Source organism: Canis lupus, chromosome 3 (genome assembly GCF_048164855.1).
Source record: "Canis lupus baileyi chromosome 3, mCanLup2.hap1, whole genome shotgun sequence".
NCBI classification, from domain to species: Eukaryota; Metazoa; Chordata; class Mammalia; order Carnivora; family Canidae; genus Canis; species Canis lupus.
In genome coordinates, this window is record NC_132840.1 from 30,708,146 (window position 1) to 30,846,005 (window position 137,860).

The 137,860-nt window shown below is 59.7% G+C and overlaps 3 protein-coding genes across 13 annotated transcripts; 1 reads left to right on the top strand and 2 right to left on the bottom strand.

Moving 5' to 3' along the window:
* Window positions 1-10,445: 10,445 nt before the first annotated feature.
* Window positions 10,446-73,649, bottom strand: TP73 (tumor protein p73). 7 transcript variants are annotated; one of them, XM_072819957.1, is made up of 15 exons: window positions 73,513-73,649; window positions 53,193-53,284; window positions 52,771-52,891; window positions 31,117-31,359; window positions 20,053-20,205; window positions 17,605-17,791; window positions 17,114-17,229; window positions 15,484-15,593; window positions 15,028-15,170; window positions 14,747-14,835; window positions 13,997-14,124; window positions 13,383-13,579; window positions 12,978-13,116; window positions 12,664-12,757; window positions 10,446-11,506 (listed from the first exon to the last, which is right to left on the bottom strand). In XM_072819957.1, exons 2-15 carry the CDS (start codon window positions 53,249-53,251, stop codon window positions 11,168-11,170), a joined length of 2,118 nt encoding a protein of 705 aa, XP_072676058.1. In that variant the 5' UTR covers window positions 53,252-53,284; window positions 73,513-73,649; the 3' UTR covers window positions 10,446-11,167. The 7 variants fall into 7 exon arrangements, with proteins under 7 accessions (XP_072676058.1, XP_072676054.1, XP_072676053.1 ...); XM_072819953.1 differs by lacking the exon at window positions 73,513-73,649 and adding an exon at window positions 63,568-63,590 and having other exon boundaries at window positions 13,383-13,552; XM_072819952.1 differs by lacking the exon at window positions 73,513-73,649 and adding an exon at window positions 63,568-63,590.
* Window positions 73,650-74,297: 648 nt separating this feature from the next.
* WRAP73 (WD repeat containing, antisense to TP73) lies at window positions 74,298-91,361 on the top strand. 4 transcript variants are annotated; one of them, XM_072819963.1, is made up of 12 exons: window positions 74,298-74,420; window positions 79,413-79,565; window positions 80,087-80,203; window positions 84,876-84,948; window positions 86,087-86,208; window positions 86,923-87,009; window positions 87,315-87,449; window positions 87,528-87,605; window positions 88,598-88,703; window positions 89,895-90,020; window positions 90,519-90,710; window positions 91,008-91,361. In XM_072819963.1, the coding sequence occupies exons 2-12, from the start codon at window positions 79,542-79,544 to the stop codon at window positions 91,148-91,150; spliced, it is 1,203 nt and encodes a 400-aa protein (XP_072676064.1). In that variant the 5' UTR covers window positions 74,298-74,420; window positions 79,413-79,541; the 3' UTR covers window positions 91,151-91,361. The 4 variants fall into 4 exon arrangements, with proteins under 4 accessions (XP_072676064.1, XP_072676060.1, XP_072676062.1 ...); XM_072819959.1 differs by lacking the exon at window positions 74,298-74,420 and adding an exon at window positions 75,777-75,934; XM_072819961.1 differs by lacking the exon at window positions 74,298-74,420 and adding an exon at window positions 75,777-75,934 and having other exon boundaries at window positions 86,090-86,208.
* Window positions 91,362-91,912: 551 nt separating this feature from the next.
* On the bottom strand, window positions 91,913-95,451 carry TPRG1L (tumor protein p63 regulated 1 like). 2 transcript variants are annotated; one of them, XM_072819965.1, is made up of 5 exons: window positions 95,287-95,451; window positions 94,939-95,030; window positions 94,676-94,852; window positions 93,822-93,975; window positions 91,913-93,245 (listed from the first exon to the last, which is right to left on the bottom strand). In XM_072819965.1, exons 1-5 carry the CDS (start codon window positions 95,356-95,358, stop codon window positions 93,051-93,053), a joined length of 690 nt encoding a protein of 229 aa, XP_072676066.1. In that variant the 5' UTR covers window positions 95,359-95,451; the 3' UTR covers window positions 91,913-93,050. The 2 variants fall into 2 exon arrangements, with proteins under 2 accessions (XP_072676066.1, XP_072676065.1); XM_072819964.1 differs by having other exon boundaries at window positions 95,125-95,423.
* Between the last annotated feature and the right edge of the window lie 42,409 nt (window positions 95,452-137,860).

Consider the following 137,860-nt stretch of genomic DNA (forward strand, 5'->3'; position numbering starts at 1 on the left):
GAATTTACATGCTTCGGGAGGGTGAGGAGGGATGTGGTCCCCAAGAGACTCTGGTGTGGAATTTGGCGCCAGGGCTCAACTGACCAGATGTGCTTCTCGGGTGCAGGGGGTGGGGGCAGGACATCCCCAGTGTCGTTTCCCTCCCAGGCGCTTGGAGCCCACCCTCCGCTTCTCCTGGAGCAGCCTGCAAGGGCATACCCCCAGAAGGTCCATTGGGTCTGCCGTCAGCAGTCTGTACCTGACAGCTTCCCGGGGTCTGCTGAGGAAGTCAGGTGAGGACCCCCATCATGGACATGTACTTCGCTTCCCTTCTGACCAGGGGACCCTGCCATGATGCTCCAGTAACAGCCCTCCAGGCTGGCTGCCCGCATTGGCTCACCAGGGGGGATTTTGTCTTACTCGGCTATGCATGACGTGGATGTCATCAACTCGTTGCTGGGAGACCACATCCAGACACAGCGTGTGCCCTGGAGAGTGCCCTCTCCCAGGTATGACCATGGTGACCATTTCAGGGCTTTCCTACCACCATCCAGGCCAAAACATAGGATGGGCTGGAATCCTGTTCAGGATTCTCCTCCCACCCCAGTTTGAGGAGCAAGTAAGTAACATGAGACATTTATCAAAAGTGTGTGAACAACAACAACAACAAAAAGTATGTAAACATTTATGTTCAAGACAAATATTGTTACTGAATCTCTCAGCTGAGACGGGGGGTAAGAGGCATCATACAGGAAGCCGTCCAAGTTTAGGGGACTTTGAGATTCATTATTCAGTACAGATACTCAAATACCTACTTGGTGACAGGCCCTTTTGCATTCTCTGAGTTACAGTGAATGTCCAGGAGGGAATCCCAGCCAGGCTGGGCACCAGAGCAGCAGGTCATCTGTCAGCAGCCCGGGAAGCGGAGGACAGGGGTGCGCTCCGGCCCAACAGAAGGGGCTCGGTGAGTCTGAGAGCCAAAGAAACGGATGGGTTATCTGTTGCTGACGATACACCGCTGGACAGTAGCCACCTGGGATCTTCCGCTCCCCAGGCTGGGCTGCACAGGGTCCTGCTGGTCTTGCCGTGGTCATTCAAGTGACTGTAGTCAGAGGACTGGTGGCCAGCCTGGAATGGCTCAGCTAGGGTCACTGGGCTGGGTCTGCCATCACCTGGGTCCTCTTCTCCATGGTCTCAGGGCCCGCCCCTGCCACACGGCCTCTCCTTGCATCTCCTCAGCAGTGCGGCCACACTTCTGGTGCCCTGTCCACGTGCTCAGAAATGGAAACAGCTGAGTCTCTCCTGTCTCGGGCCCTGACCTGGCACAGTGTTCCCACCGCATTCTTTGGGTGGGGGCAGGTCCCAGGCCCGCCCTGGGTTCAATGTGGACACTGCACAAAGGTGTGAGTACCAGGAGGCAGGGGCCATTGGGGCCACCAGGGCAACTGCTGACAGCTGGTATGACCTCAGGGAGAAGGCAGGGCAGGAAGGGGCAGGCAGACAGAAGGTAGCGGATGGCAAGGTGTCGGGGTGTGGGGAGGCCTGGACAGGTATGTCACCCCGTGCCGTGGGATGGGGCACCACAGGATGATGCCCGAGTGGGAGTGCTGAGGGCTTGTCTCTCAAGCCCTCTGTGGAAGTACCTGGCAGCTGACACTCACCGACGTTGGGTGGTGGGTGGGTGTTTGGGACGAGGAGTGAGAGGCCAGGCCAGGGGTGGGAAGACTGTCTTGTGGGGTCTGCTGGTCTCCACATCAGGCAGTCCATCTCTTGTCTGGGCTCGCGTCCCCTTGCGCTTTGACTGCCTGTTTCTTGTCCTCTGGGGGCAGGACCTCCAGAACCCTCTTTTCTTATCATCCCCATCCCTCCTTCCATTCAATCTGGGATCTCTTCTGCCTGCACCTCCTCAACTCCCCACTGACCCCGAGTGGCCAAATCCAGGCCTGGCTTCTCTCTGGCCCTTTGCTCTTCCCTGAAAGAACCTGTAAGAGCTACTCCATCTCCTATCCTGGTGCTCTGATCTCCGCGGTAGGTGGATTAGCCGGGCCGAGTCCTGCATGACCCCCCAGAGCAGCCTTTCCCTGCCACCGGCACTGCTGACTACCCGTTTCCACGTCCTGCCCCAAGTCCTGGGGGCACGTCCCCACTACTTGTCCGCACACTCACAAACACATGCAGGCACGCACACACGCATGTACACACACATACATGGCTAAAACGGAAGGTGCCCAGAGCTGGCACCTGCCCCTGCAGGCCACACTCTCCCTCCTGTGCCCATCCTCACCTTTGGCTCCTCTGTGTCACCACTTCTTATCCTCTCTGTCGGCAGCTTCCACCTGGGGTTCATCCCAGGGCAACCCCTCTAAGATGAAAGTCGATGAGGCTCCCCCCACTCTGGGTAGATGCCACCTTTCCAACTGCAGCCCTTCTCACTGGTCCCCGGGGCTTTACACTTGCCCCCTCCTTTACCTGGACACTTCTGTTCAAGGCTCCACTGTCGTTGGGGTTTTCCTCAGATGTCACCTTGCAGGACTCTTGCCGACCCCAGGTTAGCCATCTGCTCCACCTGTCCCCTCCCTGCATGCTTAGCACCTGACCCTGCCTGGGTCTTCCTCACGGCGCTCTCCAGTGTCACCTGTCTCCTCTGTCATTGTCCTCACTATGGCTAGTACCTGCAGGCCAGCAGATGGGGAGGGACTCATTTGTTCTGCTCATGCTCTCCCTCCAGTGTCCAGAGAGGTACTGGAGTGTCTCACTAAATGCTCAGTGACTCTGCTGGTTGATTGACCATGCCCATTGCCAACTGTTTGAATGATTTGGGATCGATTTTTCTATATTAATGACTTGGCTGTGCCCTGTGTTGACTGTTTCAGTTAAGACTGAGTTCATGGGGCATCTGGGTGGCTCAGTAAGTTAAGTGTCTGATTCTGGATCTTAGCTCAGGTCTTGATTTCAGGGTCGTGAGTTCAAGACCTGTGTTGGGCTCCATGCTGCGTGTGGAGGCTACTTAAAAAAAAAAAAAAAAAGATCTGAATTCACTTTTCAGGTCTGCTTGGAAGGACTAATATGGAACTATTGGTGAGGGTGCAGCGGGAGGAGCCCCTGCACTAGTGGGGGGAGGCGGGGGGGCAGTCTGGCTCCACTGTCCCAGAAAGCATGTGACAATTGACATCAAGAGCCTAAAGCGGTCCATGCATTCTGACGCAGACAGTTCCAGCTCTAGGCACCCATATTGGGAAGATCATCAGAGGTGGAGACGGGCACATCCGCCAGAGTGTTCCTCTTGACACCAGCCTAGGGAGCAGGCTAGGCTGGAGGCCGGCCCCAGCATTGACGTGGGGTGAGTCCCCGCAGGGGACTATAGGGTCATTACTTAGGGAGGATTTCTGAGGACACAGTGAAGTGCTTAGAGGGCAGCATCAAGCTGGGGGAAAGTAGAGAACAAAACTGAATGCATACTCCAGGCCCCGCAGAGCAGAACATACATCGTGTGTGTGTACGTGTGTGTGTGCACCCATGGGAGAAGAGGCTAAAAATGCACATTCCAAAGGATCAGCTGTGGTTTTTCCTGCCCTAGTGAGATTACAAACGATACTTAGTTTCTCCTTTATGCCTGTCTACATATTCTCAGTGGTTCCCACCACAGAAAGCCCCTGTGCTTTATTTATATACGGAACCCAAGTAATGTGAACCCACTGTGTCTGCAGGAAAGAGGGTTTAGGTTCCATTGGAAAACATTTTAGCAAACTCAAGGACTCGTTTTTCCTTCTAAAGGGTACTATCTGCCGGGTGGTGCTGGCTGCTCCGCACTGCTATCAGGCCTCACCTGGTGGGAGCAGTTTGGAGTCTCCAGGGGGCTCTGGTCCTGCTCCCTGCAGCCAGAGTAGTGGCACTTCTGTCCGTTTCTCTTAACTGGCCTTCTGCATCTGCTGCTTTAGCAGACTTAGGAATCCCTTATGTAAAGAAGACACTTAATCCAGGTGGCAGTTTATCACAAGGAGGGTGGTGAGGCCCGAATTTGACCCACGACTGCCTCGGTGGCCCTGTCATGTTGCAGATGTGTCTATCTGACAGTCCATATTTATTGATCATCAGGCAATTTTTTTAAAGATTTTATTTATTTGTTCATGAGACACACAGAGAGAGAGAGAGGCAGAGACACAGGCAGAGGGAGAAGCAGGCTCCATGCAGGGAGCCCGACGCGGGACTCGATCCCGGGTCTCCAGGATCAGGCCCTGGGCCAAAGGCAGCACTAAACCGCTGAGCCACCCAGGCTGCCCCTCAACAGGCAATTTTTAAATTGCTTCTGCAATCTGGTTGCAGAAAGCATTTATTTGCACGTTTATTGGAGGTTTGTGCCAGGTGGCGGGAGAGTTTTGTGAGGGCTGTCCTCGTAGCTCCTGCTGGTCAAGCGCCTCCCCGTGGTGGGTGCCGCTCCAAGGGTGCTGAGCCCAGGGGGCCACTCCACTCTGTGCTCCTTTTCTGGTCGCCAGCTTCACTAGCCAATAGCTCCTATCTTCTTTCACTTTTCTGTTTGCTATAAAGTTGGGGCCACATTTTTAAAGAAAATTTCCTTGCCTTTCTGAGTATCAGAAGTTTTGCAATTTGCCACAATTAACTTCTGTAGCATCTGAACCATCCTTTCACCCACATATGGCGTCCTTAGAAGATGCAGGTACTGCTGTGATCAGCATGAAGTTTCCTCATGGGGTGATGGTCAGCTGGGATGCCTGCCAGTGCTGCACAGCCAGAGGCTGTGGGTCACCCACCAGGGACAAGTGGGAAAAACCAGAATTTCATTCTGATGGGCTAGAGAGACACTCTCACATGGTCTGGCTTCACGTTTGTCAGTGTGCACACGAAGGAACAGCCACAAAGGAACAGCACCAGGATGGCACTTCCTTTTCCTTTTTTTTTTTTTTTTTTAAGATTTTATTTATTCATGAGAGACACAGAGAGAGAGGCTGAGACAGGCAGAGGAAGAAGCAGGCTCCATGCAGGGAGCCCGACGTGGGACTCGATCCCTGGTCTCCAGGATCACGCCCTGGGCTGAAGGTGGCGCTAAACCGCTGAGCCACCCAGGGATCCCCTAGGATGGCATTTCCTGTGCAGTGAGAGCTCAAGACATATTCATCTTCATTCTCTTAAGCTTTGTGGCCAGGAGCCAGGTGTTCCAAACTTTGATGACTAGGGTCCATTCCTTGGTTCTAATACTGCTCTAAGGAACTGTCATTCTTGAGGGTGATCTTCCTGTACATTGGTTATTATTTCAGAGACACCCGTGGTCCTTTGCTGGTTGCCAACAAAACCGGCATCCCGGCACAGGGTGCCAGAGTTCGGGCAGAAGCGTCCTAGTAGGTAGGGTGTCCCAGGTCCTGCTCTGGGTACAGATCACTGAGTTCCAGTCTGGCCTGACCATGCTGCCCTCAGGTGTGCGTTCTCTGGGTGGCAAACAGTGTCTCTGCAGACACCATCTGAGAACCGTTCAAGGTCGGGGAAGTTCACAGGAAGAACTTGGATTTGCTGACTTTCTACAAGATTTCCTTCCAAGTTCTAGTCAGTGCAGTAGATCTGCCATTTGTAATGTGAAAGTGCAATCCGGGTGTGGGCCTCAGCCTCGGCACCATCTCAGCGATCGTCCACCTTGTACATGTTTCAGACGCCATCCAGTAGGCGCCCCGTCAGGGTTACGTGACTATGCCCTGGTGCCTGTAATGTCTTAGTTCCAAAGCGTGTAAAATGACAGTGACTTCCCCATTCCAGGGATCCGGTGAAGTCACATGTCCCTGCACAAAGTGGACAGGGGCAGTAATGCTGGCCCAGGGCTGGGGGTGTCGAGTAGAGGCCCCCTCGGTACCTGCCCTGGAGGTCTGTGGCCTCCACACCCCTAACCAGGAGAAGATTATCAAGCTCCATTTGGGGTCTTAGTCTTTGCCCAGAATCTGTGCACACACACTGTATCCAGGGAATCTCTTCCAATCCCCACAGAGCAGCTGTTAGGGCCCTTTGGGTGGGCTGGCCCATCGGCTGTGGACCTGTTACACAGAATAGTTGAGGCCTCTGTGGTCCAGACGGAAGCGCCACGAATCACACCAAAACTCAAAGCTGGGACCCAGCTAGGGATCTGATAGCCTCACCACAGGGGCTGTTACCAAGAGGCGCGTCCACGGTGACACGCTCCCCCTTCCCTGGACACTGGGGAGGGGAAGCTTTCGGCAGCCGAGGGGTTTTCCTTCCTGGTGTAACAGCTCCTTAAGGGTGTGGGAGCAGAGCCAGGAGACGGAGGTTGGGGCCGGGACCTGGTGCACAGAGAGGCGCTGCTGGCACGAGCCCCCTTGGCATGGGGCCCTGGAGGTCATGGCCGTGTAGGGTCACCTGGGTGCACCCTGCAAGCTGTCTCAGGAGAAGCAGCACTGAGGGTCTGGAGCATATTCAAAACTCAGTGTCAGGTGCAGGAGGCAGGCGCAGGGTTCCCTGGGCCTCTGGGGGGCAGCTGCAGCGTAGTTAGAAACCAAGTGGCTGTCTGAGAGAGCCAGGGCAGGAGCGGCTCAGTCAGGCACAGCACCTCCTACGTGGTACGATGACCTATCCTGACGTGCAGGTAGGCCCATCTGTTATCTGTGCCAGCATATAGGCTATCTTCGGAGGTCAGCGGGCAGAGGAGTGGGCGCCCTTCTCCTGGGTGGCCAGGAATGTGCAGCCAGGCCTCCCCGTTTCCTTCTAGAAGCTGTGCGGTGGTCATGGGGATGCTCCCAGGACAAGAGTGCCTTGCAAAGTGGCAGGTCTGCTTTAAACCCAAATTATCTATTTGTGTTACACAGCAGACATGTTGGAGATATTTTTATATATTTGAAAGTAATTGTTGTTGTTCAGACCCTTCTTTAAAAAAGATGTTTCTGAAGGAAGATAGGAAAAGTGCCCTTGTGCTGAGAAGCATTACTGTGGTCATTCCTCAGAGGCTGCTGTTATTTACGACCCGAGTCCTGGTTTCCCATCCAGTCCAGAGGTGTCAGTGTGCTTGGATTGAGGCAGGCCTCAGTGATGGGGTGAGGGCACGTCTGCTCAGCCCTCCACAGTGGGGCCTGCAACACAAGATGACTCTAGGGGAAGGGCTGAGCAGGTTTTGCTCGGAAGAGTGTGTGAATGGGGCCAACCAGAAAAGTGTGGCTGGGGCTCCGGCTGGTACACCTGGCCCCACCTGACCTCGTCTGACTTCTGGCTCTACCTAGTCCCTCTTGGCCCCACCTGGCCTCACTTGGCCTCTCCTGGCCCCATCTGTCCTCACCTGACCCCACCTGGCCTCTCTTGGCCCCACTTGGCCCCACCTGGCCTCACTTGGCCCAACCTGGCCCCTCCTGGCCCCACTTGGCCCCACCTGGACTCTCCTGGCCCCACCCTGGTCTCTCTCGGCCTCTCCTGGTGCCTCCTGGTCCCTCTTGGCCCCTCCTTGCCTCTCCCAGCCCCTCTTGGCCTTTCCCGGCCCCTCTTGGCCCCACCTGGCCTCACTTGGCCCTACCTGGTCCCTCCTGGCCCCACCTGGCCTCATCTGGCCCCATCTGGCTCCTCCTGGCCTCTCCTGGTCCCTCCCGGTCCCCCCTGGCCTCTCCTGGCCTGCCTGCATGTGGTGTCCCTATGGAGCTACCCCAGCGTCCGTGAAAGCCTCCAGAAGGCCAAGAACTGGAAGAACAGAAGTGAAGCCCACATGGCCTCAGGCCTGAGTTGAGACGTGAGCTCTCTGCTGTGTCTTTTGTGTTCTAAGTTTTGCAGAGAAACGTGAACGAGCTTGACTCCAGGCAGCTGGGAGGGTGTTCATGGTCTCCCCGGGCCCCGTGTGACCTTTCTGAAGTTGAGGTCACTGGTCCCCACAGGGCTTGGATGAGGGGTCATGGGCCTGCACTTGGGGGGTGAGGCCGAGATCAGGCCTGTGAGGGTACCCGGCTTTGTGCGGACAGCCGTGCCCGTGCCCCCGTGCTGCAGTGACTCAGGCAGCGCTGAGCTCCGGGGCGCTGCGGTGTGAGGACATGGGTGCCCGCAGCCTCAGCCCAGGGAACACCAGGGAGCCGCCCGCGCGTGCTGTCGCCTTCCTCATCGGAGTTACTCGGAGACAGCCTTCAGAACGTGCGCTTTATTATGTTACAAAAACAAAATTTCCCACCAAAACACAGCTAAAAAAATAACACATTTTCCCAAGATTACATTACTAAAAAAAGTTCATATCATTGGAATAGATCCATTAATACTGCTTGAAGAAGCATCAGTTACATTAAAAACACGGGTGGTGCTTGGTTTTCACCTTAGAGCGTTAAAGTGCATTAGGCTACGGACGCCGACGCGGCTGCCTGCATCTGCAACGCTGCCCGGTCCGGCCCCAGCAGCCCAGCCCTGGCCTCGGCCCGCGCACAGCCACGGTGGTGGGCATCTCGGGCCGGCCGGGCAGAGGCTGGCAGCAGCGTCGGGGCGGACACGCGGGACCTCGCCTTCCAGGCTGCTCCCGCTTCCTCACGGCTGCCGAACCCCCACCCCCAGAGGTTTCTGTGCTCCTGACCTTTGAGTTCTGCAGAACCGGAGTTCCGAACCTACGGTTGCTGCTCCTGTCAATGTGCACGTTCCCCTAAGCAGGGCACTTTATTCCCATGGCTTGCGCTCTCCGGAGCCGCCTGTCCTCCAGCACCGTGGGGGAAAGGTTCCACAATGGCATGTGCCACCTGGGGTCCCCACGGGAGGATGACCTCCTCCCGTCGCCCTCCATGTCTGGGGGCTCCTCCTGCCCCACACCAACCCTGTCCGGGGCACATGGTGGGGCCCCGTGGCATTCCCTGCTGGATTCGGACCCACGGGAGCACACCTCGGGGACGAAGCCACGGAGACCTGGGCCTGGGCCAGCCACATCAGCAGGGTTCATGGACCCCAGGGAGTTGGGGGATGGGGCCCCAGCACCCGGGGTGGAACAGGGGGCACCACCGGGGGAGCCCCAGCGTGTGGCCACTGGACCGAGTGCCAGACTCTAGCCCAGCATTGATGCCTGAGCCCCGGGACGTGGCCTGTTTGCTCCTCTGTGGAATGGCACAAGCGGTGTACCTTCCCCGGCCTCGGTGTGGGGTGACCTGAGAGAATGGGGGCGTGGGCAGTCGCACACAGCCGGCAGTAGCTGTGGGTCCACGGGCCCTGTGACGGCAGCCTTCTAGCGCGGTGGGTACCCTGCGGAGACCAGCCCCCCGTGTGCGCGGGCAGCTCTGGGCTAGTGAGCAAGGTAACCCGGTTAGCCCTGGCTGCGGGGCGGGGGCAGGCGGTCCCCAGGGAGGGCACTGGTGGGGGGGGGGGTGCGTTATCCCAGACACAGCCATTCACGTCAGCACCAACTGCTCTCATGGAAGCGTAGCCTGGTGACTTGTCCGGGCACGACTTTCCGAGGTGCACTCTGGTCTGGAGACGCCCCGAGAGCCAGCTTGGGGTAGCGCTGGCTGTGGCTTCGTTCATTGAGTCGGGACGGGCGCAGAGCCTGGGGGGCTCCCGTGCCCCGCAGGCCAGGCTCTGAACGCTGTGAAACAAGAAACACCGTAGGGAAGGAGCTGGTGTTGTACCACCCACTCCGTCCAGCGTGGAGAGGGCCGGAGCTGGAGTCCAGAATGGGCACCTCCGAACGTGCGGCCTGGAGTCCCTCCCGCCTCCCGCGGAGGAAGGCATGTTCTGGGGGGCTCACAGCAGCAAGAACAAACCCGGAGGGTGACGGGGGCCGTGTCTACACCTTCCCCTGGCCTGGAGGCTTACCTGCTTCTTTGGGGACATCAGGACGTCCCTCAGGACAGCCCGGGAGCTGGCTGGGCTCGGGAAGCGCCGTGCGGCCCGCACCCAAGGCGTATGTCTGTACCCTGCCTGCCTGGAGCAACGGGGTTTGCCTCACTGCCCATCGCCCACAGTTCTCTGTGGCCTGTGTCCTGCCCTGGACAGCAGGTCTGTGGCCACAGTGTCTGGCCACAAAGGCTCATGAGTTTCCTTGCAAATGAAAACAGCCCCATGCCTGCCCCCAGCACGCTGACTCCTTGGGGTGCCTCGTGATGGTGCATCCTTCCCCCTGCCCAGGTGCCATCCTTGGGAGGATGGAAAGACAGGAGCCCTCCCAGCACGAGGCCTTCCTCCGAGCCCCCGGCGGGTGCACTTTGCTGCCAACAGCCCCCTCCGCCTGGGAGGGACTCTCCCTGGGGCCCGAGAAAGGCCACCCTCCGCCTTATGCTCAACTTGCCGATGTGGCCAAGAGAATGGAGCCGTCCACTTGGGACGGCGGACAGAGTGTTCCCCTCTATGGCCCCACACAGCATCTGGGGGGCAAGCAGTGACCCCTACCTGGCTTGCCCTCTGCTTTCCCAGTCCAGCTTGTTTATACAGACCTGAGAAGCCAGGAATGCCAGCAGGTTGGACCCTGAAGGGAATGTTATGAATGAAAGCAAAATAAAAGTTGACCCATCAAGTACAAAGGGTATCATTTTTATCAAATAGACAATTTCCAGTAATCTAAGGAGCATGCTGTCCATGCCTGTGCTGAGAAGGTCACCGAAGAGAGGTGGCTGTGGCCAGTGGTGTTGGCCTGAGTGTTGGCTGGTGGCAACTGACCAGAAGTTTCCTTGCCTCCGGGGAGGGACCGTGCACGCGGCATCCACATTCCCCCCTAGTCCCTGATTACAGGGAAGTTCTGGGTTTCCTTTCGGGGCAGGAAGTGGAAGGTAGCTGCAGTGTTTTGAAGTGTGAGAGACAGACGGACCCTCAAGTCCAGCAGAGGGACCCACCTCGGGCAGAGACAGGGTCTGGAGCATTGACCCAAAAATAAACGTGTTTTAGATACAATCACGAGCTGCTCATTGCCAGGAACCAGAAGCCATCAAAAAATACTTTTTGGCAGTCCATCAGCAGAGGCCGTCCTTGTATCTCGAAGGACCTCGCTTGAGAGCAGCAGAGCCCTAAGGAGGCTGAGGCCCGTGGTGGATGGCACACCCAGGCACGGCTCCGGTCCCCGGCACGCCAGTCCCACCGTCCAGGGGCCGGCAGGGTGGACCTGGCCTCTTCCCCGGACACAGCCTGCGGCCTGCCTCCCGAGGCAGTCTCCGACAAACAGGAAGAGGAGACACAACAAGGCTTCTCGGGGTCGATACCACACCACGGTCCCGTGAACCCCGGGCTGTGCCCTCCCGGCCCCTCAGTTAATCTCGCTCTCCGTGAACTCCTCTTTGATGGACTGTTTTCGGGACTTGCAGTCCGGGAGGTCAAAGCCAAAGTCGGCCCACTCATCAGGTCCCGAGCCCCCGCCTGGGCCCCCGCGGTTGGGGATGGTGATGGTGTGGCGCACGCGGAAGTGCACAGCCTCCATGACCCGCTGCCGCTGGAGCTCCCCGGAGCTGCCGATGGAGATGGTGGAGGCGTTGCTGCTGGAGCGGATCAGCTGCTGGGCGCCGTAGTCGTGGCTCTGCTTCAGGTCCTGCAGGCCCCTCCAGATGGTCATCCGGTACTGGTCCGGGATCTTCAGGGCTCCGAGGTCCTGCAAGAGCCACGGGCGGGCCACCATTGAAGGCCCTGCCCAGGGGTCCCCGTTCGCCCCCCAGCTGTGACCTGGCAGTGAAGCCAGCAGCCAAGGCTGCACTCCTGGGCACTGGGGAGCTAAGAAGGGGCATGTGTGTGTAGGGGTGAAGTCATTCCTGGGCTCTGTGTCCTGCTACCCTGACCACGCTCAGAGTGACCAACGGAGGCCCTCTCTGGCATGGCCCGTGGGGCCCAGAGCAGATCATTGAGCCCCTGCAGCCCTCCCCCACCATGCTGGGCACAGGGGTGACACTGGTGAGGGGCGGTTAATATGCACCGGACCAGCCCAGCAGGGGCCAGTGAGGAACGGGGTCGGGGAGGGCATTAGTGGATACGTGGCACGGCTGCCGTCCAAGCGACTGGCCCCAGTGCCTCCGACGAGCCCTCACCTCTGGCCTGTGGGCCTGGGCAGGGGCCGAGCAACAGGCTGGGGAGCAGGGGCTGAGGAGGCTCTGGCTACTGAGCTGGGACGCCTGTGACGTCTCTTGGGCTCTCCCCTGTGACGTCTCTTGGGCTCTCCAGGCTTGCGCTTCCCTTGGCTGACAGTGGTACAGCTCAGGGGCCCCAGGCTACGAGCAAGTGAGGTCTCTCACACTTTAGGAGGGACTCAGTGCTGGCATTGTTGTCTGGCCAGAGACTAGCCTTGCTGTTTGGTTGTGGTGCCCAGGCTGCTTTCCTGGCACCATCTGAACCCAGGACACATAGGGGGTGGACACATAAGGGGTGTGGGCATACGGCAAGGAAGTGCCTTGGCTTCTGTGGGCCTCAGTTTCTCCCCGTCTAAGTGACCCTGAGCTGCACCAGCTCCAAGGCCCTTCCAGCCTTGGCAATTCTCCGGGCTTTGGGAATAGCCAGGCTGCTGGGTCTGTGAGTGGTCTAGCTGCTGGGGCCCCGGGCGGGATCACGTCCAGCCACAGCCGGCCTCGCAGCTGACTCCGTGAGAAGCCAGACGTGAGGGACTAGGTCGGGCTTGGTCTCAGGAAGCAGGGTTTTCCCAGATTGCCCCACCTTCCCTCCCTCCGTGAGAACCGGAAACAGAGTGACGGGCCCAGAAAGTGGAGGCCGGCTTTGCCCTGGGACCGGGCGCTGGGCTCTGGTCTGTGAGCGGGGTCCTACCTCTATGGTCAGGTTCTGCAGGTGGTAAATGTTCTGCAGGCCCTGGGAGGTGAAGTACTCGATGCAGTTTGGACATCCCAGTCCGGTCAGGAAACTGTGGAGAGAGTGCGGGGTGGAGTGGCGCTCTGCTGCCGGCCCGGCACCCCTGCCCGCCCAAGGTCCCTCCGGGAACCCCTGTGTGCTGTGCTTTCTCCTGAGTACCTGTTGCATGCTCACACCTGACCTCTCCTCTACCTCTGTGCATTCTCAAGGTGGTACAGTGGACGGGCGTGAGGACAGGCAGACAGCTGCACGCTGCCCAGCAGCCCACATACCTGACCAGGCTGGGGTCGGCGTGGTAGGGGGGTGGTGGGGTGCAGTGGGACCCCGAGACCATGGACTGGGCGCTGTGGCTGCCATTCATCTCGCTGCTGGCTGGAAGGGCGTGGCCGTGGTTGTTGAGAATTCCGGGGCCTAGCAGGTGGCAAGCCGGACTGTCAGAGCCAGCCGGGTCAGGCGTCTCCCGCCCCACACAACTGGGAAGCTAGCACGGTGCTGACCTCCCCACGATAGGGAATGGACAGGGGGACTGTCTGTGGCTGTGCCACCCATCCGTGGACAGCAGCTGCTGGTGGGAGGAAGCCGTCGGGAGCCCTGAGCTGGGCAATTGGGTCTGGAGCCGGACCTACCCTCAGGGCCTCCCCTACCCACTTTATGCCCCCACTGCCCGAGCCACTCACCCATGGACCCCAGGTTGGGCCCGGCTGCTGAGCCGTGTGGGGGGGGCTGGCCCACCAGCTGGTTGACAGAGGGCAGCTTGTTGACGCCCCCGTGCGCTTTGTTCATGGGCGAGAGGACGGGCCCATAGGAAGCGGGCTGCAGGTGGCTCCTGCTCAGACAGCAACAGCTCCTGGTCATTTCCACATGATGCCCCGTGCTGTGGGGGGGGCCTCCCTCACCCAGCGGTCCCACCCAGACCTGGGCCCGACAGCCCCTGGTCTGCCCTCCAGCAGGACCCGGCCACGGGCGGGAGGGAGGTTAGAGCCGGTTCTGCCACTGCAATCAGCCCGCAGTCAGCCCATGGGTGGCCAAGCTCTGACCTCCACCCCTCCCCTTCCGGTCAGCAGACACTTAGGAGGAGGCCCCCCACCTTGGGAGCGGTGAGGGGTGGCCCACACGGCCATGGTACACGGAAGGCTCCCAGGGGGAGGGGGATGCCAAGTGGGGGCCCTGGGTGCCTGTCCTGGGGGCGCCCACGTCCTTGGGGAAGGGACTTGTGGTGCTGCTGTGGACGTGTTCGCCCTTCCCACCAGGTGTCAGCAGGGGGGGGCCGGGGCTGGAGGGCTGCACTCACGGCCTCTGCAGGAGCTGCTGCTGCTGCTGCTGCCGGTACGTGTCCACCAGCTGCTGTGGCACCAGCTCCATCAGCTCCAGGCTCTCTTTGACCTTCATCAGGACCTCAAAGTTCTCTCGGCCCCGCACCTGAGCACAGACAGGAGGACCCTCTGCACAGGGCCCTGGGGGGCCTCGGGGGAACCCCAGGTTGCAGCGAAGCATCTCTCCTTTCACGGAGCTCCCTAGTATCCTCTTCCCCAGGGGCAGGTCTGGGGCCCAGTGAGCACCCCCACTCCCCTATCCCTGGGGCTCTACACACTCCGGGTGCTGGGGTGGGGGCACCCAACACATACAGGGGTTGGAGAATCAGGGACTCATTCTTGAGAGAGTGAAAAAACAAGTTCACATGATAGAAGACCCGTCCTGGCAAAGCTTGTGGGTAGTTTGACCCACGTGACAGCTGTATAAACTGGGGTCGCAGTGCTGTGCCTGCCAGACTTCAGGATTCTGTGACCCCTAACGCACTGTCCCCCTGGAGGGGTCTGCATCCTCCCTGTTTCAGAGACACTTCTTGCATTTGGGGGAGCAGCAGCACACACAGTCGCTGACTGGGTGGACCCCCATTCCCTGCAGTCTGGCTCTCCGGGAGCTAGTTCTCCCAGGGCCACCCGGCCTGCTGCCTGCAGAGCCCAGGGTCTCAGCTCTCAGAGTTAGGCCAGGGCCCCTCCCCACTGCCCCAGCGTGTGCTCTGCAGACAGAGGACACTCACGTGCATGTAGTACACGTCCTCGTCCCCGTGCCTTCTTTTCTTCACGTTGGCACCCAGGGCAGGGACGGCAGGGGGGCTCTGTTTGAAGGCTGCAGGGGGACGCAGGGAGAGGCTTCAGGGGTGGGCAGGTCAAGCCATAGGGATACCTGCCCCCGGGGTGGGACCATGCTGGGTGGAGCTGGAGCCAGGGCGGCCACATGGCTTGCAGGCTCGCACCCGGAGGGAGGTCCAGCTCCATCTGACACCCTGGGCGGCCCCATGCCCCAGCCCAGCCCACTCACCGCGCTTGCTGGCGGCCCCGTTCTTGGCTGCGCTCTCGCTCAGGGCCTGCTGCTCACGGTAGTGGTCTTCGTCGGCTTTGCGGTCTCGGCCAGGACAGGCACAGATGCGGCCCTCAAAGGACCGGCGGCCCAGCACCTGTCCGCTGGCGGGTTTGGAGGGGCACAGCCAGAACCATGAGCTTCGGGGGCCTGTCCTCAGCCCTGCCAGCCCTGCTCACCCTCCCCACCCACCTCGCACAGGGGGGTCTTGATGAGTTGAGGGTGAAGGCTGAGCACCCAGCCACCCTGGGACACCAGATCCCCCTCAAGTCTCCTTTGCAGCCAGGGAGGGCGTCCATCCCTCCTTAAACTCCCCTTCCCAGAGCTTGTACCATCCCTTACCGTGTCCAGACCCCGGGAGCACTGCCTCAAGCCCCCAGCCAGCCCTACCCCACCCCACATTCCCAGCAGACTCACTCCCGGGTCTCCAGTGTGATGATGATGAGGATGGGCCGCCGGTTCATGCCCCCCACACAACTGCTGTTGCACATGAAGTTGTACAGGATGGTGGTGAATTCTGTCCCCACCTACACACAGGAGAAGTGGGGGGACGGCTGTGTTGTCAGCACACAGGCCCCAAACCACTGAGGTGGGAGATCCTGACTCTGGGTAGGCATGGGGTGGAGGCAGCCCTTGCATTGTGGTCCTCTGCCAGCCAGCCAGCCAGCCAGCCAGCCATTTGCATGCACTCATCCACCTCCATGCAAATTATCCACCTCCATTCATCCATCCACCTCTATCCATCTTCACCCACACACACACCTACTCATCCATCCATCCAAACCATCCACCCATCCGCCTACTTGTCCATCTATCTATCCACTTTCTGTCCACTCATCCATCTATCCATCCATCAAAATTATCCACCTCCATCCACCTACTCATCTATTCATCCAACCATCCAAACCATCCACCCATCGACCTGCCCAGCCGGCCATCCATCCATCCATCCATCCATCCATCCATCCATCCATCCATCCATCCACTGACTGCCATGTACTGTGTTGGCTCTTGGAGGCAGAGTCCTGTGGTCTGCTTGCTCCAGCCATCACCCCTAACACAGATTAGAAGTCAAGCCTTGGAGGCTGGGTATGGGCGAGCAGGTGCACAGGGTTCTGCTTGCTGTGGGCTCTCCTGGGCAGAAGGGTGCATGGCACTGTTCTGGCAGAGGGACGGACCAGAGCCATCGGAGTGGACCTACATCTTCAGCACATTTGCCCATTTCCCAGGGAGTCCGTGGACAGCTGAGGCATGAACCCAGGACTACGGACTGGGTTCTTCTATATTCCAGGACTACAAAATGGGCAGTTGTCATGATTTCCCTGGGTCAGGAGATCAAACTCAAGTCTCTGGCTTAGGCAAACCTGGCCTTTCACAGAACTGTTGGCACATGGCAGCCACCAGGGGGCAGGAGAGTCCTGCTTGCCTGGCCAGCTCTGGTAGGTGAGTAGGGCTGGGGAAGGAGGGCAGGCAGGGTGGTCACACCCCTTCCTGGGGGTCTGGGAGGTGGGGAGGGGCAGGTAGAGGTTGGGGTCCCGGGGTCTGACTGCAGTCTAGGGGCCAGAGCCAGGTAAAGGAAAGATGGGGGCTCACTGTGCCCACTCCACTGGGGAAGCATGGCCCACAGGATGCACAGCTGGGGCCCACCTCTCTCCCCCATCCCACCGCCCACCCACCATCACCCCCCACCCCACTTGGTTCCACCTCCAGCTCTACACTACAACTGGGCCCTCTCAGGAGACCTAGAACCTTCTGCTGCCTTCAGGTCATAGCAGAGCCTGGATGGGGGCTCTCCACCCCACTCACCTCCCACCAGCCTCATCTCTCACCTCCAGGCCCTGCCTGTGGCCCGCCTACCTCTCTCCTCCAGAGGCCATAAATGAATGCAGGGAGCACAGGGCACGGGGGTGAGGGCAAGGGCCTTGCTCCATGGGAGAATTTAACTCCGAGACGCTGGGGACAGGTGGGTTGGCTGACTGAGGTGACATGAGTGCTTTTGGACAGGCCGCTCCCCACCCTGTGGCTACCTGCAGGGCCCCAGGCCTACCTGCGGAGGTTCGTAGGGAACCATGACACTCTGCCTGCCCGTGACAGGGTCGTCCACATACTGCGAGAGATTGTTGCCCTCCACCCGGATGAGGTGGCTGGCCGGAGCAGACTGTCCTGCCGGGAGGGGACGCCGCTTCAGAGGGGTGCCCAGCTGGGGTCCAGCCACCCTGTGGCAGGCACATCGCAGCAGACTGGGGACCACAGGGCTGGTCCCAATGGCCTCCTGGGGAGGGGGGTCTGAGGCCGACTGGCCACCCTGGTGCCCTCAGGGTGCCTGGCCCGGCAGCCCTGCTGCCTGCCGTCCTGTGGGAGCCTGCACCCGTGCCCTGGGCCCCCAGGTACACCTGGGAGGAGACGGGGCTGGGCAGGGAAACACTGAGCCCATCCTGCCAGCATTGCTGTCTCCCAGCCAGGAGGTCCGAGGCCAGCTCTCCCCTCCGCAGGCTGCCCGGCACCCCGGCCGCTGGGCACAAGGGCTGGAGGTCTCACCTTCGTTGAAGTCCCGCCCAAGCTCATGGTTGGGGCAGCGCTTCACAACCTCAGTCACGTGCTCCGCCTTCTTGTAGACGGGCATGGCCCGGATGACGGTGCCCGGGGGCGGCGGGGTGGACACCTTGATCTGGATGGGGCATGTCTTGGCGATTTGGCAGTAGAGCTTCTTCAACAGTGGGGAGTACTGGTGGGGGCAGAGGGGGCAGGGTTGCAGTCCAGCCCCAAGGCAGCACCCTCGGGCGCCGCGCCCCCACCCGGGTCAGGAGTCCCGCCCCCAGCTCGCCCATGACCTGCTCGCCCTCTACTGTCCTTCAAAGTGCCTCCTCCGGGCACCCCTCACCTGCTCGCAGCACCTGGCCAGTTTGGGCACAGGGAGAGCAGCTGGACTTTCTGTCTGGACTCGGCGGCTGCAGAGGTTAGCACCGTCATGTCCATCTTACAGGTGAGAACAGTAAAGTCCAGGAAGCGAGGAGCTGCTGAGAGTGGGGACTGGCACCAGGTCTGCCCTGCTGAGCCTGGCTTTCCCCACTCTGGACCTTAACCCCCCAGTCTGCATAGGGATCTGCCGCAGTAGGGGATTTGCAGCATCAAAGTTCTTAAAAGCCCAAAGTTAGGCTTTTTGGACATTTTGGTGAGAAACATGTAATTTTGAGACAGGCTGGGTGCCCGTATGCACTCAAGTTTTACGAAGGAACTCCCTAGGGGTTCAGCAAGTCTGAGGGGTTGAGCTCTGCAGCCGGACATGGCCACTGCGCTGGAGGGCCCTCTGACCTCAGAGCTCCAGTCCCTGTAGCCTGGCACCCTGTCCCAGGGAGGATCACATGACGCCCTTCCTCTGGGACTAGCGCCCAGCAGACCATGTCACCCACCTAAGGGCCCTGGCCAGCTCTGATTTCAAAGCTGTTGGCCACAGGGGTGCCCACTGGTTTCCAAGCTGACCGGCTTCTGGGGACCTATCCAAGGCTCCTTATGCTTCCTTCCCCCAGGCACAATGGAGAATGTTCCGGTTCTCAGATTCACAGGACACTTCCTGTCCTCACCCCATAACCCCTATGCCCCCCCACAAAGCCCCAATGACCTGGAGTTACCCCAGTCACAAAGGCCAGAAGGGTGCCCCATCTTCCCCCCACACCACCATGGTTCAGCCAGGGAAACTACTGTGCTGGGAGACACTGCTTCTGAGAGGTGGCCTGCTGGGGTCTGGCCACCACCGTGTGGTGCATCAAAGCAGACTGGGCCACAGACTGGGGAGGAAGGTTCACAGCAGGAACTGTACCCACCGTGGTACAGTCAGGGCAACTGAGGCTGGATGCATGGAGCTGCTGGCAGAGCCAGAGAAGGAGTAGGTCTCAACCCCCATTTGCCAAGGAAGCTGGGGGGCCCTACCACCCTCATCTGCAAAGGTAAGGCCCCCACTGGCCACCAGAGCCCCCTCTCTGGCCATCAAGGGACACGGTAGGCGCTCAGGGACTGACATCCTCAGCAACTCCAAGTATGCAAAAGCAAGGGTAGGGCTGCCCTAGGCCCTCGAACCCCTTAGCCCCTCGGTGTGAGCCACCCCTCTGCTGATGAGCTGCCCAGGGCTTCCTCCTGGAAACACCCCCAGAGTGGAGTCCAAGGGGGTCAGGAGGACAAGTGGGCTGGGGTATCCCTGGTGGCAACCTCGGGTGCTGGACCCTGTTCAACTTTCCCTCACGCCCCCATCACGGATGGGAGCTGGATGCCCAGTGGGCTCACCCCCTCACAAGTACCCCATGCACCGGGGTCCCCAGAGCCCAGTGCAGCTCACCACCCCGTACCTGGGACCCCCACCTCTGGGGAGGAGAGAATGATCCCGCACAACCCTGGGGGTAGGGGTGAAGCACTGCCGGGGAAAAGCAGAAACCAGGGCTGCTGAAAGGTGGGCTCGGGAGTCCCATGGAGAGTGGGGGGCAGCCTCTTCCCAGGGGTGACCGCTGAGCTCCAGTGTCCCCATCAGTACAAATGCTTCCCCTTCACTCCCCAAAGCACCAGTTTGGGGGATAGGCTGAGCACCCCCCCCCAAGGACTGTGCCCAGAGCAGCAGCAGCCCAGCCCAAAGCAAGCATTCGGTGTGAGTTGAGCACCCAGCTCCCTTGTCCACCCACAAGTGAGGCTTCAGGACTGGTCTCTGACTCTCAGACAAGGTGCAGGTAGTTTCAGGCAGGGAACTGTCTGGCAAGCATCCTGGAGGCACTTGAGCGACTCCGCATGAGAGCAGTCACCCAGGGGGTGTCCCTGGTGGAGGAGGGCCCCACAGGGAACCATGAGTCCTCACTGGACTGCAGGGACCTGAACACAACTAATGAGAGGGTGAAGCCGGGATCCAGACAGCCATGCACTCAGCAAGCATTTGTTGAGTGCCTATTGTTTGCCAGGCCCTAGACTCACTAAGCCCCTTCAAGCCCCAGAAGAATCTAGACTTACTGGAGCCTTGCATGTGAAAGCACACAGCTCTGGTGCTGGCTCCTGCTGGCCGGCCTCAGCGGGTGAGCAGTGGGACCGGCCCTCCTGCATCAGCTGCTGGATTCTAGAGGGCATCCTCGCCCCCTGCAGGGTCAGCCGGGACCCCAGGAGGGCCTACAAGAGGTGTCCAGTGAGTGAGGTGCCCTGGGGTGAGAGGGTACATGCAGAGGACGCTCAGAGAGGGGCCTGTCTCGTCCCTGGGTGGGTGCAGACATGCTGAGAAACAGGCCTGGCCTGGGAGGGGCAGGTCATGGTCACGGGCCTTTGAAGTCTGGCCGGGGTCCCGGGTCTGGCTCTGATGCTTGGCTGCTGGGATGCTGTAAACCACTGGACAAGCCTCTCCCAGGCCTGAAGGAGGAGGGCCCGGTGACTTACTACAACTGCCACCCTTAGACCCTGTTGTTAGTGCGCCGTGGTCATTCCTGGGTGGGACAGTTCCTTGTCCCTCTGTGAGCAGGACTGAGAGTGTCCCCAGGGGCGGGCAGGCCCTGCAGTCCCCTCCCCGGAGCGACCAGCCAGTGGTCTCCCATCACTCAGTCCCCCGACCTGGTGCTCCCTCCACAGCCTGTGGCTCAGCACCAGCCGGGATGGAGCAGGGCTAGGGGCACAGCCCAGACTGCGGGGACAGCTTGGCCGGGTCCCAACAGCGGGGTTGGGGCTCCGAGTGCGGGCGGAGACGGTGCGCCAGCCCCTCTCGAGGTCCTGCAGCCCAGCGGGTGGGGGCGCCCACGGGTGCTCCTCAGGTCAGGACTCGCCCACCCGAGGCCCCAGGAGAGCGCCGGGGACGCCCCGCCTCGGGGAGGAGCCGCCGGGAGCTGTCCGCGGTACCGGAGCCGGAGCCGCCTGCACCGCGAGTGCGGCCGCCTGGACACACGAGGAGGGTGCTCGCCGCTTCCTCCCTCCGGGTCCCTCTCAAGGCCACCTCCAGCCTTGGGCCTGGCCCCAACCCAGTGCCACCCGCAGCTGGCTGCTAATGTGGCCTTGGGCATGAACACCCGCCAGTCCCACCCCTGCAGGGGTTGAACCCACAGATGCCAGGCCAGGTTGGGGTTGAGCCGCGTTGGAGGGATGCCTGAGGTTTCCCTCCACCTGGAAGCATCTGGCTGGGCTACAGGGGCAGGAGGGGCGCTTGGGAGGGGGGCCTGGGATGGTCAGACTTGGGGTGGGGTCAGGGTGGGGGCCTGTAGGAGGTGACAGACTTGGACACTGAAGGGCCTGTGTCTCAGAGGGTGTGAGCCCCCACCCTTCAGCTAGCTCCTTTCCCCCCTCCCCGTAGCTCCTGGAGGAAGACTCCCGGGTCCTGTCTACTCTATAGAAAAGGTCACGTGAAGACACTTCCTCTCTCTCCCTCCCTCTCACCTCTCCTTCCCTAGAACCGCTAGATGGATGTGTTTCAACAGATTCTGAGCTGATAAAATCTTATTTATCTTCGGCTGTTGACACAGAGCCGCCTGGACTTGTCTGCTCTGGGATGCGTGTATTCCTCCGAGCTTGCAGGAAACGGTTTGCCCAAATGCTGGTGTGTGCCCATCCCTGCCCTCCCCCACCCAGACCCTCCCCCTCTCCTGCCCTCCTCCCACCACAGTCCAGGATGGGCCCCGTCTGGCTGGGAGCCCAGGGCCTGGCAGGGCTGGCGCGGGGGTGGCGGGTGGCAGGCGCGGCGGCTCTGTGGCTGTTAATTTCCTCGCACCCACTCCCCAGCAGCTGGGTGCCCGGCACGGGCAGGTTTGGACAGGACAGTGGAGAGGTGATAATAAGTTGTCTGTCATTTTCCAGGGACGTGTAGCATCTTGCAAACCGCAAATACCGTTAACCAGCTTGGGCGAATCTGTTACAACAGATTCTGGAAGACGGGGCCTGCAAGGGGGGGGCTTTTATTTTTTAAATGATTTTTTTTATAGCCCACTTTTATCTGCTTCCCGTGCTTGCATGCGTGCGTGCAGAGCCACATTTCTGTCCTCTCTGGTTATGGACCCCTGAGGACTTACCCAAGGCCACAGACCCATCTCTCCTAGAGAACCTCTGTGGGTTCATACAGCAATCCTCCAGCCCAGGCCAACAGCCCCACCCCCACCCCGACAGTCCTCCTGGGTCCCTTTCTACTTCCAGGTAATGAGGGGCCTCCCAGGTGACATAAGCCACACTGCTTCACCCCTTCTTGCTGGCCTCTCCCACTCCTGGAGAGCTGTTGGGAGCATGGGGTGGGCTCTGACACATGTCAGGGAGGCCTGGATGGGACAGCAGGGACGAGGCCAACCTGAAACAATCACCCCAGCCCACTTCAGAGTACCCGGGGTCCATGCACAAGGAAACCCACAGCCAACACCCCATTGTGGCCACAGGACTGATGGTTGGTGGCTCCGGGGAGCTCCAGGACACCTGTAGGGCAGCAGCCAGTGCCGGCTCTGCAGATGTGCCCGAGGAAGAAGGCTGTTCTGATCCCACAAGAGCTCCTGGCTGGGGGAGGACACGGATACATCTGCCCACAGACTGAACAGCGGGGGATCCCCTCACTGGAGCCCAGAGATGGAGGCAAAAACAGGCTTTGCAGGTGCAGAGTGACTCTGACCGCTGTCCAGGAGCGTCCCCAGAAGCTGTGGACCAGAAGCTGCCTACCTGGAGAGGCTGGCCTGAGCAGCCTGCCTGGGCACATCCTAGAGCCCGGTCCCCAACAAGAGATCAGGAGCCCTGGACTCTGTGCCCTGGGAGATGGAGAGCACCCACTTCTTGGCTTCGCCTCCAGGCCACAGGGCCTTGGGCCTACTCAGTCCCTTGCCCACACATGGCTGGAGGCTGGCAGGGACACCTTCCAGTGGCTTCCATCCCATGCTAAGTGGGTGACCCTACTGACCCAGGAGAGAGGCAGGTGGATACCAGGCACCGGGTGAGGTGGGGAGGGAGCCCCACAGCAGCAACCCAGGCAGGAGAGACACAGTGGTGCCCAGAGGGGACGGAGGGCCCCGGTGGGTCTGGGGATGCTTCCTGGGCTGCAGTAATGACGTGGAGACAGTGAGCCCCGTGACAGGGTATAGTTACCCCGCCTTCTCTCCAGGGCTCCCGGGGCCACCCTGGACGCCACCACTTACACTCACTCCTCCTTCATGCCAGGTCCATGCACACCTGGTCTCCACCCTCAAGGTCATGCACTGTCACCAGAGCCTTGCTTCCAAAAGCTGCGAGCTAAGTAGGGGCAGAGCAGCACTGACACCCCTAAGCTCCCTTTGTCACTACTAGGCTTGACCTGGGTCCATGAAGACACTAAGAGGCATGTGACGGGACAAAGCAAGGGCAGGGGTGCCAGATGCGATGTGCTTCTTCCTCTGGGGTCAGGGGCAAGGGGACCAGTGGCAAGGACCTGTCCTTGGCCTCGGTGACCGGGGCACTGGGTCCCAGATGTGGCTCAGGAGCAGTGTGTGAAACTCTGGCCCTCCCTCCATTCTTCCTTTGTAACCAAGACATCCAGCCTCAAACCCTATTTACTTAGCAATATTAATTTCTCACTAACTGATTTTTTTTTCTAGAATACTAAGAACTTCCCCAGAACCTGACAAAATTATATACAGCATCTGTTTCATTGGTGCTTATACAATTTCTCCATCTATAAAATAGGAATAATGGCAAACTCAAAGGATTGTTGTGGATTAAGCAAATTAATGTGTAAAGAAGTGCGAAATGTTAACATTACCATGGGTATGTGGATACTGATAATCATCCACTTTAGAAAATAAAGTCTTGATACTGTCTTGAAGGTATAGCCATACTACAATGTATTTGAACCCTATCAATTTGTAGCTATCTAGTTAGATTAGGAAAATTAGTAAGTAGATGCCTTTGTTTAGTGAAGTCTAAATTGAATTGTAAAATTATATTCTAAAATGAAGCCAACTCCTGATGAACCGTATGTGAATTATCTAATTGTAGATTATGGGCCAGCATTTGCTTTTTACATAAATTGAAAAATTTATGGGGATGGAGTGGGTAAGCAGGACATGGGGACACAGCTGCGCTTTGGGGACACAGCTGTGTCTTTGGGGACACAGCTGCGCTTGCGGAGAGCCCTAGCACTCCCACCAGGAGCCACCCTCCTGCTCCAAGGGCACAAATGGTGGCTGCATCTGAAGCACCAAGATCTGCCTCGGCCGGGTCCAAACACCGGTTCCTCTGCCTATGAACTTGGTTTCTAACTTTGGCAGCTGGAGAGCCCGTGCCTGTCTGTCCTGGTCTCCTGGAGAAGGCAGACACTCCGCTGGCTGGCCCCGTAGGGAAAACGCTCTGGCAAGGAACCAGCAAGCAGGGCTGTGAGCCAGGCCACAGAGCTACACGGCATGGGGACGGAGGGGGGCGGCTGGCCACTAGCCCGGCTCTGCTCACCACAGAGGGTCCTCTCAATTGCCAGGGGAAAGAGCTCCCTATAACTCTCACCTCCACCTGACTTGTGGCCTTTTGAGCTGGCTTGGCCTTGTCCATGTGGTGATCCTCGGGGTCAGTCCTCCTGGGCAGGGTGCTAGGGCCAACTTCTTGGTGCTAGGCATCTTCTACTGCAATGCTAGCCCTGGGATCCTCCAACTGTAGGCACACTGTTCTGGACACTGCTACTGGTCTGCTGAGTGCAGGCACGGAGGGGCCAGCTCCTTCCCCCAGTGCCCTGAAGCTTCCAAATGGCCTTGGGCTGGAGTTGGCCTAGCTGCCAGTAGCTCTAGCTCGGGGAGTGTGTGTGTGTGTGTGTGTGTGTGTGTGTGTGTGGCGGGGGTTTAGCCAGGCTGGGGCCACAGTAGGGGGTGGGGGGTGGGCAGGTGCTCAGGATGGGCTTGAGAGCCAGGTGTCAGCTCCTGCACACAGGCTGTCCTGCCTCTGGCCTTCCTGCCACAGAAGCTCCAGGGAAGTCTCCCGTTCAGCACCACAGTTACGGATATGCCCTCTGGCCAGGGAGTGGTGAGTGTTATTTCTTCACTCTAAATAAACTCCACTGGGAGCCAGCAGGAGAAGAGCCCACTGCTTCTCTAGAGAGCTCTGGGGCGCCCTGGACATGGTTGGGAAGGGGGTGGTCATTTTCCAGCTTTTAAGGCAATGGTTGGCTGGAATCGAAATTTTCATTGAAACTTGAAATGCCCAGCAAGGCACGAGGGTAAAACACACGATCCCCCTGCAGAGGGCAGTGGCTCCTGGTACTAGGTGGTGATGGGCCGAGGGGACCTCCCTTCATCCTCCCCACAGCCCCTCACAGAGGAGTACTAGAGGAGGGGAGAGGGTTCCGCGCCCCATGGTACATGGCCACGGTGGAGGACACAGGTCTGCAATCCCAGGGGGACCTTGGGCTTAGGCCACTGCGGGTCCCCTGACAACCGCTGAACTTCCAGTTCACTAAAGCCAGGAGTGCTGGTCACTTTTTCCAGGGGGCTTTCCTGCCCTCATAGGAGCCTATGGCCCATCCAGAATCCCAGATGAGCCCAGGGGCTTCCCCATCTGGAGATGATGAAGCCCTGGCTGGGGGAAGAAGTCTGGGGCCTCAGATCCAGGAACTTGAGCTCGGCTTCCTAGTTTGGGATCTAAGGAAATCCAACCCAGATTTCCCCCACAACTGACCACAGAAAGGCTCCACGGGCTGCTCAGCCGAGCCCCTCACTCAGAGTCCCACAGGCTGAAGCTGCAGGACACCTGGGATGCAGCCTCCAACCGGTTCCAGGACAGGCTTCCCCCTATAATGGGGTCCAGACACAGGTGTGGAGCCGGGCCTGGGAGATGTGCAGGGAGGGGAGGGGAGGGTCGAGTCCCAGGTCTGGCTCCCCAGCTCCCGGGCCCCACAGCCCTTCCTGGTCAGCCTGGAGTGTTCGAATCATAAAGTGCTCTCAAAGGATTGTCATTTGTCAATAAATAACAGGCAGTGAAGGCGGGCGGGTCTACTCTCTCAGGTGTAGTGGCAGATGTCAGTCACTCACCACCTGCAAACAGGCACCTCCCACTCTGGGCCCCAGGTGCCCTGGTCCTCTGAGGGTCAGCCTCTCCTGCCAGTGGCTCACGGGGGTCCTGGGGCATCCCTGGAGCTGGGAGAAGGCTGTCTACTCTCCCGGGGCCCCACTAGCTGCCTGACAAAAGCCTGGGGTCAGGCCCCTGATCCCCACTGCTCCAGCCTTTCCTGAGCCCTGGGGTCCTCACCAGGGCTGCTGCATGGCTTCTGGGAGGTGCGGGGAGGGTACTGGCTACAGTCAGGACTGCTAGGAAGACAATCTAGAATCTATGGAGCTATACCCATTTTCGGGACGTCTCAGAAAACAAATGATTCTTCATAAAGCAGTGATTATATCGTGCCCGACCCATAGCTCCAAGCCTGTGGACGGGTCTCGTACCCCCCAGGGGCTCTCCCTTGCATCCCCCATAAGAGCCCAGGTGGGGCGAGGTGGAGGCCGCCTCTGGTGCACCCCTCGGCCCCCAGGACTCAGGGCTGGCGCCCTTCCCAGCCCCACTGGGGTTTCCAAGGCCAAGTTCCATGACCAGCAGGCCCAGGGGCTCCACCTGCAGAGGACGGAGAGAGACGAGGCCGTGCACGGCGCAGGCTAGGAGCAGGGCCAGCCTGCAGGAGCGAGTCTGCCCCTGGAGCTCCCCATCACGCAAGCAATCCCTGCAATCTCCCCTGCTTGCTCCTCATCCTGTCTCCACAACAGACACTGTGAGAGCTCTTCCCTGGCCCTTAAATACACGTAATTGCTTCTGGTGCCAGTAAAAGGTATTAATTCCACTTATGCATTCCATAAACTTTTAGGATAACACAATTGATACCGTGATCATGTTGGGACACCTCCACTATTATTTTCCTGCTTGCAAACCTCCAAGGCGCTGGAAAGTTTTCTCCCAAATCCATTAGTGTTGACTCAGCCACATTCTACCAGGAACTCTGTGCAGAGCCTCTGTGCGTCCCCACCTGCCTCCCACAGGACCCTCCCCAGCCAGGAGGGTTGCGCTCGCCCTGTGTGCCTGGCTCAGCCCCAGGACGGACGGACGGACTGGCACTCGTACATTCACGGAGCTGTGTCCAGGCTGGCAGGCTGCATGGAGGCCGCCCAGGGACTCGCTGAGCCATCATGCCTGTGTGCACCCCACCTGCATGCCTCACACTGCCTGGCTGGGCCAGGTCTCCAGCCATGGCTAGCTGACCTCGGAGCCCCCTCCCAAACCTACCAGTCCCCAAGGATAGTCCCCTTCCCTGGCAAGGCTCAGCCTAGGAGCAGGGGATGGAGCAGGGCTGGATAGCATCCAGATGCCCTTCTCACGGGCAGCTTCTTGGGACTCCTGGGACCAGCTGTCCGTGTCATTGCCAATCCCTGGGGGGCCCAGGAAGGGAGTGGCCGTCAGGGCCCAGAAGCCAGGCCCCAGTGTGCCAGGGAGGGCTTGGCACTGGGACAAGGGTGCAAACACCAATCCCTGGCCGGGTTCCACCACCTACCAGTCCAAAGAGCATCAGTGCCCATGGATGCCAGCCCCCACGCACAGCCCTGACCACTCGGTGTCTGTCCCTCCCCGAAGCCCCCAGAGCCCTGGAGAGCCCGACACAGGACAACCCCGACACAGGACATGCCCTGGCTAGGATGGCTCAGGAGCAGCAATTTGCGAAGGGGGGGGGGTGTCCCCAGGCTCCAGGTGCTGTTCTAAGTGGTCCCAGGAGCCAGCTCGTTTGTCCCACAGTGACCCATCAGGCTACCTCCCACTTTTGGACCCAGGCCCACGGCTCCACAGCAGGTCTGGGACCTGGGCGCTGCCAGTCAAACTGCCACCACGTCCTGCCCCTGGTCCCCGGGTTATGATCTTGGAGGCTGAACACACATTCCTCCTCCAGCTGCTCAGTTACACATAATGCATCCCTCCTGGATTCCACGGGAAGGAGTTTTCCAGCCCTGGGTAGCGGCCAGAAGAGGTGAGCACGCATGTTTGTGTGCACGTGTGCATGTATGGAGTCGTGTGTATGTATGTAGCATGTGCACGTCTTTGCATGTGTGTGAGGTGTTTCGTGCCTGTGCATTTGCACACACACCTTCCCTCTGTCAGCGCCCTAGGAGCACGGAGGTGAAACCTTGGGACACTTGTGGGGGGCCTCAGCCAGGCAGAAGCCAAAGACCCTATTAACAGCTGTGATCCCTTGGGGCCTGTCGAGGGTGTTTTTCCCAAGCAAGGGCAGGACCAAAGGCAACAGTCAATTTGGAATCATACTTGAGAAAAATATGAATTATCTATCAGTTACCAGCCGGCTGGCATGGCGGGGGCCACGCATGGCGCCTTGCGGAGCCCAGACAGCACGCCCGGGAAGCAAGTCTGGGCAGCAGCCGCGCAGCCAGACCCCCAGAGCTGTGAGCAGGCGGGCTGCCCGGCAGTCCCCATCCTGCATGGTGAGCCTGCCCGCCCCCTCCCCGGGCAGGGAAAGGAGCTCGCGGGCGGTCTCTCCCAGAGACCCAAGGTGCCAAAAATCTCATTATCAATGTGTGTCCCCACCTCCACCCCTGTACTGATGGGGGCTGGGGAGGGAGAGCTCTGTGTGCCAGCCGAGGGCCCGGGCAGGGGGGGCGGGTATCAGGGCGAGGGGTGGTTAGAACTTGGGCACAGGTAAGCCACCTCTGCCCCCAGTATGGCTGGCCAGGGCAGACCACTCTAGAAACCGTGACCACGCCAGGGGTCCTCCAGACCTGACACCACATCTCTGGCAGGGGAGGTGGAAGCAACTGAGGGGGCCTGACAGAGGCCCCAGGTGGGGGCAGGGGGATAGCCAGCAGAGGGGCAGCTTCTATCCCTCCCTGAGGACCAGCTCAGACCATCCAAGGCACTCCAAGTCCCCGAGACGCTGCAAAGACCCCACCAGCATCCCTAAATAGCAGAGATGGAGAGAGAGAGCGCGAGAGCGAGCCAGGACCCCCCTCCAGGGCTTGCCTAGATTCCCAGGGGTCCAGCAGCTCAGGCCTTGGTGACAGTATTGATGCAGGAGGGGCTGGGACCCTTCCCTGAGAGGTAAGAGAAAGGGCTTAGGGAACAGTATGAACATCAAAGAGGAGAGGGAGTGAGCCTCCTGTCACCAGAGGTGTGCAATGTGGGGATGCCTTGGGTGCCTCCTGACCTGGCTTACAGCCACATAGCCAAACTTCCAATCTAGGGACTGGGGACCAGGACCCTATAGCAGTAAGAGAAGCCTCCAGCAGGTGCACCTGCAGCCGAACAACCATACCCAGGAGGACCAGCTCTATGGTACCCCACTCCCAGCCCTGCTGCTAAGGAAATAATAACGTGACACACAGCTCCTACTGTGCTCACCTGTGCTGTACAGACAGCATCCCCTCTAAGGAGCAACAAGGGGCATTACTGGAAAAATTCACAAATGAGGATGACAGGGTGGGGGCCCTGGACCAGGTGCCTACTCCGCCACTGGAAGCCCTGAGGTGGAGCTAAGCCTCACCTCAGCGATGGGTGAGGGTCTGGGGGCCCATGGCCACGGCCAGAACCAGAGACAGCGGCCCGTAGGGCGAGGTGGGGGGAGGGCTTGGATCCCAGACCCAGACTGGCCCCTGCGGAGCCTCACTGGGTCTCCTGCTGGTTCCACCCCCTCTCCAGCCTCCCAGGAGCGTGGGAAAACCACAACCTGGCCAGCGGGGCAGCAGGATCCCGGAGGGGATGGGGATCAGGAGACCCAGTTCTTAAAGCGGGAGAGCTGGTGCTCGGCCCCCTGCATGGACATATGTCTGTTCCAGGGTCCCATTTCCAGGGGCTGGGGGAGACTATGGAGCTGCTGGTCCTTGGAGGTGACGCTGCCCACAGCCAGGGCCTGCTAGGGTCCACGGGGCAGGTGCCAGGCAAGACTCTGTCCTCTTCAGGTGTGGGGGCAGGACACCGGGACCGTCCTTGGGGCTGCCTTTCCTGCCAGTGCCCTGTGAGCCCCACCCTCAGAGGAGCCTATGGTCTGTCCTGGGGGGTCTCAGCATCCCTGCTGCGCCCGGGCCGCCTTGGGCATGTCTGGCAGCCTCTTCCTCTCCCAGCTGTAGTGGGGACAGTGGGGGGAAGCGGTTAGGAACCTGGAGCCCCTTGGGACACCTGGGTGGCTCAGTGGTTGAGCGCTGCCTTTGGCTCAGGGTGTGATCCCAGGACTCCAGGATCAAGTCCCACATCAGGCTCCCTGCATGGAGCCTGCTTCTCCCTCTGCCTGTGTCTCTGCCTCTCTCTCTGTGTCTCTCATGAATAAATAAATAAAATCTTTAAAAAAAAAAAAAAAGGAACCTCAAGTCCCCAAACCAGGAAGCTTAGCCACCGGGTCCTGGCGGAGGGGGGCACTAACCACCTGCTTCTCTCGAGCCAGTGACTACCCCCGCCCCTTGCCTGTTTCCACAGCTGTAAAATGGGACAATAACAGGTTCCACCTGGTGGGTTGCTGGGCGGTTTCAAGAGTCAACGTAAACTCAGAGCACCCCAAGGGAGGCCACAGGGGTGCGGGCCACCATCCAAGCTGGGAAAATCCCCACCAGGGGCCAGAATCCTCCAGAGCGCAGGCGGCAAGACCTGAAGACTTGAGTCCCAGGTGCCGGGGATCCACCCCCAACTCCCAGTCTCATCCCCTGCTCGGAGGTGACAACCCAGAGGCTGCCAGCCAGCAGACATCAGACCTCCCTGCCCATGCACTCTACCTGGAGGAGGCAGCCTCTGTGGACCTCATGCTCACCCAAGACGGGATTCAAGCCCCACCTCGACACCCGAGGGTCTTGGTGATGATGGTCGGACTCTGCCCCATGGACCTCACCCAGGAGCCACGTCTGCCCCTCTGGGGCTCTGCGGAGGCTGGCCGCTGGGGCCACACGTCCGAGAGGTGGGCACGCCCAGACTGCCCGGCCCCAGACCCGCCTCCTGCCCTATGCTCCTCCCGGCTCACTGCTTACTGCGGGGGGCCAGGCAGGAACCCGTGTGGACACCTGGCCGGCCCTCCCTCGCTGCCCAGAGCGGGACGATCACCCCTCCCACCCTCACAGCCCACAGATGCCCCTCGGGAGCAGGGGTGCGACTCACCGTCCAGGTGGCTGACTTGGCCGTGCTGGACTGCTGGAAGGTGACGTCGAAGTGGTGGGGACCAGGGTAGTCGGTGTTGGAGGGGATGGCCGGCGCAGGCGACATGGTGTCAAAGGTGGAGCTGGGCTGCGCGTAGGGTGAGTGGGTGGGCACGCTGGCGGCGTGCTCCGGGGTGTAGGGGCTGGCCGAGGCCGCGCGGCTGCTCATCTGGTCCATGGTGCTGCTCAGCAGATTGAACTGGGACTAGCGTGGGAAGGGGGAGGGAGGGGGACACACAGTCAGGCTGGAGCGTGGAGCGTGGAAGCGCGCGCCGGCCAGAGGTGTCCTGTTACAGGAGCCTTAAAGGGCCAGCAGCTCAGTCATCCCAAATATTTCCCGTCCCACCCCCCCAACTCCCGACAGGTCACTGCTTGTGTTGGGATAAACTGACATATTCACCTCGCCCTCCCCTCTCCATCAGCCTCCTTCTGTGCCAGGGTTTCCGTGGAGCACACCTGGAGGGGAGCTGCTGGCAGGGGAGGCTCCTGCCCCTGGACCTCCTGGCAGTCTGGGGGGAGGCACTCTCCAGGGGCAGCGTCCCCATCCCCCTAAGACAGCCCCAAGGAGGGAGACCCCAGGCACAGGGAGCCAGACAGAGGGAGGGATGGGCCAGGGCAGGGGGTGGGTCCCACAGGCCCCTCCTTCCCCCCCAGGGGCCCATGTCCCATCAACCTCCTGGGGTCCTGGGACCTTGTGATGGGTCAGCCCCTCCCTGGAGCTTCAGGAGGCCTGAGCAAAGGAGGGAGGGGACAGCCCAATCCACCACAGATCAGGTCCCCTCTGGAGGGCAGGCAGGGAAGACCCCTTTCCCTGTCTGGAGGCTTCAAGCAGGGGGTGGGCTGGATGGGTAAAGAGCAGCTGATCTCCAAACACGGAAGCATCTCTTGCTTTGTGGCCAGAGGGTGATGAGGTTTGCTTTAATCCTCATGTGGGCCTCAGGTGGATGTGGCTATTATCCCATTTTACAGATGAGGACACTGAGGCACACAGGGGGTGATTGCGTGGGGTGAGGCACCAGCCACCCTCAAGGCAGTTACCCTGAGAGCCCTGGGGCCCGGGGTGCCCATGGGGGGCAGAGGCTGATGGGTACCAAGAGCGATGGGGGCTTACCCTGCAGCCTCCCTTCACCAGTCTGCCTCCTTTAGATCTCAAAGCACAGGAGTGTATCCCTGGGGGCGCAGGGGGCGGGGACCAGCTGCTGGGCCCCTTTCTGCCCTGGGTGTTTTTCTCAAACAGGAGGGCGGTGCTCATTACCCAGAGGCCCCTCCAGCTTAGCATCCCCTTGGAAGGCACATGTTCTTTCCCTTCCACTCTGCTGGTGACAAGGGTCCTGGAGTCCACACTGGAGGCTGTCCAGCCTGAAGGAAGCTTAGCACAAGTGATGACCCAGGAGGAGTGAGGTGACAGGTGACAGATTGTCACTAAAGCTGTGGCTCCGTGCCTTCTGGAGCTCCAGCTGCAGCTGCCATCGGACCTCCAGAGCTGGGGTCCCACCAGCCACAAGACAGGAGCCCCCTGCAGGCCCCGGCTGAAGCCTCCTTCCCCATCCGGCTCCCACTGCCTCCAGACTAGCCCTGCCTTCGCTTGTGCACGGTGGGGGACGTGGCGGGGGGGCGGGGGGGGGGAACCAGCACCCACCATCATGAGGGGTAAGCGGATAAACAAACTGTGCTGTTGTAGACTGCAGCCACAGGGCAGAGCCGTGGCCCAGGGGCTGGGTGGGGCTGGGGGCCACCGCTTGGGGGGTGCTGTTTTCCTCTGGACGTGATGCGGGTGCCCTAGAATCCATGGTGCACAGCAGTGGTGAGCTGCACATCACAGACACTGTGCTCCATAAAGTTCTTCAGAACAAAACGACAGAGAGGAAGGAGGAAGAAGCCTCCTCCCCAGGAGTGTGAGGGCCAGGCTGGGGAACCCCCCCACCGCATTCTCATCCCGAGGGGCATCACTCCTGCATCCCTCCTGCCTCTGGCCTCTGTCTCCCCATCCTGACTGTGAGGGGGCCCCACAAGAGGGCTAACATGTGTCGGGACCATTGGCCACAGCAAGCTAAGCAGTGCTGGGGGTGCCCAGCACCCCGACTCCATACACGGTGCCACAAGAAAAATACAGAAATGAAGGATCTCACTCTCAGGTTCATGCTGAGCATGTGACACACTGTGCATCATTCCTGGTGAATTAACTATTAAATTACTGCCATGGGTTTCTTTTTACATTTCTTCTGTGTGGCTCCTGGAAAATGCAAAATCATATGTGTGGCCCACATGGCATTTCTACTGGATGGTGCTGGACCCGAGTGTCCGGCTCCCACTCCCATCATCAGCTCTGCTATGGAGCTGCCCCTGTGGGCGCATTCCCCAGGGGCTGCTGAGTGAGTGGCCCAGCGACAAAAGGAAAGAAGGAAGGGAGGGAGGGAGGGAGGGAAGGAGAGAAGAAGAGGGGAAGGGAGGGAGGGAGGGAGGAAGGTGGGTGTGCAAGGCAGCAGGATGGACTCCCCTACACAGATGCCCAGGAACCTGGATGGACTGGGTATGAACCCAGCCTTCCCACTAAACCAGGCTGAGAGCCCCATGGGTCCTGGAGGGGGCAGGGTTCCCAGCCTGCCCCCAGCCCAGAGTCCCCATGGCCTCTCTCCTCCAGGTGACAAGCCATGGCCCCGTGGAGCATCTTCCCTGTGATCATAGGGGCCCCCTCCCCAGGCCCCCAAGGGCTACAGGAGCCTTTCCACCTCCCGGGCCTCAGTGAGGACAGCAGACCAACCAATGGGGGCTCAGGTCTGTCCTCCCCACTACAACCCCACAGCAGCACAGCTTGGGTCTGTCCTCCCTACTCTGTCCCCACAGCAGGACAGCTTGGGTCTGTCCTCCCCACTCCGACCCCACAGCAGGACAGCTCGGGTCTGTCCTCCCCACTCCGACTCCACAGGAGCACAGCCTGGGTCTGTCCTCCCCACTCCGACCCCACAGCAGGACAGCTCGGGTCTGTCCTCCCCACTCCGACTCCACAGGAGCACAGCCTGGGTCTGTCCTCCCCACTCCGACCCCACAGCAGGACAGCTCGGGTCTGTCCTCCCCACTCCGACTCCACAGGAGCACAGCCTGGGTCTGTCCTCCCCACTCCGACCCCACAGCAGGACAGCTCGGGTCTGTCCTCCCCACTCCGACTCCACAGGAGCACAGCCTGGGTCTGTCCTCCCCACTCCGACCCCACAGCAGGACAGCTCGGGTCTGTCCTCCCCACTCCGACTCCACAGGAGCACAGCTCAGGTCTGTCCTCCCCACTCCGACCCCACAGCAGCACAGCCTGGGTCTGTCCTCCCCACTGCGACCCCACAGCAGCACAGCCCGGGCCAGCAGGGCAAAGGGCCCCTGCCCCCCTGATCAGCAGAAACGAGAGGCAGCCCCACGACAACAACGTTGTTCAGATTTTAACTTGTCCACATTCTTTACTGATCTGAGGCGGGTGCCAGGGAATTAGTCACTGAACCAAAAGAGCAGAGGTGATAGCATCTGTGGGCCCAGGAGCCGAGCAGGAGGGAGCGGGAGGCTTCCAGTGGGCAGGGGCAGGCCGGGAGCCCTTTGAGAAGTGCAGGGAGGAAGCACTCTGCGTGCAAACACTGCTCCGGCAGCCAGGGCGCCCTCCTTTGGCCCCTGGCATTTTGTGGTCTGGGCGCCCCGAGAGTTACCCCTCCCCACGGGAGCGGAGGCCACTGTGCAGCATGTGTTGGGCCACTGTGCGGTGGCCGTGTGGGGCTCCCTCTTGGGGTTCTGCTGCCCCAGGGGCACACCTCTGCCTGCACCCCCAGGAACTGGCAGGGTTTGTGTCCAAGAGTGGCAGGGAAACCCGCTGGTCAGGAAGTGCTCCGGTGGCTCCCAAAGGCCCTTCCTTCCCTCCCTTTGCATTCCTCCCAAGTGGGGAGCGGAGAGCCCCCAGCCCGACCTTGCTGCCCAGATGCGGCCCAGCACAGCCACACGGAAGCCTGGGGGTCTCAGGAAGCTGGGGGGAGGCCCACTTGGCAGCAGGAAGAACCTGGGCAAAACCAGGACTTTTTTGGTTTGTTTTGCTTTCAATCAGAACTCCCAAGAGAGTGGGCTAATTAGGACATGCCCAGCCCCAGGCGGCCCACATGTGCCTACATGTGCACACAGGGCTCCTGGGCCCGACCCAAGGAGGGCTGCAGGGCGGGAGTGAAGCAGCCAGCGGGTGGCCTCCCCTCTGGGTCTGAGGCCCTGCCTGGAGGGCGGGGGGCTGGGCTCTGGGAGGGGCTGGGGCAAGAGAGGGTCTCTCCTCCCAGATCCCCATGTGCCTTGCTGGATGGTGGCTGGTGGCCTGGGAGCTCTTTCCACCAACACTGGACAGGCTCCTCAAGACACACTGTGCATTTGCTGCACACACGTGTTCTGGTGCTCTGTGTACTGGGTCAGGGCTGAGAGGGTCCTGGGGCATAGGCAGCTCTGGCCGTGCACTGGGGTGTCCATCCCAGCCTTTGCGGGGAGCCAGGCTCGCTTCCTGGTCAAGCCCCTCTTGGGCCAGGATCCCAGGTGGCCCATTCCTGCTCAGAGGAGGGCACCCATAGGTCTGGGGGCCGCATGCACATGTGTGCTCACACACCTGCAGGGATGGGGCTGCTGCAGAGGGAGGAGGGGTAGGGTGAGCCCTGGGTGGACTGTGTCCCAGCACCTGCCCTCTTCTGGGAAAGGAGCTGGACTCTGGGGGCACAGGGAAGGAGGGTACTGCCTGAGGACCAGCAGGGAGAGGATGAAGGGAACCACATGGGGTGGAAAGGTCCCAGCTTCCAGCCCACCCCACCCTGTCATTGCATCACCAGCCAAGGGTCCTCCCCTCCTCTGCATATCCGCAGGGGGCCTGTGTGCTGGGAGAGCTGTGGCTCATTCACTCACTTTGGCCAGAGTCTCTAGTTTCCATCCCCTCCCCAGACCTCACTGCTTTGATCCATACCACCCAAGGGGTGGCAAGCAATAGGGGCTCTGTGGGGGTTCAGAGGCATCAGCTCCCCAGCCACCTGGCACCCCGACCCCCACAGGTGCAGAGGGCCCAGCCTGCCCACTGGTCCTCCCGCCCAGGAGCCTGAGCTCAGTGCAGCCCTGCGGTCCCTGCCCCACAGGCCAGACATCCCAGCCCAAGCTCCCAGTGCCCTTTGCTGGCCAAGCCAGCATTGGCGGTCCCCACAGGAGACAGGTGACTCTCCCAGCCACCCCACTGCCCACCTACAGGCCTCTCTGTGTGTCCAGGTCCAGAGTGACTGCCACCCTCAAGGATCATGTCCTGGAGTGAAAGGAGGGGGACAGAAGAGACCTTCCAGGTCTGGCAGGGCAGAGCAGGGCTCTGAGGTCAGGAGGCCCAGGGGCTGAGGTCCCAGCCTCACCTGTGTGACCCAGCCCAGCACTCTACCACCCTCGGCCTCAGTTTCCCCATCTACAAAGCAGGGATGAAGCCACAGGGCAGCTGTGCAGATCAGGAGGGTCCAGGGAGGCTGTAGTGCATGACACACTGATCCCCCCTTCTCCACACAGAAGTCCAACAAAGGGCTGCAGACGGGGACCCAGGCCCGGCCAGCCCTGGACCCTCACCCACTCACTCAGAGGATGGGGCTGAGCCCCAGGCACAGAGATGGGGCAAGCGGAGCCCCCCGTGCCCGGAGAGGCCACATCTAGCCATGCTGTCACGCTCAGCCCCAGACTGGGCGCTGGGAACCTCTGGGCCGAACGACGCAGACCTCCAAGCACTCGTGAGCCCCTGGCACCGGCTCTTGCCTTGGGTGCTCTCTGGGGTTGAAAGCAGGTCCTGTACCCCCTGCCAGGAGCACCTGGTGGGAGCGGCCACGGTGCGTGGTGGGGACGGCCAGCCCTGCCCAGGGGCCAGGCCACCTCTCTGCACCTACGCCCTCTTCTACTCTGTCGCCCGTCCCAACCAGCCCGAGTTCTCCAGAAATGGGGCTTATCCGGCTTCACTGGGTCCATCCTTTGATTGGGAGCTGGGTTTTGCAGTTTTGTAAGATTCCTATTGTACGTGTTTATTTAATGCCAATGAACCATCTCAAATGAGTTTTGGGGATGTAGATGGAAAACAAATTGTAGAAGTTTGTGCTCCACTCGCTCCCCGCATCCGTGGGCACCTCTAGTGGATTCCAGGCTATTAAGGCAGGAAGAGCAAGAGCACAGGTGGGCTGGGACCGTGCGGCATAACGACGTGCAGGTGCATATGCAGGTGCCACCCACGCTCTCCCCAGAGGGAACAGAAATACTTGTCACTAGAATTTAAAACGACTCGTGTGAGTGGTCAGAGGCTCTGTTCCAGACTGACTCACCTAGTGGAGGGGACTGGAGGGACAGAGAGGATGTTTCCAGCCCCGTCCCTGCACGGGGCCAAGCAGGGGCAGCTGCGGACACTGGGCTCCAGCACTGGTTTAGGAAGACCTGTTTGTCCGTGCCACAAGGACACCGATTCCAAAGACAGAGCTCCTGCCCCTTTGGGCGGGGTGATATGGGGTCCCCCGGGGGCCCTGCTCCCAGCCTCCTTTGTACACTGCCGGTCCGAACCACAGGGCTTTTGCTCCTGCTATTCCCCACCTGGAACACTGTCTCCTCGCCACTGAGAGAGCCTTTCAAGACTCACTTCCTCCTAGAAATTGCAAGGCTCTCCACCTGCCGGTGTCCTGGGGCCGAGTTCTCTCCCACTTTTCTGGGCAGGGTAACAGACATCATGATACACACCCTTGTGGGTTTGTATCCCATGGGCTGTCAATTTTCCTCTGGCTATAAGCCTCTAAAATACAGGTGAAGCTTGACCAACACCAGGTTAGACACCCCATGCAGCCCAAAATCCAAGGATGACTTATGACTCCCCCAAAGCTTAACCACTGATAACCTATCATTGACCAGAAGCCCTATCGATAACATCAAGCCAATTGACACAGATGCTGCCTGCTATGTGTGTCATGTACTACAATCTCACGAGGAAGCAAGCCACAGAAAAGAAGATCTCGCTAAGAAAATCATCAGGGGACGCCTGGGTGGCTCCGTCAGTGAAGGGTCTACCTTTGGCTCAGGTGGTGATGTCAGGGTCCTGGGATCAAGTCCCACATCGGGCTCCCTGCTCAGCAGAGAGTCTGCTTTGCCCCCTCCCTCTGCTGCTCCCCACCACTCATTTTCTCTTTCTCTCTCTCTGTCTCAAATAAATCAATGAAATCTTTTTTATAAAAGAAAAAGATTGGGATCCCTGGGTGGCTCAGCGGTTTAGCGCCTGCCTTTGGCCCAGGGCGCGATCCTGGAGTCCTGGTATCGAGTCCCACGTCGGGCTCTCGGCATGGAGCCTGCTTCTCCCTCCTCCTGTGTCTCTGCCTCTCTCTCTCTCTCTCTCTCTCTATCATAAATAAATAAATAAATCTTAAAAAAAAAAAAAAGAAAAAGATCATAAGAAGGGGAAACCTATTTCACTACTGTATTTACAAGAAAAAATCTGCATACAAGTGGACTCAAGCCGCTCAACCCCAGGGTCCGCTGTGATGGTTCTTGCGGCAAAGGGTGCTGCTCCCCAGCCGTTCCAGCACCATACACCCTGGGTCCTCAGGAGATTCTTCCTGGACTAAAGCCCATCCTCTCCTCTGTGCAGAAAGCACGCAGGGGTCAGCGGGCCTGCAGGCCTGCCTGGACTCCTCTGCTTTGTGACCTTGGCCGGGCTCACGCGGATAGTACAGGGGTGCCCAGGCATGGCTGTTGTGTTGGTACCATCAGGGTCCTCCATCCATTCCCTTAGGCTCAGGACGGTGCGGAGTGAGGACACTTCCAAAGTGCTTCCAAAGAAAGCCGAGAGGCCCAAATGCAATGCCAAGCACAGCCCAACCAGGACCTTCCCAGAGGTGGATGGTGGTGACACACCCAGCTTGAGGCATCACAGTTCCTCCCCCCTTGCCCTCCTGCCCTCCTGTCCTCCCCACCAGGCCCCAGGTGGCTCCACCTGCTGCATCCACTGCTCCCCAAGCCTGCAGCACCACAGGCATCCTGTGCAGCCCTAGGGCCTTGCAAACACGTTTCCCTTCCAGCCCCAAGTGGAGGAATGGTCTGGAGGGACAATCTTCATGGCTCCCCCCACGGTCAGCCCTGGTGCACCCCATGTTCCAGCCGCCTGGTGAGGTGGTGAGGGCCCCACTCAAGGCCACACCCTGCACCTCTGGCAGATAGCCGCCCTGGCTTCAGCCTGCGGTAGGGCTGCCTGGCCTCCCTGGCCCTCCCTCGGCTTCCAGCCCCTGCACAGAGCCCACCTCCCCAGGAAGCATCCTGGCCCTGCTGCCCCCTCCTGGCTGGGCACTGGGGCTGGAGCTGAGCCCAATGGGCAAGGCACACAGATCCATCCTTTCCTGGGTCCGGGCGCTCCAGAGGTGGGAACTACATCATAGGGCCTTGGGCTTGGCCAGGGAATCGGGAGACTGGGGCCCTGACTTCACCAAAGCCCGGCCATGTGGTCCTCAACTTTGTGGAAAATAGGTGAACAGTGTGGCCGTGCTTCTTCCTCGGGACCAGTGTGCATCTGACTGGAAGAGTGTGTGACGGGCTCAGGGAGGGGCGGCCGGAGCCTCTGACACTGCTGAGCCTTCTGTCCAGATGCTCCTCCCCAGACCTCCACTGTGGGCGGGGGGGGGGGGGGGGTCCCCTGTTCCCCATGCAGATGCCACCTCCTGCGGGGAGTGCTCCCCACTCCTGGACACAGCCCTGCCTGACTGGGGAGTGCACACCCTCTCCCTGGGGGCCCGGGGGTGCAGGCGGGAGCCCCCCTCATCTTGGAGGGCTCTCTCCCACCCCGAGTGGGTGTCTGCTCTGACCCCAGCAACCCCCAGCTCCCCAGAGAACACTACCACCAGATTTCTTTTTTTAATCGAATATGAACTCCAAACCCCCTGATCTTCTCTGGCAGGCATGTCTGGGCTTGGGTACAACCTCGCCCAGAGGTGAGTGCCTGGCAAGCCGTCTGGGCTTCAGGGGGAGATAACCCATCCCGCTCGGAGCAAGACCTCCATCCTGCGGTGTTTCCCACAGCATCTCCCGGAGTCTGTGATTAAACGGGTGGAAATGCCAACAAGACCGGACTCGTGCGGGGGGAGGCACCCTCTCCTCCTGAAAATATGCGCTTACACTCTCTCCTCACCCGGGGCTGAGGCAAGGCTCTGCCCAATCTGCGCCAGGACCAGGTGGAAGTTTCCACACCTCGCGCTGGAGAAACGCGCCCCCAGAAGCCCGCTGCTGCAGCTGCCGAGGCGTGTGTCTGCAGGACGCCCCTGCCCGCCGCCGCCTGCACACTGCACTACGCACACCCGGGGGGCAGCCTGGGGCCAGGCTGGGTCCCCGTGCGTCCCTGGGCTGCGCCCTGCCAGCCTCAGCGGGGCTGCCCGTGACCTGGACAGGGGGACCACGGATGCACAGACTATTTCAATCCCCAGGACAGAGCCCCATCCAGACCCCAGCTCCCGGAGCGCCCGGGACCTGGAGCAAAGTGGGGTGCAGCTCACAGAGTACCCCTCGGCCCTGGGCATCACTGGGGACAGGCGGCCTTCCCGTCCCCCTGCCTGCTGCCCCAGAGCCTGACCCTGACCCAGGCATCTGCCCTGACACCCCTCACCCACGTCTCCTTGTCTGTCCATTCTGCAGGGGCTGATCAGGCCCTGCCCACACCAGACCCCTCTGAGGAGCCGCTGCTGTCCTTGGTGGCATGTGCAATAAAGGTGCCAGGGAAGGTGAGGGAGAGTGAAGAGGGTGCCAGCTCAGATGACCAGGACCCAGAGTTGGAGGAGCAGCCATGCACTCCTCAGTGAGCAGGTTTGCTCCCTCCCTCCCCAGTTCAAGGCTCTGGGGTAGATAGACAGGCCAGCCCACTGCCCCTGCCCGCTCTGCTGCCTGACAGCCCCCAGGCTGGGCTCCCCTCCCCATACACCCAGGAGGTGCCGGGGGACAGCGGCACCACGCAGACATGGCCACAGCCTCCAGAGCCGTGCTCCTCCAAGGCCACAGCAGCAGGCAGACCAGTCTGTGAGGCTGTAGGGGCTCAGGCTTCAGGACAGGCTGGACACAAACACCACCCGGCATGGGCAGGGGTGGGGGGGAGGCGTGGGAAGGCATGGGAATCTGCAGACTGGGTGCCAGCAAGCAGAGGAAGGGCTGAGGGGGACGGTTCAGCCAGGGGACCTGCTGGCTCCGAGTCAGAGGCAGTGAGGTGGCCATGGCATGGTGCTGGGGCCTGGCACCCCCAGAGGACACACTAGCACACTAGTGGGCTCCTAGGGCAGGGGATGCCAGGTGTGGCAGTAGGCAGGTCAAGAAGAGCTCCCAGGTTTCGGCCACACAAAGGAAGAGTGGATGTTCCCCTTGCTGAGACTGTGGGGGAGGTGGGGCTGCAGAGAGGTGGGGATGGGCCCCGCAGAGATGGGCCCAGAGCCTGGCCAAGGGGGTAGGGGAGTGTCAGAGTGTCAGCTCCGTGAACAGGATGGTGGTGATACCTCCATCCCCCAACCCCCCCAACCCCCTGCCCCTGGGCAGGCTCTGGGATTCCCCTTCTGGAACAGTCTATTCCTTCCCAGGCCCCAGAGCCTCGTGCTCCTGCTGCCCCAGGTCAGGGAGAAGACACTGGTGGCCGAGGCCCATGCTGCTGCACAGACCCCTGGCCGCTCCAGCTCTGCTCCATCTAGTCACTTGAACACCTCCTGTCTGGTCCCTGGAGGCCCTGTTCCTTTTCTGTCCTCACTGCCCGCCCCCCCACATCACTGGCTCCTGGCTCAGGCGGCCCCTCTTGTGTCCTGGGAGGTGTCTGTCTGTGATCTGGTTACTCTCCCTCCGTGCAGCGCACGCCTGTGCTGGGACGCCCCCCTCCCCTAGTCATCTCCACCTGCCACCTGCCCCCCCTCCCTTGCTCCCTGTCCAAGCGGCCACTCTGCTAGTGTGGCTCAGACTCCCCCTCCTCCCCCGCGGCCCCTTCTCGGCCCAGGGGCCACAGCTGATGAGCAGCTCACGTGGATGGAACTGGAGGGTATTATGCTGAGTGAAGTAAGTCAATCAGAGAAGGATAAACATTATATGGTTTCACTCATACGGGGAATATAAAAAATAGCGAAAGGGATTATAGGGGAAAGGAGAGAAAATGAGTGGGAAAAATTAGAGAGGGTGACAAAACATGAGAGACTCCTAACTCTGGGAAACGAACAAAGGGTAGTGGAAGGGGAGGTGGGAGGTAGGACGGGGTGACGGGCAAGGAGCAGGGCACTGGACGGGATGAGCACTGGGTGTTATATGTTAGGCAAATTGAACTCCAATAAAACATATACAGAAAAATCCAAATGTGAGGCTAAAATTTATAAAACTTTAAAATATATTATGTCTCATCATTTCCTTTGTTTTGCTTAGCAATAAAAATATTAATATATGAAAAAAAAGAAAGCAGAGCTCACTCTTCACCCCACATTCTCCTCCTGCAGGTTCCCATCTGAATAAACAGGTGGCGACCCCCTTCACCCAGCCTCCTGGGTCCACCCTGGGTCACCTCTGCCCTCACCCCCAGCCCCCCAGCAAATCCTATTGGGAATCCAGGGGTGCGGGCTGCCTCCCCTGCGCCCACCTGGCCGGAGGAGATGAGGAGGCGTTGTCCCTCTGCGGGTGTATCCAGCGGCCTCGGGCTTCCAGCCTCGGCCCTGCCCTCCTGTGGTCCGCTCCTAGCACTGCAGCAGGGGCTCCTTCCAGAACCCCGGCAGGATCTCGTCGTCCTTCCTCCCCCCATGGGCCTCGGGTACAGGAGGTGCTTGCTTAGAACAAATTTCTTGCTGCACTGATTGGCTTTTCCCAGCAGGGCCCTTTCTACCCAGAGGCTGCAGTGTCTGCAAAGAGAGAGCGACCAGACCCACGCCGCACAGGGGATGCAAAGCGCTGTGCCCTCTGGAGCTGCTCCAGGACAGTGGACACTGGTGTTCACGCAGCACCCCTTCCAGCACCCAGCATGGACTGGCAGACAGTGGGAAGAGGCCAGGCCCACATGCCCATGACCCAGCTCGAAGACCCTGCAGCCCAGACAGCCCTGGGCCCTTGACACACAGGCACGGAAAGAGCCAGGGGAGCCTAATCTAATACCTTGCTGACCTCTTGAGACTTTAAAGCTTTGCTGACCAGTGAAACAGCCCCAAAGACTAGTGAATATGGCAAATCACAATATTTCCAACCGGGAAAAGCCAGCCCGGGGTGCCTGCTATGGGTTGTGGGCAGCGTGGTCTCAGGTGAGAGGGGCCCTGCGTGGGGGCAGCTGGTCAAACACAGGTGGGAGAAGCTGCCGCAGACAGAGGCCCCAGCCCTCTCAGTGCCAGCCCCATGCCCCCAGTAAGTGCCAGCCGCCACCAAAGGCAAGAGTCGTTCAGCCCTCGACGGAGAAGCAAACCTTGAGTACAGCTAAACCTGCAGGGAGAGGGGGTACCCTGGCGCCCGGAGCAAACCCGGTGGGCAGCATGGTGCTCAGACAAGGGACCGGGTCACACAAGAAACCTGGCTGCGTGCTCCTTCCCTGCGGCTGGGCTGGGCTGCTGAGCACATGAGCTCCTCCTGTACAACCCTACTTGTTCGTTTTGGGGTTTCAGGTGGTTTGGGCCAAACCTGCTTCCTCTTTCGTGATGCTGCACACAGCGGGAAGTGTCTGTCCCTGAAGGAGGAAACGGATGCTTTTATAAATCAGTACAACCCGGCTGCCCCACTTCCCCTGGGGGCAGAGGTTCTGGCACCTTCTACCTGTCCTGGTCACACATACACACCAGAGCTGCTTGCTGGGTACTTGCCGACAGAGATGTCCTCGGTAATACAGAACCAAGTGATGACGTGCCTGACCCTGTGGGTCCGTGGACGCCAGTGGCCCCTGCTGCCCACCACTCACATGGGGGAGGCAATGCTCCCTCCATGGTCCCAAGGCGGGCCCAGTACCCCTGGTCCCCACACCCGGGAAAAGAGGCCACGTGGCAGGCGTGCTCAGCACCACCTGGCATCTATACTGCGAAGCCACTTCACTAGAGAGAGAAGGTTATACCAGAGGGCCGGGCACCCAGGCTTCTTGGCTGGCCATGCAGGCACTGGCCTCCAGGGCCTGGGACCTTCTGCTCTGGCTTGGGTTGCATGTGTGACAACCAGATGCCCCAGTGGCAGGTGGACAGCCCCTCCTGGCTCACCAATGACGTGGGTCATGGGTAAGTGAGCCAGTGACAGAGTGAGTGATGGGGAGAGGACGGGGAAGAAGGATGTGCCCTCCCTGCCCAGCACTTGCACACACTGAATTTCAGACAGAAGGCTCGTGTTCAGGGTACGGAGAGGCCATGGAGCCTCCAAAGGTGAGTGTTCGGAGCCAGGACCAGAGTCAGGCCGTATAGACGGGTCACCTACACCCGCATCCCTCCCGGGCCACACACACACTGTCACTCTTCCCATGGCCTTGCTGGGGACACAGGCGCCTATTCCAACCTGTGAGGCACACAACACGCACGCGCATACACACATGTTCTCACCCAAGTGCACACTCACACACGGACATCTGTGCACTTGCACACGCAGCCTGAACACAGTTCTCCAGAGGCTGGTGTGCCCCCAGATCTTTGTGGCTCAGACTCCCTGTCTTCTGCCTGTGGAGCCTAGGATGGCTGCACTCTGCCCAGCTGTCCGTCCTGTCCCTCAGCCCATGCTGGGTCCCCACAGGGCACCAGCTACCCGCAGCCCCCACTCCACCTGCCTCTACCCTCCACCCGCTCAATTAGCAGCCTGGTGTCTGCCTGGCCCTAGGGACCTGGCAAGTCTGGAAATGAGCCCAGATCCCCAGGGTCCAGGCTGCAGAGGCCAAGCAAAAGCTACAGGCCCTTTCTTCCCCCTGCCAGGCTGCTGCTCCTCTGTGACACAGAGACAGGGCGCTTGAAGGCCAGCCTGCTGCAAGTCCTTGACCTTGAGCCCAGACCACACCAAGCCAGCCTAATGAGCAGATGCCCAGAAGAGGATGCTCTCGACCTGGGACCTCAGAGCCCGAGCCCTGGGAGAAGGACGACCTCCAGGGTAGGCTGAGCTCCCGGTAGCTGGGGACAGGGTAGGGTAGTTTGTGGCCCCTGGGTCTGGGACAAAGCCTCCAGCCCACAGCAGGGGAGCCTCAGCAACCTCCACATCTCAGAGTGGCCACCCAGCCCTGACTGGGTAACCACCCACCCTCCTCTCCATGCCTGCTGGTTCTTCCCAGCCAGTGAGCACCGGTTCCCAAGCTCCTCCAGGATGTGCTGGCACCTGTCTCTGTGCCCAGGACCTGCCCCAAACCCTCAGCGCATCCTGCCTGCCTCGGCGTACCCTGGGCTGTGGCACCCCAGCCAGCAGCAAGTGCTTGCTCCGGAGACAGACGAGAGAATGCCCCTCCTAACCCTCCATGGCAGCGAGGGCCCCACCAAGGCGGATGGAGATGGGGTCCCGACCCACGCGGCACACCTACCGTGGCAAAGTGCTGCATGGGGTCACCGACGTAGAGCATGGTGGGCGCGCGGGAGCCCGCACACGCCGGGAAGCTGGCGTGCGGCGGGTCGAGGCATGGGTCTGGGTGGCCAGGGGGTGAGGGGCGGAGTGGTAGCCGCTCGGCAGGGTGCACCCAGGCGCAGAGGCTCCGCGGCTAGGGGGGCGGGAGCCGAGGATGCTCCGGGACATGTGGGCGATTCGCTGGCATCTCCTTCTGCCTCAGTTCTGTCAACCAGCTGCATCTAACAACAAAACCAGCGGCCCACCCCTTTATCCCTCATGCCTATTCATCACAGTCCAGGCAGGCCCCGGCTTGCCCACTGATGTGTCGGACCGCACCACGGAGGCACACGGGGAGGGGCGGCATGCGGGGCCGGCGCCCACTCCGCACTTAGGCCACACCTGGCTCCCCCAGGGATGCCCCCCACAGGAGGCTCAGGGGGCCACAGGCTCCCACTCCTGAGCCCCAGGGGGTCAGCCCGGGCGCCCTTGAGACCTCTGTGGGTGAGAATGGGCCACCCCAAAGGGAAGAGATGGTGCTGCGGCCCTGGCGCCCTGGGCGGAGCAAATCTCCCTCCCGCAGGGAGCACGGTGGTCCACCGGGGTGCGCCGGGGAAAGCTGACGGAGAGAAGCACCTGGGAGACTGCTCCCCCAGCCACCCCCAGGGACCCCTGCTGCTGAAACGAGCAGCCAAGGCGTGGCCTACGGCAGTGGATTGAGCCGGGGGACCTGGAGCTTGTGTCGTGCTCCAGTCCAACTGGGCGGCCACTGGCCTTGTCCCCACTGGTCCTGAGCCCCTGGCAACAGGGATGTGGCCCAGAAGGGGGGCTGCTGCCCCACCTGGCAGGGGCTCGCGGTGGCCACGGCTACTCCCTTTCTGGAGTCTGCCCGTCCGCTTTAGCGTAACCACCTTTGGCACAGGGTTGCTTTGGGGTCGAAGCGGGAATCCCCCCTGGAAGCAGGCAGGGCCTCGGTCCTGGGCCTACACAGATAAACCACATGAAGCTGGACGTGCCCCCTTCGAGTTCCAAGCACCACCCCCAACAAGAGCTCAGAGGCCTAGGAGGTGCTGCGGAGACAGCTACTGTTCTCCACGCAACCTGAGACAATGGAGGGAGACAGAGGCAGGGAATGGGTTCTGCAGAGCCGCCCAGGTTGGAAGTCCTGGCTGGGGGCAGCAGCTGACAGCCTTCTTGGCCAGGAATGCTTGAAGACGGGAAGGCTGGGGCTGGGGGCCCCGCTGCCGCCTCCCCCCTGGCCTGGGGTCCCATCCTTCAGTGAGTCTTTTAGAGGACGCTGGAAGGAGAGGCACCTTGTGGACCAGGCAGGTGGGCTGGCGGACCGCAGGACCCAGAGCCAGGTGAGACAGGAGGAGGGGGGTTCAGACCCCAGCCCCCACTCCCCAACCTCTCAGGGTGGGGGTCCCCTCCTGGCAGGGGAGCATCCCCAGCTGGGGCTCCAAGCACAGCAGCTGGGGAAGTCAGCTGTCCTCCTCATCCTGCTGGATTTGTAGAAGCCAAGAGGGGAGAGCAGAGGAAAGAAGACTCTGAGGTCAGAGACCCCAAGAACGGGCATAGGCTGGCACCCGGGGGATCCGGCGTGGGGACTGAATCCCCAGGTGGCCCACGCCCTGCCTCCCCCTCTCCTTGGAAGGCACTGTAAATGCAATGACAGCCCCTGTGATCAACCAGTCAACTCTGAGTTGATCAGAAAGGAGGCTACACAGGTGGGCCAGGCCTCATCAGATAAGCCCTCCCAAGAGGTCAGGGACACATCGTCTGCTGGCCTCAAGGAGCAATCTGCCAGGATGTGCCACCACTGTAGGGCAGCGGATCGCAAGCAGCCTCCAGGGGCTTAGAACAGCCGCCCTCGAGGAAGCTGTGACCTCGGCTTCACAGCTGCGAGGAACTGAATTTTGCCAACAAGCAGAGTCTGGGAGGGGCCCCGGGCCAGATGAGGCTGCGGTCCTGGCTGACACTCCACAGCCTGGGAGACCTGGGGCAGGGGACCAAGGGGAGACACACAGGACTCCTGGGCCACAGAGACTCTGAGGCAATGAGGGCTGTTTTAAGCCACCAAGTGTGTGGTGGACCTTGGGCAGAGGAAGGTCCACACTCTGGGGGAGCTCAGGCCACAGGGAGGCCGGGAGACACAGGCCAGGCCAAGGGGAAGCTGGCTGCCCGGAGAGGGGGTGTCAGGTGGGAGAGGCATCCCCCAGGGACACCCCCCACAGGAGGCTTAGGGGGCCACAGGCTCCCACTCTTGAGCCCCAGGGGGTCAGCCCGGGCACCCTTGAGCCCTGGCAGGCGCACCAAAAGCAAAAAGACCAGGACCTGGGGGCCCTGCCCACCCATGCTGCAGGGTCCCCACAGAGGCTCCTCCCTCCCTGTCCTGACCACATGCAGGCAGGTGGCTGTGCTCACCCACGAAGTGTGTCACAGAGCGGGCTCCATGACTTGGTGGCAGACTGGGGCGCAGCTCTGTGCACCCCGGAGGAACTCCCACCCCTGCCCAAAGAAGGAAGTTGCTGCTTGGGGGGCTCACCGTGGACGGCAGGCAAGCTGGGGTCCTGGAGATGCCGGGGGCAAACTGAACCTGCTCCCTGACCTTGGGCTCCACCCCCACATCTTCTCTGAGGAGGGGGCATCCCTTCCTTCCCCCTGCACGCCTACGCCCAGGGGTCCAAACTGGGCAGAAGGGACCCCTCCCTGGGCCAGGAAGGTCTGCCCTGGGTGATGGTGGGGTCTTGGGTCTGGGAGGGGCTGCAGGTTCTAACCTGGCTAAGCAGCTCTCCACGGGCACCAGAGCAGGTGGCAGTGGGGCCCCAGCGCAGATCAGCTGTGCCTGCTGCCCCTGCCGGCCTCAGTCCTACCCCGTGGCCCACCTGCCCATGACAGCTGTCACCACAGAAAGGCGCCAGGAGAGGCGGGAAGGGACTCGGGGAGGGAGGGCCTGGAGCTCCACACACTGCAGGGGAAGCTGGGAGGAGCCAGTGGAGGGAGGCAAGCCAGCCAGCCTCGCTGGGCACCTGCCCCCTCTCCTTCTTGTGCGTGCATCATCAGAGCTGGGAGGGGGCCCCCCTGGGAGCCCAACCCCTGGTTTGTCCTCAGGGGACGCTGAGACTCGGAGGGGACACGCAGACTCTTAGCTCAGGCCCAGCGCCTGCAGAGTCCAGGGGGAATTGGGACTCCAGCTGCCTGCTCAGGATGCCCAGGGCACTCACGACGAAGAATTTCATCCCGTCTGTGCCCACCCCCCAGGTAGCGGGGGGCCTCAAGGCCCATGCAGACCCCACAAGACTGGCCTCTCACGGCATCAGCCAACCCTCCCCCTGAGCCTCTGGGGACACCAGGGACCTGGCTTTTATGCACCCTCCCCTGGTGGGAGATGGGAGGCCTGTTTGAGGGCTTGTGCTGGGGAGTGAGCCACGTGGGGTAGGCTGACACGGGGGCTCTTCCTGCAGGAACCCCAAGGAGGGCAAGTGGCGACAGAGGCCCCAGGGCATCCCTGGCACAGCTGCTCCCAGGCCCTCTGTCCTCGGGGACACAGTGCTCTTAAACACGGAGCCTGGTCCCTCCTCCCCTGCACAGCGTTGCTTTGTCACGCACTCCCCATGGCCAGGTACCACCCTCGTCCTTGCAGTCCTGCTGAGGCTGACCAGGTAGCCACATGCATCACCTGGCAAACAAGGGGTAGTGACGGGACGGGTCTGGGGGCTCCCCACACCCACAGGGGCCTCCCAGCAGGAAGCCCGCTCTGGGCCCTCTCAGCCCTATGGACCCTGGCAGTGGCAGCAGTGACCTCCGGGAGCTCACTGTCCCCCCAAGAATCTCTGCTCTGGGACTCCTCCAAGGTCTGCCAAGGGGCCTGCTGGCCTACTGGGGCCTGTCCTCTCCATTGCCTGCCTCAGCTGCCTCGGCTGGCCCCATGTGGCAGGAGGGTGTCCGAGGACGATGACTGACCCTTCCTGCAGAGCTGGGCAGGGCCTGTGCTCCGGCCCACACGCTCCATCACCTCCGCTTCATAAGCAAGGACACCGAGGCTCAAGGTGGAGGGGGATGCATTCCGGGACAGCCTGGCTCCTCAGGTGGGCCATTACCCGTCCTACTTGTCCCCACTGGCCACTCAGGCAGTGATTCAGGGCCTCCTGTGGGCCTGCCGCGGCCTCTCTTCCAACTGTGGTCTGACTGTGGCAGGGGCAGTGCTCAGGAACCTGCACAACCTGTGGGACGGGATCTGCCCCACAACCAGCAGGGCCCCAAGGCTCCAGACGGTGGGAAGTGCCACCCCAGAGGACCAATGTCCCCTCACTCAAGGACGGTCCCCATCAGCCCAGTGGACAGCAGGCCTTTCCACCCAGCCGAGTCACAGCCTCAGGGTTGGCAGAAAATGAAGGACTCAGCTGCTTCCTTGCCCCAAGGCCTGGCCTGGGCAGCCTCTTGTCCAAGGTCACCTGCCTGGAGCCCGTGGGTGGAGAGAGTTCCCAGGCTGGGCTGGACAGCACCACGGGGTAGCAAGCTCCAGGGGTTCCCACCTGCACTGGCCCGGGCCCCTGGGCACACTGGGCAGGGGCCCCTGGGTGGGACAGAGGGACGGCGGGGCACCTGGCTCTGACCCAGCTGCTGAGCTGCCTCCATCTCTGCATCTGGGCCGCCTCGGGCCACGCGAGGGTGAAGAGTGGCTCAGGCAGGCTCTCGGCATGGTGCTGCCACAGACCAGTGTCTGAGCTGCGACGGGACCAGGCGGGGCAGGACGAGGCTGACCCGGTGGCCCCGGGGAACCCCCACCTTTGCAAGTGGAGCTTTGCATGCAGGTGGCTCGAGCGTGACTTCTAGAAGGTGGGTCCCCACCTGAGGGGGGGAGGCCACGTCCTCACTACCTGACGCCTGCTGAGAGACATGCCCCTCCCTGCCAGTACAGACGTGCTCAGCACCCAGCATCCTCCGGGTGGACATGGAGGGCACCCACCCTGTGGGAGATTAGAGCCCCTCCTGCCTATTGCAGCACAGAATCCCCTCCCTACGCTGGGGTAGTGGAGTGAGCTGGGCTGGGGGGGTGGGGGGCTCCCAGACTCAGGACACAGACCTCTCAGGAGACTGTACTCAGGGTCTCCCCTCCCTGGACCTCCTGCGCCTCCACAGGGTCGATGGCATGAGTGCCTGGCAGCCAGCTTTTCTACTGTGACCGAAGTGCCTGATGTTTGATCCCGAGGCAGTTACATACCAGACCCCCATCCAGAATAAACGTATGGCCTGCTGCCCAGCTAGAGAAAGAGCCAGCACCTCCCCTGCCCCCACCGTGTGGTTCCACTTGGACAAAGCCCTGAATGACCTGGAAAGCTGACCACTTGAGTGACCCTGCTTTCCTGCCCGGGCTTTGATATCTGATATCTACCAATAAAGAGTGAGCCCCCAAGACCCCAGGTCCTCCCCCTGCCCCCCCAGTAAAAGCAGCCACTCCACCCCATCTGTGTGCTCTCTTCCCCCCCAACCCACACCTGGTTGTGTGGCCCCTGGCCTGCCCTGTGCCCTCCAGCCCTGTCAGCAAGACCCTTGTTCAAAGTCGCTGATATGTGTCTTGCCATCATGCGAAGAGCAAGGCTGGTCCACCCACAACCCTGGATCCATCGGGAGCTGTCTGCGGGGCTCGCTGTGGAGGACACTGTGGTCCAGGAGGGGGACCCGGGAGGGGAGAGGCCAGGACCGTGGCCCCCACAGGTAGAACAGGAAGTGTTCTGAAGGGGCAGGACACAGCTCTACCTCTGCACCCTAGCCTTTGAGGCCGACGCTTCCCCACGTCTGCCTCAGCTTCCCCAGCCATAAAGTGGGAATAAACAGGCGCTGAATGTGGCGAGCTGCTCTCACCCCAATGGTCTCCTGAGTGGGGCAGGACGCCGGGGCCAGGCAGGCAGATTCCTCAGACCCAGTGGGAAAGTTTCCAAGAAATGGCCATCACGGGGCTCCCTGCCCACCACATGCCAGCCCTGGGCTGCAACTGCCCAAGTCCCATTGGGCTAGCCTAGTGTCTTCAATAGACACCATGGAGAACACAGAGGATGCCCCCGCCTCCTGGCTTCACTCTGCTCATTCACTCGACTGGAGCCCACACGGCCCTTGCCGGCTGCCAAATGCTCAGGGTTCCTCAGACGCAGGGAGGGGGCCAGGCTCTCCTGGCCTCCAGAGTTCTCAGCTCAGCCTCCTTCCTGTGCCCTGGCTCTTGGCCTGGGGCTGATGCCCTGAGACAGACGTGCTGGGCCTCGGGGAGGCCAGTGGCCAGCACAGCTCCCATCTGGGGATATGAAGCAGCCCAGGAGTCTAGCAGTGGCTGTCCCAAGGGGGCAACTGCAGGAGGGATGCTGGGGCCTCCCTGGGGCCAAGGGCCCTCATACCCCGTCCCTGTTTTCGGCCTGCCTGCACCCTCCACTGACCACACAGGGTCTTGCAATGGGCGGTCAGAGAGAGATGCAGGGACATGGCCACCACCTAGCTACCATAACCCTGCCTTCTTGCCAAGAGGAATGCCTGGGGCGGGAAGACCTGAGACAGGGCAACAGGGGGTCAGGCCTCAGTTATCCCTGCATGTGCCCAGCCGGTTCCTCCTCTGGAAACAGCAGCTCGGTCTCCCTCTGGGGCTCTCTTCTCACTCCCCTTGATTCCATCCCGCCCCTGTCCCAGGGGACCCAGGTTGCTCAGGGGCATGAGAATGGCCCAGACGTGGGCACCAAACCACGTTCAGACCAGTGAGAGGCAGGCCTGCTGGACTACCAGCAAAGAGGGTCCTCCCGACGGGAAGGGAGATGCTGGTGGGGCCTGGTCCCTTCCACAGAGACTAGAGGCTGCCTAAGAACACAGCCACCATGGAGTGGAGAAAGCAGAGCGAGAGACAGAGAGACAGCCATTTGATCACCTAGATCCAGCCATGTCTGAATCCATTCCTACCCCTGGACTAACAGTTTCATGAGCTGATATATTTTCTACCTTGCAGCTGAGATGTCCTGACAAACCTGCCGAGGAAGCCTGTTTCCTGCCCTGCAGGCTCCCCGGCAGAATGGTCCACACTTACTGCCCCCACCCGGAGACCTCCACAGACAGCAGCCCCACTTACCATGACAGGCGTGGTCATGCCCTGCAGGTGGAAGACATCCATGCCAGCCTCTGCGCCGCCCACCACCTCACTGTTTCCCTGGTTTGGCTGGGGAAGGTCAAAGTAGGTGCTGTCTGGTTCCCTGGGAAGAGAGGGGCAGAACCATCAGTCCCAGACCGCCCTGGCCCAGAGCTCCTGGGGAGCTTGCCTTTTCTGCCCATAGGAACCCTTCAGCACACCGTGTATCTCCTCTGCTGGCCTCTGCAGGCGAGGCTGCCAGGGAGGCATGGACACGTGTGAGCTCTGCCCCTTGGATCTCAGGCCAGCTGGTCGGAGGAACGAGCCCAGACCCTGACCCTGCATCCCCAGGAGAAAGCCCTGGCCAGCAGCCCCTGCCTCCCCGTCACCTAGCCCATGTCCCTGGCAGCCAGGGAAGTACTCACAGGGAGCTCCAGAGGTGCTCGAACGTGGCCCCCTCGTCGTTGGCGGTGGACTGGGACATCTTCCCTGCACCTGGCCCCGAGGGCGGCTTGCTCTGTGAGGAGGGAAGAAGGACATGGGTGCTCTGGGAAGGCCGGCCTCTGCCCTCCTTAGGCATCCCCAGGGACTGGGCAGGCCAACACTTTGACATCGATGGCACCCCGATGAGGAGGAGGGAACACCTCTCAACCCCCCACTTCATCCTCCCCTTTCCTCGGCAGAACCCCACCTTGCAGAGGGGCGGGCCTGGCTCCAGCCCCCAGTTGGGAGGGGGTGCCCTGGGCAGCAGGGGCTCCTCAGAGCCACTACCTATGAGGGGGGTGACAGCATCCCTCCATGAGGCTGCAGGCCTCTTTGGGAGCTTGAATTGAGGTCCTTGCTGTGCCTGGATCACAAGGAACACTAAACACGTGTGGCCACTCTCACTATGAACTGTCTCTCGGCTTAGCCTTCAGGGCTCAAGTCAGATTTGAGGGCTCCTGGTACCTCTGATGCCCCAGTGGTCACCCACTCTCAGGAGGGGCCTGTGCAGGGCATGTCCAGAGGCTGGAGCCGAGCCCCAGATCTGAGGCTGGCTGTGTCCTAGGGCTAGAGGATATCAGATGGCTTCCCCCTCAAAGACGGGGTCCTCCCCTGCAGCCTGGACACAAGAGCAACTCCAACCCTGTGAGCAAGGCCAGGCCAGCGCCGTGAAGCTGTTGCTGGGGCGGGACAACTGCCCGTGGGTTCCCCCCATCACAGGGGATGCCCAGGGACTGGGGTGCCCGATCTGGTGCCCAGACAGGCTGACCTGTGTCCCCAGCGTTTCCTCTCCCAAGAGCAACCATGCCCAGCTCCCACCCCATAGCGGCCCTACAGTGGCCCTGCCATCCCAGGACCAGGCCTGGCACAGCTGGGGCTCCTGACTTCCAGTGGTGGAGAACGGAGGAAACCAGAGCCTGCCCTACTCACCCCTCCCCTCCGCCAGTGGTGTCTCCCCGAGCCACCCTCGGGTCCTTGGCAAAGGGCCGGGGGAATCAGTTTGGCCACCGTCCACCTGGCATTGCCCAAGCAGGCAGGCCTGGACCTGCCCACAGCCATCGGGGGAGGGAGGGCACACCCACCATCTGTCACTCGGTCCCCAGGTAGGCGGGCGTTGGTGGAGGTCTGGGCACTCTCCTGAGGCCGCCACGTGCCAGGCCACCGGTCTCTGGAGCAGAGTGGCACGAGCCAGGAGGGCTGCCTCGGTGGCGGGGCTGGGCACTGGCAAAGGAGGCCCAAGGGCTGGGGCGGGCTGGACAAGGATGGCCGGGGACTGGCGGCTTAGAGAGCACTGGCCCCAAACCAACCCTCCCGCAGGCTCAGAGAGGTTAAATGACCTGCTGAGGTCACACAGCACTGCTGTCTGCAGAGGAATGACCAAGTGGTTTCCTCAGAATTCAAAATTAACTTAGCTACCCACCCCTGCAACATGTGCACCTTCAGCACACGATCTACCCAGAAGGATTTAAGGATTTGGGAGTATTAAAAAATATATTTTATTTATTTGAGAGAGCGAGTGAGAGAGCAAGCATGCAGGCACATGCATGAACACAAGCAGGGGAGGGGAAGGGGTAGAGGGAGAGAGAATCTCCAGCAGACTCTGGACAGCCAACACAGGGCTCTATCTCACGACCCTGAGATCGTGACCCGAGCTCAGACCAAGAGTCAAATGCTCAGCTGGTGGAGCCCCCCAGGCGCCCCTGCCTGGAGAGTTTAACAAGGCTGGGCAATGCCAATTTGCATGCCTCCTATTCTGGGGAGGTCACTCCCTCCCTAGGCTGAGCTGCCCAAAGCCCAGTAGAGCTGTGTGCGGGGTGTGGAGCTAGGGGTGGACTTAGGAGGCAGAACAGGGCCGGCTGCCCAGCTGTGGGGCCAGCCACCAAGCTGAGGCTGGGCAGAAACCCGCCCTCACACGTTCCCTACGGCTGGTCCTTTCTGGGCGAGCAGGGAGTATTAGTCGAGTGGCCTCTTGGTGTGGACACCGTGTGCTGACAACACGCTCAACTCACCCAGGCCATTTGGGTGCCCTCTTCATTTTAAAGATGGACCATCCAAAGGATGGTCACCCCTGCAAGTCTAATCACGGCAGCCCAGAGATGCCAACAGCCCAGATGTGCACCGACAGACAGATGGAGAGACACAGACACACGTGGCCCATCTGCAGTGGGGTAGCACTTGGCCACGGGAAGGAACAAAGCGTGGACACTTGCGACAGGGTGCGTGAGCCTCGAGGACAACCCCCCAAAGGAGGGAAGCCAGACACAAAGGACCAGGCCCCACGGGCCTGCACTTAACAAAGTGTCCAGACAAACCCTGAGGGCACTGAAGGCAGGTCGCTGGGTCTGGGGCTGGGGGAGGAGGACAGGGAGTGATGGGAATGGGGATGGGGTTTCCTTTGGAAGCGGCAGGATGTTCTGGAGTCCGATGGAGGTGGACATTGACAGCATTGTGACTATACTAAATGTCACTGCATGGTTCATCTTAAAAGGCTTAGTTTATTTCACCTTGATAAAAAAAATAAAAAACGGGGAGGCTGGGGTAGCCTATGGGGAGAATCCTGCTGCAGAGCATGTCCTGGGCACTCACTGCACCCGCTGCAGGGAAATGAAAACACTCCCTCTCTGAAGCCCAGGGTCCAAGAGACAGCCCCGGGAGCCCCTGTGGAGAACAGGGAAGAGAGGAGACACCACTGCCCCAGCACCCTGGTTCCAGTCCCTGCACCTCTCTCTTGAGGGAACCCACTGCCAGGGGACACCACCACTGTGTCTGCCCTCCACCCTTGTTGCTGCAGCCCCATCTGCACCCAGTCAGGCTGGTTCTGGCTGGGGGCACACCCGCCCTCCGTGACAGCAGGGCAGAGGACAGGGCAGATGGAGCCGCTTGGCCACACTAGGAGGCAACAGGAAGCCAAGTGATACCCAAGTCCCTGGGCTCCTGGCAACGGGTGGGGAGGAAGGGGTGATGCAGGTTCACCCACCTCTGCAGGATCAGCACTCTGCATTCGGCAGGTCCCGCTGCTTTTGCACCAAACTACCCCCAAACCCAGGACCCCGTGCCCACTGTTCCTCCATCACCCCTTCTCCCATCACCCCTGCCTAGGCCAGGCCCCCTTTGGGTCCATCCTGGCCCCTGCAGAGCCTCAGAGCTGTGCCCTCCCTAACTAACCATTCGCCCCAGCAGGCTGCCCCTTACTCTCAGGATGAAGCCCCAAGTGGCCTCCGGGCCCACTCCCACCCCGACCCAGCCTGTCCCCCACAGGCCGCTGCATGGCCACTCCTGGGCTAGAAGCACTGGCCCCGTGGGCCCCTTCCCAGCACCGGCTCGGAGGCCCCCCTGTGGCACAGAGGTGCCAGTCAAACCAGCCCCTCCACCCAGCTATCTGTCTGTCTAAGAAGGAGCTCTAGACACAGAGGTCGAGGCCTGAGCATGCCTGTTCCTGTCCACTGGGCCCCTGGCCTGGGGCCGGCTCTGTGAACACGTAGCCAGGCGTCCCCGTGTGGGGCTGACATCGCTGTGTGCTCCCCACCATCCCTGCCTGTCTGTCCAGGCTTCCATACTCCACCACGGGCACAGGCCCTGCAGCAGGGGGCTGGGCCTGGAAGGGGCTTCACCCTGCGCCCGAAGACCTTGGCAGGGAGCCATCCAGTTTCAGAGACCCCAACCAGGATGCACACTCCAGAGGCACCCAGGGGGCACAGCCGGTTGAGCATCCAACTCTTGTTTCAGCTCAGGTTGTGATCATGGGGTTGAGCTAAGCGTGGACCCTCCGTCTCCCTCTGCCCCTCCCGCATGTGCTCTCTCTCTCAAACAAATAAATAGATCTTAAAAAAAAAAAAAAAAAAGCATGTTCTGGGGCTCACCCCAAGGGGCTCCCATGGTGGGAGCTCAGGGATCTGCATCTTTAAGTGGCACCAGGGGATTCTCGTGACTCTGGGACAGTCCCTCGAGGAGAAAGCCTCACACAGGCCCAGCTCCCCCATGTCACAGGGTCCTTCAGTGTCCACCCTGAGGGTGGTCACTAGCCTCCACTTGTGGCTTCCACTCAGGAAACCCGCCCTGCCTTACTTACAGGATGCCCTGGGGCCGAACCAGGAAGCCACATTCTCCACGATTTCCAATATCCCTGGGACACTCCCCAGAGCTTGTGGCACTGAAGCCAGGCCCCCGTGACCCTGAGTCAAGGGAGCTGCAGACCCTGTGCCCATAGGCACCAGGAGCTCCTGCAAGGGCACGAGAAAGAGGAAGTGCTGCTGTCGGGTGGAGAATCGGGGCCCCTCCCTGGCACCTGCCCCCGACCCCAAGGGCCCCACTCCTCTATCCTCAGGGCAGGGCCAGGATCTGCCCTGTACCTCCTGCAGCATTTTGGCCAAAAGGACAGCAGAGATAAGAAACAGAACAGCTCCTTGGAAGGCACACCCAATGGCCCCAGTGACCCCACTTTATATTTGGAAACAGGCTCACGATGGAAACATGGCTCCTGGACCTCACGGCAACGGCTTTTGCAGATGTTGCAGATCATCTTAAAGATCACACGTGTAGTGGGGGAGGGACCTCTGGGTCGCAATAGAGCTGCTAAGGGCAGCCGCGTCTGTGGCCCCCGGGGTCTTCCATGGGCAGCCAGTTGTCCTGGAGGGAGCGCTCACTTGGCCTTGACCTCGCAAGGACCCAGGTGCACACGGGGCTCGGGGCGGTGCTGGGGCTGTGAGGCTGTGGGCTCAGGAAGCACGGGGCGTGCCATCCCCAGAACCGCCCCGCAGAGGCACCCCCAGAAAGGGCGCTGTGTGCCTCCCCTGAGCTGCCTGGCCGGGGCCATGCGGCGGGCGCTGCTGACCCTCAGCACGTCACCCTGCTGCACCTCAAGGAATTTCCAGCAAGTATTTGTGAGTCGGAGAGCACCGTGGGGCCAGAAGCGCCCCGGAACCCACAGAGCTCAGGTGGGCTGCAGGCACCGCACAGCCTGGAGCCAGAATGGAGGCGCAGCCTCCCCGCCCCAAATTCTCGATGTGACTCACGGGTTTTCTGAGTCCTCAACTCAAAAGTTCTCAGCTGGGGCCACTTGGCAACACCTGCCAACATTTTCGGTTGTCACCGCTGCTGGGGGAGGGGATGCTTCCCAATGCCTTACAGCGCACAGCAGTCTCCCCACAGCAGAGAATGTTCTGGAACAGGGGTCAGCGCCAGAGGGGAGATGCAGAGCCACACCACAGCTTCCAGCTGCTGCTGGCCAAGCCCTGAACGGAGCCTCTGGGTGCTTACACCACCTGTCATGTGTCTCCACGTGTCCCCTCCCTGCCCCTGCCCTGTCCCCATGTCCCCTCCCTGTCCCTGCCCTGTCCCCATGTCCCCTCCCTGCCCCTGCCCTGTCTCCATGTCCCCTCCCTGCCCCGTCCCCATGTGTCCCCACCCCCTGCCCCATCTGTGTCCTCCCAGGCCGGGCAGGCCCAGCTTCCGAGGAAGCCACCTTCCTCCCTGATCCCTCATCAGGACACCTTCTTCCTCTGCTGTCCATCCCCCAGCAGGTAGTGGTACAGCTCCCACTGTGTGGCCCATAGGACAGCCTTGTTGGCTGGGCAGAGTTGTATCCCTGTCCTTCCTCCTGCCCTTGGCTCCAGTGACGGGGATGGCTGCCCCCACACACCTGCAAGGGCCTGGTCGTCCTGCCCACTGCTGGCAGGGTTCTGAGACAGGGAGCACACCTTTGGCCTGAGCACAGGTAGGGCCAGCGCGGGGCTCACACCCTCCGTCCTGGCCATTGGGGGCCAGCGTTCAGGGTGGGAGGCAGCTCCCCACAGTTCCGTGGGGAAAGGCCCAGAGTACCCCACCCCCACCCTCAAACCCTCTGTTTCCACTGCTCTTCTGACACAACGGGCACGACGGGGTCAATTTTCCACTGTAATCTGCCTTTTTCACTCAGTAAACTCAGATCACCACAGGAAGGGACCCCCGGGCCTTCCCGGGCCCCTTCCAATCAGCCCTGTAGCGCTGCTCCAGTGATGGGAATGTTCTGGTGCCCAGAAGGCCCCCTACCTGGGTGGAGGGGTCAGGTGGCCAGCAGGCAGGGACGAAGTGGGCAGGCAACCCCTCTGCAAAACGGCGCTCTTCCCCAGGCAGTGGCCTGGCCAGTTTTAGCCAGATAGCCAGGGCCCAGCCTCCCCAGGCCCTTGATGTCAAGAGGCCTCTGTTGCCCCAACCACCCCCCGGAACAGGGGCTACCCTTGCGGTGTGGGGTGTGGCTAGGGCAGGGGACCCAGTCAGGGTCACTGCGCAGAGTGCCTCCCTCCTCAGGGAGCAAGGACAGCTGCCACCTTTGCCCACCCCTCCGGCTGGTAGCCTAGGCCACATGATCCCAGGAGCATTGGGCTGCACATGCCACTCAGGGTGGGGTTGGGTGGGCAGGACAGGGCTGGCCAGATCTGTGCCCACGACCTCCTGCGGAAAGATGGGGTCCAGCAGGGCCTGGTGGGGAGGCCATGGCCCCCCAGGGGCCTCACATCACCAAGACGGCCCCTGGCTGCCCCTTGGCCCATGCTGGGGGGTGAGAGACAAATTTAGCCTCCACAGGCCTGGGCCAGGGCTCACTTGTGAAATATGAAAACGGCAGGAGGCACCCAACTAAGCTGCCCTGCCTCCCTCCTGGGCCAGGGCCCTCTCAGAGGGGGCGGGGGGTGGAGGGCAGACTCCAGAGCTGCTCCCAAAGATCCCCTGGCCCTGCTGCTTCTCATGGCCAGTGTCTTCTTCCCCCAGAGGTCGCCAGCCTCTGCCACATGGCCTCCTCCTGCAGCCAGGCCAGGGTCCACATGGCCTTCCTTGGGCACCGGGGCCTGGTTTGGAGGGCTGTGGGGTTGCCAGCAGTTCCGGTTTGAGTCTAGGGGTTGGCTCAGCACCCATGTGAGGCAGGACAACGGTGCCAGCCCTCTGACCACATGGGCTTCATGCCTTTCTAGAAGAAACAGTGTAAAGTGAGCAGCCCAGGGCTGCAGGGCTCTGCATTTGGGCCTCAGACCCAGCAGTGGCCGCCCCAACACCCAAACATTGCTAACCACTAGAGCATCCTCCAGGGACATTGTGAGACCAGCAAATTTGCAGCTCATTTTACTAACAGCATGGATACATGCACAGAGAAGTGAGGTCACCTGCCCAAGGGCACACAGCCAGTTGGGGTGGAGCGTCAAACGCAGCAGTATCCAGCACCCCTGCTCTTGACCCCACCTCTCCCTGACGGGACCCTCCCCAGCCTGCACATCCACACCTGCAACCATGCATCCTGCCTGGGAAGTCCCCTGCCAGCCTCTTTCTTCACCCAGCCCCTCAAAGCCCCACCCACAGTGAGGCCCACCCTACCCTCTGGGGTCCTACCAGCGTCCCTCCTCCAGTACCCGCCCCTGCCCCCTACAACATGTGCAGGTCAGGCCTAGCCACACAGCTTCCGTCCCCCGGTCTCCTGCTCTGGGCTCCGCCTGGCCCCACACCCCCTGCCCCGTCTCCTCCATCCACGTCCACACAGTCCACCTCTGCTGCTCTGCCCTGGACAGGTGTGTTGCCCATTCTGAGCCTCTGTTTCCCCGCCACGTGTGGGAAGAAAGGAATGCACTCAGCAGGGCAGCAGTCCGGACAGACTAGGAGCCTGAGAAACTGTGGGGATTTGCAGCCGACCAGCAGTCACTTAGACTCTGGTGGCAGTGGAGGCAGAGTGAGCGGAGCCCTGATCAGGGGGTGGCGATGCAGAGAGGCCTGTTGCTGCCCTGTCCCTGGTTTGTTCGTAGAGGTCCCCCCACCCTGGTGGGTCCAGGAATGGGGCACCTTCACAATGTCCCACCACAGGAGAAACCTTCAGAATGGCCTCAGCAGCTTGCACTGGAGACCGGCTTCCTGGAGCAGGTGTTAGCTCCTCAGGGCTTGGCGGCTGCTGCAGCCCCAGGCCCAGGACTGCCCGGCACACTGAGGTGGCCACCAGTACGTGTCAGAGCAGGTGACTGGCACAGGCCCCATGTGGGCACACAGCTGCCTTCTCGGGGGACGGCCAGGACGGGGTCACCAGGGAGCCTGGTGCCAATGACCAGACACCATCCCCTCACCTACAGGGCTGGAGTCCTTTCTGTCCATCTCTTGAAACCCTCCCCTCCCCGGCCCTGCTTCTGCCCCAAGGGCTCACATGTCCACAGGCCCGTGCCACCACAGGAGGTGTCTGCCCTGTCCTCCAGAATCTTCTGTCTCCCAGACAAGCACGTGCTCTGGACATGCCCCCAAACCGTCATCCCATCAGCCAGCCTCCTCTGGACACTCTCACATTCCCAGGAGGAGACCCCCACCCCGCAGACCCTGTGCCTCCCATGCTCTGGGCACCCAGCTCCCTTGTTGACACTCAGCCTGACCCCTACATTCTGCACCTTCCCTGCCCCCAAGTCAGTGGCACACTGACAGGACTTCACCTGCACTGCCGTCATGTTGGTCCATCCCTCCCTCCCTCTCTCCAGAATCATCCATCAGCCTCCCACAGAGGTGCCTCTGCCCCACTTGCTCCTCCCCATCCCCTAACCTGGCCTTGGGGGCATCTTTCTGATAGTGGCACCTAGAATCTACTGCCCACTCTCTGTGCCAGCCCCGGCCCGGAGACCTCTGTGTCCACCGACCTCAATCTTCCAAGTAACCCTGTAGGAAGGGAAGTGCTGCTGCAGCCCCACTCTCCAGATGTTCCTACAGAAGCACAGAGAGGGTAGCTCACCTGCCCTGGGCCACACAGCTTGGAAGTGCCAAGGCTGGGTTTGAGCCTATGCTGGCTCCCACCAGGCAGCCCCTTCCCTCCAGGAGCCCCCTCCACTGGGAGTCAGAGAAGCAAACCAGCTTCTGCTGCCCAGCATGAGGGGTGCCCTGAAGGGGTGTGGACCATGGCCACAGCTGGCATGAGGGTAGATATGGGAACCCATGTTGGGTTGCCATGTGCTGGTCTACCAAGCTGACTCTGAGCTTGAGCTGAGCTTGAGGGCTGGGGGAGGCTGGGCACCATGGGGTGGGGCCCCAGCTGTCTTTACGTAGGGGTGGCAGGAATAGCAAGGTGGGCCGGGGAAGGGCCAGGATCATCTGGAAGCCACACAACAGGCCCTGAGCCCAGGGACTTCAGGGAGTAAGTTTCAGGGTTCAGCTCAAGTGGGGCACAGTGGGATGTTCGTGGGGAAGGTCACCCTGGCAGGCATGCATGGGCTGGTGAGCCCAGAGGAAGGTCCAGGTGAAGTGGGGGACTGTGGAACAAATGGGCAGTGCTGGGGGTGCAGAGGGGCAGGGGGGATGAGGACACATGTCCTCCCCCAGGACCCCCTTCCAGACTGACTCAGGGCGGTTAATGTGCTTTAAAAGTCAACCTCCAGCTAGTGACAGAGGCAGGTGCCTTCAGCAGCCTGCTCCCAGCTTCGTGCCTGTGCAGGTGCCTCTGCCTTCTGACCTGCAAGGTGTTGACGGTCACACCTACACACATGACTCAGCTATGCAAGGGCAGCTAGCGGGACCCCTGAGCTGGGCAGGGGTGCAAAGCACGGTGGTCTGTCTGGGTGCTGGGGCATTTGCGGACCTGCAGTTGAGTCATCTCTGGTCAAACATCCTCCTCCATGCAGGAGCAATCCCCGAAGGCTGCTCCCCTTCATGAAGGGAGGGGCCCGGACCACCACTGAGCACCCCCATGCCCTTCCACACGCGGTGCACGCTCACTCTGCTTTCTTCACATAGAAACCCCCCCCGCCCCCGAAAGTCCCTCTGCGGGTATGACGGGAACCCCAGCAGTGGCCAGTGGACCTGCTGCTGCCCAGGCCTCCCCAGTGGCGGCAGGAGAAGCAGAGGGGCAGGGCGGGCTCTAGTGCCCGTGGTGTGGGGGAGCCTGGGGGAATGAAGCTGAAGTGGCCCCAAGAAGCTAAGGAGGGGTGGCCTCCTGCCTGGGTGGGCGGTGCCTCCTCGGCAGGAAGTGGAGAGAGTTCCCATCAGGCCAAGGGGTGGAGGCAGCAGCACCAGCATAACTTCTGCACCCCCACGGCCTGCCCCCCCCCAACCCGGGCCATTTGCATCACCCCTGGGAGCAGATGTCTCTCCAAAGTGCTAACAGCCTCACTGGTCCTCCTCGCTCGAGCCCTATTTGGGGAACCATGGCATGGCCTCCCTGTACCGGCCTGGCCACCTGCCTGTCTCCTGCCTGTGCCCCCAGGGCGGAGGCGGCGGGGAGGGGCTCTGCACTCCGGGGTGGCCCTAAGCAGCTGCTCCTGTGGGGCAGGGAGGCCGTGACAGGACCCCAAGCTCAGGCCTGAGAGAGGTGGGCCAGGCTGAGCCCAAGCCTACCTTGGCGGAGCCGGGGCCCGAAGGTGGAGGTCGGTGTGGAGGGGAGGCCGCCGGGAGGCCCACGGCTCGTGGCTGGGCAGGCCGTCGGTGGCGGCAGCGTCCTGGTCGCCTAGGCGATGACATTGGAACCAAGGAAGCAGCGTGGCCAGCCTGGAGCCTGGGGCAGCCGGGGCGGAGCGTGGCTGGGAGCCCTGAGGCTGGCAGGCAATGCCATGTTCTCCACACGGTGACCTGGTGACAGGTCCCTGAGCACCAGGAAGCGGAGCTGGAGGTGGGGGGGGGTGGATGGGAGCTGACGCGTCAGCCCGTGTGTGTGCCCTTCCTCTGCTCCTCGTTGAAACCCTCCCCACACGCAGTAGACAGAGGTGCCACAAGCCCCTGAGCCTATCCCTGGCCTCCTCAGCCTGTCCTCTAGCGAAAGCAAATTCTACAGGTTGTAGCGTTTCAGCCGTCATATGTCAGTAGGTGATTCTAACAAATAAAGACTCATTGTTTCCAATATTAGGGCCAACCAGGAAACCGTTGGTTCGTATTCAACAGTGTTTCCCCTGCCCAGGCGTGCATCACATGCGTGGTAAATTCAGAGGATTCAAGGTAATATGCAGCCTGGACACCACATACTGAATTTGCAAGCACATGTTTTAATTGCTGGTCAGAAGGAATTTGCGAAGGCCCAGATTTAGGAGACTAATCTCCGTCTCCTTCCCCCTCCAGGGGCAGAGGCACAGAAAGCTCAGGCCAGCTGAATGGACGTGACAAGGGGCCTGTGCAGGTTGGACTGAGGGCCGCGTCTGGAGGCGGAAGCCTTGCATGGGTGGGTGGGCCCGCTATACCCCGGGGTCCAGATCAGAGGGAGGCCAGCGGGCACCGCCCTGCTGGCTTTGCAGAGGTAGGAAGGGGCTGTGAGCCGCGAAGTGCAGGCGTCTCTAGAACTGAAAAAGCCAAGGGATGCATTCTCCCTTCGGAGGAGGAGGAGGAGGAAGGAGCACAGCCCAGCTCACCCCGAGGTTAGCCTAGGGGAGGGTTTCAGACTTCTGCCCTCCAGAACTACAGGAAAGTACATCTGTGCTGCTTTAAGCCTCTACCCCTGGGCTCATTATTAGACCAGCTGCCAAAACTCACACACTTCCACGTAACATAAGTTTGGGGACTGTCATCTGCAGTGGCTTCCCGATTTCCTGGAGGCCCCAGAGCAGGCCCTGCTGCCACGTGAAGTGTGAGGAGAGACCCTCGGGCAGCCAGGTGCTCGGCAGGATGGGGCCCCCCAGCCCTCACAGGAGCCAAGCCCCTTGCCCTTCAGGGACATAACCTTCACACATGCACTTCGAAGGGACCCTGCCAGGGATGCCTGGTGTTCTCACCTGGACTCTCGGGAGGCCAGGGGAGGCTGGCATCTGTGCAAGTTACCCAGGGCAGGGGGCTCTGCTGTGGGCCCCACAACTCCTGTTGAACATAGATGCAGTTCTACAGAAGAGCCCATGTCTGTGTGCAGCCCATATGTGCATGGTGGACAGGGCTGCATGAGGCACATGCAGGAGTGAGCTGCTGTGACCACACGGGGACAGTGGGGGGTGGTGAGAGGGAGATGTCCCTGGTCCTGGGAAAAGAGGCAAAGGAGCCAGTGGGATGCCAGGCACTCCCTCGTCCTCTCCTGGGACACTGCTGGGCTGCCCGCAGCTGGCATTGACCACAGCAGGTGGGTCCCACAGCCTGCACCTCCCAGAAGTGGCCCCTGACTGAAGCCATGGACTTCAGGGTCCTGCAGAGGTGACTTCCCAGAATGCCCTCCTCCCGAGCCCGGCCCCTGTGGGGAGGGAAGGCCTGACTCAGGAGGCCAGGGCTCAGGCCTCGAACTGGGCTGCTGTGCAAACACAGCCCTACACACTCCGGGCTCACCGAACCCTCGGCACAGCCTCTGGCACCCATATCAGAGACCAGAGGTGGGTGGGGAGCCCTGAGTGATGACGGCAGATGGGCCTCTGGCCACAGGGTGGTTGGTAGAAGACGGCCACCAGCTCTGGGTGGGGCATCAGTGGGGAGCCAGACTCGCATTTCCACACACCTTCTTGCCACCAGAAGACCTATTTGGAAAGCTCTTCCTGCGAATCTCTTGCCTAGGCCAGGCCTGATGTTAAGTTAGGAGGTCCAGGCGTGAACCTCGGCCCAAGGCCTGGGAGTCTTTGGAGAGGGGCGGGAGCCAGGCAGAAGGACAGCTTTGTGGACACAGGACTGCCTGAGCCTCCACGGGCTCTCTTAGGCTTCTGGAGTCAGAGGCTGAGGGCAGGTCCTTGTGGGACCAAGATCAAGGTGGCGGCAGGGCTGCTCCCTGTCTTCCCCTCTTCCAGCAGCTGGGGTGCCCATGGCCTTCGGCTGGTGGTCCCTTCCCGCAGCTTCACAACACATCCCTGCAGCCTCTGCCCCCATGGCCACGTCTCTTCAGCAATGACCCTCCTGTCTCCATCTCTCCAGGATCTCTGTGAGGACCAGGGCCCAGCTGGAGGCTCTGGGGCATTGCCACTTACAGGTGCGTGGCTGCATCACTGTCCCTGTGGCCCCATGAAATAATGTAACTCTGGATTCTGGGCCTTTGCACATGGGTGCTCAGGGACCCATTACTGTGTCTTGCTTCAGAGATGTGTCCGGTGAGCCGTCTGTGTGAGAGTCAGCTGGGGCCCCTGGGGGCCCGTGGAGGAACGCACCTTGTGTCAGCCTGGTGACTGATGCTAACCCCAAGGCCTAGGGTCGGGCTTTACTCGTTCTGAGGTTGAAGGCACAGGACATGGCTCTCTGAGGTCAGTGGTCACCTGGCTTCAGACAAGGGCGAGCGAGGTGGGCTGCTGGGGCACATGGGGACTCCGTGAGGGTACAGTCTTTGCTCATAAACCTCCAGGGTGTCTGCAGCCCCTCCGGGTCTTTCATGTTCACCAGCAGCTCCTCCTCAATGAGGTCAAGCTCCAGCAACCCTGTTGCAAAGTCGCAGGGTGATGCCTGGCAGTCAGCTGACAGGGACATGTGGCCTCCAGCCCAACGCAGTGCTGACCGGCTCCATTGGGAACATCGTACAGAGATTAGAAACTGGCTGCCAGGTCAGCCCCATGAGAAAGCCAATCTCCATCCTATGGATCAGGAAATGGAGGCTCAGTGGTTAAGGATGTTCTCCAACACGGGCTGGTTATTGAAGAGTACACTGGAACTGAGGCCCCTGGAGACGCCCTGTGTGCCACCGTGCGTGCACGCACACACTTCCTGCATCTCCTAGGATGTGTTTGCTTCCTCCTTTCTAGTCTTTCTTTTCTCTTCTTTCTTTTTTTTTAAAGTAAGCTCCACGCCCGGTGTGGGGCTTGAACTCATGACACCGAAATCAAAACTCAGATGTTCCACCTATGCCGACTAAGTGGGCCAGGCGCCCCAAGCCGTGCCATGCCTGTCTGTTCTCACTGTCAAGGGCAGTCTTTGGGCTTGTGTTCAGTGGCACCAGGTTGGCCAAACCTTGTCACATTTGGCCTGCCTGCTGGTGTGTCCATGACCCACTCTCCTGCACACAGGTTTCCAAACACTGAGGGACCAAACCTGGAGGAGCCAAGGGTACAGGCTCTCTTGCTTCCCAGCTGTTCCCTGACGCCCACCCCACCATAAGACCTGTTCCCAGGCCCACGAACAAAGGTTGCTCCCAGGCCCTGGGCGGTGCTTAGAGTCTGGTGAGCTCTGGGCGTGGTCCCCACTTGCTTGCTTAGACTGTCCACATGGTCCACACCAAGTAAAAGCAGGTGCCCCGTAACAAACGATTCATGGATGAATGGACAAATGAAGTCTTATGGGAAATACAGCCTAGCTCAGTTCTGCATCTTTTTTGTGCATTTTAAAATCCAGAGAGCACATAAACTGGAAGTTTTTCCTTATGTCTGGGGTAGACTCTGGGCAGACGCAAAGCTCTCCATGATCCTTGCTGCCCATCTAATGTAAACATCTATTCATGTTGTTGGAGGAACGTGGGAGAGCTTGACTGTGCAGTGTTTCCATCAGAAACATAAAATATAAAGATGCGGCTTGGTGGTATCATAAAATATGAAGATTCAGGTAATTCAGGTACTGTGTTACTTTTCCAAAACGCATTTTTTTAAAGTCTGAGTTCTGAAACACCAGAGGCCCAGGGATGTGGGATGACGGATGGTGAGATGGTGCTTAGTTTGGACCATAAGGGAGGGCACGGCACATCCAATTAGAAACGGCCCATCAGTCGCTGTTTTACAAGCCCTCTGGCGCCCCCAGGTCAGACCAGGAGACACCCCAATGAGGGGCCGTGGGTGGCGCTCTGGAACCACAGCGGCCCAGCTCCCACACGGTGTTTCTGGGGAGGACAGCTCTTCCTCTCATCTCACAAAAGCCAAGCTTTGAAAGGTCACATGATTAAGATCTGGAGTGGAATTCAGCCAGTTTCTGGATGACTCGTAAGCCAGCAACGCTCACAACACACAATGACTTTTGCTACCTTTGGCCATCCTAAGTTCTTGTCAATGAAATGCCACTGAATAGCACAAAATTTGTAAAGTCTAAAAGGGCAAAGCACCGGTCCCCAGCCAGCCTCCCCCTCTCGCAGTGGGCTGGGTTGTCATCGCTTCTACCGAGAAGGAGACAACCAGAGTGGTTTTCACTACAGTAACGGAAGGGAGGAGACGGTCCGGAAGCTCTAAAAAAGCAGCCTGCTGGGGTTCCTGGCCATTGACCCGCACGCCACTCACCGCGCCTTTCTCGTAACACGTGCTCCACACACGTTACTTACCTGCGCATTTCACTGTCGGGAGTAGACTCTTTCTATTATTCTAATACTTTCAAAAATCAAACCAACTAGAGGGAGGTTAGACAGTGTCGTTGGACTTAACATTGACCTCAATCTTACAATCATCTTTTCTGCTATTTTTATCAGAATTCATTATTTTCACATTAATCCAATTAGCGTCCTGTTTACCAGTGCCTCCTTTTTACATTTACGGCTTCATCTGAAAGCTCAGGGACACGCTCCCCACTCAATTCCTCCTCCCTCATTACTGCCAAATAATTAGCCGAGGAGCATCCCTGATCAAAAATTAAGAACCCAGAAGCAAGTTGGGGCATGCCTACCTCTGAAAGAAAAAAAATGACAGGAGATGCCTAATTACGGGCTTTTGTTGGTGGTCAGGGCCAGCGGGAAGCAGATCAGAGCTGGTAGGTCACAGCTGTTAGAGCTCCCCTCCGATTTACATCCCAATGACCAGTGGGCCAGGTCTGTGATCTGGGGAGCTGACTCTCTATTTGCATTGCGCATAGCACATAGCAGGTGCCCAGGGGTACAAACCTGCCGCCCCCTGGGGAAGCATCGCCAAGGCAGTGGGGTCTGTTTATTTAACCATTTGCCCGCCTTCCTAAACAGGGAATGCGCCTTTCTCTCTTGTCGCCCCAATGCCAGCTAGTGAGGGCTGCTCTACACTCCTCAAGCTTCTCTACCCCACTTCTCGGGGGTGGGGGGGCAGGACCCACATCAGGACCCGATGCCCTCCTTGTCCCCACACAGCCTCGCTGAGGAGTACACCCCCCAGGTAAGCCCTGAGCCTGCAAAAGAGAAATTGCTGGGTTTTGCTCAAGTTCTGCAGAACGAAGGAGAAGACACAGCCCAGAAGTAACCTCTAAAAATCCCAGGAAATGAGGCAGGAGGGGTGAGGGGGCATCATCCCTGCCCACTTTGAAGGACCCAGTACAACCCTTCCTCCCCTAAGGAGAAGCTATCTGCCCAATTAGCCAGAGGCTTCCTCAGATGCCTGCTCCCCCACCCCCCAGGGCCTGGCACCTTGGAGCAGCAGGTGAGCAATTAGAGCCCCTTGCCCCCTCCCCACAGGCACCCAGGGCCACAGGGAGTGATTTCACCAGCTGGCTCTGGTTGGGATGGCAGAGACAGGAACTACCCACATGCAGCCACTCTGAGAAGGATCACAAAGACCAGCCCTGCCTGCTTGGGCCCCCCGTACCCTGGCTGGTGGCATGGCAGGATGGGCAATGCCCAGGGTCCTGTGCCTGCCTGGTGGAGGAGGGTGGAGGCTGGACCAGCCTTTCCTGGGCACTTTTGTATCTGCCCTTGGGAGTTCCCGCGTGTTCCCGGGGCAACTCACAGGAGAGATCAGGCTAGATCCTCCCTAGAGAGATGAGGAGGCACCACGAGGCACGCAGGCCAACTCCCACACAGACCAAGGGCCGGGACGGGCCCACGGCCATGCATGGCTGAGCCAGGATCTGGACCGCTGCATGCCTATTTGGGACTTCTGGTCCCCAGACCAAGAGAGAGTTCTGTTGATTAAATCACCCACCCTCTGGTAAACTTGTTATGTGCCCCAGGAAACTTATAGCTATCAAGGCACTTAAAAAGCAAATCTGTGATATCGCTCCCGCATGCTTCTTTACGGGTGAAATGACAAGGCTCCCAACAGGTCTAGTAACTCCTAGTGTCAACGTGGTGACGACCACAAACGAAATCTTGGGATTCCTGCAGCAACTGTCATGCAGGATGAAAATATCGGGGATTCCTCTTAGAGAAAAAGTCACAGGCGCCGCTAAAATAGCGGCTCGTCCGCATTTGCACTTTGCAACGTGCGCAAAGGAAGGAACACAAAGGAAGATGCTGCCTTCCCCACTCGAGCTGGGCAGCACCCCTAAATTCTGCGTCCTGGTTCCCAGGACCAGGGTTGGGGCTGTGTCTCGGGTTCACGCTGCACCGGTGACAGGATCACCTGGCAGAGGTGGCTGGAGTCGAGGCTGTTCCTCCAACACTGGGGCCCCCACGTGCACACTCTGCTGCTTGTAACCTTGCGCAGGTTTGTAAGTTGTTGAAACCACCCCCTCCCGTCCCTAAGTCGGCACCCTCAGTCGTTGGGGCTGCCCTCAGCATTACAGGGAAGAAGTATCTGGAGTATTAGGCTAAGTACCAGCTTGAGCCTACGCTGACAAAATGTTCAAAATGTTCGCTGTTATCAGAGGTGCTCAACCAATACTTGTTTGGCTGACTGGTTGTGTGCTTTGTTTTTTTTTTTTTCTTTCTCTCCTTGAGTCTCTGATTTAGGGCAGCCTCTCCCGGAAAAGAAAGCACTTTTGATGAGCACCTGTCTGTTCTGCCAAGGAATCCTGGCCAGAGAGTGGGCAGAGGTGGGGTGGGGAGGGGGACTGAACGTTTATAACCTCTTGTGCTGGCTCTCCGTGCCGACTTTGCTATGTCTTTCACTTGAACCCCAACGAGCAGAGAGAGCTTCTCTATAAACCAGAATCTGTTTTCCTCTACAGAACACACAAAGAAAAGATTCTTCTAGGCGTCCTACAAAACTCACTTAAGAAGGCAGACTTTTTGAAGGAGATGTCATTGCATGTTTTGGTTATACACAAATAAAAGCTGCTAGTTACAGATGTGCATTCTGTGTTCATTAAAGAAACTTGGGCGGGACCTGGGTGCACTTGGCAAGGGGGATGATCACACGGTGTACAGGACGGGGGTACAGAGTATGGGCCCTACAGTAAAGCTTTTCCCACCAGGATGCCTGAGTGGCTCAGCGGTTGAGCATCCGCCTTTGGTCCGGGGCATGATCACATTGGACTCCCTGCATGGAGCCTGCTTCTCACTCTGCTTATGTCTCTGCCTCTCTCTGTGTGTCTCTCATTAATAAATAAATAAGATCTTTAAAAAAAAAAAAAAAAAGCTTTTTCCCACCAAGAAGGAAAACCCCTGGGGCAGCAGAGGAGCTCTGCATTACTTAACCATTCCTCTGTTTCTTTTTCCCTTTTTTGCTGTATGAAGTTAAGTGATCAGAAAATGACATTGATAAAATTGATAAAATATTGATCCAGCACTCCCACAGAAATGCCCAAATCTGGAAATAAAGGTGGGCCCTCCTCTTTCTTGGGGGCCAGAGAGAAAAAACACACTTGGAAAATGTTTCTGCTTTTTTTTGTTGTTGTTGTTGCAAACTGGAAGTTCACCATGTGTTTGTCTTCTTCACCCCTTATTTTATCTTAGCAACTTCTTTCCTATAAGTATCTACAGAATGAATTCCCCTTGAAACTGTCTTCCACATGGACAAACATGCTGCTTCCACCCACCTAACAATGAGATGAGTTCCCTTTCGGGTGTCAGAATCTCGGGGTGAATGTTTGCCTTTCTCCCAAAGTCCTCAGCCTCTCCACCTCTGTGTTAACTCTGTCCCTTACATGTGTTCAATGTTACAAATCCATTCCTGGATGTGGGTGGGGCATACTCTATAAATAAATCCTGAACTGAGGCATCCTCCAGCAGTGCCCCTGACAGGGGCCATCAGCCTCCACCCAAACCGGAGGCAGATTCCTGCCTTAGTGCCAGCCACTCCTTCCCTCCAAGGGGAGACCTGCTGGCCACGGAGGAGCTGCCCTCACCCCCAACTCAGGAGCAGCAGCTAGGATCAATAGCGTCACTTTGGGGCCCACTTAGTGGAAGTCAACCATTGCCTTGTAACTGGAGAAGAGGGTATCTGGACCCCAGCATTCTGACTTCACATCCATCTTCTTAACTTCTGTACCAGACTGGCTTTCCCAAGCGCTACCCTTCAGAATTTGGAGACACTACCCTGTTCCCCATAGCCTTCACTAGAAGGATGGCAAGGAGGGTCTAACCATTCTGAGGCCAATCCACAAGTACCAGCTGCCAGGTCAGTTCACCTGGGGCAGCCCCAACGGATGTATGACCGAGTGGCACAGCTCTGCAGCCTCTTATTTTAAAAGTCATATGCATCATCCATAAATTCGTTTGCTGCAAAATTTCAAGCATCCTGTCCTTTAGTTCTCAACCCAATGCCTTTTTATCTTTTATGAGTAGATTAAAAAATGGGTGGCTTGACCGTGGGACAATGCAATATAGTTCCGCTCACTCATTTTCTTCCAAAGCTAATAATTAAGGTTGAACAAATAAACAGCAACAATGACAGCAAATAAAACCAAACCATCATGCTAATCAGTTCCCAAATGTCCAGTTATTTAACAAACAGACACAATCCACTTGGACAGATTCACCTCTGCTCAGATTCACCAGACAGACACTGTCTCCCTGGCCCATTGCCGGTTGACAATGGTCTACCTGCACCCATCTATTTATGTAGACATGTGCACACTTTCTGCATACCGGCTTAGGGACCAGACAAAAATACAAGCTGAGTAAGAAGGTAATAATAGCTTCATCCCTCCAAAGGCTGAAAGGACAGTGGCTGCAAGGCAAGGAGAGGGAGCCAGGGTGGAGGAGATGTCTCCCCAGGGTGCACCAGAGGCCTGACTCTGCCCCTCCTCTCTCTAACTGGAACAGATTCACAAGACAGGCTGGGCAGCCCTGGACAGCTCAGAATCGCCTGGAAATGCCCCTCTGGAACCGTCGCTCCATGGATCTAGCTCTGTGGTCACGCAGGTTCTCCCGGTCCTGCAGAGCACTGGGTCTCTGGGGACTGAGGGAGTAACGGGCTGGATTTGTACAGCCCTCTTGGGTGCAGAGGGAGCTGGCGCCGGCGGGGAGGAGCTTGTCAGCGGCTTGCACCACACCTGCGCCCCGACCCAACCTGTTCCCCATCGGTTTGGGAGCCTCCCCTCAGAAGCTGGAGTGGAGAGGGGTCAGCTGGGGGAAGGTCCCTCCGGGAATCCCAGCGAGGCCGGTCCTGGCCCCAGAGGCACTCTGGCAGGACCTCGCACCCCGTGGCAGCCCGAGCTCCGGGCGGCTCCCTGCCACCTGAGCAGTGTCCCGGGGGCCGGCTGGACTCCGTAGGGAGACCCCACGTCACCCCCTCACAGCTCCCGCACGCCTGCCCCCTCGTCGCGCCCCCCAGCTTGGGAGCCCCCGGCCCACCCCACCCCACCCCACCCCACCCCGCGCTCCGGCCCGGCAGGCCGCGCTGCCCCGAGGCCCTCGGCGCTTCCTACCTGGTGCGGTCGCAGCCCGGTGGCATCGACGCCGGCCGGCCCGGCGCTGGCCCCGGAGTGGGTGCGCGGCGGCACGGGCTACCCGGGCGGGTTATATGGGCGCCGGGAGGGGAGGCGCCGCGGGCAGGGCCGGCCGCGGGCGTTAGCGCCTCGGGCCCCCGCCGGGCGGGAAGGCAGCGCGGGCGCTCAGCGCGGCGGGAGGAGCGCGGGCGGCGGCGCGGGGCCGGGGCAGAGGTGGCCGCCGGCGCCCCGCCCCCCCAGCTGGCCGCGCTCGAGTCGGGGTCCTGGGCGCGCTCGGCCCCGCCTCCTTCCCGCCGCCTTTTGGCGCGCGTCGCCCCCGCGGAGCCTGCTGGGCCGCCGGCCGGGCTGGACGCGGGCTGGGCGCCGGGGCTGTCCCGCGGGGATGGGGCTGCGGCCCTCCGCCAGCCTGGGGGCGCGGGCGGCGCGGGCGGGGCGGGCGGGGGGCCGGGCGCAGCGCTCTCCGCGTCCCGAAGCCTCGCGTTCCCGCAGACGCCGCATTTCCCCCGCACCCGGGCCGTCCTCCCGCCCGCACTGGCGCTCAGACTCCGGGGAGCGGGGGAAGCGCCATCCTGGTCCGCGGGGTGTGCGCCCCGCCGCCGGGCACCGGGGTGAGGGTCGCGGCCCCAGGGCCAGGGGTTGGGCGCGGCCGTCTGCGCCGCGGCGGCTCGGGGGAGACTCGGGGAGGGCGGGGCCGCCTCCAGGCCCCGCCCGGCAGTGCGGATCGGCGGGGACGCTCTGGGAGAGGCTCCCGGGTCCCCGCCCGCGCTCTTCCAGGGCGGAGGTTGCGTCCCTCGGCCCCCGGGAGTAACTGGTGACCCGCACCCCGCTCCCTGCCCTGGCCGCCGCCTGCAGGCCCCGGCGCCGCTTTCTTTCCTGCGTTCGCGCAGGTACGTGGGGGTGTCCGCGGCCACACGTGGGTCGTGCCCTGGGAGCGCGTCTAGGCGGGTGTTCCCGGACCCGCGCGGGGCGGGGCCTCGGCCTGAGAACCCGACGCGCCCGACGCGTTACGAGAGGCCCTCGGCGGCCCCCGCGGCGCGCTGCCTTCCGGTGCTCGCGGGACCCGTTATCCGCCTCTGGACCGCCGTCCCCGGGCCCGCGTGACCCTGCGTCAGTGGCGCCGGTGAAGTGAGCGCGAACCGGGCTGGTGCAGACCGGCTTCTGGCCGCCAAGGTCCGCATCTCACCTGGCGCACTTGGCTCACTTGTACACACCTGTACTGCTCACCTCCTGGTTTCGAGGGGCAGGACCCGAGGGCGAATCGCATGCGCGGGTCCGTTTGGCCCAGTGCGGAGAAGGCCGGCACCGCCTACCTGGACGCGGGCGCGCACTTCCTACCCCTTTGTTCCAGAAGTTGGGGGGCGTCCTTGGGGAGTGGACCCGGGACCGTGCGCACGGAGGTGTGCGGGGGAGCCAGGCTGGGTCTGCGTTCTCAGACGGAGGATCGAGCGCAGCTGTCTGGGTCCGCGAGACCCGGTAGGCTGCGTACGCGCTGGCAGGGCCTGGCCGGGACCTGGGGGAAGTCTTGTTCGGGGAAAGAGGACTAGGGGTTCCCAGAAGGCGAGGGGGCACGGCACTCGCTGGGAGCGAGCGCGAAGTGCGCGATGCTGATGCAGGTGCCCGCCGCCCCGTGCCGAGGACCCCGGTCTAGGTCGGGCTCCCGCGCGGTGCCTCTCCTCTACGCGGGTCCAAATGCAGAGGGCGCGCGTGCGAGGAACCGGAGGGAGCGCGACGCCCGCCTGCGGAGTCAGCGCCCCATTGGCTCCCCCAGACCTAGGTGGTACCCAGGGGAGGCGGGGTAGGGTTGCCCGATGCAGCTGAAACATCTAGGGAAAACGAATGCGCATTTACACAGGTGCATATGCACTATTACATATATGGAGAAACACGTTTATATGTAAATATATTTACATCTAAGTGTTTATATATAGGTACACGTGTAAGAGTAAATACACACGGGACACCCATTTACATTTGAATTTCAGATAATTGGGTACTTTTTTTAGTATAGATTTGTCCCATGAAGTTTTAGAAACATTTGTCCACAAAAATGGTTCGTTGAAAAAAAAAAAAATGGTTCGTTGTTCGTCTGAAATTCAATTTGAGCGCGCGCCCAGCGTTTTTCTGGCAACCCTGGCGGGAATGGACAGCGAGTCAGGAAGGAGGGCGGTGGGGCGGGGCCGCCTGAACTACAAGCCCCACAATGCCGCGCGGGCACCCGGGGCCCTGATAGGCTGCGCCATGCTTCCGCTCTCCGTCACTTCCGGCCGCGGAGGTAGCGGTTGCGGCCGTCCCAGCTGCACAGAAGCGCGCGGCCCCGGGGTCTGCGGTCGCCATGAACTTCTCCGAGGTGTTCAAGCTCTCCAACCTGCTCTGCAAGTTCTCCCCGGATGGCAAATACCTGGTGAGCGGCGTCGGGCCGAGGAGGGGCAGCTCGGGGGGCCGCGGGTACTGGCCTCAACGAGTGGTCCCTGGCGGATGCCTGCAACCGGGGCCCGGGGCAGGGAGGGGGACTGGGGTGGGGACCCGGGGTGGACACCGGGGAGGGGGACCCGGGTGGACACTGGGGCCGGGGGCCGGGGTGGGGACCCGGGAGGGGGACTGGGGTGGGGACCCGGGGTGGACACCGGGGAGGGGGACCCGGGTGGACACTGGGGCAGGGGGCCGGGGTGGGTACCCGGGGCAGGGGGCGGAGGTGGGTACCCAGGGTGGACACCGGGGCAGGGGGCTGGGGTGGGTACCCGGGAGGGGGCCGGGGTGGACATCGGGGCGGGGGGGGGGCCGGGGTGGGTGCCCAGAGCAGGGGGCAGGGAGACGGAGTGGATACCCGGGGAGAGGGACTGGGGTGGATATCCGGAGCCTGGGTGGATACGCGGGGCAGGGGACTCAGGCAGTCCTGCTCTAAGTCCTGCTCTAAGCAGGGGCCCCCAGGAACTGGACTTGGGCAGGTGTGAGCCTCCCTGCACCTCAGTTTCCATCTGTCAGAGGCAGATAATGGCAATGCTGTCTCCACACATTTGAGGATACGGAGCATATCAGCTCACTGTTGTTATTTTGACGCATAAAGGCAAATATATAATTCCGTTGACTGGACCCTGGTACAGTAGTGCAGCTGCGTTGTCTTTCCCAGGCTTCTTCCCCGGTCTCTACCGTGTGCCAAATAAGTGGTTGAAATAATAGTGTTCTATGTCCAGATAAATGGAGTTGTCTGCATTGCTTTTATTTGAGCTGTTAGGATTTGAGCTGTTCATTACCGGGCGAGAGAATGGTGCTGAAGTCACCGAGCTCCTCTGGACAGGAAATGGAAGTTTTGAAATGTACCAATATCATCAGTGTATATGCTTAGAACCTTGGGTGGGGGAGGCGGTAGGGGGGATAATTGACATGGGAAATCCATTAAGAAAAAAATGATGCCTTACAAAAGGGCATTTGGTTCTCTATATGAACTTATTGATGCCTTATGATTCGTTTTCAGATTGAGGCTTATTAACATTCCTGTTATTTGTCTAGCTCTTTGAGAATATAACTCCTTTATGGAGGCATTATTCTAAATCATGTAAATTAGCATTCAGCTTAAAAATACATAATGTCTTCTGCTTAAAGTTCACCCCAGAAACCTTGGTGTATTTTTCAAAGTGCTCCCCATATATTGGTTTTATAAAAATCCCAGTAAATTACAGAAAGAGACTATATATTAACTTTCTTTTTGTTGCTCTTTGGGCTTCTACACTCTAGTGAAAATATAGCAAGAAGCTTGATAATAATGTTACTGGAATCCTGTTCTTCAAAGCTCTCCTAAATCCTGAAGAAAGTAGGTCTGTGTTGCTATTTTTAATATCTTGCAACAGATTTTTTTTGAAGATTTTATTTATTTATTCATGAGAGACACAGAGAGAGGCAGAGACACAGGCAGAGGGAGAAGCAGGCTCCATGCAGGGAGCCCAACGCGGGACTTGGTCCTGGGTCTCCAGGATCAGGCCCTGGGCTGAAGGCGGCGCTAAACTGCAGAGCCACCCGGGCTGCCCCCTTGCAACAGATTTGATGTGTTTTTACAGAAGTTCCATTTCATAAGGAGTTCATTGTAACTGATTGCAAAGCTACAGTATGACCCATGCTTGTTCTAATCTGCAGTTGCCCTCCCCTTTCCTTTTTTTTTAAAAGAGATTTTATTTGAGAGGGAGAGCACAAGCAGGGTGAGGGGCAGAGGAAGAGGGAGAAGCAGGCTCCCTGCTGATCATGACCAGGACCCTGGGATCATGACCTGACCTAAGCCGAAGACAGATGCTTCACCGACTGAGTCCCCCAGGCACCCCTCCCCTCTCCTTTGGACAAGGACAACTCATGAAGCCTTTGTAAGACGTCTATTCATAGACCACAAACCAATAATCTGGTTTGATCTTGATAAGGACCAGAAGGAAGCCGTTACCGTTTAAAAATCAGTTAAACTGTGGTATAATCTATAGTCAGCAGATGAGTAAACTCAAATTGTTTGCTTAGATGTGGGTATTATTAACAAGTATGACCATAAACTGTCTTCAAGAAAACAGTGTTGACTCTTGAACATTTTGCTAGTCAGTATCCAGAGTAAGGCAGTGCGGCTGTGAGGAAAGCATCTCTGCTTCTCCCTCCTATGCCAGGAAAGTGTGGTCCTCACCCCATACGTCTCCTTTGCTGTCACACTGCTGCTACACTCACTGCACTGCTGACACTCGCGGTCACGTTTGCCAGAAGCGGGGTGTTCCACAGCCCTTGAACCTCCAGGATACTAGTGGGGTGTCCATTCTGGCACTGTGTGCCTTGAGCCCCACAGGTGGACTGTGCCCACCCCACCTCACATGCCAGCCACAGTAGCAAGCCTTCAGGTTACACACAACTTCTGTCTCACTGGACTGCGAGTCCCACATTCCCACAGCACTCTCGGGTTTGATGACTCTTCCAGAGTGGCTCACAGAGCTCAGGGAAACAGTCGCTTGTGTTTGTGAGTGTGCTAAAGCATATGATAAAAGAGACAAGTGACCAGCCAGATGAAGAGATACGTAGGACAAGGTCTGGGAGGGTCCCGAGTGCAGGAGCCTCTGTCCCTGTGAGTGTGCGCTGCATCACCTTCCTTACGTGGGTGTGTTCACCAGCCTGGAAGCTCTCTGATCCCTGTACTTTTGGCATTTTACAGAAGATTCCTCATGATCATTTATGAACTCTATTTCCAGCCCCTCTCCCCATCTCCAGAGGATGGCATGGGGCTGAAAATTTCAAGTTTCTAATCATAGCTATTGGTATTTCTAGGGACCAGGAACCCACCTAGAGTTGCCTCATTAGAACAAAAGATGCCTCTTTTACACAGGAGGTTTCAGGGGCTTTAAGTGTCCTGTGCCAAGGCTCAGGGGCAGAGACCAGAGTGTATGTTCTGTTACTTGGAAGTAAGCGAGTGTTTACAAAAAGCATCCTTACGTGTCAGTGGTCCTCACCAAGAACCCCGAGTCCTCATCCTCACTTCCTATGGCTTGTCTGTAGGTGGTCCAAGCAGCAGAGCACTTGGTTAGTTCACAGAAGAGCTCGACTCACAGTGCTTCCTACCTTAGTTCTTCAGGTTTAAGTAGGAAAGGAGTAGAAAATGACTCGAGTAGAGAGTTTTAACAGAATACTTTACCCTGGAACATAATTTTAACACATAGTTTGTATGTTTCAACTGTGTCTTTGTGTGAACTTCCCCTATGTTTGGAGTGGGCAATACAGTTGGTGAACATGAGGTCATCCAGATAGAAGATGCTGCATCTGAAGGGAGAGAAGGAAATGGAATTCCTGGATGGAGGGGAGCGCGGATATCCCACAGGCTCCCTTCCTTTGGATTGTAGACCATCAAGGGCTTTCTTTTCCCTTTCTAGGCTTCTTGTGTGCAGTACCGGTTAGTGGTCCGCGATGTGAACACCCTTCAGATCCTTCAGCTGTACACATGCCTGGACCAGATCCAGCACATCGAGTGGTCGGCGGACTCCCTGTTTATCCTGTGTGCCATGTACAAGCGGGGGCTGGTGCAGGTGTGCTGCCCTCAGGGCTCAGAGCCAGGAGCCTTCCTGGACAGAGTGATCATGTTCTGTGCCCTCATAGTTTGGGAAAAAAAAAGAGGCAGTGTAGCTCAAAGCTAGTTTTCCCTTAAAAGTATAATACTTTTCGTGGTTTAAGTACTTTCAAAACGAGAAAACACTTATATTCTTAATCTGTAACCAAATAGAATTCCATAACAGGAAGTGTTCACAGTGTTCTAGCAACTTGGGCGTCACGGGTTTTGGGAAGTGGTAGATGTGGTGTTTTTTTATAGATCTAAAGTGAACCTAAAGGGGCGCTTAGGGCTGGTGAAGGTATAAACTTTAAAACTCAACATAGCAGATTTGCGCAGAAGTGAGGCTCCGTGCTGCCAGCAGGAACCGGCCCCTCCTCACGGGAGATTTGGAAAGCTTCCCTGGGTTGTGACTGGGAGCAGTTGACGGCCAGCTGTGTTTAGGCTTGGGTAGTGAGCTGATCTGTCGCGGTTCTGCACTTCTGTGTGTTGCAAATACAGGTGTGGTCCTTGGAGCAGCCGGAATGGCACTGCAGAATCGACGAGGGCTCGGCCGGGCTGGTGGCCTCATGCTGGAGCCCCGACGGGCGCCACATTCTCAATACCACTGAGTTCCATGTAAGTGCACAGGCACACGTCTTGAATCCATTCCTCCTGAAATCACATGGTAGTGGTTATATGGGTAAGTTTTGAAGAAAGATGTGTGTCTTAAATCATCAGGGTGTTAAAATCACACAGTGTCGTTAGATAATCTTTCTGCCCAATTTTAAAGAAAAATAAAGCAGATTTGTAAAAAAATTCTTCAATTACATTCTTAGGGATTTAAAAGGTTCCTTTACTTTGACAGTAGAAGGTGAGCTTCCCTGTGAATGAGTTTACATCTTTCCCTTACGAGGCCTGACCTGTGACCATCGGTCACTGCTTCATCCACAGCGTCCACCCTGGTGCTCCTCCAGGCCACTGGCACTGCCCAGGGGCCCCACATATGGAGACAGGTGTTTGAAATCTGGTAATAAATCCGAGCTAACCCGGGGAGTATAAATATGACTCAAGAATATATAAATACAGGGAATTTGGCAAATATAAGGTATGAGGGTAGAAGGTCTTTGGTGTCAGTGGTGTTTGTTTTAAATGTAGAAAGTTCCCTGAATCCCTTTATCAGTGTGCTGTTAGAGGGGCATCATAACCCAGTGTTTGGGTCTGAAGCCCCCGAGGGCCATCTGAGGTCTGGGCTGCCAGCTGCCCAGTGTGTGCATGTGGCAAGGGGGTGTGGGGTGTATTTGTTCACAGCCATGAGGACGCGGAGTGACCCTGTGGGGTATCACCCAGTCTTTCCGGGTCTTTCTCTTGTTGGCATCATTTGGGATAAGGTTTGTACCCAGCCTGGCTGGGATGGCTGCTCCAGATGGCTGTGTGGCTCCACACGGCTTCTGCTTCAGTTTGAAATCCTGCTTTAATCTGACATCTGCTGATAGAAGCTCTTGGAGAGTGAGCAGCAAAGGGCACTCAGTTTCCCTGTGGTCTACACATTGGCCTTTTAAAGATGTTAAAACTCGGTTTCCAGATGCGGTGATTTTAGCTATGTATAAAGCCTCGCCTGACAGTCCTCATGATCAGAATTGTTGGGGCCAGGATCCAGTCTCCAGATGGGCATATGCCACGGGCCCTCTGCCTCCCTTACATCAATATGACAGAGAAATCGTGCACCTTCTGGATGAGATTCTGGGGGTATGAGAAAGGAAGGCCTATGTGTGTGCTTCCCCTGGTGCCCGAGAACAGAGCCTCCCAGCGACCCTCTGACCCTGTGCTCATCACGTCTTGCCTTTCTTCAGCTTGTGTACACACTACTGTTTGGTTTGCATTTATTTTATTTAAAGTTTACTTACATGAATTCATCCTCTGTATTCTGTGTCTGTTCCCCCTCCATGGTTGTCCGTTCATCCATGTGGACGGTGTGGCTGGTTCTTCCATCCCTCCTAGGAGAAATCATGTGCCTCTGCTGTTGCTGGGCATTTGAGGTATTGGGATCCACATTCTCCAGAGTCTATTGTACATGACCTGTGTTGAGATGCCCTGTCTTGGGTGTAACCTTGGAGGTTGCCTGGTTAGAGTAAATTGCATTCAATTTTCCAGAGCATTTGTATCAGGATTTATTTGTTTATTGCTTTTTTTTATTTATTTTTTTCATGAGAGAGACACAGAGAGAGAGAGGCAGAGACACAGGCAGAGGGAGAAGCAGGTCCCATGCAGGGAGCTCGATGTGGGACTCAATCCCAGGACTCCAGGACCACATCCTGGGCCAAAGGCAGGGGCTAAACCTCTGAGCCACCCAGGGATCTCGTTTACTACTTTTTTAAAAATATTTTATTTATTCATGAGAGACACAGAGAGGGAGACACGCAGACAGAGGAAGAAGCAGGCTCCCTGCAGGGAGCCTGATATGGGACTTGATCCCAGGACTCCGGGATCATGACCTGAGCCAAAAGCAGACGCTCAGCCACAGAGCCACCCAGGCATCCCTGTATCAGGATTTAAAATGATTGCCAATCCAGTAGAGCTATAGTGCTATTGCATTTTGGTTTTAATAATCATTTCCCTGTTAGTGAGGTCGAATGCTTTCATATCTTGTTTTACATGCCTACACATTCTCACACTTCATGTAAATATATGGTTCAGGGTCATGTGGAGTCCATAACAATGTGTGGTGTGAGGTGGGGATCAATTTTTATCTTTTTCCCAATAACATTTTCAAGAACTGAATTTCTTTATATTTACAGAACATGTCTGATTTTTTTGAAGTTCTTTTTTTATAGATGTTATTTGTTTGAGAGAGAAAGAAAGTAAGTGCAAGAGAAGGGAGGGCAAGGGGGAGAGAACCCCGAGCAGACTCCCTTCTGAGCACAGAGCCCACACAGGGCTTGATCCCACGACCCTGATGTCATGATGACCTGAGCTGAAACCAAGAGTCAGACACATAACCAGCTGCACTACCCAGGTGCCCCAAACACTTGACTTCATCCTGCTCTCGCTCCATCGATGTGCCAGTTGCACACTGTTTAAGTCACGGGTTTATAGCACGTCATTGTCTGATGGGTCTAGCCTCTTCGTTGCCCTCGTTCTCTCAGGTGTTTCTCACATACTCGAGGCTGTTACGAACTGTTGTATCATCATGGTGAATTGAACCTTTATGTAAATCACCGTTCTTCATTCCTCATGGACCTGTTTGCCTCACAACCTGCCTTATTGGCTGTTGGTGTAGCATGGCCTCCTGGTTCGGGTGCTCGTGGTGTTTCACTCCTGTTATGTCCCACGTTTCCATGTCTGTGAGTCTTGGGGTCTGCATTGTAAACAGACTACAGCCGCCTCAACAAAAATAAACTGACAAACTTTCTTACACCTCCACAAAGCCAGGTAAGGGCTGGTAAGCAATCCCACTCAGCGAGAGCAGTGACCCTGTCCACCCTGAGGCTGGCCCCAGGACCACATAGCCTGCAGGCTTCTGTCACTCAGCACCACTGTCATCCGGGGCCTTAGCAGCGGCTCCTGGTAGCTGGGTGCCATCACACTGCACAGGGATGGGCATTTGCTTTCTGTCCACCTATCCACGCGCAGTTGGGCTGTTCCCCATGTGTGCTGTGATGGACACAGTGCAGTGAACATGCACATAGGAGTCTGTGCACACGTCCTCACGTCCTCACTCTTGGGGAGATACCAGGGGTGGGATGCCTGGGTAGAGTGCCAGGAGGGCTGCCTTGGGGGTGGGATACCTGGAGGTGCCCATGGACTGTTTTAGGAAGCTGCCAATGGTTCTCTCCCATGCCTGCCACCCTTGCCTGTGCCTGCTCGCCCAGGTGAGAGCTCAGGTGTTCTGCGTTCTCATTAACACTTGTCATTCCAGGTTTCTGTTGTTGGTCTCTGCTGTGTCGTGTCTCCTTGCAGTTTTGTGTTTTCCTTATGACTGATGACGTTAAACATCCTTCACGCACTTGTTTTTGTATGACTTGTCCATATCCTCTCTTGAATCTTTATCAGGTTGTTTGTCATGTCATTCAGTTGTGAAGCTTCTGGTGATACTCCCTGGACGCAGGTCCTCTGTTAGGTGGTGTTTGGCAGGTGTTTTCTTCTGCTCCATGGCTTGCTTTCTCGTTTCCTTAAGCTTCTTTAAAAGAGCAGAAGTGTTTCATTTTGATGGAATCTAACATCCATCTTTTTTCTTTTATGTTTTCTGCGTTTAGCATCTAAAGAAATCCCCCCCAACCCAAGATCAAAAAAGAGTTTACTCTGTTTTCTTCTAGGAGTGTCATGGTTTGATGCCTACGTTTAGATGCAGGACCTATTTTGAATCTTTGTCTTCCCCAGTTGCACTTCTGTCAGCAGTTGTCATGTGTGCAGGTCTGTGTCTGGACTCTTGTTCTATTGATCTGTTAGCCTGGCTTTGTGCATATAGCACGTTCCCTGCTTACTGTGCCCAAGCCCATGTGAACTTTCCAGCTTTGTCTGTGTTCAGAGTCAGCTGCTGGACGCTCCAGGTAGTGAACTTCCGTGTTGGCCAATGGCAATGGCATGGAGACAGTTCTCAGAAACAAAACTAGGAATTGGGGTAAATAAATTGTGGCTATTCTATTCACTTTTCAACTATGAAAGGATCTAGAGGGTTATAGAAGCTCAGTATTAGATGCAAGTATAGACTAGTGTTTGAACACTTGAATGTTGTGACACAGAGGCCTACGTCCCCTCTGAGGTCTTTTTCTGGGGACACGTGTCCGTGTCCACCCCGCCAGGCACTCGGGGACAGGAGAGGTCAGGCGGCTGATGCCACACAGTGGTCACCCCAGAAGCCCCATGTGGCACAGCCACCGTGCAGGCGGTCCTGTCCTGCCACCTCCTGCTCATAAGTCTGCTGAGGCACAGGGGGAACCAGGCAACCTCACTCAGTCCTGGGGACACCCATAGTCCTGGATAGCATTCCCACGTGAACATGTTTCCTGGACTACACTGCTTCTGCAGGTCTGTTACAAAAGGAAAACTGTTACTTTGAAATTCCAAACTAAAATGCCCTTATGTTTGACCTTGTGTCGCTCACATAATGGTCACAAAATGAAAAGCAAATACCAAGAACATGAGATTTAGCCACAGTAAACTGTCAGAAGAAAACAGCCCTGGAGCTACTACTGCTTTTGATTCTGCAGTAAACCGCGCACTCGGGCCACTGGTGACATGCTGGTGACCTCAGGCAGTCTTTCGGAACCTGCTGCATCTTCACTGTGTTCTTTCCCCTTTCTCTCAACAGCTGCGGATAACTGTCTGGTCCTTGTGCACAAAATCTGTGTCCTACATCAAATATCCTAAGGCCTGTCAGCAGGGTGAGTCGGCCGAAGCTGATCTGAAAGCCATGTCTCTGTAGTTTGGGTTCAGAGATTCAGGGAGGGGGTGCCCTGTTCCATCCCTGAGGGTTTATGGGCAGCGTCTCAGCACAACACTGGCTTGTCTCTCTGCACCCATGCCTGCTGATGCTTCTCTGTGATTCCCACGTGTGTCTCTAGAGGATGAGGCAAAATCTCAGTGGGTCTAAGGGCCTCAAAGAAGCAGGCTATATGTGTGGTCCCCATCCCCATGTCGTAGGACTGGGGCCAGGCCCCACCGTTCACGCCTCTCCTGAGACCTCCGCGCCCCCCTCCCCTCCCCAATCTGAACTTCAGGCCACTAGGCCTCCTGTCACCAGCCCGGTGCTTTCTGAGCCTGGGGGAGGTGCCACACACTGGGCCCAACACTGTGTGACTCCGGGGGGCTGCCAGGCCCCAGTGGACACCCAACCCTGAATGTGCAGTCACGTGTCTGTCATTGAATAAGCAGAAGGAAGCCTTACGTAATTTGAATATTTCTTCCATTTTTTCTGTTGTCATTAAGTTTGCGACTTGAATTTGAATGAAATGTGATCGCACATTCATTTTTTATCTTTATAACTTGAGTATGAGTGTCTCTCCAGACAGCATACACATTTCTTGAGTGGAAACAACAGGTATCTTGTGTGTTCTTCTGGCTCACGAAGTGTGAGCTGTGACCTGGGGCTTTTTGAGCCCAAACAGGTCTGGAAAATATAGCTGAGCGTTTTCTCCCAAAGTTTATTTCCAGATTCTTACCTTAAATTTACTTCTTCCAACTAAGTACTTTCATTCAAAAGTGAAAATAAGTGTAATGACCAGCTGACTTAAAGCCAGCGGAGTTCCCTATGCTTTGCTTTCTAGGCGTGTGACAACCCGTCAGGGGTCATTTGAGGTCAAAGCTGTATTTCCAGTAACATTCTGTGGCTCTTTGGGGCTCTGATGCCCTCGGTTTTCCTGCACACATCTCGCCAGCTGGGGGCCTGGGGCATGTATGGAGCAGCCCAGGCTGTAGAGCCAAGACCACAGTCATGGCTCCGTGGCTCCGCTGTGGGCCGCGTGCACCCATCCCTTCCCGCATCCTCTGCAAGTGTGATTCCCCTTCCTTGGCCCTGGACAGCAGGCCCTTCTCTCACAGGGATCACCTTCACCAGGGATGGCCGCTACATGGCGCTGGCAGAGCGGCGCGACTGCAAGGATCATGTGAGCGTCTTTGTCTGCAGCGACTGGCAGCTCCTGCGGGTAGGAGGCGCTTGATCCTGCAAGTGGGGTGGCCAACATGGGTTCCCAGCTGCTTCAGGACACTGTCAGGAGAGCATGCAGCACCAAGCTGTCCTCGCGCCAGAATGCAGGGGCTGTGTGCAGCTTTGCAGGCCACCTGGCATGCAGAGGAGGTGACAGGCATCATCGTGAGCCACTTTCCTGGGGTCATACCATACCACTGTATGAGGAGGAGGAGGAGGGCCTGCTCTGGGCAAGATGCCAGGGTGCCTCAGAGCCCAGGGCACAGAGCCCTGCCCTGGCCAGGCTTCTATCTACAGGAGGTTGGAGGCAGAGAAGCCTCCAGAATGGGAATGCCCGTTCCCTCAGAGCACCGAGGAGGCCTCCCCAACCAAGCATGGGTTGTCCTGGCAGGATCTTGCCTGAGTTGGCCTTACAGGGGTGAGGCTGAGCCAGGCAGAGGGGGGAAGAGAGAGGGGCACGTGTGGCCAGTGGTGCTGGGCCTTACTGGGCTCTGTCCTGCTGGGGAGGTTCCAGCCACTGGCGGCCAGCCTGGGACCTCTTCAGTGTTCAGGCAGGATTTTAATGGCAGAGGGACAGAGCTGTAATATTTTTGCCCATTTCTATATAAGTAAATATATAACTAATGTATTAAAAATATCAATCATAAATTGTGAATCTGTTTAAGGAAAACACTTTCCAGTTGAATTTGTTTCTCTCTCTTGCCTTCGGAAGCACTTCGATACGGAGACCCAGGACCTCGCAGGGATTGAGTGGGCCCCCAACGGCTGTGTGCTGGCAGTGTGGGACACCTGTCTGGAGGTATGCAAAGTAGCCAGGTAGGCCTCTGGTGTGTTAAGCGCATCCACCTGTGTTTACCGGATGCTTTTCAAATGTGGCGGCTCGGTTAGTTTCCTGGGCTCTGATGCTGAGCAGCAGCCCTTTGACCAGAAAGTCCTTCCGTTTGTGGCCAAGGTCCATAGGTCACCCCTGTGGGAGGGCCTGTCCTGCGGCACTGTCCTCCCCACTTCCCGCTTGCTCTCCGAGGGCCCCCCCACCCGCAAGGCACCTATATGCTTCCCATGTGGGGCCGGTGTGCGTCTCACCAACCACAGTTTCTCCTGCAGTACAAGGTCCTGCTTTACTCCTTGGATGGCCGGCTCCTGTCTGCGTACTGTGCCTACGAGTGGTCCCTGGGTGTCAAGTCAGTGGCCTGGAGCCCCAGCAGTCAATTCCTAGCGGTTGGAAGCTATGACGGGAAGGTAAGGACAGGGTGGTGCCCTCCATGACACCTGGGGCACAGCTCAGGCCAGGCCCTCATGCTCCCCTTCCCCCCTCAGGTGCGCATTCTTAATCACGTGACTTGGAAAATGATCACAGAGTTTGGGCATCCAGCAACCGTCAATAATCCCAAAATAGTAAGTCTGGAATGCATGTTTCCTTTTGAGCAGTATTTGGGGAAGGGAGGCAGAAGAATACTGCTCTTTACATCACGTTGTTGATTGTGATGTAGGTACTTTCATCACCAGAAACTTCTGTCATTACCGCAGTTCATGCATCAGATGCCACCAGTGCTCTCCCTGTCTTCCTGTCCACATTCACAAAGGACTGGAATGGTGTCCTTGCCCTGTTCTCCCCCACTACCCCCAGTACCTCCCACTTGCAAGCACTGAGCATCTGGAGCTGGGGGACCAGGCTAGAGAAGTGGAGATGGGTGTCCCTGGGGCAGGCAGGGACAGGCAGCCTGCTAAGGGGTTACAGGGTCGGACACCGGGAGGAAGTGATACAGGATCTGAGGGAGGAGCGGTTCAGGCAGCAGGAACAGGAAGTGCAAAGGTCCTAAGGCAGGGATGTGTATCCATTCAGCAGGGCACAGACTGACCTCAGCCTTGGGGAGCTTGACCACAGATGAGAAACATGAGTAAAGATGGAAGGAGGGTCGGCAGGGGCAGGGCTACAGGTACCAGTGTCGAAGGGAAGGGAAGGGAAGGGAAGGGAAGGAGGGATACCTGGGGATGTCAGGCTCAGGCAGAGGTCCTGAGGCCAGGGAGGTACAGACGAGCCAATCAATGGTCTTGGGAGGCCAAGACCGAGCAGGCCAGCCATTTAGCCCGCAGCCCGAGCGCGCTCTAATGCTGTAGGGCAGGCGGGGGGCTCCTTCACTTCCTCCGGCACAGGCCCGTCAGGCTGCCAGTCACAGATGCCCCTCGTTCCCTCGGCCTGTGTCTGTTAGTTGTGTATAAACCTGCAGTCGGCAGCCACTGAGGGTGCTGAGAACCCCCACAAGGGAGTGGGTGCTGCTGGGCCCCGTCTGTCCTGTCACCAGGGTTGGCATGCCTTGTGGTGCCGTCATCACATCTGCTCCCGCCCGTCCTGAGCGGGGTGGTGGCAGGACTGTCCTGTGTTCCAGGTTGTGTATAAGGAAGCTGAGAAGAATCCACGGCTGGCCCTGGGCCGCCTTGCCTTCCCCCCACCCAGAGCAGCGCCTGGCCCATCCTCCACCACCGAGAGCAAATGTGAGCAGCAGGCGGGGGGTTCACTTTTTCTCCTTTTTTTTTTTTTTATGAGAGACTGCCATTTGTTCAGGTGGAATTCAGACCTTTCTTTTTTTTAGAGTTTATATATTTGAGAAAGTACACGTAGTCATGCACAAGTTGGGGGGCAGAGGGGGAGGGAGAAGCAGATTCCCTGCTGAGCAGGGAGCCAGATGTGGGACTCGATCTCAGGACCCTGGAACATGATCTGAACTGAAGGCAGATGCTTCACCCACTGAGCCACCCAGGTGCCCCAAGACATTCTATTTTTTTTTTTTTAATTTTATTTATTTATTCATGAGAAACACAGAGAGAGAGAGGCAGGCTCCATGCAGGGAGCCCGATGTGGGACTCGATCCCAGGACTCCAGGATCGTGCCCTGGGCCACAGGCAGGTGCTAAACCGCTGAGCCATCCAGGTGTCCCTAGACATTCTATTTTTAAGGTACATTTTGCTTTTCCTGTAGTAGCTCCAGCCAGCATCCCTCCAACCCATGAATCAGTAGACCTGGGGAAATGTTTTGTTGATTGCATCTAAGCACTGGAAATCTCATTTTTGACAGCTGGTCCTCTGAGGGCAATTTCTTTAATGGATGGTAAAACCCTTGGATGAGCCAGGAAGAGGAGGAGCCGTTAGTAACGGGGGCCCTGGAGCTGCAGAGCTGGGTGTGGGGCCTGGGCAGGGCGCCTGTGCCTTGGTTCCCACATCGGTACAGCGGGCAGAACTTTAGGATGGAGGAGATGTTGGAGCGGCCCCTGGGCCAGGCCGTACCCCACTCCCCCAGGCCCAGTAAGCACCCCGAAGGGGGAGGCACACCTGCCTACTTCATCATCATCTTACAACCTTCTGCTGCTGGTTTTATGATGTGTGGTATTTAAGACTATTTTGTAGAGCAGTTTAGGTTTACACCAAAATTGAGGGGAAGGCATGGTTTCCCACACACCCCTCCCTCATGTGCGCAGCCTCTCCACGATGTAGACCCCGTGGTGGTGCGTTGGGGACACCGACAGGTGACACAGCTCCCAGCGCGGGACCCAATCCTGTTAAGCCCCCACCCCACATGTTAACGTGACGTCAGCTTTCCCCATTGGGGCAGGCAGCAGCCCACATGGGTCAAGCGGTGCAAGTGCTGCCCTGAGGTGGAGATTGCAGTGTCCCCTCTCCACGTTCTAGATGAGATCGCCTCGGTGCCAGTTTCCTTACAGACTTTGAAGCCGGTTGCTGACCGAGCAAACCCGAAAATTGGAGTGGGAGCACTGGCCTTCAGTCCAGACAACTACTTCTTGGCGACAAAAAATGGTCAGTGGCTGCGGCCCCGCATCCTGTCCTGTTTCCTCCAGTGCCCAGGTGTTCAGACTGTATGGGAAGAGACCCTGGTAACAGGCTTCCCAGGATGTTGTGTCCTCCCGTCTTGTACTGGGACATTGTGCCCACAGAAGCTTCTGGAGACCAGGCCTTGTCTGCAGAGCAGCAGCAGGTTGACCGCTGTGCGTCAGTGTCCCCTGCCGCTGGGCTCTTTTGTTCAGTAGAGAACAGGGCCTGGGCACCACTATGGCTGCTGGTTTGGTTTATACAGGAAGGGGGTTTACGTTTTTAAGGGCTTTAAGAACAACCATCCAATGTGCCCTTGTGGCCTGTGAACTGGGGTGGGGGGTCCAGCCTGTACAGATGCCGGAGTGGCAGCTGTGCCCCTGGGTCCCTTGGCCTGCCCGTAGTGTCCTCTCCAGTGTGGATGCTGAAGCAGGCAGGGGGTGGTGAGGAACCCAGGACCTGCCCTGTCTCCCCACCCTCCCTCAGACAGCATCCCGAACGCCGTGTGGATCTGGGACATACAAAAGCTGAAACTCTTCGTGGTCCTGGAGCAGCTATCCCCAGTGCGTGCCTTCCAATGGGACCCGCAGCAGCCCCGGCTGGCCATCTGCACGGGAGGCAGCAGGGTGTACCTGTGGTCGCCGGCGGGCTGCGTGTCAGTGCAGGTGCCCGGGGAAGGTGAGCACGGTATTCTCGGCCCGCCGTAGGCAGAGCCCTAGCACACTGGCACATTTCTGCAGACCTGGACACTGTGGCTCACGTGAGAGCCTCGCTCAGGATCTTTGGGTAAACCTCACGGCCAGACCCCAGTATGCACATCTGGCAAGGGCCCTGAGGTGCTCAGCTTTTCTGGGTGTAGGAGACCCCCCTGAATGGGCATCTGGGGCTATAGCTGGGGCTCTCCAGGCCTGTTCTCTGCCCACAGGATTTGGGACTGTGCTCACTCTTTAACCCTCTGGCCACCTGTCTCTCTAGGTGACTTTCAGGTGCTTTCTCTGTGCTGGCATTTAAACGGAGACTCATTGGCCCTCCTCAGTAAGGATCACTTCTGTCTGTGTTTCCTGGAGACTGAGGAGAGGGTTGGCACCACCTTCGGACGGCCAGGTGACCACACGTAGGACCCATACGTATCCAGACCTGGGTGTGAACAGAGGGAAACACCCCCCGGCACCTGCCAGCTGCAGAGTCGGGACCAGATTTCTCTGGGGAGCTGCTGCAGCTAGTGGCCCAGATGAAAGGACTCGCTTTTATTTTTCTATAGCATTTTTGTAAATATGTATGGTATGAAATGAATTTTTATTTAAAATAAATATTTGGTAATTCACAAAATGGCTGATGCTTGTGTTGGTGAGAGGTTTGGGTTGTGGAAAGGATTTCTGGTTTCAGGTCTGGGATCACTCACAGGAAATAACTGCCCCCCAGCAGCTGTTTGTCCCTCAGATAACATCCTGTCCTGCTCTGGAGCCTCCACTCCCCATCCCTGGAGTTTTCTGGAGAACAGGCTTGGGTTTCACATAGGGTGTTGGGGCATGTTCTGGAGTGCAGGGACGGGAGCCCTGAGTGCTGAGAGGGTGGTGCCCCACCGCGGGGCCACTGGGTCAAGGTCAGCTCTGCAGGGAGTCCACCCTGGCCTTCTGTCCAGGGAAATCCCATTCACCTCTACCTTCGGGTGCTTCTGACGGCAGCTGGGATTGAGGAAGTGGAGGAAGTAGGATTCCAAACCTGGGTTCACCATCCTGGCTACGGGCTAGCTTGCACACCACTGTCTGGGTTTCCCCATGAGAGAGCTGTACCAGGACAGGACCCCCAAGGATCCAGAACAAGCACAGCAAATTGGGAGCTTTACAAAGCTAACCGCTTCAAGGAAGGAGCGACATCCGTTCAACTGTAAATGTCTTTACTATGAGACCAAAAGCAAATGCTCAAGACCCAGGTGGTGTGGAGGCAGCCTTCCAATTTGAGCAGGCTGCTGCATTTGGATCACATCCATGCCGACCAACGCTACACCAGAGTTGTAAATAAGGAGGAGGAAACCAGTGAGCCAGCACTTCAGTTGATAACAAGCGCTCCCAGTCAAGCCAGCAAGCCGAGGACAGGTGGGAGCACGAGCAGCATGCTGCAGTTCCCACGGACATGCTCTGCGGGATGCCACAGCTCGGGCGTGTTCAGGGCAAGGCAGGCGGCCTCGGGTCTGCATGGGCGCGGTGGGGACCCAGCCGAGTGTCAGCAGCATGAGAGACAAGAATCTGACAAGGTTCCTTCCTTAAAAAGCAAACTGAGCAATCCCCATTTTAAATGTGACTATGGCAACCCAAACCTAGAACAGGCATGGGTGTCAAATTGTTTGCAAAGAACTATCAAGGTAACTCTCATATCAATGAATTGTCTACACACGACTTCCTGCGAACTTCTGGGCCCGGGAAAGATGCCATAGGTATGAACACGATAATTTTAGGAAAAGTAGGACTTTAGGTCAAACATATTTACACAAAGCTACTATTCACTAAGGAGCCAACAAGCAGACTGGTTTAGTTCACTAGCCTGCTGGCTTGTTTTGCAGTAAGCTTTAAAAAATGGATTACATTTCAAAATATAAAATTTGACACCAAGTAGAAAGGTATTTGCAACTATAGGCACCGGGGTCTCAAGGCTTCCGCCGGGTATAAGCATCTGCACAGTTGGAAGTGCTAGCAGGGAGGTTCCGGTGGGAGCACATATTTATTAACATGCTAGAGGGCTGGGGGAAGGGCCACGAGAAGCCACACAGAGACGCTCCAGGAAAGACATGGAAATAAACTCTAGAAGATGGAATACTGGCCAAGACGGGGACGGCTAGACTCACTTTGCTCTTTGTGGCTCCTATTACCCAATGTTCAAGATTCAGCTAAAGTATAGAATCCATTTGACTATTCTACTCGCACTGTGCTCCCTAAGGGTTAACATCCCCGACCCTGCAGGGGCCTTGGAGCCAGCTTCAGGTCTGCTGCCCAAGCCCCCAGGTACACCCGTGGGGGGCAGCTAGAAGCCTATTTTGCCTCTGGTCATGGAATAACCCAATTTAGCCTCGTTGTTAATGAAGGACATTAATCCCACGTAGGTCTCGATGAGGAGAGGACGCTCCAAAACCAGTACACCGTTGGCTTGTCCTGGCAAGGGACTCTCTTTCTGGGCTTTCTTGACAGCTTGGATTAACATAGCTTTGAAGCTTTCCAACTTAAAGAAAGAGAAAACAGGTTGCCAATCAGTCATCGACACCAGAAAAAAAACCCACCCATTTCTGTGTCAGCCTTGCCCACTGTCCCCGGGAGAGACGCCTCTCCAGCCACATGCTGGCTATCCCTTGGCTCACGGGGACAGGCGACAGGCCTCGCAGAGCCTTGCCCTCCGCAGGTCTGAGCTGCTCTGTCAGGGGGACGACTTCATCCTGCCCACCACCTGCTAGGCCACCTAAGCAGGTCGAAGGGCACGGCTGGCAGGCGGGGCCCACCCATGTCACTGTCCTCTCCGGCTCAGCAGACTGCTGGCCAGAGTCCTTCTGTGTCCTTCTCCAAGGCCATCATGGCCACCAGGGACCACATTATAGAGCTACGTTGACCAGGAACCACCAGCCACGTGAGGCTACTTAAACACAAGATAACTAAGACTTTTAAAAGAAACTTAAAACATTTGCTTCCTCGGTTTTAGCAGAACAGTTCAAATGGTGCACAGCCACAAGCGGGAACCGTGGCAGGCAGGCCTGGCCTAGGATGTCACCGTCACAGCTGGGCAGCACCGCTCCGACGGTCTTACTTGGCACAGAGAGGCCGTCTTCTCATCCGCACCGGCCATCGGGTGCTCTATGAACGTGGCATAGGGCACGTTGGTGGACCAGGGGTTCCACCTGTTTATGAACGAAGGGCGGCTCTGCTTGTCCCACTGAATGCGAATCCCAAAACCTTCTCGCCTATGGAGAAGAGACAAAGACTTCACGCAGCAGCAGGCCACAGAGCGCTGGGCAGCCCAGGCAGGTGTGGGCAGGTGTGGGACCCGGGGATGCTGCTTCACCGCCGTGCTGTGCTGGTCAAGTCCACCTTTACACAGCACAGCTTAGGGGGCAGGGAAGACCATGTAGGTGGACTGGGACACAATCGACACGTTTGTCACTTCAGGTCCCCCGTCCAGAAGGCCTGGAGGCTAGCTGGCACCCAGCTCAGCACAGCTTCCCGACCCAAGCAGACCCCTGCAGCCAAACTCTGCCTGGCCGTCCGAAGTCACCCGACCAGACTAAAGTCTAGGCTCCCGTGTTTCACGACACTCCCTTCCCCAAGCTGCCTGTTAAACGCTCGGATTTTACTTCCAGGGACATCTGTAAACAGAAAAGGACAGGCTACCTTTCTTCTGTTAAACTTCGACTAGAGCAGAGTGTGAGGTCACGGTGTCACCCTCTCCTGGCCGGGGATAAAATGCTGAGTTAGCCCCATCCTAAGATGCCAAGTCAGGCCTGCCTCCAGGGCCTCAAGCTCCGTCTGCTACGAGCCTGAGAGCCTCTCTCGAGCCAGGATTCCTCCTGGGGCACCTCCTCGCTGACGCTGGGCGTCGGCCGCGTGGGGGCTGCCAGCACTGACTACCGACCCCGACGCCGGCTCCCTGCTGAACACACTTACTTGTTGAGCGACTTGGGGGGAAACTGGAACTCCCCGCAGGAGATGGTGTCCACCGCGCTGAGGGCTATGCGGACCACCTGCTGGCACTGCAGGCTGATGAAGTCGTACTTGCAGATGAGCAGCGCCTGGTCGGTGATGAGCACCAGCCGCTCCTTCTCGTTGTTCCAGTGGTCCACCCTGCGGGCCCGGCCGCGTCAGCCCCCGCCCCCGGCGGCCCGGCCCCGCCCCGCCCCGCCCCGCCCCGCCCCGGCGGCCCCGCTCACTCGGTCAGCAGCCACACGCCCTGGATGTCGCCGTCCTCCACCGGCCGCACCACCACGCCGATCTCCTCCACCGCCTGCTCGATGGTGCCGGGCTGCGCGGGCGGGGCGGGGCGGGGCGGGGCGGGGCTCAGCGTCCGTCCCGCCCCCCGCCCCCCGCCCCCCCGGGACCCGCGCCCCCCGCCTCACCCGGAACACGAAGTACTCCTTGACGCGGGCGCGGCGCGTGGGGTCGTGGATGCTGAGCGGCCACAGCGTCTGGCGCAGCGGCGAGCCCGCGCCCGGCCGCCCCCCGCCCCCGCCCGCGCCCGCGCCCCCGCCCGCGCCCCCGCCCGCGCCGCCCGCGCCGACCTCCTCGCCGGCCGCCAGCACTGCCGTGGGGCTCGTGCCCGCCGAGTCCACCGAGTCCCGCAGCTGCAGCATGGCCAGGCCGGCCGCAGCCCCGGACCCCGACCCCACACCCCGCCGGAACAGGCCGCCGTCGCCTCCGCCGTCCCTGCCGCCCCGGCCCGCCCCGGCCCCGCCCCCTGCCCCGCCCCCGGCCCCGCGGGTCGCCGCGATTGGCTCCGCCTCGCCAGCCCCCGCCCCGGGCTCCGCCCCTGCCCGCGCCCAGCGGCCCTGCCAATTGGCTCGTCCCCAGCCGTCTTCCACGATTGGTCCTCCTCGCCGCCAGTTCGCACTCGCTCCGCCCCCTTCGTGCCGGAAGCGCACGCCGCGCGCACGCCCATTTCCTCCCGACGCGACCGGGAGACGGGGCGGGGCCCAGGCTGGTTGCCAGGGAGACGCAGAGGGCGCGCTCCGCGTCTAGCGCCAGTGACCCCCGGCCCCCGCCCGCGCCCCCGCCCGCGGCCCCCGCGCCCCCTCCCCCGTATCCGCACCCCGCTTCCAGGCGCCAACACCCCCAGGCCGAGATCTCCGCCTTACCCCCCCCGGCCGCCCTGGCCCGGGTAATTGCCCCCACCCCGCAGTCACTGTCCCTGGACTTGACCCGCCTTCGCCGTCTCCACCCCCTCTCCGGGGAGGCGCCCCCCCCCCCCCCCCCGGTTCCCCACCATGGTTGCCAGTGGCCACCCTCGCGGGACCCGGGACCCTCCCCGCCGTCAGAGCCCCTTAGACTAGCCGGACTCCAGAAGGGCCGAGGCTTGCGGGGGCCTGTCCACATGGCAGGCGTGCCTGGGGCACCCTGGCTCCCAGACCCTGGAGGCACAGGGCTTTCCTGGACACCCGGGCCTTTCCCGGCTGCAGGTTCCGGGATGGAGGTGGAGGCCGGGCCTTGGGTCCCGCGCTCTGACCAGCAGAGTCCTCACTGAGCCTAGGAAAGCGTCCCTCTGCGACCCCTGTTTCACAGAAGGGGACACCGAGGCACGGGCCGGTCACTTGCCAGAGCCACTCATGAAGCGTCAAAGCAGGATTCACTCTGCGCCCCTGCTCCCGTCCTCTGGACACTAGAATTGCATCTTCCTGTGGGAGAGACCTCTGGCCCTAGCTGGCGCCACCCTAGGCTTTGGGCCTCCCTGTCAGGACCTCATGGCCGTCTTCATCACCGTCCTCCTGGCAGGAGCCCGAGGACTGTGCATCCAAATCCTCACCCCGCTGGTCACTTGAGACTTCTGCCATCGCCTCTACTCACACCACCCTCTCCCTGCCCCACCCCAAAGCCTTCTTGCCTCACCCCTACTGTATTCAAGGCCACCCTCCAGAGGACATTGCCTTTCACCAGGACTCACTACTTTGTTCTTTCATCTTGTCACTCACCCTCTGTGCGTACGCGGGGGCTGTGCTAGGAAACTTGGGTGCACTAGCCCTTGGCAAGTGGTTGTGCTGTGGGGTCTGTAGCCACTTCCTTGGCTCTTTTAAGTTTTACCAAAGCACAGCTTGCCAAGCACAGGATTCTCGGCTGGGGGAGGGGGCAGGCCTGGGGGGAGGTGAGCAACTGCACTGGGGTGAGCGGGTCTTTTCATGTCTGCAGAGGTTATGGGTCATAGCCAGGGTGGCCCCCCACTGAGGTGTTTCCAATCATCTGAGGGATGCCTTCTAAGGTCAGGAGGGGGAGTTTCTGGCCAGGAGAGCAGGACCACTGGCTCCCCTCTCACCCCCGCCTGGCTCCCCCTGCCCCCAACCCCTGGGGAGGCTGAAACCACAAGGTAAATATATCATGAGGAAGCTAAGGTCACTGTAGGGTGGAAAGAAGAGCCCGGCCCTACACCTGCTGTTGTTGGGCTGCTAGCCCGCGGGGGCAGGAAACCACAAAATCACTGCTTGCCACTGCCTCCCCCATCTCCGTCCATACTGGAGTAGTTTGGGTACTTTGCTTGGGAGAGGGGGGCGGAAACAAAGATCCCAAAGCATGCTGAGTGGGTGTGCAAACGTGGGTAGCAAGGTGCTTCTACGCGCTCTGGCCTGCTGTGGTCAGTCGGGTGGGACAGAGGCCGCTGCCTTCTGTTGACCCGGGGTGGGTGACCCCCCTCTTTGGGCCCTGTCCCTGCAGGAGGCGGGAGCGGGGGAGCCTCTCTTCTCTAGCAACTAGGCCCGGGGCTGAGTCGGCTCTGCCCAGTCCCTGTGCGGTGGGCCTAAATCGGGCCCCTGAGGGGCAGGCTGGACCTCTTGGGCTTGTGCCTTCTGACACCTGTCTTGGGTCCACTCTCACTCTGGAGGGGGCTCAGAGCGGAGCCAGGGACCGGTTGAGGATGGCAGCAGGCATGTGGGCTCAGAAGCCCTTCCCTCTGTCCACAAGGATCAGCACACTGGAGCTCTCTGTGCCTCAGTTTCCTTTTCTGTTGAACGTGGATAATAGTAGTTCCTATTTCCAATGGCTGTTGGGAGGATTAAATGAGTTGATTCCTGTGGCGTGCGCAGCACTCTGCCTGGCCCACATTGAGAGCCATGGTCAGTGTCAACCGTCACCCTTCTTCATACTGGTCCAAAGTGCCAGGTATATCTGCAAATATTGCCTTTGCTCCCAACACGTATGCATGGGGAGCAGTTTTCTTCTCTTACCAAGGAGAAAACAGTTCAGAGAGGTTGTCACCTGGGGAAGGTCGCACATCAGCAAAAAGCTAGGACTTCTTGAAGTTCAGAGCCTGTTCCCATGCCAGGGGCTCCCCAGGGGGCAGAGAAGAGTCCATCCACTGACAACGTGTATGAGGGACTCACCCACTCCACAGGGTGACAAGGGGAAGCAGGAGGTTCCAGTGATCCTCACCTCCAGGGTCATCTCACGGGGGGGGGAGGGGGGAAGGGTTGGGAAGGGGAACCAGAGTCCAGGGGATGAGGTCGCTGGTGGGCACGTGTTCCCGGGGAGGGTGGACAGCCAGCCCCCGAGGACCCCCTGCTCTGGGTCTGAGTTCTGGCCCAGCTATGCATTCCTGTGGCTGATTGTGAACCAGTCACGTAACCTTCCTGCTTCTCCTTCTCGTCTGGAAAGCAGGAGTGATAAAACCTAGCTCAGTGGTCGTCAGGAGGCTGACATGAGATAACTCGTACAGAGAAGACCTGTCTGAACAGCTCTCCACCAGCATTTGTGTCTGAGAGTCCAGCCTGTGGGGATGCCCGGCGAGCACCGTGCAGGCAGGTGAAGATATAGGAGGGCAGGGGCCCAATTAATGGCCCCCAATCCGAGCAGAGGCAGAGGAAACCAGAACCTGGGGTCCGGGGTTTGGGGTTAGCTTATGGTGGGGGGACACTGTCTACCACCCCTGCTGCTTGTGGATCCTAGAAGTCAAGTTCTAAAGGAACTCTTGTTGGCCTTGAACTAACGGAGTTTTGCTGAGGTCCCCGGAACATCTCAAGGGATGAGTTCTCTCTCCTTTTAGCAGAGAGATTACACTAATGAGGCTCACTGCCATGCTGACTCCCACAGGAAGCATGGTCAACTAAGTGACGGCAACCTTGTGCTGGGACATGTTCCTATAAAATCCCTAATAATCTGATGTGCCCTGGCATGACGGCAGCCATCGTGATTTTCAGAAGTCCCAGGAATACCCCACTTTCCTCATCAGTGCGTTATAACAGATTCTCAGCAGCTCTCCACCCACGGCTAGTTGTGTTTTCTCCTCTGCACATGGTTATTGCTTTACTCTGATGCTTTGCAAAAGCATTTCTGCAGAAGTACTTCATCTTCAGGGAGACACACGGAAAAGATTCTGGCAAGGATGGGTTTCTGGTAAGTAAAGCCCGCCTGCCTGCACGTGGTGGGGGCAATGAAGGAGCTCTCAGATGCTTCCCCAAGGCTACCTGAAAGCCCCACCCAACGCAGAGGGCTGGTAGCCTGACTTGTCCCTAATCTCCTTCCCCACGTCCATAAAGCGGGCCCATTTCACCGAGGACACAATGTCCAGGGTGAAGGCTCTCCCCTGCGGGCCTCCCTGGAGCATCTAGGTGGGGCAGGGATGGACAGTGAACCCACAGATGCACAAGGCCCAGGAGCCACCATAAAGTTTTGGCCGGGGCAGATGCACATTTTCTCCAGAATTTGTGGTTGATAAGATGCAAGCCTACCCAACCCCTAGGAACAGGAAAGAGGTGCAAGGCTTTGTAGGAAATGGGGGGCTTGGGAGGACTCTTACTCCCCACGCGACACAGGGCTTCTGTCCCTCATGCCATCTGGCAAAGCAGAGGCACGTGTGGCACTGGAGATTGGAGCAGCAAGTAGCCTTCTAGGGAAGCAGGTGAAAGCCCTGGGCATCTTGCAGGCACGGCTGCCATTTGAGTTAGGTTGTGCCTCTAGGAGGTATGGCTTGGGTGCTATGGCAGAGACAATAGAAGTGTCCCTAGGATTTCAGTGCCACCACTGGAAGGAGCAGGAATTAGATATATCCTGTAGAGCACCAGCTCCAAGCAGTGCACACAGCACTCCTCCAAGGGGAGCCTCTCACCAAGGAACAGTGTATCGTGGCCAGAGGTTCCCTGGCCGTCAAGGGGTGGGATGAGAACACCTTCCAGGGGTCCACCTCTGCCACGGCTCCAGTCACCACGCTGGCCAAGTCCACCAGCCCAGTGTCTCCAGAAACGCAGACACTACTAGGCCCTGTGGAGCATGCAGGTCCTCCAGACGCACCCAGGCCCCTATTCCTGGGGTGGCCCCTGCAGCCTGAGGGGAGGGAATGAGAGAGTCCCCCCTCCGTCAGCTGGCTGGTGTGCAGACAGTTCCTCATGGATTGTCAGTTCTCAGTCCTCAGCCCAACACTGACACCCTCTGGATGGAAACAGAGACAAACCATAGCAGCCAGTGGGCGGAACTCAGAAGGCTGGTGATCACTCTGGGGGGGGTGGGGGGTGCGCCATGGCCGTTAACCCTTAGTGCTGACAGTTGGGCTGTTCTAAAGGGATGGACCCTACAGCTCAGCAACAGGAAGCCCAGCGATGAGGATCATGAATAAGCCTTCGTGGGGTCAGGATACCTGAAAAGACATTCAGGTTGACAGGCAGGAGCCTCAGCTGGTCCTCGCTGTCTTCCACATCCAGGCTCGTAAGGCACTAACGTGCCCCAGCAGCCTGGAAGATGACGCCCTAGCTCGAGGATGATCCCTAGCAAGTGATCCTTCGTCGAAACAGCAGATTGGGCGCGCAGAGAGCGCGGCCCCTGCTTACCCACGTGGGGCAGCATGTTGCCAAGGATGTTGGATTGCCCTTGAAGTTCGGTGACCCAGTTAACGCGGTGACAGCCTGTCCTGTGAGTCCTCAACCATACTCAGGGCAAATGCCAAAGGAGTCCAGGACCATCCACCAGAATTCCCAACTAGTATGCTATTGGCGCTTCCCTCTGAGCAAGGGTTCCAAACGTGCCCCGGTTTGTGTGGACACTGTGTCTGGCCTGACCCACGCTCTCTGTCCCCATGCAAACCAGTCTGCCACTGGTAGAGAAGCTGAGTACCAAGTATGGATACCCTCATGAACCAGACTGTGATGGGGCTCACATTTCAAAGGTCATGATGTGGGGGCTCTACCTCCCCTGTAAGCTGCAAGCAGTGGGGTGGTAGACAGGCAAAATGGAACATCAAACAGCAGATTAAGTTACTAATGAGTCACATCACCTTGCTGGGCATGCGGACGTCCTCTCCAAGTTTTAATACATTTCAGTGATCACTCAGTAGGGCCGGTTGCTGCCACGGCCCAGACTGCGGACCCCTGTGGAGGCACCTAATGCTGACCCACCCTAAAGGTGTGGAAGCTTTGGGAAAGCACCATTGCCCCAACTCTCACCCTGGATCAATGCGCTGTGCTGCTGAGGACACCAGACCTGTCACACTGGGGAGGGGAACTGGCTGCCAGAGCTGGCAACAGGCTGTCCTGCTGGGCTGGCTGGGGGACTATTCGCTCTCTCCAGGACCCCACTGTTTGGCCACAAGCTGGACCTAAGCAAATGCACTATAGCTGGAATTGACCATGCGCTGTGTCCTGGAATGGACCAGGTCTTCATACCTGACAGCGCCGGCTTCCCGCCAGCAGTATGGCGTGCACAACTGGGTCCAGCTTCTGAAGCCACGTCTCCGTCTTCTTGAGGCCAGGCAGGCACACTCTGTGTCCCCTGGGTACGATCATTCGGCTGCTGTCTCTGCCTCTGCCATCGGCCCAGAGGACACTACGGCACATGTCCAGGCCCTGACCAAACTCACCCAGCAGGCGGGGAGTGAGAACCAGCAGAGCCTGTCCTCACTGGACACTAGGGCCCCTGGGAGAAAACCGTCCCCCAGAGTAGGAAGGCCTCAAACCTCAGCACTGCCTCTCAAGGAGGCGCCGGCACCAGCATCACAAAAGGGAGTTTGTGTGTTCATACCTCATGCATCTGGTAATATGTCCTCTTTACTAAGTCCCACTGAGGACGCAGGCAAAGGCTGTGAGTGAGCTGACCTGCAGCCTCGGGCATTTACTAAATCAATGGTTCAGATTGGGGGGCATTTGCTGGAAAAACCTGTTACTTATTTTGGGAATTACTGTCTTAATCTGCCTTGTCTCTTGTGCGTGTCTATACTGTTGTGGTGGTCTCTGCCTCCAAAGCAGCCAGAAAGCCACCAAACGAGCTATGTCCATGCTAGTGACAGCCCTTGCTGACCTCTGAAGCCCACTGCAGAAGTAGGGGCATGTGAGATGGTGAGAGCTGATCACAGGTCACGAGGGGGGGGGTGGAGGAGGTCACAGAGAAGATGTCTGGCTCCTCACCCCACGCCACCCTTGGGATGTGCGCTCTGCCCCCCCATCCCCACGGCGGGAGCCGCCTGCAGGGACGCAGCCTTGAGGTAGTGCGGCATTGGGACCATCTGGACGATCCGCGTGACTGAGCCCCACGGAGGCCTCTGTATAGGGTTCTGGCTGCAGGTGTGTGGATCCCCTCAACTTGCCTTGCCCAAGACCAGCCTCAGAAATAAATTCCCTTGCTTATCACACCTACTACCTGCCAGCCTGAAGTGTCTGCCTCTTTCCCCGTGAACGGGGGTCAGTCTGTACCCCAGTAGCTGGAGGGGTGAAGTGCAGGAGCCTGGATGGAGTGAGTCCATGTACAGGAAGCGAGAGCTGGACTTCCTGGCGCCATGGACCACAAGTGGGGGCGGGGCGCAGAATGGAGATGCCACAGAGAACACTCTGCTTGGTGGCATGCCTGAGTCTCATCTTGGGGATGGTTGCTGGGGTATTGGGATGAGAGGCCGGGCACACAGGGGCCTAGGACCCATTAGATGGGGGCCCTGTGGTTCCCAGGGTGGCAGCAGTAGCAGGGACGGGGAGAGAATGCTGGGCAGGGGCTTGAGATTTTGGTGGATGTGGGCACTGGGTAGGCCTGTGGCTCAGGAAATGACAGAAAGGGGATGGAGGGTCCTCGGGTAATGAATAGCACTGGCTGGTGCACTAGCTCCTGGGCTGCCACACCAGCATCCCACACCCCACGGGCCTGGTACAGCAGAACTTGTCCTCCACCCTGTAGGCCAGAGGCCCAAGGCCAAGGAGCCCTCGGGGCTGTGCTCCCTTTGAAGCCTATAGGGGAAATCTTGCTGGCCCTTCTAGCATCTGGTGGTTGCTGGCAGCCCTTGGCATCCCTGGGCCTGAGGCTGCATCCCCAAAAACTTTGCATCTGTGGTCACATGGCCGCCTCCCCGTGTCTCCTCCTCATCTAAGGACACCCAATGCCCTCACGCTAACCTGGTGCATTTGTAGAGTCCCTATCTCCAGATGAGGCCACTTGCACGGGACCGGGGTTAGGATTTGCACGTTTGGGGGACACGACTCTGCTGTAGCAGATGGGTCATGTGCACATAAACGATGACAGGGCTCCGTCGGAAACCCCTGTTCGCCACACACATACTGTACACCAGTTGTGGGGCTGGGGAGCTCCTGGCTGGCTCCCCCTGGGTTTGTGATACTACCTCTCCAGTGACTTTGGACAGCAGGTGGCAGAGTGGCCCACACTCGGCCTTCCAACCAGAGTGCCTGGCACACTGTAAGATGAAAACACAAATTTTTTTCTCTTCCCAGGAGTACTAGGAAGTGAGGATTCTGATCTTAACTTCCAGATGTTGTGGTTTAGCATTTTATGAGATCAGCGGGTCCCACCTTGGATATCTGCCTCTGAATGGGAGCAGCGGCCGGGGCACCAGGGGCCAGGCTGGTGCCAAACAGGAGCCAGGCTTTCAGAGCTGCCGCGTGTCTCGGTGCTCTGGGCACACCAGCTCCCCGTGTCGGAGGTTAACGTGTAGCCCGGAGACTATTCCCATTTGCAGGGCTCATGGGCAGAGCTCATCTTCTAGAGACCATGCACTCTGGGCCGGGGCTGCATCCGGGGCTGGATAGTGCTTGGAGGCCATGGTGGCCTTGGGACCCGTGTAAGAGCTGTCAGGTGGCGTACTGCAGGCTGCCTTTAGTCTTTGGCCGGTCACAGCAGGGGTCAGGACAATGTTGACAGAGACACACCCTTCCCAGCAGATGGGGGGCTACGGTCCTTAGAGACCAAGAGGGCAGGTTTCCAAATGTGGCTTTAAGGCAAAACAGCAGGATTTGGAGAATTCACCAGGGAATTCTCCTGCGGTTTCTAAAAGCTGAGTTGCTTTGATGGTAACTTCTGCACCAGAGCCCCGGCTTTGCTCTGCCTCCGCCAAGCCTCCCACCTGCCGGGCCCAGGTGCCCTGAGGGCTGTGTGCACACCTGGCGAGGGCTGCAGCCACCACAGATGGTGGGATCCGTGAGAAGGTCTGGCTTTGATGTGCTTCCCGTGGGTGAGCTGGAGCCGGAGGGATGCTGGGGACAGCCGGCGAGATGGGGGGCCAGGAGACCTTGGAATGCACGTTGTCAAGGACTGGTTCTGGTCAGCGCAGCAGGTGAGCACCCAGGCAGACACATACTACCTCGTTCCTGAGAAATGCAAGGGCCGCCCAGCAGAAAGCACGTCCAGTGACCAAGCCCCGCCTCTCCCTGACTTGGCTTCCAGGGGAGTCTCTGCTGTCCCAGGGCCTGAGATACTTGGCGGGAGGGGCCTCCCCCCATGGATGGCCAGCTACCCTCTAGGCCAGGGGCCCTACTGGCAAGCCGTGGTCTGTCTCACCACAGCTTGCACTGGCTTCCTGGCTGCCAGAAGAAATCCACAGATTGGGCAGCTGTCAACCTTTCTTCTGGTTCTGGAAGCCCAGAAATCTGAAATCCAGGCATGGGCGAGGCTACTTTCCTTTGGGGGCACTGAAGGATGTCTGTCCAGGCCTCTCGCCTTCCTGGCTTCCAGGGCCGCCAGCGACCTTCATTTGCCTGCCTGTGGCCGGATGGCCTTATTTATCTGCATCCCAAATCTCCATTCTCCATGAGGTCACCTGTCACTGAGTTTAGGGCCACCCTAAGTCAAGGGTGATTCCAACCCAACATCTTTATATCAGGTACCGGGGTTAGAACGTGGAAATATCTTTTTGGACACGTAATTCAACCCATGGTACTGTGGCACCCCAACCTCTGGTCCTTTGTATGAATGGGTTGTGTTTGACTCTTGCTGGGGTGGGTGATCTCAAATATCCCGGTGCCGCCGGGGACCTGACTCCTTTCCCAATGGTGTGTCCCAACCTGGGGGGGCCCGTGGTGGGGACGGGGCCATACCTGTCCATTCACCAAACAGGAGCAGGATTCAAGGTGGAGTGGGAACCACCACTGGAGGTGCTGCTCTGCTGTTCCTGGCTCACACACCAGGACTAAAGAACAGAAAGACCATGTCCAGGGCCACACGCAGGACGCAAGGCCCATCTAGGGCTCTGTAACTCATCAACAGATGGGCCCTGACCCAAGCACCTGCTCCAGAGTCCTCACACCCCCACCCCCCCACCCCCCGCCATGCTTGAGGAGATCGCTTCTTTGGTTTAGTTTCTCTTCTGGGCAAACAGGATGTTTAGGAATGAACTTCAGAACCAGCTGTCCACAAAGACTTCCCATTGAACTGGCAAAATATTTGGCATAGGGTTTCAGTCACCATAGAGTTTGCTTATCCACAGTCTCTAAGTGGCGACGGGTGCTGATTCAGCATGTCCCTGGTTTCATAAGACAGTGGAATCACCCCGCTATGAACTGAACTGTGTCCCTCCCAAATGTACATGAAGCTCTAACTCCCGAAGTGCCCGTATTTGGAACAGGGACTTTCAGGAGGTAATAAAGGTCAATGAGGTAAGGGTAGGCCCTGACCCTGTAGGGCTGGTGCCTTCCACGAACAGAAAGGGACACAGAGTGTTCTCTCCCGCCCTGCCGCCTCCACCAGCTGAGGACAGAGAGGGCGCCCTTCTATGGGCCAGGAAGAGGGTCCTCACCTGGGACCTGCGGCGGTCACCTTGATCACGGACTTCGGGTCTCCAGAACCAGGAAACCATGTCTGGGTTTAGCCTGCTGGGTCTGTGGCATTCTGGTGCGGTAGCTGGGGTAGCCTGGGACACTGTCACTATCAGGCTGGCTGGCCTCCATCTCTGTGCCTCAGTGGTTTTCTCAGATTTATAGGTAGCAGAGTAGGGGGTTTCCCCAAGGTGCCCAGAGTTTGACCCCTGTGTGCTCTGTTGTCACATCTGCAGTTTATAAGCTGGGTCACTTGGTGGTGCTGCTCTCCACACTGACCTCAGGTTGTCCATCTGCACAGCGGGAGGCAGCAGGGCTGGCTTGGCTGCCCCAGTCCCCAGGTCACTATAAGCTTCCAGGGGGTGTGGAGGGCTCCGAGTGGTCAGGGTGGGAGCATTGCTACTCCCCGATTGCTTCTGGATGCTGGTGCTCCCTCTTCCAAGCCCCTCCCAGCCAGAGTCCCTGTGCTTTTGTATGAGGGCAAGATGGGGCCAGTGGCTCAGAGGACATGAAGTGGTGGACGAAGAAAGAGAGCTTACGGCTTGGAAGACGGGCCTCACCATGGGCGGACCTCTGCACTGGGCCTGGCCACAGCTCTCCCTCCGCCGTGTGTGGCTGACAGGGTGCCTGGTTCTGCACACCTTTCCCTGCTCTTCAAAAACCTTACCCCAGGGACCCCCTGACCCCCGCGGACCCCAGAACGCCTGGTCCTCACCTCTGGAGTAAGTGAATTCCAAACTCAGACCAGGTTGGTTGGTTATTTTTTAAAGTAATCCCTATGCCCAGCATAGGCTTGAACTCAGGACCCAAAGAGCAAAAGTCACTCACACTCTACTGACTGAGCTGGCCAGGCTCCCCAAACCAGGTTTATTTATTTACTTATTTTTAAAGATTTTATTTATTTATTCATGAGAGACACACAGAGAAAGAGGCAGAGACACAGGCAGAGGGAGAAGCAGGCTCCATTCAGGGAGCCCTACGTGGGACTCGATCCCAGGTCTCCAGGATCACACCTTGGGCTGCAGGCGGCGCTAAACCGCTGCGCCACCGGAGCTGCCCCCAAACCAGGTTTAAAGGGAGGGAAATAAAGGGAGACTCCTGCCCCAGATGGCCTCTGGGAGGCAGGGCACCCCTGACTGCAGGCCGCTGGCTGCTGGGACCCGACCGAGACCAGCAGCCTGGGCGGAGCGGGAGCGCCCTGCACGGTGTAAAAATGGCCAGGGCGGGGCCGGGGACCAACAACTCAGGGGCCCGGGGAGGAGTGCCCAGAGGGACACGTGGGGGGGGGCTCGGGGCGCTGCGGAGGCGACACCCCTCCACCCTCAGCCTGGCCGGGGAGGGGAGGGGGCACGGGGATGACAATGGATGCAGCGTCGCGGAATCTTAAAGGTCCGGAGATGTGAGGTCTGAAGGCCGGCGCCTGGGTCCGAGGTCCCGCAGGTCGGTCACCGGGCCCCGCAGCCCGGGCAGCAGGAGCGCGCAGCCTGGGGGCGGGGCCTCGCGGCGGGCGGGGCGGGGCCTGGGCGGGGGTCCGGGCCGGGGGCGTGGCGAGGGCGGGCGGGCCTCCGGCGACCGGGCCGGGCGCGCAGAGTCGCGGGACGCGGGCGCGGGCCGGGCGGGAAGCCGGACCCTCGGCACCTGCGGCGGCCTGGGGCTCGGCGGGGCACCTGCGCGCCCCGGGGCCATGGCGCACGTGGAGGCGGCGGCTCCAAGGGCCCGGCAGGGCCTCCAGTGAGCGGGGCCGGCGCGGGGAGCCGGCGCGGGGCGGCGGGCACGATGCCGGGCCTCCCGGAGGCGCGGGCGGCGGGGTGCGCGGTGGTCCTGGCCCTGGCGCTGCTGCTCCCCGCGGAGCCGGCGGGCGCCCTGCTCCGCCTGCACCCCGGCCTGTGAGTAGCGGGAGGGGAGGGCGCCGCTGGCCGGCGGGGCCCCCGGGCAGCTTTGTCCCCACGGCCCCGACCAAGCCGGGCGCTCTGCTGCACCTGGGGAGGGTCGGGCTTGGGTCTGGGGGTCCCGGGAGCGGGGCCGCCCCCTCCTTCCCGGACGCGGCGTCCTCCTCCTTCATAACGCGCGCCCGCGCTCTGGGCGAAGCTGCGCTGCAGTCGGGGTCCTGGCGGGCAGGGTCTGGCTCCTGGCTCCTGGCCCCGAGAACGCAGGAAGGAAGCAGCCCCTTCTCACTTCCTTCCAAAGCAGGCCTCCCGGGGCCGGGGGTGGGGGGGCCTGCAGGGGCGGGGTGCGCCCAGACAGGGGGCCCCTGGACTTGGTTTATGTGTTAAACACGTGCGTGCTGGGGCTGCGAGCCGGGGAAGGAATTCGGCACCAGAATGGGCAGGAAGAGAGGGTCAGGGAGCCAGCTGAGATGAATTCAGTTTTGAAAGATGATTCCCCAACGGGCCGCTTAGCGCTCTCTCTGAAACAGCACATCAATCCTTGCGCCGGCCTCAAAGGAAGACTGGTACCAAAGTGAGCCAGGGAAGAGGAGGGGGGGCACCTGCTGGTGGCCCCCACCCCAGGGCTCCTGCGGGGTGCTGGGCCTGGGGCCTGTCCCATGCTGACAGGTGGCCCAAGGTTGCAGAGGGGCAGGTGACTTGGTTAGGGACCCCTGCCCAGCACCTGGTGGTGCGATGGTCACCTCTAGGCACGGCTGGGGGAGGGCAAGTCCTTGCCCCAGGATCTCCACCCTGGGTCTTGCTTTGCCCCAAGCGGGAAGATTTCCTTGTGGCCTTTTCAACAGAAAAGGAAGCCTTTGCATCTAGAAATGTGAGTGGCTTGAATCCTGACTCTCCACGTGACTCCTACTGGACACCTTTCTTCCCTGTGATCCCCCTGGGTTAGTTTGTCCAAGGGAAGCTGCAGCCTCAGAAGGATTCTCACAGCGGCTGTCTGGCCACTCAGCCTGCCACTGCACTCTGCCCTTTGCATGGTTAGCTGGGGACTTCCCGAGGCCCAGACTTGCGGGGGTTCCAAGTGCTGGCCAGGTGGGCAGCTGCTCAGCCCGTGAGGACAGGGGCCTCCTCCTTCAGAGGGGGCTTCTGCCCCATGTGCTTGTGGAGACTGCTTGTCCCCGGCCTGGGCCCCCTTTCCTGAGCCCCGAGGGGTGGAGCCACAGGCCTGTTTGGCCTGCACCCCTGGGGCTCCAGAAGGCCTCTAGCCTGCCTGGGCAAGTGGGTTGCCTGGGACATCCTTTTTCTGCTCTATGCTTTCCTCAAAGCCTCCTCTCCCCTCTCCCTTCCTCCTCAGGGAGCCTCCACGTGGCAGAGGCTGCCCCTCTGGGGGCCTGAGTCCCTATTTCTTGCGAGGTTTCTATTCTCAGACTGCCCCAGGCATGTCGAGTTTTGTGACACCCAGGAGTACACCCTCCAGTGCTCTACTGTCTGATTGTCTCTGACACCCCTGGTGTGTGCCCCGACATGCTGTGGGGTGACAGTGGGCCCTGCTGCCCGGCTGACTGCGTCGGGGAGAGCACTGTTCAGCTGGACTGCAGAGATGGGGAAGCTGGTGGGAAGCTGGAGCCAGAATTTTCTCTTTGCTCCTTGTACCCCAGAGGAGCAGGGGAGGGGGCCCAGAGAATAGCCAGGGCCCCAGAACATGTTTTGTCCACGCTGATCCTGTGTTCCCTGCCACCTTTTCCTTGGGGGAGAGCCGATGAGCCTGCAGGTTCTGGTGCAGGCATCCCCATCCCCTGTGTCCGGGTTCCTGAACCACCTGTTGAGCCTCTGGGGGAGGCATAGAGAAGAGGGGTGCCATGGCAGGGGATCCTGCTGACTCACAGGTGCTCAGGGGGGCGTTGTAGAGCTGTAGGAGTGCCTGTGGCTGCTTCTTTGGCTCCCACTGGCTGACCATGTCCAGATTCAAAACCCTGGAGCCTGTCTTTACTTATTTGTGCCCATAAAGTGAATTTCTGTTGGAAGAGTGGTTGGCTTTCCTTCCTGGGGCCTGGAGTGATGCAGGGCTGGCCCAAGGCTGCTGGCTGGGCTGTGGGAGCAGAGTTGGGTCAGGGAGACGGTGTCCCCACACCCTGGAGCTCCAGCTGGCAGTGGTCTAAGGCTGCAGGGTCCCAGGCTCGAGTACTGCACCCAGGCCAGGGTGATGTGTGTTCAGAGGCCCACTGTGGGGCTCAGAAGGGGAGCCTGTGAGAACAGACCTGATGGAGAGAGACACTTCTCCATAGCCTAGCCCTCCTCCTGGACAGGGGGGTATGAGCAGCTGGCCTTCCCCAGCTGGGCGAGGCTGCCCTGGTTTTCCCATCCTCACCCCCTCACCCTGGGGCCCACCCCGGAGGGACGCTTCTCATGCCCACCTTCACCTCAGCTGCGGGCAAGGCTACCAGCCTCTAGGAGCCCCTCTGCCGGCGAGCACATGTCCGACCGAGCTGTGTTCACTTCGTCGTGGGCCTTCCCTCCCCAGATGGGAATCGGGAGCCGACTGCCACTTGGGCTAACCCTCAGATCTCTGTGTCTGTTCCCCGCCCCCCCAACCTCCTCCACTCTGCAAATGGAGAAGCTGGCCAAGGTTATGCTTGGGAAGGGCTGGGAACTGCCCAGAGGAGACCGTGCTAGCACTCACCCCCGTTCCTGTGAGGCCAGTGGAGAACCGGCAAGGCTGCAGCTGTTTTCAGGAGGAAGCTCCCGCTGGGAGAGCCAGGCGGCTCTGCAGGCCTGGGACGGGGTGGGGTGGGGGGCAGTCCCTGGGGAGGAGTCCCTGAGGGAGTGGGGGCCGGAGGGGATGAGCCTTGGGGGCTGCTGTGTGAGCCTCGAGGTGTCAGTGGGCCCATGCGACTGTGGTTTGAGCAGGGCCAGGAAGGGAGGGGGTCCTCAGGGGAGACCATCCCCTTCCTCAGAGGCATCTGTCTGGTTTCACAAACTTTTCAAAGCTTTGCCTGCTCCCTGGAAATCTGCCTGTGTGATTACCACCCTCCCTGAATCAGGGCATGCCTGGGGCAGGCTGCGCCCCTCCCTCCCCTCCTGGAGCAGGGCTGGGCCCTTTCTGTCTCTCAACTCTCTTCTTCCTGAGTGTGGCACACTCCTGTCCACTTGTCCGTCTGCAGGGGTTCAAGGATGCAGCAGAACCACTGAAGTCACAGGGCCCCCACTGTGCCCCCCATGCCCTGCTCCCTGGATGCTCCCCTCCTTTCCACGCCTACCCAGCTGTGTGCCCAGCATGAGGCCAGGGGGTGGCTGGGGAATCTGGGACCTAGGATGGGAGTCACGATGTCACTGTCCCTGCTCAAGGGGCAGCCGTGTGTATATCTTGGGGTCTTGGCAGGAACACTGTGGGCAGCGGGGGGCCCTGCATGGAGGATGCTCAGATGTGACCCTGTAGCCACCCTTCCTCTTCCTCTGAGGTCCCAGACCCTGAGCCTCCTGCAGCCCTGCGGTGGGGGGTGGGGGGGTGGGTGGGAAGCAGGGCCCTGGGCTAAGGGCCCTGCTGTAGGGCCTGGCTGGTCTGAGCCTCACCCCGGATGACTCCATACCCCGGAGTGGGCGTGCACGAGGACTGCTGCCTGTTGTCTGTGGTGGCTGGGGCGCTGACCACCTGTCCTCTGTCCCAGGCCCCACGTGTGTGCCGAGCAGGAGCTGACCTTGGTGGGCCGCCGCCAGCCCTGTGTGCAGGCTTTCAGCCGAACTGTGCCCGTATGGAAGCCGGGCTGCGGGTGGCAGGCCTGGTGTGTTGGCCACGAGCGGAGGTATGTGCCAGGGTCCCCAGGTCTGGAGTGGGAGCCGGGTGGCTGGGGTGGAGGGCTGTCCTCATCTCCAGGCCTCTGGCACCCCTTCCCACTCTCCTGCATCTGATGTCAAGGCCTCTCGTGCCCCCACCGGGCCACTCCCAGAATGAGGCATTGCTGTGCAGTGGGGGCCCTGCTGGGAGGAGGGGACCCTGTGGGAGGGGTACTCTGAGGAAGGCAGGGATCCTGTAGGGGAGCCGGGGACCCCTGAGGGGGTTTGGCTGGATGAGAGGGGAACAGCGTGGTGCCCAGCCTGCTGAGTTCTTCGGGACTTTTGTGGCCGAACCCCTGGGCCTCATTCCCAGAAGAGCCAGTGTGAAACCTTTTATTGCTCAAGACTTTATTTCAAGATCAAATTAAGGAGTGCCTTTGCATACCTCTCCTCTTTTTATAGACTCAGGCTCTGGAATCTGGGTGATTGCAAAGCTGGGTGGTGGTGGTGGTGGGGGCCTCAGCTTGGTGACTCCCCTGACTGGAAGCTGCACTGCTCCTGGCTTAGGTGTGGGGAAGGGGAACTTGGGCTGCAGATGGGGTGTGGTGTCCGGCTTGCAGCATAGCCTTGAGGGTGGCCTGCATGGTGTCACTGTGTGGAGCACAAGCTCCCTCCCTGGGACCTTGCTGCTGCCTGGGGACAGTGGGACATGTCTATTGCCCTAGGTGAGCTGAGGGGCAGGGTGCTGTAATGAGCAGGTGAGTCAGGGACACCGCTCCACATCCTCTGGTGCTCAGGATGGCCCTGCAGCCTCGAAGGGTCCTGCTCCAAGGTCGAGGGGCTGATGTTGAGAAGCCCCGTGGAGGAGGAAGACAGCTGTCCTCATGCTTCCCCCAGAGATGGACCCTGCAGGGTGTCCTCTGGGCCTTCCCACCTGTGCAGTGTCCACTCCTGGGCTGTGTCCCCCCGACCACTCACAGTGGAAGCTGCCCGGAGCCCTGTGGCTCCCGGGTTGGAGAGTTGGGTGGGTGGCTGTGCCAAGGAGGCCACCTGGGCCAACTGTTCCCCAGTTTCCCTATCCCTGGAAGGCTCCCTGTCCCTAGGGAGGCTGGCCGGGGTGGGATGGCAGCAGCGTTTCCAAAGCATCTGGGTGCCGTCTGCGTCCTGGTGGGATGTCTGAGGCCCTGGGAGGAAAGTCCCCCTGCCTGGGTGGGCTTGCTGCCCTATGATGTGGGGCTGGGGCTGCAGGGTCTCTGCCAGGCTTCCTGCCAGTGTGGGGTGGGCCTGGAGTCTCTGTTCTGTGTCGGGGTCTCTTGGGAAGCCTTGGGAGGGACCCCATGCAAACGGGTTCTGGGACCCTCCCTTCGAGTTCAGCAGGAACAGTTTGGGTCCCTGGCCTGGGGGGGCAGGTGGCTGCCCGGTATGCCTGGCCTGGGGTGCAGTGGGGTTCCTTCCAGTCCTTCCACAGCCCTCCACTCCACGTGAACAAGAGCTGTCTCACCACCTCTCTGTCCTGCGGGGTTTCCTGTGACCTGCTCCCAGAATTTTCTGGGCCCGGTTCCACTTCCCTTCTGTGGGGCTACTGCCTGCTAATGGGTCATGTCCCGTCCTGTGATGCTGCAGCTGAGCCCAGCGTGCTGGCTGTGGGCAGTTGCCGAATGCCTCGTCCAGATGTTCCTCCAGTGGCTGTTGAAGCTGTGGCCTCTGGCTGGCAGGCTCCCCTTCCTCCTTCAGGAATTCACAGAGGCTCTGGCTTCCCTGGGAGGCCGGCCCTGCCCCCTGCCCCTCACCCCCCACCTGCCAGCCTGGGGGCCAGAGGTCGGCTCTCCTGGCACATCAGGAGCATCTCCCTGACAGGCCACCAGCCAGTACAGGCTGGGGTAGGCCTCAGGAGCGCCCCCTCCCCGGCTGCATGAAAGGCCCCTTGCCTTTTGGGGGGTGCAGTCCGTGCAAAGGGAAGAGGAGAGCGTGCTTGGAGGAGCCAGGAACCCACAAGGAACCCGTCCTTCCGGGTCCATCCTCGGATCTCCTGTCCTGCGGCCCAGGGGATGGTACCCCAGCCCCCCTATGCCCCAGGCCCTGCTGTGAGCCAGCTCTGTGTGGTGGCCGGAGCCCATGGGAGGTGTCCTGTGAGCTGTCCCGTGTAGGCTGTGGGGGAGTGAGGGGTCAGCTCTCGGGGACAGAGGGGTAGTAGGCCCACCGGCTGTCTTGGAGGGTCTCTGACTTGTGAGGGTGGGGTAGGTGACAGCGGGCTGGTCGGCTCCCTCATCCGGGTGACCGCGAGGAGCAGCACGTAGCCCCCGGCGAAGGATAAATATTTACAGTGGAAGGGCTGCAACACGGTTTGCTCTGCCAAATACTGTCCACTGTAGTGGTGGGTTTCTCTCCGGGCAAGTGGTTTCATGTCCTGCCAAGGTGGTGTTTGCAAAGCTCTCCTGAGCAGCTGTGTGCAGTGCACGCGCATGAACTCACGCTTCCGGGAAGTGGCGTTGTTTGTTTGTGAGGTCCTGGTCCCCAGCGTGGCCCTGGGTTTCCCACGGCTCCCCCGGTGAGCCCCACCTGGCAGGAGGGTGTTTGGTTACCTGGAAACAGCAGTCCAGGCCCGAGGGCCACTCCTGGGGCTCAAGGGTCCTTGACCCCTTGGCCGTTGGCCGGGCCCCTGGTCCCTGTTCCTACAGACCGTGGTGGGGCAGGGCTGCTGCGTCTGAGGCTGTGGGTGGCCTCGGCTCATCGCCCTCCTCTGTCCTGTGACTGTGCTCTCTCTGATCCCCTTGCCTGGCTTCCTGCCTCCACACACAGCCCGTAACCAGCCCTGTCCTGGGGACACAGGGACCTCACAGCCATGGAGGCGGGGACTGGGTGTGGAGTCCTGTGTTAGTTCTGTTGCCGCTGTAACAATGGTGACGAACGGGGGCAGGGGGCTCCTCTGCCAATTCTGGGTGCTGGGGGTCCCAGGCCCAGCTGTGGGTGTGGCTCGTTCCCTGTGTCCCAGGCCTCCCCCGCCTGGTCTCCGGTGGTGGTGGTGACACGGCGCTCCGCAGCCTCTCCCCAGTCTGCCGCGGCGGCTGCGTGGCCCTCTCCAGTGTGTCTGTGATGGGTCCCTTCTTCTGAGGACACCAGCCCTTGGATGTGGGACGTGGTCAGATGGCACGGCTGTTGTAACTCGCTCTCTGAAGAAGGGGGATGGAGCTTTCTGGAAGGCAGAGACTCTTCCACGATCTGAGGCCCAGCTGAGGCAGAGCTGGGGTGTGGGAGCCTGGGGGTGCGTGCAGCCACCAGCACGGGGTGGGGGGGTGTCTGTGTGGGACCGAGGCGCCCTCTGCCTCCCTCCTGCATCAGCTTCGGCTCCAAGTTCACGGCTGAGGGAGTTGAGCCCCTGGACGTTGGCTCCATCAGGGCCACCCAGCCTGCTGTGCGGCTGGTGACATGCAAAGAAGCTGGTTGGAGGCTGGTGCCACCGACCGCCTGCAAAGGGGCGGAGGGTGGTCCCAAGTGGCCCGGCAGTGAAGGTGGTCTGGGGCAGCCCCTGGGTGAGCGGGTCTCCTTCCAGCTTCGACGATGCCTTCCTGTGGCTACTCCCTGTGCCAGGCCGCTGACTGGCTGGATCTGTATTTGGAGGATCCCCCTCCAGCTCCTGCCTGGGACTCTGCCTCTCTCTGCTCGGCCATCGTGGGAGCCGCTCCCACCCTGAGCAGGAACCAGCCTTGGACCCAGGGCACCCGGGCTTTTCTCCTCTGAGCAGCCCTTGCACCTGCTCCCCTCTGACCTCGGTGCTGCGTGGTCCTGGTGCTGCTGCCCCCGGTGCCTCTCCCTGTCCCCAGTCTACTCAGCCCTGCACTCCTTGGTGTGTATGTGGGGGCTCGCCTACGCTATGGGTGTCCTGCTGTCTGCCTCCTTGGTACCTGGGTGGACTGAGAGCCCAGGTCCGGATTGGTACCACCCCTGGCACAGCCTGCCCAGCACTGGGCACCCAGGAAGCTGCTCTAAGCTGGACACTTTGGGCTGACCGCAAGCCCTCAAATCTGGCCTGGTGATGAGAGCCAGATGTGGGGTGCTGTGCCCATCCTGATGCCAGCTTGGAGCTGGGCTCACAGTGGGGATGGAGGGGGAATGGGGTGGCACCCTGCCCTGGGGCAGAGCTGGCCAGGGCAGTCACCTGTCTTGCTGCCCCCGTTCATGCGGGTGGGCTCTGCTCTGGGACAGTCAGAGAATCCTTGAGGATGGAGAGAAATAGCATCTGCAGTAAATGTTTGCTGTCTCCCTTCTTTTCTAGAACCATCTACTACACAGGCTACAGGCAGGTGTATGCCATGGAGGCCCAGACCGTGTTCAGGTGCTGCCCAGGGTGGAGCCAGCAGCCGGGCGAGCAGGGCTGCCTGTCCCGTAAGTGTCCCTTCCCTGACACGAAATCACTGCCTCAGAAGAGGCCACGTGTTAAGGGCCTGTCCCTGGCAGTGGTGGGATGCAGGCCCCATTCCTGCATTTGGTGGCACTGGTCACAGCGTGAGGAGCTGCTGGGGCCGTGCGTCCCCCACTCTGCCCCCTGGAGCTGTTGAAACAGAATCATAAAAGACAGGAGCCGTGAATTGCACAGGCTGATATGGGCAGGGGCCAAGGACAGAGGGCTGGGGCTAGGGGCTCTGGGCTGAGGGTGGGGGCCTGTCTGCAGGGCCCGGATGTCTGGCATCAAGAGGGGGTGCCACACACTGGTGTCTGTGGGCTCAGACGCCTCTTCGGGGTCATGTCTTGGAGTCCCTCACCAGCTTGCCTTGCCATGGCCATGCCCTGCCCTGGGGTCCTGCGGCTCTCTGTTCCCAGGAGGGCCCACGGCTGGGTATCGGGCTCCTGGCTCCTGTCCTGCCTCCTGTCCTGGCGGCCTGGGCTCAGTCTCCCCATCTGCTTCATGGGGGTTTGTTGCTGCCTCCCTCGGGGGCGTGGGGGTTCCTGATGGATGCAGGAGGGAGGGTGAGCCTCACTCTGAAGCCTCTGCTTCATAAACTAAACGGGGCTTACAGCTGTGGGATCTGGCTGCAGGGAGTATTTGGGAAGCTGCTCCTGGCCTGTGGGTGTGGGCACAGGTGGCCTGAGGGTGGGTATGGGGGCAGGTGGCCTGAAGGTGGGTATAGCACAGGTGGATGGGCAGTTGGGGCTGATGGGTAAGAGGTGAGAGCACCCCTTCCCTGCAGAGGTTGTCCCAGAGTCTGGCCTCCCCTGAGAGAGTGACATGGCACCCCTGACACGAGATGAGGGATGGGGCCGCGCAGTGGGGGTGGCTGGGGTACCAGGTCACCCATGCTGGGATGGGAGCTTGGCTCCTGCCTGTCTCTCCGCTCCTGAGTCCCTCCGCACGCAGGAAACATGGGAGCCGCTGATTGGGGGCAGACAGTTTTACACGAACTCCAGTGGGAAAAGGGGAAGAGAAGGATGCTGGTGCTGTTTTTCTGGGAAAGGAAATGAATAATCCTCCCCAGGAAGGGAGCAGGAGGGAAGGGGAGAAGGAAGCAGCTCTGGCTTTCCCCGTGGGCAGGAGGATGTCAGGGGACAGGGTGGGTGCCTAGATGCTGGTGGCAGCAGCCCTCCTCCCCACGATCATGCTGGTGTGTGTTCCCTGCTTCGGGCTCCTAGGCAAACAAAGGGATCTGTTGAGTGGGGTGCAGGGTAGAGGCCAAACCCGGGGGGCTGTGGCTTCTGCTTTGAGATGGGGCCCCTCGGGCCTGCCTAGTAACCTGGTAAATGATGGGGGTGGGGAGAAGAGGCTCGGGCCGGGTGTGGTGAGCGTGGTGTTTTACACCTGGGAAGGGATGTGGATGCACAACGACATGGCCGGCCTGGGGTGGGGGGACCTCTGGCTTGGCCTCTGGGGCTGGGGGGTGGGCATGTGCTCTCACCGGCAAGGGGAGGGGAACCTAGGGATAGGGTCATGCTCCTGAGCTGGGCTCTGATGACCCTTGGTTTCACCTGTGTCTTGGAGTGACCATCCCAGGGACAGGGCTGAGGAGGAGTGGCAGGGCCCGAGGCCCAGCCAGACCCTGGGAGCCAGGTTGGACACAGGGCCCAAATGCTGGCTTTTGAGGGAGGGAAGGCTGATTTCAGCCCAGGCACACGGGCCAGGACAGTCTCTCCTTTGCAGCCTGGCTTGGCCTGAGCTTCTGGCCTGGCCCACGGCTCTGCCTGTCTGAGCTGGTGGCCAGGAAGGACGAGGTGGCTCTGTCCTGGCCTGGCCAGCTATCAGGAGGGGGCCGTGTGGCGCTGGGGGCAGGGAGGTCGGTGGCAGGTGGGGCCTCAAGCAGCCCTTGGCCTGGCAGAAGTAGAGGAGCTGGGCTGGGGGCAGGACTGTGGTGGTGTGGAAATGGGGGCGTCTTGGCCACAGGGCCTGGCCTTGGGGCCTTGGGTGCCCAGGTTGTCATGTTAGCCTGGAGACACAGACAGGGTCTTCATCTGTGTCCTGAACTTGAGGCTTTGGCTTTCTTGATCATTTGTTTTTAAAAAGATACTTTCATTTGTTTTTTTTTAAGATTTTATTTATTTATTCATGAGAGAGAGAGAGAGAGAGAGAGAGAGAGAGAGAGAGGCAGAGACCAGGCAGAGGGAGAAGCAGGCTCCACGCAGAGAGCCCAACATGGGACTCGATCCCGGGGCTCCAGGATCACGTCCTGGGCCAAAGGCGGTGCTAAACCGCTGAGCCACCAGGCTGCCCAAGAAGACACTTTTAATATGCGATTTACTTATTTATGTATTTGGAGTTCATCTGTTTCTTTGAATGCTCCAGGAAAAGGCCTGTGATCCGGCCTCTTGGGACACCCACTTGTTCCCCCATGTCTGGGTCAGCGGCACGTGAAGGGGAGGAGGGATGTGAGGCTCATGTGGGGCAGAGCCTGAGCCTGGGACCCTGCCCCCCACCCTCCCAGGATGGCTGTCGCTCAGCTGCCGCTAGCTCCGGGGATTTGGGGGGCCCTGCGGGGCCAGTGTCTGCCCATGGGGGCTTGGATCTGACAGGGAGGCTGGTTGCTAGCAGATGCTGATGTGACAGGGGCTGGGGCAGGGCAGGCCAGCAGGGCTGTGGGGTGGAGCGCTCAGGGAGCTGGCTGGGGCCCTAAGAACAGGAGGAAATGTGGAGGGAGGGGGCAGCAGAGGAAAGTAGGAGTGCTTGCTGGAGCCCCGTGGTGTGGCTGTGGCCGAGAAGGTGGGCTGAGCACGGGGAAGGGGCTTCCTGTTGTGAGCTGAGCAGTCACACTATGACCCTGTTGGGGGGTAAGCAGGTGCCCGGAGCCCCTGGGAAGCCCCGTCTGTTCAGTCAGGGGACAGTCTGGGGTGGCTGCCTTTGGCCCCCTTCCCGCTGGCTTGCCTGTGGGTGCTGGGGCTGATGCTGGGTCGGGGCCCTCTGAGCCCCCAGATGTGAGCCAGGCCGAGGAGCTGGGCCCCCCCACTGGGGAAAGGTGCCCACTTCCTCCCCAGGGGCCTAGGGGTCGGGATTCTCTGGCTTTGCCCCTGTGCCCATTGCTGTGCCCCATCCCTGTGCCGTTCCTCTGGTCCTGGCCGGTACTGTCCCCCCGTCCCAAGCCAGGCTGTCTGAGGTCAGGGGAGACTGGGGGAGCCCACGGTAGGAAGAGGCAGGAAGGGGGCAGCCTCCGAGCTGCCGCCAGCCCCAGCCCCCACCAGCTGAGGGTCATGTTCTTGCTTCGTGTGACCTGGACACGAAGCCACGTGCAGGACCCTGTGGGAGTGAGGAGAAGACGTCATGCTGGGTGAGAATGACAGGAAGCTTCTAATGGCCACTGTGATTTCTCAGAGACCTGCTTAGCAGTGTTTGTGACCTGGAGGTGACGGAAAAGGAACAGTGCTGGCTGGGTGGGGCAGCATTGCCTGGTGACTGGGGGCTTCCTGAGGTCTGCGTGGTACACGTGCGCCCCGGGGGCAGCTGGGCACTGGCCCCGTCTGCTGTTGGGGGCCCAGATTTCTGCCCAGCAGCACTCTCAATTCCACATCTGTCTCAGTGGGCTGCAGATTTTGCCTGGATCCCCCAGTGCCCTGGGTCCTGCTCCCCCCTCAGCCAAGAGGGGGCCGTCTGTGCAGGTGGGTGTCTGGCCTAGAGCAGCTCTACCCCCACAGGCTGCTGCATGCAGACCCTGACATGATCCACCCAGGGGTGGGGTGCCCGGAAGATGGTCTGTGGCTCCCGGCTCTGACTCTCCTGTGCCGGCTGAGCTCCAGCCATCTGAGGGGGCCACGGGATGCAGAGGCAGAGCCTGAGCAAGTGCCAGGAGCTGCACCAGCAATGTCGGGTAGGAAGGGGTTCTGTCAACTGGGAAGCTGTGCATAAAGCACAGTTAAGCAGTTTCTATTGTTGCAGGACTTCTCAGAGCGCTTAACATGCTCATATGTCTTGCGGATTCCTGAGAAGGACTATGTAGTATTTTCCAGACCAATTCTTTCTTTAAAAAGAATGAAAAGGTACAACAAAGTCGAAAAAATGTGTCCCTAAAGCACACACTGGGCAGCTCTCTCTCAGGCCCCACAAACATTTGCGCAGGGCCGGCAGGGTGCTGTGCATGGGCTCAGGTCCTGTAGGGTGGGGGTAGCAGACCCTGGGATGGGCCCTTTCTCCTCGGAATGGCTGTCCTATGGCAGCAGATGCGGGACGCCCTGGAGCACCTCTGTGCTGGCCTGTGAGCCATGCGGGGGTGGGGAAGGCCGGCCGAGGTGGGGTTAGGGGCCTCAGGCCAGGTGGGGCTGGGCGGGGCTTGAAGCAGCTCCCAGTTACCCTCTGGGGGCGGAGGTGTATGGTCCAGGTGTATGGTCCAGGGACCCTTCCTGCTGTGCCGAGCTTTCCCCCAGGCCTGGGTGCTTGCTGGCTGGTGGCCGGTCTGTGTGTCCTGGGTCTCCCCAGTGTGAGCTCCCCCGTAAAGACCCTGTTTCCCAACCAGGTCACTTTCTGAGGCCCCAGGGCCCTCGTGAGGACAGGTCTGCCTGGGGGAGGGACACAGTCCCCTCAGGGAGGGGAGTATAGAGGCAAAGCAGGGCTGTCAGGAGCCACCTCAGGGCTGGTCCTGGTGGGTCGCGGGGCGCAGTGAGAAGTCGTTGGTTCTAGATGCGTGGACGGAGTGGGAACTGGGTCTGGATGGCGTGGCTGTGGCTGGGTTCTCAGGACCCCATGTGTGCCCGGGGTGTGTAGGGCAGTCTCAGTGGAGACCACGGCCTGGGGAGGACGCTGCAGTGTGGCTGCCCAGAGCTTTCTCTGTGGGCTGCCCGGCCTGTCTCGGTCATGCGTGCCTCCTCCTGCCCCGGGGATGCCAGGATTTCCAGCTGGAAAAAATCTGTGGCCTGGGAGGGCTTCATGTGAGTGGGGGAGGGACCGACACGGTGTGTTGCCACAGGAGCTGGGGACGGGCTGTGGGGTTCGCTAAGGGGACAAGCCCAGGCTGCTGCCCACCTGGCGGGCTTGCCCTTCAGTTCTCCCTCCCTCCTGGGATACACCGTCTCCCCTGTGATCCTGGGGCTGCGGGAAGGAGCGGCAGGAAGGCTGCCCTGGGGCCTGGGGACGGCCGCCCTCTGCCTTCCTGCTGCTCTGGTCACTTTTCCTTTTCCGTTCTGGCCGCGGGTCAGCCCTGCGCCCAGTGTGGGAGTTTGCAGAGCTGGTGTTGTTGTGGACATAACTGCGCACACAGTTGCTAGGGGTGTACATGTTGTGCCATGACCCCTGAGCCCCTAGGATGCCCTCTCTGGACAGTGTAGTCACACTCAGACTCACACAGTACTGTGCCTGGCACGTTTGCACGTTTGCACACATGCACACTCGTACACTGGGCCAGCATGCTGTCCACCCAGGCGAGCTCACCCACTTCACACACACATACACACACGTGCACACACACACGGTTCATGCTCACACTGATGCACACATGTGCACACAAGCACACATGCTTACATGTGGATGGTCTCACGTATGCTGACGTGCTCACCCTCAGATATGCCCATACACATGTGCTCATGCACAGGCTCACACGTGCGCACATATGCTCTCTACACACGTGCTCATGCTCACATGCATATGTGTATACCACGTGCCTGCTCGCTCATGTGTGTGTGCAGAGCTCACACCTGTGTGCGTGCCTGCACGCCCATGTGCACACATGCACAGATGTGCTCACATGTCCTGTTGCAGCCCCACGGCATTCACACTGAGCAGGTGCCCTCCCCTTCCCCTGCTCCCCTGTCTTCCAGCCCAGGCAGTGCATGGCCACGGGGAGCCCTGTCTCAGAGTCCCTGGGCCCTGGGCAGGTGCTGGCTTGGCTCTTCCTTGGGAGGTGCTAGAGCAAGTCCCCCCTGCAGCAAGGGTCTGGGACGAGGGGAGGTTGGGTGGGGGCATGGAGTCCAGGTCTCTAGCCATCAGCTAGCATTGGGTAGAAGACCAGCAGTTTCAGTGGCAGAACAGGGACAGAGGGACCAAGTGGACAGGACCCGGGCCTGTCCTGTCCCCTGGGCCCTCAGGGAAGTGATCTCCATCTGTAGCCTCGCTTTGCTGTGAGGTGGGTGCTGTGGTTCCCACTCCTGGTCACTCACAGGCGGCCTGACCAGCACCTTGGATGAGGTTTAGGAAATGCTGCCCTGTGGCCTGGTCGATGAGGTGAGGACCACTCAAGCCACAGTGCTGGTCTAGCTGCCCTGTGGGGGCCTGGGCCCAGCATTGTCCTCACCATCATCCCCTTCATCTGGCTTTCCCCCAATCAGCATTGTTTCAACCCCTAAATGCCTCCATGATGGTGGACAGAGGTGCTTTGTGCTGGGTCCGGCTGACTGCCTGGTGCTGGTTTCCCAGGCTGGTTGCTGCAGGAGAAGCGTTGGGGGCTGGTGTGTCCTCTTCGGGTCCCACCCTGCTGTGTGTGCCTGTCCTGTGCCCCGGCAGCCCTAGGAGAGTGTCTCTGGGAGACACAAAACCTGTCTCTGGCTAGCCTGGGGGGCTTTGGCCACGGACAGGGCTGTGCCCCATGCCGGTGTCACCTCTTCCTTTGCTGGGTCTGGCAGCTGGGGACCAGCCGTCGTCAGATTTGTTGGCTGCGTTCCATCTGGCTACCTGAGATTCCCGAGAGCCAGGCCCACCCTGGGAGCTCCCGTGGGCGGTTTTATTGGGCCCCACATCCACCACATGTCTTGGTGCTGGGGTGATCCCAAGTGACAGTGGAGGAACTGCTTCCCAGAGAGGCCTCTCCCAGGCTCCATCCTGAAAATTCTGTGTTGGGTGCAGGGAGGGGCTGGGTCACCTGCAGGCCTGGTCAGGATGTGACTTCAGCCCCAGCCAGCAGACGGGCATGCCCCTCCTCTGGGGATGCCGCGGGGGAGCTGGCGGAGGAATGGGGCTCCCCTGCTCCTGGGCCCAGCCCTCACTGCAGAGAGAGGACTGAACCCAGAGGCTTCTACATGGGAAGTCCACAGGAGTCCCGCAGCTGGAAGAAACCACGCGAGGAGGAACTTGGTCTTGGGTCTAGTTGACCCTTCTGGCCCTGGCCTCCTTGAGCTGCAGAATGAGTGTGGGGTGTCAGGGGCCGCTTTGGCAGAGGTGCCCAGGAATAGAGCTCGTTTGCAGCGCTAGCCTTGAGGAGGCTGACATTTGGTGACCTTGGCCATGTGTTCAGAGCCTGCATGTGGGCGGCCCGGCAGACCAGGAGAAACTGATGTCCCTGGATCACACCTGTCCCGCCTCAGGCCACTCAGCTGTCCAGCAGGTAGCTGCTTGGGGAGGAGAAGAAGGGAGGCCGTGGGCTCAGCTGAGTGGCCATTCCAGGGATGTGACCTGGGCCTCCTCGCCCAGAAACCCAAGCCTTGCAGAGGAGTGGCCGTCCCAGGACAGGTGCTGCTCCTGCTGCCTGCAGCAGGGTTTGCTTGAGGGCTGGCATTAGGAAGCCACAGAAGATGTCCAGGGGCACCTGGGTGGCTCAGTCGGTTCAGCATCTGACTCGTGGTTTCAGCTCAGGTCATGATCTCAGGGTCGTGAGCTTGAGCCCTGCGTCGGGCTCCATGCTTAGTGGGGACTCTGTTGGAGATTCTCTCCCTTTACCCCTCCCCCCACTCATGTGCATGTGTGCGTGCGTGCTCTCTCCAGCCGGTCTGGCAGGCCGGCTTATGGTGCGGGAGGCTCAGGCTCTAAAATCAATAAATAAATCTTTAAGAAGGAAAAGTAAAGAAAGAAAGAAGAGTCTAGACGTGCTTCCCTTGCCCTGGGAACTGTGCTCCCCAAATCTGTTGTCCTGCAGACTGGACTCCCCTTGGGGCCCTGCCAGCCTTTGGTTCTGAGGATATGTGTAGACCACCGTGTTTCACCCCAAAGCGAAGGCCTGATCGGGGGAGCTGGGACGCTTGGTCCCTGTCCCCATACCACCAGCCCGTTCTGCCACTATGGAGGGCGGTGTTCTCCTCTGTTTAGATCATGGGCGAGGAGGCTTGTCAGCCTGGGAGCAGGCTGCTGTGGGTGGGGAGCGTGTTCAGGTTCAGGCACTGTGTGGGGGAGACACTGGGCAGGGCAAAGGTCGCCGAGAAGGTTGTACTCCGTGTGCAAATCCCCTGAGTTTCTAACCCACTGATTCATGTCAGACCAGAGCTTGAACGTGTCTGTACAAGACTCGAGCTGCCCTGCCTGCTAAGGCATCTGGGCCATGGGGAGCCAGCAGGGGCTTGGGGCAGGGGGAGACTCATGCACAGTGGTTCCTGGGGGGCTTCTGCAGCCCCTTGTGGCTCCCCCGGCCTGGCCTTCCCTCTGCCTGCTTGGCCCTCACAGAGCTCGACCGCCAGGGCAGCAGACCCTGTGGGCACCGGGCGTCCAGGTCCCCTCCGCCTGCCCTGGGGCCCCTGTGGGTCTGGTGACTGCAGGTCTGGCCAGGCTGACAGCCTGCCAGGGAGGGTCCCCAAGCAGACCCCCTGCCACGGCCCCAGGACACAGCAGGTATGTGAACAAATGAGCTAATGTTACTCTCAGACACACTTGTTACTTGGAAATCTCTGAGCTGTTGGCGAGGTGTCCACTGGCCTTTGTTAGCAGCCGTGTGTCACGAGTTTCTGACTCGGTTCTTCCTCCTGCCTGGGCGTCCCTGTTTCTTGTGGAGGGCGTCCCACGAGCTGCTTGGAAAGCCAGGCTCTGGCCGCTGAGCTCTCTGCCCCGGGGGTGAGGTCTTCCAGGGCTTGCTTGTCCTGGGTCTTTCCTCAGGGCGGGCGGGTGGGTCCTGGGCGGGCTTGTCTGCTGTCTGCTGTCCCCTCCAAGGGGCAGTGGGAGGGTCGCCCTCCTGACATGGGGGATGCAGGTCCTTGCCCTGCTGCCTGGCCCACCAGGCAGGTGGGGTCGTGCAGGTGAGACCCCAGGATGCTCTGCTTCCCAGGCTCCCCTCTGCAGTGTTACGGCCCCCTGATGGGGCATAACTTCATACATCTTTGCCTTTCTGGGTTTTCATTTCTTTCATTTTTTTAAAAAGATTTTATTTATTCATGAGAGACACAGAGAAAGGCAGAGACACAGGCAGAGGGAGAAGCAGGCTCCCTGCAGGGAACCCAATGCAGGACTTGATCCCAAGACCCCAGGATCACAACCTGAGCCAAAGGCAGATGCTCAACCCCTGAGCCACTGAAATGCCCCTTGCTTTTTGTTTCTGTGGCTGTGCAGCCATGTGTATCCCTCCGGCCAGGAGAACCCCAGCTCCGGCCAGGAGAACCCCTCCCCGGAAGGCCTGGCTCCACTTGCTGTGTACTGCCCTCTTGCTTTGATCCATTCAGCAACACTCACGGGGCAGCTTTGAGGTGTTGGCGTGTCGGTGAGGCCGAGGTTCACGGCAGGAGGTGGTCAGGATGGAGCTAGTGCCTGCTCTCAGGTAGTCCATGGCCACAATGGGAGAGGGTGCTGTGCTGTGGGCACTGGTGTCTGGACACTGAAGGCGGCTCCCCGACAAGGTGACATTTGGGGAAGGCACAGTTTGTCCAGGCAGGTGGCAGCCCAGAGTGGAGCTGGGGTCTGGCAGGCCGGCTTATGGTGCGGGAGGCTCACAGTGTGGGGGGCTCATGGTGTGGGGGGCTTGGTGCCGGCCGTGGAGAGCTGCTGAAGGGTGTACAGCTGGGGGCCCTGTGTCCTATTCCCATTGGACAAGATCAGCGGTTGCAGGATGGAGAAAGTAGGCAAGTAGGAGCCAGGGTGAGGGTAATGGTGGCTTTGACCAGCACCTGGTGCTAGAGGGGGAGGTGGCTGGGGAGGGTGGGTTCCACGGACCCTGGAGGTAGGTTCCGGGCCCTCGGCATCTGGGACACTGATGTGGTCTGTGCCCCGGGTCGGCCTCTCTACCCAGAGCTCCCTGGGTGGACTCCAGGGTCACCATGTGCATTCCCCGCACACCCCTGTGGCACCGTTTCATCCCCAGCCCCTCACTCCTGCTCCTTTTCAGACACATCCCCAGGCTGCAGGTGTGGGGCTGGAGGGAGGAGGCCTGAGGTCTGAGTTGGCCTGCACGGTGATCCAAGCAAGGGGACATCCTCCCTCCACACTGGAACAGCAGCCCTGGTCATGGGACAGGGGAGACCGAAGCATTGCGCAAAGGGCCAAACCCTCCTGACCCCAGATTCTAAGTAGAGAACCCTGGGACCTGGTCCCTGCTCACTGGCTGTGTGACCTGAAGCCACGTGCTGTCCGTCTCTGAGTCTGTTTCCTTATCAAGCATAGCGTCTGGCACAGAGGGCTGCTTGGACCTAGGTGCCTGGCCAACAGCCCTCCCACCTTCTGAGTCTCTGTCCCTGCTCTTGGTGGGCACGCCATCGGTGACCCATGAAGGAAGTCACTGAACCCACCATGGGTCACGCCAGGGTCACGCCAGGCTCCCGGAAGCTTTGGGGGGTAGGTCCCTGTGCAGAGCACCCACTCATCCAGTGAGTACCCCTGAAGCCTCTGGACTTGGAGCCAGGCTGCTGGGGTCCTGGGGTGGGGGCCCAGCCCACCCGCCTTGGGTGTGCCGTCCTGTATGTAGAGCCAGGAAATTTGTGCTGGACATACGCGGTCCAGCCTGGGGCGGGGTACTCGCTGTGATGGGGCAGCAGGCAGTTTGGGACTGTCATAGACTTGCCCTTCCCCTCCCAGAGCCCCCACCTCTGAGGCCAGCTGCTTCATCCCTATTGCACACTAGTGCTGGGAGGGGAAGGTGGGGCTCAGCATCCCCTTAGTACCCTGAGCCCTGAGTGGGAAGCCTCCTGGGCCCGTGGGGTGGAGTGTGGGGGGAGGCTGTGCTGGCCTGCGCTGGCGTTGGCCTTCCTAGGGCTGACCAGCCTGGTGTTGCCACCCTCAGGGCCATGAGCAGGAGGGCGGGGTCCTCAGCGAAGCCTGCAGCCTCCTTTTAGCAGTGGGCAGTCCCCTGCCACCCCTGACTCCCTCCTCACTTTCCTCAAGAAAGTATGGGGAGGGGGCTTCAGGCTCTGGTGGTTGTGGGCCAGTGTGTGACCCAGGACAGCACAGAGCTGGGACCAGTGACCTGACAGCAGGGTAGGGTTGCCGGCCTGGGAGACCTTCCCCTACCCACAAGGTTCGGGGCTCAGCTCTCAAGATGGTCTCTCTGGGCTTTCATGGGAGGAGGGCTTCTCTGGGTGAGGGTCGGGTCCTGTCCAGCCCGAGGCCTTGCCTGATGGGGGGTGCTGAGGGAGGGTCCCCAAGGATGCCATGTCCTGTGTGTGGGCTGGGGCTGCCCCTCGGCTGCAGCCCCTCCTCACACGCCTTCTCTCCTCTCTCTGTAGCCCAATGCAGCACCGGCCTCTGTTTTAACGGCGGCCACTGCGTGCCTGGCTCAGCCCAGCTCTGCTACTGTCCTCGAGGCTTCCAGGGCCCACGCTGTCAGTACGGTGAGTGGACGGACGGGCATTCCCTACCCTCACCCTGCTCCCTGCTGCTCATCTCATGTGGTTGGGGGGACCCGAGATGCTCTGCATGGATGAGACAATGCACCCCATCATCTCAGATCCCGTGCTGCGCAGCCGTGGCCTCCAGCGAGATGGGCAGGCACTGGCCGGGTTGCTGGGTGGCCGGGAGGGGCCTGTCCCAGCCTCCCCAAGAGGCGTTCCTGCCTTGCTGGAGGCCCTGGAGTCCTTGATGGTGAAAGCTGGGGGGCCATGCGGGGTCCTACTGGAGGCAGTTGGTTCCCTTAGCCCTGGCATGTCTGCAGACTGATGCCCTTGAACAACAGAAACTCAGCCCGGTGAATTTTCGAGACCTAATTGCCTTTATCAGCGGATTCATGGGTTGGGCGGAATTCCACGTAGCAGAAAGGAAAGGATTTAAAGGGTTGAGAAAGAGCAGGAGGAAGGAAAGTACTAACAGGCGTCGTTGCCATGGGCGAGGCGGCCGTCCAAGGGGCCCTTTCCCAGAGCCCACCGGGAAGTGCCTGTGCTGGCTGCTTGCAGGCGCCGTCCCTGGGGCTCAGGGCCTGGCTTATGGATGTAGGGCCTTAACCTAAGGGATGCCACTTTGGGACCATCTGTGGTTTTCTTTATAATAATGTGCCTTCGGGAAAATGTTGGCTGGGTGCTGGCCGGGGGGTCAGGCTTAGAGCAGGTGTGGAGGCAATGGGGTTTTTATAAAGTGCACAGGAATGCATGAAAATTATCAAAAGAAGCCCCCCAGACATTCATCCTAAGTTCTTTGCGACGGGAAGGCGTGAGCATCTCTCTGGGACTTCCTGCTCCGTCCAGAGTTTCTTCATTGACTGTGTAGCCTTTGGGGTCCTGTTGGAATGGGCGCAGAGCCATGGCCATGCAGTGAAATGAAATACTCCCAGACGGCTTCCGGTTCTTTGAACTTGGTCCTAGCAAGCAGCTGGGGGCTTCTTCCAGGTGGATGCCAGGGCGGACGTCCTACGCCATGCTTCAATGCTTCAGACGTCCAGCAGGGAGCTGGGGGAGGGGCGGGCCTCAGTAAATTGTGGGGAACGGGGGCCCCCTGTTTGTAGAGGGGCCCCTGCCCTCTGGCCGGTCCTTGTGTGTTCGTAGGTGGTGGTTTCCCATCTACCTCCAGCATGGGCTGCAGGCAGAGGTCCTGGGGAGGGGCTGAGTCCCTGAGTTCTGAGACAGGTGCCAGCAACTGGGGGTGCTGGCAACTGGGGAAGCTGGCAGGCGGCGGCTCTGGCTGCTTACCCAATGCTCTCGGTTAGTTGGAAGGTTCTTTGCTGAGCCAGTTCCTCAATCATGCTGCTTTGTGGGCTCTGTGGGCTGGGAGGACTGATGCCCAGGCTGTGGAGTGAGGCCTGCTGTCTAGAGCCTCCCCAGGTGCTGAGGGAATGCTGCCCCATGCCTTGGTCCCTCTGGCTCCATGCCTCAGCCTCACCTCCTGACTTTAGGACCCTGAACCCCTCTGCAGGCTGCCCCCTGTGACCCCCATGCCCCACTCCCAAGGCAGGCTGGGGTCCAGGCTAGGTCCAGGCCTGGGTGGAGGGGACCAGCTGTCACACTGCGGCTCTTCCAGGTTTGGTCAGTGTTTATGGCCACGAGTAGAAGCAGGGAAATGCTTTGAGGACCTTCTGTCTCATTCAGCTAACCTTTATGAACCGTGTGCTGCTTGTTGGGAGGTTTGTTCAGGTTGGGGTGAGAGAGCTGGTCCTGGTGGTGAGCTCCCTTTGGGGATGTTGCTGGAACAGGGTGTAGCTTATGGTCAGCTGCACAGATGCCTCTGGGGTCCCTGCTGGGGGGAGGCCTGTCTTCGGTCATGTCCTCCAGGAAGCAGCTGGGGGCACCTGCCCTACCCCCTAAAGGCCAGCCCTGCTCTGCCCTGCTTCTTGTCAGGCTGAGAGTATAGGGGTGGGTGTGCAGGAGTAGATATGCAGGGTTGGGTGTGCAGGGTTGAGTGTGCATGGCTGGGTGTACAGACTGGACATGCAGGCCTGAGTGTGCAGTGCAGGGGTGGATGGGCAGGGCTGTGTGTGCAGGGGTAGATATGCAGCGTTGGGTGTGCATGGCTGGGTGTGCAGACTGGACATGCAGGGCTGAGTGTGCAGTGAAGGTTTGGATGTGCAGGGCTGGATTTGTAGGGTTGGGCGTGCAGGGCTGGTGTGCAGGGCCTGGTTTGCAGGGTTGGGTGTTCAGGGCTAGGTGTGTAGGGCTAGATTTTCAAGGGTGGATGTGCAGGGCTGGGTGTGCAGGCTGGGTCTGTAGACTGGACGTGCAGGGCCAGGCATAAGGGCTGACCACCTGCAGGGGCGCCCCAGACTGTACTTCCGCCCAGACTTCCGATGGCACCATCTTCCAGTCTCCCTCCTGCTGGGTCTGGATGAGGTGGACCTGAGCCTCAGCACAGTTGGGAATATTTAACTAACCCCCCAATTATAATTGATTCCAGTTTTGAAAATAAAAGCCACATTTTTTTCTGGTTCCCCCAAATTCTTTCATTTGAACAAAAGAGGTGGGGGAGGAAGGCACCCTGCTGGGTCGATTGTGGCAAGCAGAGGGGGAGGGAGCCCCTAGGAAGAGTCCCACCCCCAATGGCCCTCTCCTCCCTGGGGCTGTAGGCCAGGGGGCTCCAGTGGCTTAGCCCTCTGTCCCCCCTCCCACCGCCCCAGCTCCCCTCCCCTCTCCTCCAACCCTCTCAGGGAGGCTTTCTGCACCAGCGGCAGGAACACTAGGGGGCCTGTGTGGGCAGAGCCCAGGATAGGGGGCAGAGTGTGGGGGGCTGGGCCCTGTGTCCCCCGCAGCAGAGCCCCCACCTCATCCAGCTCAGGCCCTCAGTGTGGCCAGGGCCAGCTTCTGTGGCCTGTACGAGGGCCAGTTTGACCCTGGACAGCATCCTGGACCCTAGTCACTCCTTTGGTCAGGTCGGGACAGAGGGTGGTTTTGTGCAGGTCCCAGGTGTCAGCGCAGGTGAAGTGCAGGGTGCCCTGGTGGGAGAACCGTGAGGTGGGTGGCAGCACCGTCCCTCATCTGCTGGGCATGAGGGTGTCGGGATGGATGACCCAGTGGCTGGGGATTGCCCCTTGTTCTAGGAGTAACTGTAGGCGCAGCATACCTGAGCCTCCGTGGGGTGCAGCTCACATGTGTCCCCCCCCCTGCCCCCCCCGCCACTGGCCTGGCCTAGAGAGGGCGGCTGAGGACCCTGGGAGTTCCGGGCTGACCCTACTTCTGCAGTCCCCACCCAGGCTCTCTAGGCCAAGCTTGGCTGGTGGAGGACCTGAGGCCAGGACGGCCGCCTTGGGGCTGGCTGGCCTGGCAGGTACCCTGTGACCTGCTCCTCTGCCTCCACGTCAACCTCACAGGGAGAGAGGTCAGAGGCCCTTCTGGGAGCCCCCGTGCCCTCACGGGTCCTGCCTTCTGAGCAGGAAGCCAGTGGCTAGGGGCCCGGGGTGTGGGCTGGAGGCTGCTGTGCTGGGAAGCAGAGCAGTAGGATGGGGCTGCAGCGTGAGGGCATGGGGGTGGGAGCAGGCCCCGCTGGCTGAGCCTCTGGCCCTGGCTCAAGGACAGCTCTGTTTCTAAATTGGGTGGATTGATCAGTGGAGAGGAAGCAGGCCTCCCAGGCTGCCCGTCAGTGCTGCCCACTGTGTCTGACGGTGGGAGTCTGACCCCTGGCCCAAGGTCCAGATACTGCCCAGGGCTGCTCTTGGCCAGCCGCTGGGACCAGGCCTGGGAGCCACTGCTGCTCTGGAGCCTGGTCCTCATTGAGGGGTGAGGGGCGGGAGCCGAGAAGAGCCCGTGCTGCCCCCGATGAGGGCTGGGGACTCTGGGCCACAGTGTCTCATCTCCTGCCTCCTTCCCTCCGGCGTGGGCTGAGGGCATGGCTGATGTCCTGCTGCTCCTGTGGGGGCCGCTGTCCTGAAGGTGGCAGCCACTGCAGCCCTAGCCTGGCCTGATTGCTTCGGAGGCGGCTTAGCCAGGGTCCTGTGGCTGTGGGCTTGGGCTAACCTGTCCTGACCAGCCTCTGACCTTGATCCTGGGCCATGGTTCCAGGTTCCCCGTGCGCTTCCCTGTGCCATCTCACACTGGCTGCCTGCAGGAGGTTGCTTTTTGACCCCAGGAGTTAGGGGGCATCCCCTGTGAGCACCTGGCACCTTTCCCCTCAGCCGGGGATGCTTCCTGGCTTCCCTGGGAGGTTGCCCTTGGGGTCCAGCCTTTGCAGAGCTGGGTCCACTTTCCGGGTGATCAGAAAACCCAGCCATGCAGTCTGGAGTGGCTCTCCTCTGCCTGCGGGGGGGCCCAAGTGGGCAGAGCGGCCGCGGGCTTTGTCTTCTCCATGCACACCTGCTTTAGCTGCATGAAGCACTGCCTTCGAAGACAGTTCCTAAAATCTCCAGAGCCCTGCTTTCCTGCAGGAGGCGGCACTGGGGTGTCTGCTTGGTGACTTCTGCTGCCTGGCATGGGGCCACCTCGGCCCTTGGGAGGAGAAGGTTTGGGGGTCACATGGAGGGGGGTAGTGGCTGTGACTCTGCCCTCTGGCCTGTGCCCTGCTGCCCTTGGTGTTGGGCTGGACCAGGTGTGGCTGCTGCAGGCCTGTCCTGCCTGAGGCTGGGCCGCGTCCCTGCAGGGTACGTGCCACTTGGTTTTACTGGCCCTGTGGTCTACATGCCGTCTGTTCTAGGACAGCTGAGACCGGCCATGCGTGGCATCCAAGCCAGTCTTTCAAAGCGGCTGACTCTGGGAGAGGCATTTATGTTCACACGGCGAATTGCTTACCTACCAGGTTGTTAAGTACCACCTCCCCCCGCAGCCAACCACAAAGGCGCCTCTGTCTTTTGGGATGATCGTGGCCTCTGCGCCTGCCTGTGCACAGCGGGGCTGTGGGCCTCTCCCAGGCCTGACTCCAGAGTCGGGTGGTCTTCTTATGGTGTAATTATAGACCCTCCTGGGAGTGGGGTCTGTGAGCCTGCCCTGCCTGTTCCGATTGGGCGTCTGCAGAGGGGGCATCTCCAATGCCCCTGCCCGTGTGGGGCCTCCCTGCTTCCCCTCCCTAGGCTGCCCCAGGCTAGAGACCCCACCCTGTCCTCCTGGGTGGTCGCCTGAAAGGACCCTGTGAATCTGTCCTCAGCCACATTGTCCTGTCTCCTCCCTCCCCAAAGTTCACCCAGACTCTTCTGTGAAGTACCCTTTCCAGGACTACAGGGTGGTCCTGGGGTGCACCCTGGGTAGGCGGGGTGCTCGTCCTGTTTTATAGATGGGGATGCTGAGCTCGGGCTATTCATCAGTTGCTGGGGTTAGTGGTGCTCAGTGGTGCCCGGCAGGCTCCTGGACTCACCAGCGCAGGGCTAGATGCTCACAGGGGCCTCTGCAGGTTGGGATGGGGGAGCCTGGGTGGTTCTGGGGCTTGTCGGCACAGGCACCTGTGTGGGTCCCCAGACCGTCGTTACCTTGGGACTGACGGGCTAGGGTACAGCCACTCCCTCTGATGTGTTTGGGGCGGAGGGGCCTGTCTCAGGCCTCAGGCAGGTGTTTTCCCAGTAGCCCACTGGCCTGAAGGGAGCCAGGCAGCTGCCCACTTGCCAAGAAGCCTACTGTGCTGGGCCTCCTTCTCACTGCCCCAGGAATCTGCCTCCATGGGGGCCTCTCACCCCTCTTACCCAGCCCCTCTTACTGGCTGTAGGGGCACCTCATGAGTCAATGAAACGAAGCTAGCCTCCGAGCTATTGGTGGAGACTTCAGTATCTAAAGTCCTGGAGCATTCCTATCTGTGGGGTGGCGGGGCGGGGGGGGGGGGCTGCACTCAGCAGTCCTCTCTGGGGCTGGCTCTGCCTTAGTGGTTGGGCCCCTTCTGCGGGCCACATTGCTGGCTCCTGGCCCAGCCGTGCCCTGGGATCTCATGGAGGGAGGGCCTGAGGTGGCCAGCAGAGCAGCTCTGGGCAGGCTCTGAGCTCTGGGATGGCGCCTCGGCCTTGAGTCCACTCCACCCCACCATGCACTGGCCGCCCACCTGCCAAGCGCTGGCAGCCCAGAGCCCTGCCTCTTCCGGGGGCAAATTCTAGGAAATGTGCTGATAGCTCATTTTCAGGATTCCTGGGGCTCGTGCCTGGCTCCCTATCCCGGCAGGATAATTAACGAGGGGTCTGCAAGCAGGGAGTTGGCATCAGCATCCTGAATCTGCTCTCGGGTCTTGGCGGCTCCAGGCATTCCAGAGCAGGGCCTGGCCCTCTGTGCCCGGGTCGAAATGGGGCCTGGGCAGCATCACGTGGAGCCAGGCCAGCTGATAACAGGGCCGTTACTTCAGGAGGAGGAGGTAGTGGCCCAGGGTGCGGACAGCCTGCTAAGCTGGCCTTCTGCCAGCTCTAGCGTCAGGGAGCTGCTGCCCAGGCCCGTCTCCGCTGGGAGCTGGGAGCACCAGGGAGGTCACCTTGCTATTTGGGGTCAGGGCAAGATGAACCTGTGGATTAGCCTTCCACTGGGGCTCCGGCACAGCTGGCCCTGTGAGCAGAGATCTCGGGAGGGAGGAACCCATGTCCCCACGGAGCCCTGTGCTGCCACCCATCCTGCTTTGTGTCGGGTTTCCGCAGAGCCTGTCTCGAGGCCAGCACAGAGCAGGAGGGAGGCATGCTCCCCGCACATCCATGCTCTCCCTCGTGGGTGTGGCCACCCGACCTGGGGACCCTTGACCCTAAGCAAACCATGATGTGCGTTGCCAGGCATGGACCTGGGAACCCCCAGGCAGAGAAATCTAGATGGCTCTGTGGCCACTTGGTTTTACTGGGCAATTTGGAAGATTCTTGAACACTGGATAGCTCGGTCGCCTCACCCGGTTCCTAGTGGGAGAGACTGTGCCTCACCTGGCCCAGACTCAGTGCACCCACCAACAGAAGGGGCGTGGGCTCCCGGTCCTGCCCTGAGCGCCCGCCCTCCACTCTCCCAGCTCTGGGGGGCAGTCCGATGCCCCCGGCACGCCCCTGGCTTTCAGATGGGCTGGCTTCGTGCTCGTTGTCTGTGGGCTCCCTTCCAAAGGACTGGCATTGCCTTTTCTGCTCTGGGACAAGGAAGGGCGAGTTTTGGCAGCAAACGCATGACACGACTTGTTCACCAGGAGAGACACACTCCATACCACATCCACCGAACATCTCCATCCTACACAGAGTGGGTGCGGCACGTGTCCCTGTGCATGTTCCGCTGTGCCCTGGCAGGTGTGCAGGGCAGACCGATCTGCCCTGTGCTGGCCGGGCTTAGGGACCTGCAGAGGGCCAGTGTGTTGTGTGACCATCGAGGCCGCTGGGCCTCTCTGCCGTCCCTGGGGACTCTGCATCCAGCACTTGGGATTCCAGACTTGTCCTCCTGGAAGTCAGGGTGGCTGGGCTGGGAGCGGAGGCCTCCTGAGAACCTCTCTCTGGGTGTTTGTGCACCACGAGGATGAACAGGCTGGGATGGGTGGACTCGGGCTGACCCTGGGCTGGTCCAGGACAGACTACCACCTCCCAGGAGCTGTTGTCCTCTGGGGTGAGCATCTCTAGATACTCCCAGCTTGACGAGGGCCCACAGGAGGGGTAGGATGTCATCCTGGGGAAGAGGTGGCACGGATGAGGTGGCTGGTGCTGGTGTAGGACTCAGCACTGGGCGCCAGGCCCATGCAAGGAGCCTCTCTCCAGCCCCTGGGGGGAGAGCGTGTCTGCGGTCAGGCGCATCTGGAGCCCACGCAGCCTGTCCCTGTTCTGAGCTGTGTGCGGGGTCACTGTCCTTGGGTCAGCCCTGCAAAGACTATGGGGTAGGGAGCCAGTGATGCTTACACTCTCCCGTGGAGTCCTCTGACTTCAGTGAAGGCTTCCTGCCCTGCTTCGTAGGTGAGGTCACTGAGGGGCAATGTTCGGAGCCAGGCTGTGCCCCCGTCTGCCCGGCTTTGGGGTGACTTGGTGTGGGGCTGAGCTGGGCCAAGCTGGGCAGCCTGTTCGTCACTTGGCTGAACTGCAGCAGCAGGTGTGGACACAGGGTGGGTGTAGGCCACGCTGGCAGCTCCGCTCACCGCCTTCTGGGCCGGCCCATCGTCTGTGCCCTGGGAACACATACGGAGTTGGCCGAGCCGCCTGGATTCCAGTGTGAGGGGGAAGATGCCGAGGTCTGTGGGGAGAGGGTGCCCTGCCGTGGCCCAGCCAGCCCTGGGATGTGCCTGCTCGATCCACGGCCTCAGGGAGAGCCTCATGTGTCCACCTGGGAGCATCAGGGGATCGTGCAAGCAGGGTCTTGGGCGGTATGACCCCTTTGTTTGGGGGCCCGGACTGTTGGAGTGCCTGGAGGCTGGTACCCGCCCTCGCCCTTTGAGGCCGCAGACACCCCTGCTCCCCCTGGGGGTGGGCGACGACTGGTGAGTGGCTTCGGAGTGGCAGGGTGCCTGGAGGGCTGTCTTTGGGAGTGACATGGGCGCCTGCTCATGCTCAAGTGAACATGGCTTCATCTCCTGTTTCCAAGGCATAGCCAGGCTGGGGCAGTGGGGATGGCCCCAGGGGAGGGGGGGGGCGGCTACAGAACAGTCACCCATGCTGCTCCCAGCTGTGAGTGTAGAAGGGCTGAACCTGCCCATTTCTGAAGCCAGGCTCTGGGCAGGGGGAGGCTGGGCCCAAGTCTTGGGTAGCTGCCTGGACTCACCTGGCTGTCTCAGAGCAGAAGCATCTCCCCAGGTGGATGGGGACTTGGTTTCCCCCAGATACTTTGGGATGGTGCTTCTGCTGGGGAGGCTGCCTTGACCTGAGAACCCAGGTTCAGAGGTGGTGATGGATGCTGGCCCAAGCCCCTCCTTCTACAGGCTGGACTGTGTTCTGAAGAGGAGGCACATCTGGCTATGGCCCCTCTCCGTGTGCTCCCATGTGGCAGGCACCAAGCTGAGTCCCTGCTGGGCTTTCTATATGCTGCTGGAATGAATGACTGACGTGGGTGACCAATAGCCAGGCCCTCTGTGCACCTGCCGACTACATGTTCTCTTCCTTGGGGGCTCATTGGGGTGGGCAGCCCCCCTGGGAGTCTGGAAGGTGGTGGAGGCCCTGAGGGTGGGGGTGGGGGTAGGGGTCCTGGTGGGACAATGTCACTCTGGAGGCCCCAGGGCAGAGTTCTGGTGGGATGGAGGACGTCAGCTGGCCCTGTGCTCTGGGTGCGTCCCCCGCGGCTTTACCCCGTGCAAGGCAGATGTCCACACAAGGCCATGTCCTTGTCCATGCTGATCTCTGCCCTCAGCTGGCACCGGGCTCTGTGGGTGGAGTGAGGAAGGCCCAGAGGCTCAGGCGTGGGGGACATGGGAGCTCCTAGCAAACAGGGCCCTCGACCCCAGCCAGCCAGTGGTGCCCCCAGGGCCTCCAGCCCTGCCAAAGCTGTCCTCGGGCAGCAGGGAGGCACCAGAGAACAGCCATGGGGAGGGTGGGGCTTACAGACCCCCTCCTGGAAGGGGCTCCTGCCCCAGCCACCTGGCGGTCAGCTCGTCCTTCCTTTGCAGTAGGGCTGGGGCACCGGCGCCCCCTGGTGGCAGCGAGAGGCCAGAGCAGGCTCAGGAGGCAGCCTGGGATTTCAGGTTGCCCAACTCTGGGCAGACGGAGCATCAGCCCAGCCGTGTGGTGCCCGGTGTCACTTCTGACAGCTGCTGAGGCCTGAGGGACACTGTGGGAAAGAGAGGATGAGACCCAGATGGTCCCAGGGTCAGAAAATAGGGAGATGGCCTGGGAGTCCCGGGGGGCAGACTGCGGAGGTGAGATGATGATTCAGGAGTGCCAGGTATGAGGGATGAGCCAGGAGGAGGGGTGGGAGCGATGGGGGCTGCATCGGGGGGGATGGTGGGGGGCTCTGAGGGCTTAAGTATTTATTCACCATGGACGTGAGTGTGGAGACCTGGCGGGTCCAGGGAGGGACGAGTTTGCAGTGGGTCCTCCAGGGCTCGCCAAGGCGTTTATTTGGCCTGGCTGCTTAGCACACATTTGTGGAACGTGCACATCCTCGGGACTGCTGAGAGCTCTAAGTCGGGACGGTGAGGGGGCAAACTTGTGTTTTAGGGTCTGCCCAAGGTGCTCAGGCTGGACATCCAGGGAGCCGTGGTGACTCAGGCTGGGGACGGCTGGTGGCCAAAGAGCTGGAGCCGGTGGGGTGGGGAGAGAAGGCCGACTATGGGTACAGGCGAGGGGAGGGGTGCCGCGGGCCTAGCTCTGTGTGGGGTGTGAGGGGAAGAGGCAGTTCCCAGGGCCTGGTCTGAGGGGTGGGGGGCATAGTGGTCCCTTTCCTGAAATCGACATGACCAGGGCAGGCAAAGGCCAATGGGTACTTGGAGCTTCTGTTTGGGTCTCTGGGCCAGGAGAGGTGGGCAGGGTTGGGAGATGCCCTCTGGCCTTGGGGTTTTGCCTAGGGCCCAGGGGGGTGGACACTATAGGGCCTGAGGCTCCAGGCACCAAGGTGGCCACATCAGCCTCTCCGGGCTGTGTTCCTATCTGTAGGTTAGGCCTTTGAATGCCTCTTGAATTCTAAGCCCCAAACATTAGCCTCATCCCTCCTCTTGGAGGCATCTGGGGGCCCAGAGGAGGAGCCAGAGGAGGGCTCTTTACAGAAAACAGACAACTTGTACCCAAATC

Excerpts from the sequence above, each read along its gene's own strand:
- TP73 (XM_072819955.1), bottom strand. The coding sequence starts at position 57,352 with ATGTGGCTTCCTGGTTCGGCCCCAGGGCATCCT. Across the intron at positions 31,360-52,770 it reads GCATGACCACGCCTGTCATG|TCCCAGTTCAATCTGCTGAG; the intron begins GTAAGTGGGGCT and ends TTCCCACGCTAG. Across the intron at positions 13,580-13,996 it reads CAGCAGCTCCTGCAGAGGCC|CACGGGGCATCATGTGGAAA; the intron begins GTGAGTGCAGCC and ends CCCCCCCCACAG.
- WRAP73 (XM_072819959.1), top strand. The coding sequence starts at position 75,866 with ATGAACTTCTCCGAGGTGTTCAAGCTCTCCAACCTGCTCTGCAAGTTC. Across the intron at positions 79,566-80,086 it reads ACAAGCGGGGGCTGGTGCAG|GTGTGGTCCTTGGAGCAGCC; the intron begins GTGTGCTGCCCT and ends TTGCAAATACAG. Across the intron at positions 84,949-86,086 it reads TCCTAAGGCCTGTCAGCAGG|CAGGCCCTTCTCTCACAGGG; the intron begins GTGAGTCGGCCG and ends GGCCCTGGACAG.
- TPRG1L (XM_072819964.1), bottom strand. The coding sequence starts at position 95,358 with ATGCTGCAGCTGCGGGACTCGGTGGACTCGGCGGGCACGAGCCCCACG. Across the intron at positions 95,031-95,124 it reads AGGAGTACTTCGTGTTCCGG|CCCGGCACCATCGAGCAGGC; the intron begins GTGAGGCGGGGG and ends CCGCCCGCGCAG. Across the intron at positions 94,853-94,938 it reads GGCGTGTGGCTGCTGACCGA|GGTGGACCACTGGAACAACG; the intron begins GTGAGCGGGGCC and ends CCGGGCCCGCAG.